This window comes from Eptesicus fuscus, chromosome 3, assembly GCF_027574615.1.
Source record: "Eptesicus fuscus isolate TK198812 chromosome 3, DD_ASM_mEF_20220401, whole genome shotgun sequence".
Classification (NCBI taxonomy): Eukaryota; Metazoa; Chordata; class Mammalia; order Chiroptera; family Vespertilionidae; genus Eptesicus; species Eptesicus fuscus.
In genome coordinates this window covers 111566171-111710349 of record NC_072475.1, presented here as the reverse complement: position 1 = coordinate 111710349, position 144179 = coordinate 111566171, and the positions used below count along the sequence as shown (strand labels likewise).

Here is a 144179-nt window from a genome sequence, read left to right as displayed (position 1 = left end):
TTGGATCTACTGATCATAAACTCTGAGAATGGGCCCAGCATTCCCTATATTATCAAGCTCTCTTGGAAATTCTTATGCATGTTGATGTTTGACAACAATCACTGTGCCAAAAGACCCTTAGCTAATGGGTTAGGTGTAGTGAATAAGCTGTTTCAAAGTGAACTAGAAATTACATAAGGCTTTCTTAAAAAGTGAAGCAATTGAATAATTAAAAAAAAACCCACAAAACATGTAGGTATGATAGACAATATCAGATACCAAGTTAAAAACAGAATTTGACTTGAAAAGGGAAAAGTCAGTAACACCATTGTAGTGTGAACTACAACATGCAGGGCATGGTTTTAGAAACTGCATGCAGTTACTCATTTCATCCTCACAACATCCCACTGAGGTGCTTGGAGATTATTTAGAGGGGTAGCCACAAGTGAATGAATTGGTTCTTCCTACTGATACTTCCATTTTATAGATGGGGATACTGAGACTAAAAACACAGTTATATGACTTGCCCAAATCAAGAGCTGGTAAAAGGAAACAGAGGCACAGAGTTAATAAGTGGCAGAGGTGGGTTACTAACTCTAATAGGAAATTTCCATAGTCTGCACATTTAATAACAAGGAAATGCTGATGCTAATAATAAATTGTTTTAACTGCATAAATTTTATTCATGGACACTTTGCTTCTGAAAAGTAGTGCATAGCCGTGAAAACACTATTAGTAGGTGGGTGCAAATAGAAACTTTTTGACCTAATTAGGTGAGGGTTTGGCTAGCAAAGTAGTTTCTTTGTTTTTAATTTGAGAAATATTAGGCATGAAATTCATGGCTGGGCTGCACTGCCAATCCCTCTTCCGTCCCTCACTCCTTGAGGTCTTATACCTGCAGCCCCGCAAATATATCTTACTTGCCTAGTCCCAGGAGGCAGTTGAGCAATGAGTGCTGGTAAACTGGTTCAGTTCACGAGTCAGTATGCACCCTAAACAAAGCTCTCAAAGTCACAGCACAGATGATGGAATATTTGTCCTTTATTCATCTCCTGGCATTAAAGTTACTTTAGGTGTAGCTACTACTCACTCACATGAGGAGTTTCCCTGTGGGACCTTCATGTTATTGTCCCTAGAAGTCTGAGTGGGATTTCATATGAGTAACAGTGAACAAGAAAACAAAGAGGAATCAGCAGGAGCTGATCGACAATTCAAGTCCATAAGGTATATATTTTATATTTTGAGTCAAGGATTGAAAAATGAGCCCTAGCTAGTTTGGCCCAGTGGATAGAGCATTGGACTGTGCACCGAAGGGTCCCAGTTCGATTCTGGTCAAGGGCATATACCTCGGTTGCAGGCTCCTCCCTGGCCCAGGCCCTGGTTGGGGCTTATGCAGAGGCAACCAGTCGAGGTGTTTCTCTCACATTGATATTTCTCTCTTCCACGCTCCCTAAAAAAAAAATGGAAAAATATCCTTGGGTGAGGATTAACAAAACAAAACAAAAAAAACAAAAAAAGAAAGAAAGAAAGAAAGAAAGAAAGAAAGAAAGAAAGAAAGAAAGAAAGAAAGAAAGAAAGAAAAATGAGCCAATGGTATAGCTGATGCAAATCTCACATGTGTTTTTTTTTTTTCCAGTGATGGATAAATAGATATTTATGAATATTTGTTTTCCTTCTTTTCCTATCCTTTATTAAGATATAAGTGATAAATAACATTGTGTAAGATTAAGGTGTACATTGTAATCATTTGATATATGTATATATTGTGAAATAATTACCACAATATGGTTAATTGACATCCATCCCCTCACAGAGTTACTGTTTTTTTGGTGTGTATTGAGAACATGTATGGTTTAATCTCAGCAAATTTCAAATATACATACAAACTTTTAACTAGGTTACTATGATGTATATTATCATCCTCCCCCTATTTTATTTAAAAGTATTACCTTAACTGAGATTCCCTGTTCTCCATCAGCCAAACCCACAGTCAGCTGAAACTAATGGTAAGTATGAAGGTCAGGTACAGCCATGGAATTCAAGGCTGAGACTGCAAATATCACAGTAACCAGGAAATAAACTTCTACCTTTCCCAGGCCTCAAGGCCATTTGGTAGAAAAGACTGAAGAAAATGTCATTGTTTTGTGGAACAGGCTGGAACAATTAGGCTCTATGATTATTAACTACACAGGTTCTGACCGGAGTCAGCAGGGGAAACAAGAAGCTGGAGATACTTAGAAATTTGTGAGCAGGCAAGTCAAGGTAATTTACATATCTCAAATATCTTCTTTAATGTGTCTCCATAATTTGTGGAACAAATTTCTCCTAAGATTTTCCCCCAATAAAGCACCAATAAGTTCACACATGGTTATACCTCTAAATATTCATGACCTCAGTGCACACAGATTTTCATTGTTATAATGTCAGCAGGTTATAAAATGTGGTGAGTGTCCCATTCATTGCCAGGGTCAAGGGAAGGGGGGCTAATGCAGATTCAGCTGTGGGCAGACTCCCTTCACCTTTTAATCCCTCTGCCACATGCTAGGACAAAGAATATAAATATGCTTGGTTCTGTCTGCTTTCTCTCCTTTTCTCCCCCCTCTCTGGCTACATTCTCATGAATAATGAACTTAATATTAACTTAGTTTGATTAACTTAATATTTTAACTTGTAAGTAAAATAGATAACCTTCCCTACTTTTATACAGTAGCAATTCTCCCATTTGCATAAATACTATCTCTAAAACACTATTTACACAGGTCCCACTTATATAGGGCTGATTATAAAAAACAAAACAAAAAACTATTGTGCAAGTCACATAGAACAGTCATTCATTAGGCACACAAACATATATTTCACCCTCAAAACCTGTAATGCATATAGCATAAAAAGATTGGAGAACCTAAAAATGAACTTCTGTAAATCAATAAAAAAAATAAGCAAACCAATAGAAAAATGTTTCATATATGTAAAAAGGTGTTTAATATTAGATGTGTGGATAAAAAACAGGCCACATACTAAACCTGACAAGCTCAGAGAAGGCGTGTGTGGTAGGCCTTACAAACTTTGAGAGCTAAATTAACCACATATGATGGTCTGAAATTAAAACTTCCTAACTAAAAGTAAGTCATAGTGGGCAGATATCTTCCCTGACAGAAGTCAGTCTTTACCTTAACTGAGTCTGTCAATTGTCTTTTTGCATCTAAGATAACATACCTTTGAAATAGTATAGTGACCCCCTTTTCCAGGCCCCCTCAGGGCAAAATCTTGTACCAGAACAGGAGACCACAGAAACCCCTCATTGTTATATTGTTATCTTGTTCCCCTGCACACCATTTATTTGTGCTATAATGTTAATTGTTAACTGTAGGAAGCGGTTATAGGGTTAAGCCTCGGACTGACCTGCTGGCAAAGTCGCAAACAAGTCTAAGCTTGGAGGGCACAGTCCTCTAAGCATAATTAAGCTTGATCTTGTGACTGCTCCCTAGATCTTTCCTGGGTAGCTAGTGGGCTGTGGGAGGGGCAGCAAGTGCTGCCCAAACAAGTGAAACTTACAAGAACATTGTCAATTGCCTTGTTTGTCCCTGATTATAAATAAAGCCTCAGCTTTGCAGTCTGGATCTGTTCTATGGCCTCATCAAGGCACAGAAGATCCACCTAGACCCAGCTTTTTCTCTTTGTCTATCATTTCTCCATCCTTCGTCGCCTCCACTCAGGCTCACCGAACCCTTGGCTGTGCTGGCGCGGCCCAAGTGACGCCCAACGTGGTGCTGAGTTCGGCCCAAGTGGCACTCAATGTGGGCCTGAGTGTGAGGGAACTGCAGATTGTCAGGTGAAAGGACACTCCAGTGAAGCACGTCAAAAAGGAAGGTAAGGAGCGCAATTTAGTACCAGCTAGGTGTAAAACATGGGAAATTCAGGATCGCAGGGAGAGGATGTATGCGTATCCTTGCTTAAGGCTATGCTCCAAGCAAGGGGCTGTTCTGTGAGGTATGAACAGCTTTTTGATTTTTTGGAAAACCTGCCCATGGTTTTAAATATAGAGGCATGGGAAAAGGTAGGAAAACAACTTTGTGATCGTTATATAGCTGAAGGTCCAGAGGAAATGCCTGCCTCTGCTTTCAGTCTGTTGTCCCTGATTCGGGATTGCCTAGAGCCCACTCCAGAAGGGGAGTGGAGGAATGTGGCAGGGAAGTGCAAATCTTGGCCAAATTGGGTGATTAGTTATTACTTTGGAAAGCAAAAAAGAAAAAAGAAATTTAAGATCTGTTGCTGAAACTTCCCCCGAAGTAAGCAGGATGTGGGGGAAGGGAAACACGTGGAGATCCAATATGGAAGCCCACTCCCTCAGTAGGCTAATTTAAAGTTTCCTTTCTCTCCATAAAAAAGTCTTAAAAATTTAGAAATGTGTCTGGAATTTCTGTGCTCATGGGGAGAGAACCTAGCTGTAAGACAAAATGTGTGCATAGTCCGATTTTGGACATTTAGATTGTCTTCAGCTGGAATCTCTGCAAAAGCTATAGAAAATGAAAAACCCAGAACTGTTTTTTTTTTCTTTCCTAAGAAAAACAGCCAAAAAGTCTTCTCCAAAGAAATTCAAGCTAATTCCAGCAATAGTATTTGCATTTCCATAATAAAGAGTAATTTTCAAAACGCTAATGAGCCTTGTTAAAAAGTTAACTTTTAAGGCAGGCGTCCTCAAACTACGTCCCGTGGGCCACATGCAGGTGTTTTTGCCGTTTTGTTTTTTACTTCAAAATAAGATATGTGCAGTGTGCATAGGAATTTGTTCATAGTTTTTTTTAAACTATAGTCCGGCCCTCCAACGTTCTGAGGGACAGTGAACTGGCCCCCTGTTTAAAAAGTTTGAGGACCGCTGTTTTAAGGCCTTCAAGAAAACCAGTAAAATCTCTGTTATAGAATTTATCCAAAGTAAATGCCTTAAAATAATTGGAATTGGATTTGAGTCTCCAAACCTGGTTTTCCAGAGCCACTGGCCAATAAAAAGTAAAGTTTAAATTTACCTCATAAAATACCTAGAGGACAGAATTGAATCTATGTCTTGTATTTTTCTTAAAAATATAAAGTGTTATTTATCTAGGAAATGCTAAATATATTTGTCCTACCAGCTTTAAAAGTTCAAAGTGCAAATTAAATTGGGAGAAATTATATAGTTGTGGTAAATGTCTAAAGTATAAGAATTTATTTTTGAGAAAGTAAAATGTTGTGTTTTCTCTAATAATTAGGAATTCAAAATAAGTTGCTTATTATTGGTCTAATTAAAAAAGAGGATTAATTCTGTGATCTCAACCAAAATTTTTCTATGCAAAAACTAGTTTAAAATCTAATTGATATCTTAAGATAATTATAAAAAATATTATAATCTTTAAATCATATATGGAGATATATATATATATATATATATATATATATATATATATATATATTTGATGGTTTTTTTCCATGTTAAAATTTCAAGGTCTTAACAGATGATTCTTGGAAAGCTCCAAGGGTGCCTGGAGTAATACAAGAAATTTATTCTCTTTTCTTAAAGGAAATCCTTTTAAATTTAACAGATCTAATATACTTGAAAATGCATGGAAAGCCTTATCAAATAAAAATTAATAAATATATTTTAAATGTTATGAAGGTTTTTTTCCTCTAAGAAGGGAAAAATGAAGTAACTAAATATCTCTTATAATGCAGTATTCTCTGCATTGTGCTGGATTATGCATAGCACCTGGAAAAGTTCAAAGGACATTTTCTTTTTCTTATCTTAGCAGCATTATTGAGGGGAAAAGAATAAAACCTCAGAAAATTCAAATTCAGACTGACACTTTACTTACATTAAATGACTTCCAAAAATTATTAGGAGATATTAATTGGGTTCAACCTGCTTTAAAATTAACCACTGCTGACTTAAGCCCTTTATTTCATATACTAAGGGGAGATTCATCTCTGTCATCCCCACGCTGCTTGACAGAGGAAGCCAAGACAGCCTTCAATAAAGTTCAGGATGCCTTAAGTTCAGCACAACTTACTAGAATTGATTACTCCCTTCCCTTACAGGTTTTAATTTTCCCTATGACAATCATTGGGAGTTAATCCTAGGGGTCCTAAACCTAATCAAATTTGGAAAATGGATATCACCCACATACCAGAATTTGGCAAGCTCCTGGAGTTGTTGAATGGCTATATTTGGCTCATTCTCCAACTAAGGTATTACTAAAACAGAAAGGGGGAGATGGATGTTATGTATCACCTCAAAACAAACTCAGTCATGTTTTTTATACTTTAAATTTTTTTGAATTGCAATGCAGAGGGTTGTACAGCAGCCGAAAGGCATTGGGCCTCCTGTACAATAGCATCCGCGGGGTTAGCCCTATGGAAGGATGCACAAACTGGACAATGGTTTGGGCCAGATCCAGTAATGATGTGGGGAAGAGGTTGTGTTTGTATCTTTCCAGAAGGAGCAGTGCAGCCAATTTGGGTGCTAGAGCATTACGTGCATCACCACAATGGACCCAGGAAAGATCTAGGGAGCAGTTACAAGATCAAGCTTAATTATGCTTAGAGGACTGTGCCCTCCAAGCTGGGACTTGTTTGCGACTTCGCCAGCAGGTCAGTCTGAGGCTTAACCCTATAACTGCCTCCTACATCTCACCCTTTCTTTTAAATTTAATATTTTAAATTTAGAAATTTTAAATTTTCTAATAAATTCCTTATCCCATTGTTCAAAAGACTGAAAGTTGCCCCAATGACAGCAAAGCAGAAAAGGAAGATGACGAAGGCTACACTAGAGACTGAGGTGCCAACATGGGGTCAGCTGAAGAAGTTAACAACCTAGGCCCAGCAGATGGCAGAAAAGCAGGAAATAGAAGCTACTCCCTCAACCATGTTTTTGGCCATGCTAGCATTGGTTAGCTGCCAGTCTTCTGCAAACTCTTGCACAGCCAAGTCTGAGGACTCTTGAGTAAATCAGCAAAAGGAACTTTCATTTAGTAGGAAAATGTTCCTGCAGTTTGATTTCTTTATTGTTGTGTTGCATCGGCATTATTGTTGTGTAGCATTGGCATTATTATTGTGTTGCATTGGCATTATTGTTGTGTTGCATTGGCATTGTTTTATAGCCGTGTCTAGACTTTGCATTGGCATTGTTTTGTTATTGGGTTTTGCATTGGCATTGTTTTGTTAATGTTTTAATAGTCAGAACTTTGTTCTTGATGTTTAAGTTTTACCTCCATTATTAGTAGCTTAAATTTAAAAGAAAGGGCGAGATGTAGGAGGCGGTTATAGGGTTAAGCCTCGGACTGACCTGCTGGCAAAGTCGCAAACAAGTCCCAGCTTGGAGGGCACAGTCCTCTAAGCATAATTAAGCTTGATCTTGTAACTGCTCCCTAGATCTTTCCTGGGTAGCTAGTAGGTTGTGGGAGGGGCAGCAAGTGCTGCCAAAAACAAGTGAAACTTACAACAACATTGTAGGTTACCTTGTTTGTCCCTGATTATAAATAAAGCCTCAGCTTTGCAGTCTGGATCTGTTCTGTGGCCTCAGCCAGGCACAGAAGTTCCACCTAGACCCAGCTTTTTCTCTTTGTCTATCATTTCTCCATCCTTCACCACCTCCCTCAGGCTTGCTGAACCCTTGGCTGTGCTGGCGTGGCACAGTTAACTACCCTTTACCCACCAATGTAAAAGAAGTATTTGTTTATCCATTTTACTTTTTTATCCAGTTACAGAGGTTTTCCACTTTGCTTTCTTCAGCCTCCCTAACCTACCAACAATGGATTTTATGTAACCCTCTTATGCCTTCTCCTTTGTTTCTAATATATAAAATAAGGTTCAAAAAAACTGCTATTCTCTGGAGCATTTTCTCTAATCACTGAGATTTTGCTTCCCTGCAATTGTCATCAGATTGGCTCAAATAAACTCATAAAAATTGCTACAGGGTTGAATATTTTTTACATTGACATAGGAAATATGAATATACAACAAATAAATGAAAATATGCTCAATCTCACTAGAAATCTAAGAAATGCAAATTAAAACAACAATGAGATTCCTTATTAAAAATGTCAGTGGACAAAACCTGACAATATCAAGATATGGTAGTATGTAAAACAATAGTGTTAGGGGAAGAAATAGAATAGTGGAACTAATTATAATTATAAGAAATATTAATCATTCTATGTTAACCCTGATGGTTCTGTTCTGATTAGAAAGCACATTTTCACTTGGCTGGGAGTTGTATACCCTGGAACATGGGAGCTAACATCGGAATGCAGTCCATCCTCCTGTCCCAAGAACTTCCTATCATTATGGAAAGATTTACAACCTCGTGGCTGAGACAATCTAGTCCTGAGGGCACCTGCTCTTTACAACCCCCAGCCCCTATTACCTGTAATCTGGTCCCAGGGTGCCTGGGGTGCCTGGAGGCACCCACCCACTGTGACTCCCCAACCCCAGGTCACATGATGTGTAACCTGCAATGATTATCACATGCCCATTTTCCTATGCCTGTAATTCCTACTTTCCCATGTAATCTTTGTCCTTCTACCCAATATAAGCAGCTGGCTTATGGTGGGGTCCAGAGCAGATTTTTGTGGATGACCTGCTGCCCTGCCATACTGCCGGCACTATTGGAATAAACACTCATATATGATTAAACCCTGTCTCTGCTTAATTGGCTGAAATAGTGACAGGCAGCCCAGACCCCTTGGTTGTCCCATTATAAGAGCAATGCACATACACTACTATTAAAACAGTACATTGGAATAACTAATTTGGAGAGCAATGTTACATTCTCTCATGATAATACTGATAGTCATACCCTTAGAACTTGCAATTCTAATAATAGAAATAACTCCAGAGAACGTCTTTCTATGTGTACAAGGAAACATGTACAGAAATATTCACTGCAAGACTGATTATACAGAAAAATTAGTTAGAAAATTAAGGGTTACCCAGGGAAACAGAATAAGAAAGAGGAACATGGGTAGCGGAAGAGTGAGAGGAAGAAATTTTAAGGAATTGGCTCACATGACTGTGGAACCTGGAAAATCCAAAATCTGCAGAGTATGCTGAAAGATTGGAACCAAGGAAGAGATGATGCTGCAGTTGGAGTACAAAGGCAGGATGTTGGAAGAACTCTCTCTTCTTTGAGGGAGGTCCATAATTTTTATTAAAGCTTTCAATTAATAGGATGAGGCCCAACAACATTATGGAAAGCAATCTGCTTTACTCAAAGTATACTGATTTAAATGTTAATGTCATCTAAAAAATAATTTCAAAGAATCATGCAGAATAATGTTTGACCAAATATGTTAGTACTTTGGCTTAGCCAAGTTCTCATAAAATTAACCATTATAGTTGGGAAAAACAAAATGTCCATCAAAAATTAAATGGGTAAAGACATTTTATTATACTGATAAAACAGTACTATCTAACCATAAAAATGTATAAACCAGAGCTCAAAATGTACAAGATATTTTTACTCAAAATTTGAATAAATTGACTGAAGTAGTAGTCACAGGCAGCCCAGACCCCTTTGTTGTCCTGATACAATAGCAGTGCACATACACTACTGTTAAAACAGTACATTGGTATAACCAATTTGAGAGCAATGTTACAATCTCTCATGATAATACAGATATTCATACCCTTAGGACTTGCAATTCTAATAATAGAAATAGCTCCAGAGAACCTCTTTCTATGTGTACAAGAATAAAAGGAATACAAAATTCTAATTACAGAAGATGTATCCTATCTAATAAAAGAGTAATATGCAAATAGACTGCACCTCTGCCACACCCACAAGCAACGCCCACCAGCCAATCAGGAGCAAGTATGCAAATTAACCCAGCCAAGATGACTGCAGCCATAGAGCAAGCAGGAGGCTTGGGTTTCCCAGGCAATGGAGGAAGCCAAACTTCCCGCACACCCTGGCCGGCCCTGGACTCCACTCAAGGCTATAAAGTTTCAATTATAGAAGATAAATAAATCCCAACAAAAATGGCTGCGGCCATGAAACGAGCAGGAGGCTTGGCTCCATTCAAGGCTACAAAGTTTCAATTATAGAAGACAAATAAACCCCAGATACAAGGGCCTCAGCTTGGGTCACCAGGGGGCGTGGCTGGCCTGTAAACCACCATAGGCCCCTCACCCAGGCTGTCCATGCCCCAAGGGAACCCCCACCTTAATCTGGGACACCCTTCAGGGAAAACCAGCCGGCCCCCACTCATGCACCAGGCCTCTATCCTATCTAATAAAAGAGTAATATGCAAATTGACCATCACTCCAACACACAAGATGGCTTCCCCCATGTGGACACAGATGGCCACCACAAGATGGCCAGCAAGGGAGGGCAGTTGGGAGGGACCAGGACTGCAAGGGAGGGCAGTTGAGGGCGATCAAGCCTGTAGGGGAGGGCAGTTAAGGGTGAACAGGCCAGCAGAGGAGGGAAGTTGGGGGCAACGGGGCCTGCAGGGAAGGGCAGTTGGGGGGGACCAGGCCTGCAGGGGAGGGCAATTAGGGGCAAACAGGCTGGCAGGGGAGCAGTTAGGCATCAATCAGGCTGGCAAGTGAGTGGTTAGGAGGTGATCAGGCTGGCAGGCAGAAGCGGTTAGGGGCAATCAGGAAGGCAGGGAGGCGAGCAGTTGGGAGCCAGCAGTACTGGATTGTGAGAGGGATGTCCGACTGCCCGTTTAGGCCCGATCCCGATCCCGATAGGATCGGGCCTAAACGGGCAGTCGGACATCCCTCAAGGTGTCCCAGATTGGAGAAGGTGCAGGCTGGGCTCAGGGATACACCCCACCCTCCCATGCATGAATTTCATGCACCAGGCCTCTAGTCTATATATAAAGAGGTAATATGCAAATTAGCCAGGACACCTTAAGGCATCAGACCGGCTCAGCAGGAAGCTGCATCACGACCACCTCAGGAGGAGGCTGCGTGCACAGGTGGGCGGGAGGGGACTGCGTGCTGCCCCCTAACCCCAGCAGCTGAGGGGAGCCTGGGCTGAGGGCGGGCCAGAATGGAGACACAACACACAGGGGCGCCTGCTCCGAGCCGGCATGGTGTGGCTGGGAGCAGGCCTCCAGCGGACACACACAGGGGTGGGGCCTGCTCCCAGGGGCCAAGGCGCAGCTTGGAGCACACCCCACCCCAGTGAACACACACAAGGGGGCCTCTGCGCATGAGCTGCAGAGGAAATACCTTTTCTGACCGCTCATTGGCTAAGCTCCCTGTATGCCGCCACTCACAGTATTCTTGGTAACTTGGGTAATAAGAATCCAAGAAGGTGATCTAGGGCTTTTCCACCTCACTCCTGGAGGAAAAAATGAAGTTCCGCTGCTGGAGGGGGTAAGAAATGCCATATCCTGCCCTAGCCGGTTTGGCTCAGTGGATAGAGCCTTGGCCTGCCAACCACAGGGTCCAGGTTTGATTCTGATCAAGGGCATGTACCTAGGTTGCAGGCTCCTTCCTGGCCAGGGCCCAGGTCATGGCTCATGCAGGAGGCAACCAATCAAAGTGTCCCTCTCACATTGATGTTTCTCTCTGTCTCTTCCTCTCTCTTCCATGCTTTCTAAAAATCAATGGAAACATATCCTCAGGTGAGGATAAAAAAGAAAGAAAGAATGAAAGGTTATATCCTATGAAAGACACAATTTGAAAATGCCTAAAGAAAGTTGTCATTTTTTCGTGGTGAAGGGACTGGAGTCCATGTTGATGAAAACACCTTGGTGGCTGCGGTGGCGGGCAGTTGCAGCAGCAGCGGAGTGATGGGGGTGGTGCCTTTCACTGACCAGCCAGGTTATCTCCCGCAGAAGGAGGCCAGACTGCAGCTTAGGGGAGCAGGCCTAAGCTGTCAGTATGAATCCCCTGAGGGCTCCCTGACTGTGAGAGGGGGCAGGCTGGGCTGAGGGACCCTCCCTCCGCCCTCCCAGTGCATGAATTTCATGCACTAGGCCTCTAGTACAGTATAATATCATTTGTATACTATTAAAATACATGAAAAGTAATGCTATATATTATATTTATGGATATATAGAGAAAGAGATATAGAGTGAGAGAGAAAGACAGAGACAGAGATAATCTAAGATATTTCATTCATAAGAGAGCTGTGAACAGTATTACTCACTGAATAGAAAAATAATTTATAAAAAATAACATATACCAGTTATGTATTTTTTTTTCCTTAAAGAAAGCTTTTGATTTTATTCACATTCCCATATATGATCACCCAGTTCATGGGTGTTTGGGATATAACACCTGAATGTCTGGGGTATAACACGGAAGGTGGTTATTTTAAGTTTATAAAATAACTAACATTTTCAATTCATTTTCAAATGAGCTGAACTCAACTCAGTTATTCCTGAAAGCATTCCTAGGTAAGTGGGTGATTGAGTTCCTGTTATAGGAAGAATAATGGCCCTGAAAAGATGTACACATTTCCCATGTAATGTTACATAGCAAGAGTGAATTAAGTTGTGAATGGAAATAAAGTTGCTAATCAAGTAACCATAAAATGGAAACATTATCCCTGGTTATTCAGGTGTGCACAATGTAAGCCTAAGTGTCCTTTAAGTGTGGGGGAGGGAAGCAGAGGAATTGGTGCCAGAGGTGCAAATGTTACAATGGAAGCATTTGCTGATTTTGAAGATGAAAAGAGGCCCTTAGTCAAGGAATAATGAAGGACTTTAATAATGGAAATGGCAAGGAAAAGGATTCTATCCTAGTGCTTCCAGAAATAATAAAAACCTTCCAATACCTTGATCTTAATCTGGTGTATCAGTCTGCTTGGCGTGTCTTAACAAAGTACCACAGATTGGTAGACTGAAACAAAAAACTTTATTTCTCACAGTTCTTGAGATCTGGAAGTCTTAGTTCAAGGGGCAGCCGGTTGGCTCTGGTGAGAGTTCTCTTTCTGACCTGTAGATGGCTACTTTCCCACTATTTCCTCACAAGGCATTTCCTTTGTACATGTGCACAGAGAAAGTGAGTACAAGCAAGGTTTCTTTTTATGAGGACACTAGTTTATCATATTAGGGCCCCATCCTTTTGTCTTCATCTAATCTTAATTATTTCCTTAGATATCTTACCTGCAAATATAATCACATTGGTATTAAGAATTCAACACATGAATTTTGTGGGGACACAAATATTCAATCCACAACACCCATTAAGACCCATTTCAAACTTTTGACCCCCAGAACTATAGGAAAATAAATTTGTGTTGTTTAAAGTCACTAAGTTTGTGGTGGTTTGTTAGAGCAGCAATAAGAAACTAATATACATTTTGGTATCTGGAAGCAAAAACAAATACCTAGAAATGTAGAAGTGGACAGAGGCTAGAAAAATTTTGAGGAGCTTGATAAAAAATAGCTAAGATTGCCTTAAATAGACTGTTCATAGAGATATGGATTTTAATGACTCTGTTGGCCAGTACTCAAAAGGAAGTGAGAAACATGGTAGAGAAAATATGTACTATCTTAGAGAATATTTGAATCATCATTAGCAGATTGATGGTAGAAAATGGATTAAAGCACTGAAGGGGAGACTTCAGATGAAAATGAAGAACATGTTATTGGAAAATAGAGGAAAGGGGATCTTTTATGTTGTATAATGTCAGAAAGCTGAACTGAATTTTGCATTGCATAACTGTGTAGTGATTATTTTATTATTTATAAATTAATAAGTATTTTATAGGGAGAAATAAATTGCTTTTCCTAGGCAAGATGGCTTGAACTATCTGTTTTGCAAATCTAGTTGGTTTCCAGCTTAGGTAAATTTAATAGCCCTCTTTTGGCACAAATAGGATATTTTGGCACCATTTAACGTTAAAAGTAATTGAAGTTTAACTTGAATGTTTAGTATAGAGAGAGGCTCAGAAGTCTGTGGCCAATTGACTCTGTTGGGTATCATCTTATAGCCATCATTGCTTGTAAATCCAGAGCTTCTAGGTCAAACCCTGTATTGCCAAGTAATAATATTTCAACTGGTCTCATGCTCCAGATTTTTGCCCCCTTCTTTCATGGATTTCCATATTTGGAGTCCATGAAACTAAGAAGGGAAGTCAAGGCCTCTGTGCCCAGATGGTATTTATCTTCCTCTGAGATGAGCATGGTCCCCAGTTTGGCATCTTGTGTGAATACATCCTCTCTCATCCAAGGGGAAAATCAGTCTTCTTATGTGGGTTCAGAATGCATTTTAAATGCCATTTAAAACCACAATGCAGAAATTCAATTTAGCCAAAAATTTTTGCATTGGCTGGAGCGAGCCACTGCTCTCATTTAAAACTTATGATCATTACCAACATAAAGCATTTTTCATTTGCTGCGGGAAACTGCTCAAGTGGCTTGACTTATATGAGAATATTTAAGCCTCACATTGACCTTATGAGGTAGATACTGTTATGCCCAGTTCATAATTGAGGGAATTGAGATAAGAGAAAAGTCTGTTGTAGGAATGTTGGCCTAAGAAAATTAGTCAGCCAGGGAATGACAGTTGGGGACAGGGACATGGACAAAAGCTGGTCAGGTCTGTGAGGGAAAATGAGCCACCATCTGGAATACTCTGCAGAGCTATGAGTAACTTTTCTAGAAAGGAGTTTTTAAAAATTATTTTTTCCCTTAAACGATAGCAGGGATTCTTATTGAATTAGTGTAAATTACCCTAGAAGTATCAGCCCACTTTTAGCCCAAACTCCATTTCATACTTAATACCTAGACTGCAAAGAGTGGCTACTAACTCAAGAAAGCTAGGGGAGCTATTAGACTTTAAGACAAAGATTGTAATAAGAGACAAAGATGGTCATTATATAATTATAAAGGGATCAATTGAATAAGAGGATATATAACATTTATAAATATAGTCGTGTGGTGCTTAGTGATGTGGATATGTTCTGAGAAATGTATTGTTAGATTTCATCACCATGGAAACATAACAGGGTACACTTACACAAACCTAGATGGTATAGTCTAATATACACTTAGGCTACATGGTATAGCCTATTGCTCTTAGGCTGCCAACCTGTACAGCTGTACAAAAGAATACAAGATTAAATCAAGCACAAGATAAAATAATGCAATCAAGCAAGAGTAAACACAGGCCTGTGAGGATGCTGTCAGAGTAACATGGTATACTGTTTTATAGCAAACATTTTTTATAAGTAGAAAAAGTACATTCTAAAATAATAATAAATTGTATATTATAGTAAATACATAAACCAGTAAAATAATTATTTATTACTAGAGGCCTGGTGCACAAAATTTGTGCATGGAGGGCGTGTCCCTCAGCCCAGCCTGCACCCTCCCCAATCTGGGACCCCTCGAGGGATGTCCAACTACCCGTTTAGGTCCAAACTCATTTAGATCAGGACTAAATGGGCAGTCAGACATCCCTCTCACAATCCAGGACTGCTGGCTCCCAACTGCTTACCTGCCTGCCTTCCTGATTTCCCCTAACTGCTTCTGCCTGCCAGCCTAATCACCCCCTAACCACTCCCCTGCCAGCCTGATTGATGCCTAACTGCTCCCTGGCCAGCCTGTTTGCCCCTAACTGCCCTCCCCTGCAAGCCTGGTCCCCCCAAACTGCTCTCTCCTGCTGGCCTGGTTGCCCACAACTTCCCTCCCCTGCTGGCTTGGCCACCCCTAACTGCCCTCCCCTGCAGGCTTGATAGCCCCCAACTGCCCTCCCCTGCTGGCCTGATCACCCACAACTGCCCTCCCTTGCAGGCCTGGTCCCTCCCAACTGCCCTTCCCTGCTGGCCATCTTGTGGTGGCTATCTTGTGTCCACATGAGGGCAGCCATCTTGTGTGTTGGAGTGATGGTCAATCTGCATATTACTCTTTTATTAGATAGGATAGAGGCCTGGTGCACGGGTGGGGCCAGCTGGTTTACCCTGAAGGATGTCCCGGATCAGGGTGGGGGTTCCCTTGGGGCATAGGGCGGCCTGAGCGAGGGGCCTGTGGTGGTTTGCAGGCTGGCCACGCCCCCTGGTGACCCAAGCTGAGGCCCTTGTATCTGGGGTTTATTTATCTTCTACAATTTAAACTTTGTAGCCTGGAGTGGAGCCAAGCCTTCTGCTTGCTTTGTGGTGGCAGCCATTTCTGTTGGGATTTATGTATCTTCTATAATTGAAACATGTAGCCTTAAGTGGAGGCTTGGGCCGGCCAGGGTGTGTTAAAAGCTTGGCTTCCTCCATTGCCAGGGGCAACCCTAGCCTCCCGCTCTTTCCAGCTCTGTGGCTGCCGCCATTTCTGTTTGGATTTATGTATCTTCTATCATTGAAACTTTGTACCCTTGAGTGGAGGCCTAGGCTGGCAAGGGCAGGCGGAAAGCTTGGCTTCCTCCATTGCTTGGGAAACCCAAGCCTCCCTCCTGCTCTCTGTGGCTGCAGCCATCTTGGTTGGGTTTATTTGCATATTTGCTCCTAATTGGCTGGTGGGCATGGCTTGTGGGCATGGCTTGTGGGTGTAGCAGGGTGATGGTTAATTTGCATTATACTCTTTTATTAGATAGGATCATTCTCAAGTATTATGTATTGTATATAATTGTATGTGGTATACTTTTGTATGACTAGCAGCACAGTAGGTTTCTTTATACCAGCATCAACACAAACAGGTTAATAATGTGTTGCGTTATGACCTGACCAAGGCTATGATGTCACTAGACAGTAGGAATTTTTCAGCTCCATTATAATCTGACTAGAGGCCCGGTACACAAAATTTGTGCCTGGGCGGGGAGGGGGGAGAGAGGGTCCCTCAGCTCAGCCTGCACCCTCTCCAATCTGGGACCCCTTGGACATCCCTCTCGCAATCTGGGACTGCTGGCTCCTAAACGCTCACCTGCCTGCCTGCCTGATCTCCCCTAACCACTCTGCCTGCCTGCCTGATCACCCCTAACTGCTCCTTTGCCTGCCTGCCTGATCACCCCTAACTGCTCCTTTGCCTGCCTGCCTGATTGCCCCTAACCACATCTGCCTTCCAACCTGATTTCCCCTAACTGCCCTCCCCTGCTGGCCTGGTCACCCCTAATCACCTCTGCCTCGGCCCCCACCACTGTGGCTTTGTCTGGAAGGATTACCAGAAGGATGTCTGGTATAATTAGCAATTTACCCTTTTATTAGTATAGATAGGAGCACTGCCGTATATCTGGTGCTCTGTTGACTGAGATGTTGTTATGTGATGCATGTCTGTATTTGTTCACATAATACAATAACATCTAAATATATAAAGCAAACATCAATAGGCCTAAAGAAAGAAATAGAAAGTAGTACAATAATAGTGGAAGACTTCAGTATCCTACCTTATCAATGGACAGATCATCCAGGCAGAAAATCAATGAGGAAATATTGGATTTAAATGATACATTAGACCAGACTTAACAGATATTTACAAAACATTCTATCTAAAAGCAGCAGACTACATATTCTCCTCAAATGTACACAAAACGTTCTCCAGGGGCGACCATGCGGCAAACAGCCAAGCCTTATGCAGCAACCCCGGGCTCCATGATTGTGCTTGTGAACAGCCAAGCCTTACTCAGCAACCCTGGGTGTCACAACCAAGCGTGAGCAGCCAAGCCCTGCACAGCAACACCAGATGCCTCACACAGCAACTCTGGGTGCTGCAATTGCACAAATTGCCACCAAGCCCAATGTATTGACCCTGGGCCTGGTGATTGTACGACCTGCTGCCAAGCCCACCACTGTAGTCACAGGCCCAGTGCTACTCAATGCCTAGATCCTTCGGTGAGAGCAAAAGTGAGGGGACAAAGAAACAATGCCCAGAGGAAAGGAAAGGAGGCATTACCAGAAATGTAACTAAATGAAAGATAGAAATGCAATTTGTTAGAAAAAAATTCAGAATAAGGGCCATACAGTTCATAAACCAGATAGATGAGAAAATCAACAACTTATGTAAGAATAAAGAGGAAATAAAGAGCGACATAGGTACAATAAAAAACACCATGGAAGATTTCAACAGTAGACTAGAAGAAGCAGAGGACCGAATTAGTGAATTAGAAGACAGAGCAGCAAAACATATCCAAGCTGAACTGCAATAGGAGAAAAAAATTGAAACGAAGCAACATACATATAATAGGGGTGCCAGGACAAAGGAAGAAGAGCCAGGGTTAGAAAACCTACTTGAAGAGATATGTCAGAAAACTTCTCTGATTTGAGGAAGAAGAAAGTTCACACAAGCACAAAAAGTCCCAAACTAAATGAACCCAAAAAGAACCACACCAAAATATTGTAATTACAATAGCAAATGTTAATGACAAAGAGAGAATCTTAAAGGCTGCAAGAGAGAGACAGAAAGTTACCTTCGAGGGATCTCCCATTATATTATCAAATGATTTTTCAACAGAAACACATCAGGTTAGAAAGGAATGGAAGGAAGTATACAAAGTGATGCAAAAGCAAGGGACTGAATCCAAGAATACTCTACCCAGCATGGCTATCATTCAAAATTGATGGGGAAATGAGGAGCATCACTGACAAAAAAAGCCTAAGGGAGTTTATAACTACCAAGCCAGCAATGCAAAAAATGTTAAAGGGACTGTTGGAAAAAAGAAGAAATAAAAAGGGAAGAAAGGAACACTGGCACAAAAAAAATAAAAATGGCTACAAATGAGTACCTATCAATAATAACCATGAACATAATGAACTGAATGCTCCAATCAAAAGGCATCGAGTGGCTGAATGGATAAGAAAACATGACCTATATACTAGTATACTGTCTGCAGGAGATCCACCTCAGAACAAGGGATGCACACATATTGAGAGTGAAGGGATGGAAAAATATCTTTTAGGCAAATGAAAAAAAAAAAAAGCTGTGGTAGCAACACTGATATAGGATAAAATAGACCTCAGAGTGAAGGCCATTAGAAGAGATAAGGAAGGTCACTTCATAATATCAAAGGGGTTGATATAACAAGAGTATATAAATCTAGTAATCATATATGTATCCAATACAGGGGCACCCAAATATATAAACATTTTTTTTGGAAGAAATCAAGAGAGAGATCGACAACAATACAGTTAAAGCAGGGGAATTTAATACCCCACTGACATCACTGGATAAATACTCTAGACAAAATATCAGCAAAGTAATAGCAATCCTAAACAACTCACTAGATCAGATGGACCTATTTGACATCTCCAGAACATTTTACCCCAAAGCTAAGGAATATACATACTTCTCAAGTACACATGGGTCATTTTCAAATATCGACCACATAATGAGTCACAAGGAAAGTCTCTCCAAATTCAAGAAGATTGAAATCATATCAAGCATCTTCTCAGACAATTGCATATTAGAAATCAACTACAATAAAAACAATTAAAAAAATTCAAACACTTGGAGGCTGAATATCATGCTATTAAACAATGAATGGGTTAGCAAAGAGATCAATGAAGAAATTAAAAACATCCTGGAACCGAATGACAATGAAAAACAACAATCCAAAATCTATGGGACACAGTGAAAGAAGTCCTGAGAGGGAAGTTCATAGCTCTACAGGCCTATATCAAAAAACAAGAAAAAATAAAGGTCATATATTATCTAACCCTGCAACTTAAAGAATTAGAAAGAGAGCAACAAGAAAAGCCCAAAGTAAGCAGAAAGAAGGAAATAATAAAGATCAGAGTGGAAATAAACGACATAGAGACAAAAAAAAAATCAATAAAACTATGAACTGATTCTTTGAGAGGATAAAGAAGATTGATGAACCTCTAGCCAAGCTCACCAAGAAACAAAGGGAGAGGACCCAAATAAAATCAGAAATGAAAGAGGTTAAGTAACAACTGACCCCACAGACATACAAAGGATTGTAAAAAAAAAAGACTATGATCAACTCTACTCCAACACACTGGATAAACTGATGAAATGGATATATTACTAGAAAGATATAAGCTTCCAAAATGCAATCAGGAAGATTCAAAAAACCCGAATATGCCAATAACTACTGCTGAAATTAAAACAGTAATCAAAAAACTTCCAGCAAAGAAGAGTCCTGGTCCAGATGGCTTCACAGGAGAGTTTTACCAAATATCCAAAGAACCAAAACCTATCCTTCTTAGATAGGATAAGTTTTAGTTTCCAAAAAATTCAAGAGGAAGGCACACTTCCAAGCTCTTTATATGAAGCCAGCAATACCCTAATCCCAAAACTAGATAAAGATACTACAAAGAAAGAGAATAACAGGGCAATATCCCTGATGAACATAAATGCTAAAATCCTCAACAAAATTCTAGCAAATCAGATTCAGCATTACATTAGAATGATCATACACCATGACCAAGTGGGATTTATTCCAGGGATGCAAGGCTGATACAAAATCAATAAACATGATACACCACATAAACAAATTGAGAGAAAAAAATCACATAATCATATCAACTGACACAGAAAGGCATTTGACAAAATCCAATACACTTTCCTGATAAAAACTCTCAGCAAAGTGGGAATAGAGGGATCATACCTCAACATAATAAAAACCTTATATGACAAACCTACAGCCAACGTCATACTCAATGGACAAATACTAAAACCATTTCCCCTAAGAACAGGAACAAAACAGGGATTCTCACTTTCACCAATGCTGTTTGACATAGTACTGGAAGTACTGGCCATTGCGATCAGACAAGAAGAATAAACCAAAGGCATCCAAATTGGAAAAGAAGTAGTAAAACTGTCATTATTTTCAGATGACAAGATACTGTACATAGATAACCCCAAAGACTCCTTCAAAATACTACTAGATTTAATAAATGAATTTGGCAATGTAGCAGGATACAAAATTAACACCCAGAAATCTATGTCTTTTTTATACACCAATAATGAACTCACAGAAAGAGAAACTAAAATAACAATCCCATTTACCATTGCAACAAAACAGTTAATATACCTAGGAATAAATGTAACTAAGGTGGTAAGAGACCTGTACTCAGGAAAAAATGAAGGACTGTGAAAAAAGAGATAGAGGACGATATAAACAAATTGAAGAATATACCGTGTTCATGGATTGGTAGAACTGACATTGTTAAAATGTCCATACTAGCCAAAGCAATCTATAGATTCAATGCAGTCCCCATTAAAATACCAATGGCATATTTCAAAGACCTAGAACAAACTCCCCAAAAATTCATCTGGAATAAAAATAGACCCTGAATTGCTGCAGCAATTCTAAGGAAGAAGAACAAAGTTGGAGGGATCAATAGACGAGATATCAAGCTGTATTACAAAGCCACTGTTCTGAAAACTGCCTGGTACTGGCACAAGAACAGACATATAGACCAATGGAATAGAATAAAAAACCCTGAAATCAGCCCAAACCACTATGCTCAGTTAATACTTGACAAAGGAGGCAAGAGCATACAATGGAGTCAAGACAGTCTCTTCAATAAGTGGTGTTGGAAAAATTGGACAGATACATGCAAAAAAAAAAATGAAACTAGACCACCAACTTACACCATACACAAAAATAAACTAAAAAATGGATCAAGGACTTAAACATAAGATGGGAATCCAAAAATTTTAGAGGAATCCACAGGCAGCAAAATCTCAGATGAATGCTGAAGCACTTTCTTCACGGATACAGCTCGTAGTGCAATGGAAACTAAAGAGAAAATAAACAAATGAGACTACCTCGAAATAAAAAGCTTCTGCACAGCAAAAGAAACCATCAATAAAACAACAAGAAAGCCCACTTCATGGGAGAACACATATTTGCCAATGTTATCACCGATAAGGGTTTAATCTCCACCATTTAGAGGGAACTCATACAACTTAAGAAAAGGAAGATAAACAACCCAATCAAAAAATGGGCAACGGACCTAAATAGATACTTTTCAAAAGAGGACATAAGGAAGGTCAAGAAACATATGAAAACATGCTCAAAGTCACTAATCATCAGAAAGATGCAAATCAAAATGACAATGAGGTAGCATCTCACACCTGTCAGAATGGCTGTCATCAACAAATCAACAAACAACAAGTGCTGGTCAGGATGGATGTGGTGAAAAAGGAACCCTCTTGCACTGCCTGTGGGAATGCAGACTGGTACAGCCACCGTGGAAAATAGTATGGAGTTTCCTCCAAAAATTAAAAATGAAACTTCCATTTGCCTCAGCAATCCACATCTGTAAAAAAGAAGGAATTCTTACTGTTTGCAACAGCATGGATGGACCTGGAGAGCATTATGCTAAGCGAAATAAGCCAGTCATACAAAGATAAATATCACATGATCTCACTCATTTGTATAATATAATGAACAACATATACTGATGAACAAAAATAGATCCAGAGCTATAGAAGCATTGAACAGACTGTCCAAGCATAAACAGTGGACGCAAAACTCTGGGGGGGTGAGGGCATGTATGTGTGTGGGGTGGGGAGGGCAATGGTAAGATATGTACACATATAATACCTCAATTAAAAAAATGTAAAAAAAAAAATGGGCAGAGAAGGAGAGGAACCAAGATGGCCGCATAGTCAAATGCCTGTACTTGCTGCCTCCCAAAACTACATCAAAATTACAACTAAAATACAGAACAACTATAATCTAGAACCACGGGAAATCTGGCTGAGTGGAAGTACTACAACTACAGAGGTAAAGAAGAAAGCATATTGAAACTGTTAGGAGGTGCAGAGGTGCGGAACGGGCTGGTCTGGCACCCATGTACCGTTTTTTTAATTGGGAGGGAGATCGCCTCTTTGGAGGCCGCCTGGAGGAGTAAGGAGTTCCAGCCCCACACAGGACCCCCTGCCCAGGGTTCCAGAGTGGGGTAGAGAAGTCCCTATGGGCAGTAAGAACTACGGACTGGTAAAAACAAGTGCGGATTGGGGCTGAGTGACACACAGGCTGCTGGAGACCCAGCTGCTCCTCTTAAAAGGCCAGCACCATGAACTGAATTTCCAAGCTCCCACTGGCTCTGAGCTCCAGTGCTGGACAAGGCTCTGGGGAACCCAGACACATATGGGGAGAAACTGGACTGTCTGGCATCAGGGCAGGAACACGGAGACAGCTTTCTTCCTGACGAAGGTTCTCTCAGTGGTCATTGTTTCTGTGCTGGGACCTCCCCAGTGCAGGGCTGACTGGCAGCCATTTCTGTTTGCTCCACCACAAAGATTCCCTGAGACCATGCCCCACCCAATTCACAACCCCACCCAAGCTGTATGTAGTGGCTTTTGCATATGAATGACCTGTTCTTTCTTAGCCTAAAACTTGTCAAACAAGCTGCAGCTGGGTCAGGGAGCCCCAAAGCTATCAATAAAAGGCCCAAGGACAGCATCAACACCAGCCTGCCTTGCTTCACAGCTGGGCCTCATCTGGGCACTTCCAAACCTGATACAAAGAGGAGGAATCTGCAGATCTCTCTGAAACTCCTGCTGGTTGGCCTCACGCAGTGGCTGACTTTGCACCTCCTTGGAGATCCAAGAGCCAATGTACCCAGTGGTCAGTGTGAGACCATACCAGATTACAACTCTTCACATCTGTAAGTGACACACTCAAGGGGCAGACTCAGTGAGCATCAAAGCCCTACTGAAGCAAGTCCTGCCCCATAAGGCTGTCTCCTGCACAGCAGCTCTCCCACTGTAGTCACAGCTGCTCCCCACAATCAATAGGCCTGGAGGTCAATTCTTCCCAGTGATGCCACCAGCAATCAAGGCTCAACTACAACAAGACTGTGCACACAGCCCACAAAGGGGTGCACCAAGAGTGTCCACCTTAGGTGATTAGGGTGGCTGAGCCACTGGGCCCTATAGGACACCTACTACACAAGGTCACTCTATCAACTACCCAATACATAGAAATAAACACAGGGAAGCAGCCAAAATGTGGAGACAAAGAAACATGTCACAAATGAAAGAAATGGAAGAAAGCAAAGTACTGGATATAGAGTTCAAAACCACAGTTATAAGGTTACTCAAGAATCTTCTATAAACCTCCGAGGAACTAAGTGAGACCTTCAAGGATCTTAGTGAGAATGCAAAAAAAAAAAAAAAAAAAAAAAAAAAAAGAAAGAAAGGAAAAGGATCAGTCAGCAATTAAGCATACACTGACTGAAATAAAGAATATATATAATAAACAAGGATTCAACAGTAGACTATAGGATCCCAAGAATCAAGTCAATGATTTGAAATATGAAGAAGCAAAAATCACCCAACAAGAAGAGCAAAAAGAAAAAGAATCCAAAAATATGAAGATAGTATAAGGAGCCTCTGGGACAACTTCAAGCATACCAACATCTGAATGATGGGGGTGCTAGAAGAAGAGAGAGAGCAAGATATTGAAAACCTATTTGAAGAAATAATGACAGAAAACTTCCCATACCTGGTGAAAGAAATAGACTTACAAGTCCAGGAAGCGCAGAAAACCCCAAACAAGAGGAATCCAAAGAGGACCATACCAAGACACATCATAATTAAAACGCCAAGCGCAAAAGACAAAGAGATAATCTTAAAAAGCATCAAGAAAACAAAAACAAAAACTGTTACCTACAAGGGAGTACCCATACAACTCTCAGCTGATTTCTCAACGAAAACTATGCAGGCCAGAAGGGAGTGGCAAGAAATATTCAAAGTGATGAATAGCAAGAACCTACAACCAAGAATACTCTAACCAGCAAAACTATCATTTAGAATTGAAGGTCAGATAGAGCTTCACAGATAAGAAAAAGCTAAAGGAGTTCATCACCGCCAAACCAGTATTATATGAAATGCTGAAAGATATTCTTTAAGAAGAGGAGGAAGAAAAAGGTAAAGATAAAAAATTATGAACAACAAAGTGACAACAAATACATATCTATCAAGTGAATCTAAAAATCAAATGAATAAAAAATCTGATGAACAGAATAAACTGGTGAATGGAAATGGGGCATGGAAATGGAACAGACTGATGATTCTCAGAGTGAAGGGGGCGTGGGGGAGTGCAGGAAGAGATTAGATACATGTACGCAGTAGCTATGGACACAGACAATAGGGTGGTGAGGGCCTGGGGTGGGGTGGGAACCGGGTGGAGGGGAACTATGGGGGGAAAAAAGAGGGACATCTGTAATAATCTCAACAATAAAGATTTAAAAAACAATGGGCAGATGATCTGTATAAACATTTTTCCAAATAACACACACAAATAGTGAACAGTTATATGAAAATCTACTCAGCATCACTAATCAAGTAAATGCACGTAAAAACCACAATGAAATATTACCTCACACCTATTAGAATGGGTGTTTCAAAAAGACAAGAAATAACATGTTAGCAAGAATATGGAAAAAAGGAAACCCTTGTGCACTGTTATTCAGAATGTAAATTGCTGTGGCCACAATGAAAAACAGTATGGAGATTACAAAAAAAAAAAAAAAATAGAATTACCATATCACCTAGCAATTCCAGTTCTGGGTTGTTGTTTTTTCTTTTTAAATTAAAATTTATTATAACCATATATTTTGAAATTTAGCTTATTTTAAATTTACCTAATGATACAAGAATACATTGTTAAAAAATTCCAAGTACACTAGTAAACCTAAAGTTCCCTTTAGAAAACCCCAGTTTCAATCTCCTTTCAAGGTAAGTACACATACTAGCAAGATTTTTATTATTTTCATTTTTTTTTAATTCTTACCCAAGGGTATTTTTTCCATTGATTTTTAGAGAGAGTAGAAGGAAGGAAGGGAAGGAAGGAGGGAATGAGGGAGGGATTGAGGGAGGGAGTAACATCAATGTGAAAAAGACACGTCGATTAGTTACCTCCTGCATGTTCCCCAAACAAGTTGGGGATCAAACCTGCAACCCAGGTACATGCCCTTGACCAGGAATCAAACCCCAAAACCACGATCTAACCACTGAGCAACACCAGCCAGGGCACTAGCCATATTTTTAGATATGTGTATTTTTATACAACTACGAAACAGTTCTGGATATTTATCCAAAGGAACAAATCATTATCTTGAAAAGATATAGGCATGCCCATGTTTATTGCAGTGTTACTTACAATAGCCAAGACATGAAAGCAACCTAAGTATCCATGGACAGATGAATGGGTATGAATGTTATATGTATACAGGGTGGGGTAAAGTAGGTTTATAGCTGTGAGTATATTAAACACAGAGTTTATTCTTTTATTATTATTTATTACTGCATTGTTTTTCATATGAACAACTGTAAGTCTACTTTTGCCTCACCGTGTGTGTGTGTGTGTGTGTGTGTGTGTGTGTGCACGCGCGCGCGTGTAATTATTCAGCCATAAAAAAGAAGGCAATCCTACCATTTGCAACAACATGGATGAACCCTGAGGACATTATGCTAAGTGAAATGAGATAGAGAAAGGCAAATACTATATGCTCTCACTTTCATGTGGAGTCTAAACAAAACAGAATTTACGCATTTATAAAGAAAACAGATTTTTGATTTCCAGAGGTCATGGTTAGGGGATTGGACAAATAGGTGAAGGTGGACTGATGATACAAACTTCAAGTTATAAAACAAGTCCTGGAGATGTAATGTACAACATGGTGAGTATAGTTAACAATACCGTCTTGTGTATATGAAAGTTTCTACAGAGTAAATCTGAAAAGTTCCCATGACAAAGAAAGGAATTGTAATTTTATGTGGTGATAGATGTTGATTGAATATTGTGATAATCTTTTTGCAATATATACATATTAGAGGCCTGATGCATGAAATTCGTGCAAGGGGCTCAGGCCCCACCCCGGCTGCGGCGGCTGCCTCTGCCTCGGCCCCCATGGCTGTGGCTTCGTCCAGAAGGTTGTTCAGTCTAATTAGCATATTATGCTTTGATTATTATAGATATAAAAGCATATTGTATACTAAAGCTAATAAAATATTATTTATTAATTGTGTTTCAACAAAACTTGGAACACATTATTTCACTATGTGCTGCCCTAAAGGATGTATCAAGATTCTGGTGATGCTGTGACTTACTGCATCCTAGCAGGTGGTACTCAATTACACTTTTCCCATTACTGAAGATGAACACTTCAATCACTTAATTACTAGGCTCTGCTGTAAACGTTATTCTTTCTCCTGGCCAGTGTGGATCAGTGGTTGAGCATCCACCCATAAACCAGGAGGTCATGGTTGGATTCCCAGTCAGTGCACATGCCTGGGTTGCATCCCACCCCTGAATCCCCAGTAGGGGACAAGCAGAAGGCAGCCGATCAATGATTATTTCTCATCATTGATGTTTCTATCCCTTTCTCCCTCTCCCTTCCTCTCTCTGAAACTAATAAAAACATATATTTTTTAAAAATTTCTCTTTCCCTCTTTAAAATTAAAAAGGATAATGTCAGGATGTAATTTGAAACTATATGTATGTTTTATTCATCAAACTTTTAATTTATGCATTTCTATCAGTAGGGATGTGTGGTGTCCTAATTTATTCAATAGGTAATGATCTCTTCCTATAAATATTTTGCTGCTCAAATTCCCTTATTTTGCTGATGGGAGCCCTTTCAATATGGTATCTTCATCTCTTTGATACCCCACCATTATTCCTTGAGCATCTCCTTGGCTTTTCCATAAGTTTTTTGAGATTTATATTATACTTGTGCCTGACTCATTTCTGAGTATGACCAAAGAGTCCAATTCTAATGGAAAATGGTATTTAGAGCCAAGATCTAGGACTTGGTGTGCAAACAATGACCTGAGATATGCTTTTCCTTTATTCTCTTCAGGGTAGAAAAGACAGGGAAATGGAGCCCCTGTTCTGAGTGAGTCCATGACACCACATCTCTATATGTCCCTTCGTTCTGAGGTAAGACTCCCCTCAAAGGCAGGCATAGAAAATGGGAGCAAGGCATTAAGAACTGTTGTAGGATTTACCTTTCTGTTTCACATCTTTTGGTCCTTTTATTTTTTTAATTTATTTATTTTATTTTTTATTATTTTATTATTTTTTTAATATTTTTTTATTGAGGTATTATATGTGTACATATCTTACCATTACCCCCCACCCCACACCCACACATGCCCTCCCCCCCAGAGTTTTGCGTCCATTGTTTATGCTTATATGCATGCATACAAGTCCTTCGTTTGATTTCATAACTCCCCCACCTCTCCCTAACTTTCCCCCTGTAATTTGAAAGTCTGTTTGATGCTTTACTGTCTCTGTATCTATCTTTTTGTTCATCACTTTATAATGTTCTTTACTATCCCTAAATGAGTGAGATCATGTGGTATTTTTCTTTCATTGACTGGCTTATTTCACTTAGCATAATGTTCTCCAATTCCATCCAGGTTGCTGCAAATGATGAGAATTCCTTCTTTTTTATGGCAGCATAGTATTCCATTGTGTAGATGTACCACAGTTTTCCGATCCAGTCATCTGCTGATGGGCACCTAGACTGTTTCCAAATCTTAGCTATTGTAAATTGTGCTGCTATGAACATAGTGGTGCATATATCCTTTCTGATTGGTGTTTCTAGTTTCTTCGGATATATTCCCAGGAGTGGGATTACTGGGTCAAATGGGAGTTCCATTTTCAGTTTTTTGAGGAAACTCCATACTGTTCTCCACAGTGGCTGCACCAGTCTGCATTCCCACCAGCAGTGCACGAGGGTTCCTTTTTCTCCGCATCCTCGCCAACACTTGTCGTTTGTTGATTTGTTGATGATAGCCATTCTGACAGGTGTGAGATGGTACCTCATTGTTGTTTTGATTTGCATCTCTCGGATAATAAGTGACTTTGAACATGTTTTCATGTGTCTCTTGGCCTTCCTTCTGTCTTCTTTTGAAAATATTCTGTTAGGTCTGTTGCCCATTTTTTTGTTGGATCATTTATCTTCCTCTTATTAAGTTGCATAAGCTGCCTGTAGATGTTGGAGATCAAACCTTTATCAGTGATAGCATTTGAAAATACGTTTTCCCATGCAGTGGGCTTTCTTGTTGTTTTGTTGATGGTTTCTTTTGCTGTAAAAAAGCTTTTTATTTTGATGTAGTCCCATTTGTTAATTTTCTCTTTAGCTTCCATTGCCCTAGGGGCAGTGTCAGTGAAGAAGTTCTTTTGGCATATGTCTGAGATTTTGTTGCCTGTGGATTCCTCTAGTATTTTTATGGTTTCCCATCTTATGTTTAAGTCCTGTATCCATTTTGAGTTTATTTTTGTGTATGGTGTAAGTTGGTGATCTAGTTTCATTTTTTTGCATGTATCTGTCCAGTTTTCCCAACACCATTTATTGAAGAGACTGTCTTGACTCCATTGTATGTTCATGCCTCCTTTGTCAAATATTAATTGAGCATAGTGTTTTGGGTCGATATCTGGGTTCTCTATTCTGTTCCATTGATCAATATGTCTGTTCTTGTGCCAGTACCAGGCTGTTTTGAGAACAGTGGCTTTGTAATACAGCTTGAAATCTGGTATTGAGATCCCACCTACTTTATTCTTCTTTCTCAGGATTGCTGTGGCTATTCGGGGTCTTTTTTTATTCCAGATGAATTTTTGGAGAGTTCTTTCAAGGTCTGTGAAATATGCTGTTGGTATTTTGATGGGAAGTGCATTGAATCTGTAGATTGCTTTGGGTAGTATGGACATTTTAATGATGTTGATTCTACCAATCCATGAACATGGTATGTTCTTCCATCTGTTTACGTCTTCCTCTATCTCTATTTTCAGTGTCCTGTAGTTTTCTGCATGTAGGTCTTTTACCTCCTTAGTTAAGTTTATTCCTAGGTATCTTAATTTTTTTGGTGCGATGGTAAATGGGACTTTTGGTCCTTTTAAATGCCTGTGATTATAGTACTAAATTGATTAAGCATTTTTGGTGAGGTAAGAGAAAATGAGGTAGTCTGGGGAATATCATGGACGTTAGGCCATAGAAACTATTCTACTAAGGCCTAACAGTGTTTGCATAGTGCAGGCAGGTAGTGACTGTTTTGTAAAAAATAATCATAAATAGGCATTTTAATGAATTTTTCTGATATATGCTAAATTTATTCACCTAGAGAGTATAGTCTGTACTTTTTGCAAATAAGTTTTCTTACTTTGTATTTTATTATTATTTTCTTGGCTCCATTGATTTCTGCTTCTAGAATCCCTGCTGTGCATAAATTGAAGTTGATGTATTTGTTCCTCCAGAATTGCCTTTCTCTCTGTACATTGTGTTTATCTGACTTCTGAAAGAATTTGAAAATCTTTTACTTTATTGTGTTATCTTTATATATTATGCAATAAAATTTCTCCATTACAATTTGAAATGTGGTAATCATATTTTTCAAATTCATTAAAATGGTATTACAGTAGAGCATTCCTTTTTCTCTATAGCCTGTTCCAGAAACAAATATGCAACATTCCCTCAAAACTCATTGAGATTATTAATTCAGACATTTGTGGCAATTCATGATAATTTTTCATTTAAATTCTAATATCTCATGTTTGAGGATTTTTCTCTTTGTAAATATTTAATGAGATTTGTTGAATATTCGAACTTAAATGGGGTCTGAAGAAACTATGTAGCTCAGATCTTCCTTGTATAGTTGAAGAAGGATGAACCTTTTTATATTAGTTGCAGTTTTATTTTGCTAAACCAGAGATGCTGGATCCAATACAAAGAAAGTGAAGGGGGGAGGGGAGTGAATGAAAGCAAGATGTAGCTGTCACAGAGATTATCTCAATACCTTTCGTCTCATTTTGAGTACCTTGTGGTACCAGATAGATATCCTGGAAAGCCCTCCTCTTCTTCAACTGGCATAAATAATGCCACCAGGATCCTGCTTTGCAAGGACCTCACTTTACCTGGCATGCTTGTCTGTACCAACTACAAACACAATGTGAGTGCATGGTTACTTCTTATTGACATTTGGCATCTGGTGAATTATTTGACTAATTAAAAAAGGTCTAGACTTAGCTTTTCCTGTAGCTCCCCTGACATACCAATGTTCTCAACATTAGAAGCTAGTGGTGCTGGTTGTATGTTGTTGTTGCTGACGTTTACCATTAGGAGTGGTGCCTATTAGTGGAGTTCTGCTAAAGATGTAAGGGAGTCTCTCCCCTAGGCTCTTATTTCCTAAGCACACTGTTCCTTTGCATGAAGGTAATTGTGAGTTGGACTTATCTTTTAATCCAATCTTCCACACAAAATAGATTACAAAATTTCCTTTAATTTTTGATAGGTAGAAACCTTAGTTTCTAGTACTGGTATTGGTTTTACTAAGTGGTATCATATGTTTTCCTCTTTTAAAGAAAGTTTGAAAGGGAAAAGGAGGTAAATATGCAGGGTATATAACACCACCTGAATTGATTGTTCATTATTTTTTTTCAATAAAAAAATACAAGATAGAGAACAAGACAGGGATGTCTGATTTCACCACTCTTTTTTTTAACTTCATAAAGTATTTTACTCTATTTTATTGTTGATAGCATTACATATGTCCCTCAATACCCCCCTTAGGATTCCTCCTCCCAGGCCCTGGCCCACTCCAGGCCTTCACCACACTATTTGTTTTCATCACTCTTATTCAACATACTACTGGAAGTTCTAGCCTCAGCAATCAGACAAGAAGAAGAAATAAAAAGCATCCAAATTGGAAAGGAAGAAATATCATTATTTGCAGATGACATGATACTGTACATACAGTACCCTAAAGATTCTACCAAAAACTACTAGAACTGATGAATGAATTCAGTAAAGTAGCAAGATACAAAATAAAGATCCAAAATAAGTTTCATTTTTATAAAGCAATAATGAACTATCAGAAAGGAAAACTAAGATAATGACCTCATTCACAATTGCTTCAAAAATAATAAAATACCTAGGAATAAATTTAACGAAGGATATAGAAGATCTGTACTCAGAAAATTATAAGACACTGAAGAAAGAAACTGAAAATGATACAAATAACTGGAAGCACATACTGTTTTCACGAATAGGAATAATTTGCATCATTAAAATGTCCTTAATAACCAAAGCAATCTAGCCAAAGCTACCAATGGCATATCTCACAGAACTAGAACAAATTTTCTAAAACTTTATATGGAACCACAGAAGACCCTGAATAGCAACAGTGATCTTGAGAAAGAAGAACAAAGTTAGAGGAATCATGCTACCTGATATCAAGCTATAATACAAGGCCTAAGTAATCAAAACAGGATAGTACTGCCATAAAAAAAGACATATAAATCAATGGAACAGAATAGAGAGCTCCAAAATAAACCAATGCCTCTCTGGTCAATTAGTATTTGACAAAGGAGGCTAGAATGCACACTGGAGTAAAGATAGTCTATTCAATAAATAGTTTTGGAAAAATTGGACAGATATATGCAAAAAATGAAACTAGACCACTGTCTTACACCATACACAAGAATAAAGTCAAAATGGAGTAAGGATTTAAATGTTAGTCTCAAAACCATAACAATCCTAGAAGAAACATAGGCATTAAAATCTTGGACATTTTTTTTTTGTAGCATTATTTTTTCTCATATATCTCCTCAAGCAAGGGAAAAAAAATAAAAAATAAAAAAAATCGGAGTATGCCTGGGTGGTGCTCAGGTGGTTGAGTGTTGACCCATGCAGCAAGACATCACTGGTTTGATTCCCGGTCAGGATACATGCCCGAATTGTGGGCTCATCCCCAGTAAGGGGCATGCAGGAGGCAGCCAATCGATCATTCATGTTTCCATCTCTGCCTTCCTCTCTCTCTGAAATCAATAATAATAATAATAATAATAATAATAATAATAATAAACAATATATGAAAAAATGAGCAAAGAACCTTAATAAGACACTTCTCTAAAGAGGACATACAGATGTCCAATAGACATAAGAGAGGATGCTCAGCAAACCCAGGGAAGCAATCAAAATTCAGAGATAAAGAAACATGTTACAAATGAAAGAAGAGAAGAAATCTCCCGACAAAGAACTAAATGAAATGGAAGCAAGCAAACTACTACATATAGAGTTCAAAACAATGGTTATAAGGTTCCTCAAGGATCTTAATGAGAGCTTCAAGAGACTTAGTGAGAATTTCAAGGAAATTAGCTAGAACATTAAAGACATGAAAAAGGGCCAGTCAGAAATGAAGGATATACTAACTGAAATGAAAAATAATTTACAGGGAATCAACAGTAGAATAGTGGATACCAAGAATCAAATCAGCGATTAGGAATATGAGGAAGTAAAAAAACACCCAACCAGAAGAGCAAAAAGAAAAAGGAATAAAAAAATGTGAGGATAGTGTAAGGAACTTCTGGGACAACTTCAAGCATACCAACATTTGCAACATGGGGGTGCCAGAAGGAGAAGAGAGAGAGAAAAATATTGAAAACCTATCTGAAGAAATAATGACAGAAAACTTCCCCTACCTAGTAAAAGAAATAGATTTACAAGTCCAAGAAGCAGAGAGTCCCAAATATGAGGAACCCAAAGAGGCCCACACCAAGACACATCATAATTAAAATGCCCAGGGCTGCCCTAGTCGATTTGGCCTGCAGACTGAAGGGTCCCAAGTTCGATTCTGGCCAAGGGCACATGCCTGGGTTGCGGGCTCGATCCCCAGTAGGGGGTTTACAGGAGGCAGCCGATCGATGATTCTCTCTCATCATTGATGTTTCTATCTCTCTCTCCCTCTCCCTTCCTCTCTAAAATCAATAAAAATATTTTAAAAATAATGAAATTCTAAGGGCTAAAGACAAAGAGAGAACCTTAAATGCAGCAAGAGAAAAGCAGTTAGTTACCTACAGGGAGCACCCTTAAAACCAGCAGCTGATTTATCAACAAAAACTTTGCAGGTCAGAAGGGAGTGGCAATAAATATTCAAAGTGATGAATAGCAAGGAACCAAGATTACTGTACCCAGCAAAGCTCTCATTTAGAATTGAAGGACAGATAAAGAGCTTCACAGACAAGAAAAAGCTAAAGGAGTTCATCACCACCAAACCAGTATTACATTAAATGTTGAAGGTATTCTTTAAGAAGAAGAGGGGAAAAAAGATAACAAATATGAGCAATGCAATAGCAATAAATACTTATCTATCAACGATTGAATCTAAAAACCAAAATAGCCCTGGCTAAGTGTCGGCCCACAAACTGAATGGTCCTGGGTTCGATTCCAGTCAAGGGCATGTGCCTTGGTTGCAGGCTTGATTCCTTGGGGGCTCTGGTCTGGGCATGTGTAGGAGGCAACCAATCAATGTGCCTCTTTCACATAGATGTTTCTCTTTCTTTGTCTCTCCCTCTCCCTTCCGCTTTTTCCAAAGATCAATGGAAAATTATCCTCAGGTGAGGATTAACAACAACAACAACAAAAATCAAAATAAACGAACAAGCAATGTAATAATCAAAATAAACTAATGAATAAAATAGAACCAGAGGCATGGAAACATGCAACAGACTAATTAATCGCAGAAGGAGGGCGGGGCAGTGGGAAGAGATTAACTAAAGAATTTATATGCATATATGCATTAACCGTGGACACAAACAATAGGGTGGTGAAGACCTGGGGTGTGGCAGGAACCTGGTGGAAGAGGGCAATGGTGGGTGGGAGAGGGGCCTCTGTAATACTCTCAATCATAAAGATTTTTGGGAAAAAAACAAGAAACAAAAAAAGAGAAATGCAAAATAAAACCACAATGAGATATCACCTCACACCTATCTGAATGGCTATCAATATATATAAAAGGCTAATATGCAAATTGTCCCTGTGGGAGTTCAACTGGGAGACCGATCGCTCGCTATGACATGTGCTGACCACCAGGGGGCAGTGAAGAATGAAGGAAGGCCCCAGCAAGCAGCCAGAAGGCCCCCGATCGGCCCTGATCACTGGCCAGGCCTAGGGACCCTACCCATGTACGATGTGCCTCGGGCCTCTAGTCATCAATAAATCAACAAACAACAAATGTTGGTGAGGATGTGGAGAAAAAGTAACCCTGTTGATGGGAATACAGACTGGTATAACCACTGTGGAAAGCATTATGGAGTTACCTCAAAAATTAAAAATGGAACTGCCTTATCACCCAGTGATTCCACTTCTGGGAATATATCCAAAGAAACCTGAAACACTAATTCAAAAAAATATACCCACCCCTATGTTCACTGCAGTGTTATGTATAAGAGCCAAGATTTGGAAGCAGCTTAAGTGTCCATCAGTAGATAAATAGTTAAAAAAGCTGTGGCCCTGGCTGGTGTGTCTCAGTTGGTTGAGCATTGTCCTATGCACCAGAGAGTCACCAGTTTGATTCCTGCTCAGGGCACATTCCCAGGTTTCAGGTTCAATCCCCAGATGGTGTGCCTGTGGGAGGCAACCGATCAATGTTTCTGTCTCACATTGATATTTCTCTCTTTCTGTCTCCCTCTCCCTTCCAGTCACTTTAAAATCAACACACACACACACACACACACGCACACTTTTTTTTTAAAAAAAGCATTGGTACATTAACATAATGGAAAGGAAATATGACCCTTTGTGATAGCATGGATGGACCTGGAGAGCATTATGCTAAGTGAAATAAGCCAGTCAGAGAAAGACAAGTACCATATGATTTCATTCATATGGTGGAATCTAATGAAAAAAATAAACTAGCAAGCACAATAGAAACAGACTCATAGATATAAAGCAGGCTGACAGCTATTGAGAAGGGGTTGAGGGGTAGGTATGGAGGGTGGGATTGAGCAAAAAAGAAAAAAAAAACTCATGGACATGAACAAGTCTGGTGATTGCCTGGGGGGAGGAGGGAGGTGGAAGAAGGTTATAGGAGGAATGAATAGTGATGAAATGAGACTTGACTTGGGGTGCTGAACACAATATAGTGTACACAGATCATGTGTTGTGAAATTTTGCACCTGAAACCTGTATAATTTTGTTAACCAGTATCACCCAAATAAATTAAATAAAAAGAAATAAAATATATTATGAAATATGTCATCAACTTTTTATTTCAGTTATTTGATTATTATTATAAACTAGAGGTCTAGTGCATGAAATTCATATGCAGGTATGGTCCCTAGGCCTAGCCTGTGATCAGGGCCATCTTCTCCGGCTGCTAGCAGCCAGCCCCACCCCCAGCTGCGACCCACCCAGGTTCCCAGTTTGCCATCAGGTTATTGGATCCTGACGGCCAGGGGGAGAGACCAAGAGGTTGGCTGGTCCCTCCTGCTCATGCCCTGCCCCTGCCACAGGTCGCCCTCTATGTGTGGGGCAACTGGCAGGGCGGGGGCCTTGGCCTGGTGCCGCCCACATCCCCCATCACCCATCTCCAGGTCCCCATTTGCCATCGGGCGATCGGAGCCTGCTGGCCAGGGAAAGGGACCAAGAGGTGGTCAGTGCACCTCATAGTGACTGGTCAAGCAGTCATTCTGGTCATTCTGCCGTTATTGTCACTGGGCTTTTATTATATAGGTAATATAGACTACTATTGAAGTTTTTACTCTGTGAAGGAATATGCATATCTATTAACACCTAGAGTTTTTTATGTTCAATGGATGATAGAATGTAGGAGCTAATCATTCCATATTAAAAATTACTTCAAAAATTATAACAATACCCCAGTTTTAGAGTGAGTCTTTAAAATGTGTCCTTCTTTGGAACAGAATCATGTCTTTGTCCACTCAAAACCATAAAAAATTGGTAACTTACTGTCTTGTCAGTATGAAAATTTTATTTATAGTACCAGCTTAGATTACAGAAGAAGTTAAATATAGTGAAAATTCTGAATTTTATTTTCTTGATAATATGTATATTAAGTATTATTTGAACATAATTATAAAGGAGACTGAAATTTTGTTAGTATTTAACTCTTGAATATGCATTATTTGCAAAATAATATTACTTGTTATAAATTAAGTATATTATAACTAGATTTAATAAAGTATAATTTTATAATTATAGTAATAATCTATTTTTATTATAAAAGTGGAAAATAAATTAGACTATAATTCAAAGTAGTTTTGCATAAGAAGTTTCATGTCTAAAGGTAAAATGTCCTATGTCATTTCTCCCAAATACATAATGGGCATTCAAAGAAAATGTGTAAAACTTTTTATAAGCAATAATACAGAAAATAAACTATATAATTTAAAAGTGAAATCACATACCTGAACTACAGGAATCACAGAGTAATTCACATATTGTATAATTATTTTTTAAAAATCACTGATTTTTCTTTTAGACAGTCCCAATCAGTATAGAACTTCAACTTTTGAGACATTCATTAAAACACTAACACAATCTTGCTTTCAGGAATGAACCCAATATTTGAGGGCATGAATTATTTTCAAAAAACATAAAATCCTAGATAAAAACAAAAATACAGAAATGAGTTTTCAGCAGCAAAACAGGTAATTACCTGATGTAGAAATACTAAATGTTCTGAGGAAAACAGTAATATGTCTGTTAAATAAGAAAATTTAACTGTAATAATTAAATCTGTGAAAAGTCAATAGCTATATAAGCTCTACCTTCAGCACTCTATTTTATTTGCAATTAAATCCTGTAATTCTACTCATTTGTTGATATCTGCATGAATTTAATGATCTGGTAATTTCAATATATTTCATTTTTTCTAGTTCACTAGAAATCTTCCTCTTTCAATCTTTCTTACTCAACTTTCTTAGTCCCTCTCTAGTAATAGAACTTTTTCTATGACTAGAGTTCCATGTAAAATTTAAAAAAAATTGTCATAAGAATGACAGCTTTCTTAAGAGATAGAATGTTTTATGTTAGCTTCGTCTTCCAATTTTGTCCACTGTGTTCCCAACTTATTTTATTTCATCAGTGTCAATAAAAACCCCTACCCCTATGACTTCAGCCAAACCCTGTGGAATTCATAATTCCCAAATCTATCATTTTCCTTTATACCTTCAACAGAAATAATTTAATCCTTATTGCCAATTACTAGCGATTGCACTATTGCAATTTTACCTCTCAAATTCATTTCTCGCACAGACACCAAGATTTACCTTTGATTTATATTATTACATTATACCTAATTTAAAATCAACATTTAATGAAACAATTTTAATGAATTACAACTCTGATCTTTGAAGGCCTTTTAGAGGAAGCCCTTAGTAATTTACCAATAAGCCCACCACCACCCCAGTCCCATTTCCTATCAATCGAAACACCTAAGACTCTCTTCCTCAAACACATCATATATTTCACATTACCCAGCTGTTAGTTGAAATGTTTACACAAGGTTAGATTTGACTTTTTATGTGAAATGAATGCTTAATGGAAAAATTTTTACAAATAACCTTGGTTATATTAAGACTTATAGAAAATACTAAGCATATCCCAAATTAGATGGAATACCATAATAAAGTCCCAACAACCCTTCACCCAGCTTGAATGATTAACATGACCAATCTTGGTTCAACAATTACTGCATCCCCTATTTCCCCCTGCCCTCCCCCTATTATTTAAAACAAAACCCTGATATACCATTTTATACTGGTTTACTTCAATATGTGCCCCTAAAAGATATGCATGGTGTTTTGCTTTTACACAACCATAATATCATCACCACAGCTTGAAAAACAGTTTAATTTTTTAGTGGAGGTTGAAAGAATGGGCGATAAACATAAAAGGGATTAAGTATGAATTGCTAATTATATAAATAGTCATGGACAGGTAGAGTACAGTATAGGTAATATAGTCAATAATATTCTATAAATATGTATGGTGCCAGATGGGTACTAGACTTATTGTGCAAGTCACATCACTAGGTTTATAAATGTCTAATAAGTATGTTGTATACCTGAAACTAATATAATATTGTACGTCAACTATGTTTGAAAAATAAATTTTTAAAAATTTAAATTTAAAAATCAAAAACAAACAAAAAAATCCAACCTTAATTCATTATCATTAAATAGCCAGGTTCAAATTCCCCTAAATGCATTGTAAATGTTTTTTAAATTGATTTATTCAAATCAATATGCAAACATAGTCAACAAATTTTACTAGGTTGAATTTTATTTTTATCTTTTTATTTTCCTGACATTTGTTGGTTGAAGGAACTGGATCCTTTTGCTGTATATTCTCTCATGTTTTATTTTTTTTCTGAGTGCATCCCCAAATAAATATTTCAGATATTCATTTAGTGGTTCCAAACTATGCTTGAGTGATCTAAACCAGCAGTACCAACCAGTGGTCCGCAGACAACTGATGGCCCGTGAGTTCTGAAAGGTTAACAGCTTAAAGCTTGGTCCCATTTCCAGAGATTTTGATTCACTATCTGGGTGCAGTCTTGTTACAGGGAGTTTAAAAAGCTACACAGGTGTTCCTACTGTGCAGCTAGGATTGAGAACAGTTGCTGTCTTCCAGGTGTCCTTGATTTTGGCTGCATATTGAATCACCTGGGGAGCAAAACAACAAATGTGTGAGCTTCTGACTTAATAGAATGGGGGTCTGATTTGGTACTTGAGGTTTTTAAAATTTCCCTAAGTCATGTAATGGAAGACAAGTGTAGAATCACTGCTCTATCCCATGTGTGTCAACTGGCAGTTCCATCTGGTGGCTGGATTGGATGCACTTTTATTGCAGTTCACACTTAAGTAGTAGAGCATTTAATTTAATAATGAATCAGGATGAAATCTTCCCATTTCAATGGGTTCTACTCCACCTTAGTCCATATCTGAGTGTACCTATTTTGATTTTTAGAAAAAAGCCCCAAAGACCAGAGCCTCTTCTATTGCCACGTGAAACTGTAGAATTTCCAGATAACTAGTCACCTGTGAATCCAGACCATCAGGAGAAAATGGAATTTCAGAGCTAGGATTAAATGGGGCACCCTTTGAATAAAACCTATAAGTTTAAGCAGGTCATTTAAAAAAGATACACTTTATTGAATCTTTCAGAGTGATATTAAAGAAATAATCAAGATTAGCAAGAATAGACTTACAATGAGGAAACATGCACCAAGCATCACAGCTTTCATTTTCACGTCAAGGTCTAAAGGGAACTGGATGTCAAAGTCACTGTAATCTGTACATGCTTCTCTCACAAAACCAGTCCACCGCTTGGAAATCTTGCCAACCACATTTTCTTCATTAAGAGATTTGATCTAAATTGAAAAAAAATGACAGTCTTAAAAAATTCTAGAAAATAATAAATCAACTTTCAAATTTGGAATAAAATGAAAAAAAATTATTAAACTTACATGTAATATTTTATATCACTCATTAGATGCATATAAATTCCTGTACCTATAGATACATGAAAAAACTTGTATCTTTGCTACAGAAAACTTATGTGAAAGTAGTTTCACTGAAATATGTAACATTTTATATTGTACATTAAGACACAGTACTGAATCCTTTGAAGTGATCTAAAACAAAATTTAAGCAGGAAAAGATACAAACATTAAATGTTTTTTAGATTACGTTTCTAGAAGCCACAAGAAAGGTAGCAAACTAAACCCCATGTACATCTGCTTTAAGACAAGCACAGAGTTTACATAGGCTAAGTGATTACACGTGATGGGGGGGACATTACCACTCATTGTCAGCAGACAAACAGGAAGTGCTAAGGGCCTGGGAAAGAGGACTGGCAGTTTTGAGTGAAGGAAAGTATCTAATAAGTAACTTATAGGGATGCCACAGGTCCAGGGTTGGGGTAAGACTGGACAACAGGAGAGTGAGGGAACAATAAAATAGGAAAGGTGTATGAAAAAAAAGCTCTGAAGTAAATTCTTTTTGATTTTACAATTCTGCCTGAGGAAACCCCAGGACCACTATGAAGAGTTGGACAGTTGCGCCTCACCAAGTGGGCATATGGCAGCTGATGGTAGCCACACTCACCATGGTGCGTACACGTAGGGTTGTGTCAACCCAGGAAGAGATATGTCCTTTTCAAATGTACACAAGGTAGCACATGTGACAGCAACATCCTTTGAAGCCACAGCTCAAGTTGGAGCTGCTAAAAAATGTGGGGAAACTAAAAACAGTTGACTCATTTTATTCCGGTGTGGGTGGTTAAGTTCTTAACAAACTTGAAATATACTTTTAATATGAAAACTGTGATAGCATGGGTTGCTGTTCATCAATATTCATCCACCCCTCCCACTGTAGGCCCAGTATTCTTCTCTGAACATTGATACTTAGGCTTGGCCATGTGACTTGTTTGACCAATGGAATGTTAGTGTATATGACAGCGAGCAGAGACCTTAAACATGGCTAAGCGGTTTGGCCTGGCTCTTGCTCTCCAGTGATCAGCCACCAGAAAATCATGTAGTTCTTGCTAAAGTTCTAGAATGAGCATACTTGGAACAGGCCTGAGGCCAACTTCAAGCCTAAATCAGTGCCATCTAGCCGAGCCTATGTGTATCCACTGAGACACAATTGACCTGCAGACGCATAGCATGAGAGCAAATGCCTGTTGTTTCAAGCCACTGATCTTTAGGGGTTTTATGTTATACATCACTGTTCTGGGAAAACAGACTAAATAAATCTTGTGCACTCTTTAGTGTTTTATCTGCTAATAGCTGTAATGTAAGTATTTGTAGCTTGTAAAGTAATCTTATTTTGTTTTTTAAATTTATTTTTAATTTTGAAAAATTTTGAAAATGAAAAATACAGAGGATAACTTATGAGCCACAATAACGTAGCACTAGATTTAACAGATATTAATATTTCCTTTTTTTATTCCTATAGCAAGAAATTTCAAACTTTACCAATAATCATGCAAAAAAGTAAAAAAAAACACAGGTTTTTTTATGGAAAGAATAAGAAATATGAATAGTGACAACTGAAAAGATATCAGGACTAGATAATCTTAAACTAAGTTCTAGTTAACCTTTTACAAACAGAAAATCCATATAATAAAGTTATTTCTATCTTGAAATAATAAATTCATATTTGTGTCACTAATTTCATTTGTGTCACTTTAGTTTTTGTTTTTGGTTCCTGAGATAAAGCTCTAAAGCTCTTATAACTTTTTGAAATAAGAATTATAGGAGAGTCTTTTGTTATAATATTTGGTCTTTGTCTCAGTTTCCTGGCACACAGATCCTAAAACTTGTGGATTCTCCTGAGCGATAAGTGTGGATACTGTTATGGTATATTACATTTGAATTAAATGTATAAATACATAAATTTAATACCAATAATTTAACAATAATTGTTAAAAATATTCTTTTTATTTATTGTCTAAAGTTTTACTAGTGCATATGTCTCCTTTTCCCCCAACTGACCCCTCCAAAGTTAAAGATATTTTTAAAAGAATACTGTAGATTCACCTATAATGTCAATACAATGCAACCCCTCAAAATAATCCCAAATATACACTAGCACATAAACCCAGATTAGCATCAAAACAATATGCTGTAATCCTATATAATAAAATGCTAATATGCAAATAGACTGAACGGTGGAACAACTGGAATAACGGAACCGGTTGTTATGATGTGCGCTGACCACCAGGGGGCGTGTGTGGAACATGGCAAGCATTGGCCATGGTGAGATGGTAGAGCAGGTGAGCAGGGGTGCCAGACCAAGGCGGGGCACCGGTCGCTGTCATCAGGGCGAGCCTCTGCTGTACTGAAAATTCTTTGCGTGCCCCTGTCCTGCCTGGCACTTACACCTGTTGCTGGCGCTGGAGCCACCGCTCACACCTGCTGCGGGTGCCCAGCATCATATCCGATCACTCAGCGCCATCAGCAGGTGCAAGCAGCAGCTGCCGGCCCTCATCATCCCTGAGGGCTTCTCCACTTCCCCCTGCTCCTGAGGGGTGATCAGAGCAGTAGCCACTGCTTGCACCTGCTGACAGCGTCGGCCCCTCGCACCACTACCGGTGCTGGCCCCAATCACTCCGCACAGTCAGCAGGTGCGAGCTGGGCTGGTGCTGTCAGCGAGTGGGAGCGGCAGCAGCAGTGGCGGGAGCGGGGCTGCCAGCAGACAGGGGATGGGGGGGCCATGGCAGGAGGGGCCAGGCAGGGTCACAGAGGATGGGCCAAGACCCACCCCTGTGCCCACCACAGCCTTGTGGCCCACAGTTCCTTTCAAGGTGCACAAATTCATGCACTGGGCCCCTAGTAAAGTATAAAATACTAGAAAATTGATGCAATTCAAAACAAATGCTCATATCACTGGTTGCTGAAAAGATATCTTATTATTTACTAATTAAGGATTTATGTAACATTTAGCATATGTATGACATACAAAGACTTTATGATTGACAGGTAATTTAATGCTCATAATAATCTTGCAAAGTATTTACTATTATTTTTTGAAAATTTCACAAAACAATTGATAAAAGAAAGGTTAAGTACTTTATCCAACATTACACAGATAAGAAATTGTGGAGATGTGTTTCAAACTCAGGCATTCTATCTTCAAAGTCTGAACTCTTGACCACTATAATATTCTTCCTTTTAAAAAGTTAAGTTTCAAATCCTAATAAAAATTTCAATTGGGATTCAGCAAATAATGATCAGTGGGACAAATCTTCCTGCCTTGTGTATTTTTAAATAAAGTTTTATTAGCACACAAATATGTCCATTCATTCATATATTGTTTATGACTACTTTTCTGTTACAATGGTAGAATTGAGTAGCTGTCACAATAACCATATGTCTTACAAAGCCTTAAATATTGTCTATATGGCCCTTTACAGAAAAAAGGTATGCTGATTCTTGCTCTAGGCAAAGTAGGAACAGGAAAATGACATGAAAAACAATAGAAATGTCTTTTTAAATTATGAAATATTTTTAAAGTAATATTGTTTTAAATTATGGAATATTTGCTACTGTTTCAATTGAAATCATCAACTTGGTAGATATTCTCACTCTTATCATCATTATAATTTTGCAGTATAAGTAGGCTGGAAAAAAACCCCAAGTCTATTCTATATAATAAAAACCTAATATGCAAATTGACCACTCAGGTGGTCTTTTGGTGGGGAGACCAGGAGTTTGACTGTTTGCTATGATGTGTGCTGACCACCAGGGGACTGTGGGGAACATGGTGGGCATTGGCGATGAAGTGCTGGCAGCGGGCAGTAGTGGAGGCGCTGCTGGCCCCAATGGGCCCTGATGACAGCAGGACCATGGTGGGATGGTGGAGCAGGTGAGCGAGTGGTGCCAGGCCAAGGTGGGTGTGAGCGGGGGCCTGATCACCCTACAATCAGTGACCAGCAGTCACTTCCTGGGTCCCAGGTGTTGAGGGAGCTGGGTGAGAGGCCCAGCCCCGATTGACTACACCACAAACGGGATGGTGGAGCAGGTGAGGGGACGGTTCCAAGCCTCCGCGGGGTGCCAGGTGGGGCTGTGGGGCTGCAAGGCTGGGGAGGTGAGCTGGGGATGTGAGCTTCGGGGTGCAAACTGGGGCCTGATCCCTGCAGGCTACCTGGAGGGACCCCACCTATGCATGAATTCATGCACCAGGCCTCTAGTTGGTATATAATAAATATATGAGCTACCATAATCTCATTTGCACTATGATTTTACACTAAGAAAACCCACATACATTAAGCACAAACACCTAAATTTAATACTAGAATACTGTTAAATGACTAGATAAAAGGTAAATAGAAATAAATAGTTTTCCTTAAGTAATCAGCCCCTAAAAATATAAGTATTCCTCCCTATTGGTAAAAATGGCTATAAATTACTCAAGATTAAACTTAACAAAAAAGGAAGAAATTCTATATGATAAATCTATATGGTTTTATGAAGAATGCAATCAGATAAAAATAAATTAATAGACATAACACTCTGTGGGACAGGATTCAAAATGGCAGCCAAATAGGCAGCCATGTCCTGAACCTTGTCACAGAGCAAATAGAAGGAAAAAGTAAATCGAATAACATCCACCCAGAATTGGTGAATTGGACATAACTGGTCAGACAATCCACAGCTAGAAAGGGCAGATGACTCCTGGAGAATGGTAGGATCAGGGATGTGGGCTGGAGAGAGAGACTTGAGGCCACCTGAAATGAGAAGGTCAGAAGGAACCTGCACTGCAACAAGTCCGCATCTCTTGGGGCAGGCGTAACACCTGATTGTGGAAGGGAGGTCCACAGGGCTGCTGGTGGCTGGGGAATCTAGATCTAAGTCCACAGCCATGAGAGGTTGCACCCAGAAAGGCAGCCTGAAGAGCTGCCTGAGCTGCGTGGTGCTGGAGGGGGGCTGGGGAGAGAAACTTGCAGTTGCATGGTTGTTTGGCTTCTGTTTTGTCCTTGCTTTTATTTGCTAAACCCAGTTCATAGGACCTTTTAATTACAAACACTCATTGAGGCTGCAGTGAAGGTGGAGGTGCAGTTTTGTGGAGGCTAGGGAGTGGCTGTGGAGGAGAGCAGACAGGGAGAGGTGACCAGGAATCCGGCACTGAGACATTTGGGACCCTCTAAACCTAAGCAGCCATTTTTCTTCTGAAGAGCCAGCCCCTCCCAGCAGCCTCAGGCAGGTAGTGCTGTCACACAGCCTCCAGCTTTGCAGAGGAAATAAAGACTCTGAATAACCCCAGGAAGCTCTTTCGGACTGGGTTGAGGAGGGGCCTTTCAGTCCCCAAAAGCAATACAGAAATATCCCCTACTAAAGCTCTTGTCAGAAACAGACGCTTGAGTGATTAAGACTGACAGCAGGCAGACAGGCAAAGTGGGCAGATTAGTTCTACCTACTTGTAGCTAAGGCTGTGGAGACAGACAAAGAGGAGCAGTGGATCACTTGGAACTTCAACACAGTGCTGACTACCTAACAGGAAACTGAGAAGTGCCAGACAGAACAGAAGAGTGAGGTCTTAAACCAGCCCTCATGTGGCATTTAAACTCGGCTGAAGAGAATGACACCTCACTTTTTTATTTTTTATCTTTTATTTAAATATTTTTCCCTTTAATTTTTTGTTTTGTTTTGTTTTATCTTTTATTTTTTTCTTCATTCTATTTTTTATCATTATTTTATTTTATCTTGTTTTTTTTTTTCTCTTTTTTTCCCCACCCTTTTTTTCACTTCTCCCTTTTTCATCCTGTTTTCTCCTCTCCTGTACCGCTTTAGTTTTATCTCTCCTTTCTTTTTACCCCTTGTTAAAAACTGATCTTCTTTATCTGCTTTTTTGACATGTTATTATTATTTTGGTCTCTGTTGGCTTACTCATATATCTAATTTCCTTTCTCATGCTCCAAGTCCATGCAACCTTCTCTTTTCTCTTTCTTTACTAGCCAATTTCTTTATGCTTTTGTTTTTCTTCTCCTCTCTTCCTCTCTTCTTCTCCTAATTGTTTAATTAGTTTCACTCACTAAACTCAAGCCTATCTGCTCTCTTCTTTATTCTCCTTTTCCAAAAATAAATGAATAAATAGATAAATTAATTTTTTATTTTATCTTTGAATTTTTAAAATTTTTAAATTTATTGATTATTTTATGTGTGTTTTATTCTTTTCTTCTTATCCACTCACTCTTTTCCTACCTCCTCTAAACTGAAACATTGTCCTTCCCATATTTATTCAATACTTTAACCTTACTTTCTGTATATAAGCTCTGCCTCTTCAGATTATATCTTCCCCTTTATCAGTGTATTTGTTGTTTGCATTTTATGGTTCACTAGAGGCCCAATGCATGAAATACATGCAAGAGTAGGCCTTCCTTCCCCGAGCTGCTGACACCAGCTTAACTCTGGCACCCGGGACCCGGGCTTCCCTCCAGCCACCAGCAGGCACCTAGGACTCAGGCTTCCCTTGCAGCCCCAGCTTCATCTGGAAGGTTGTCCAGAAGGATGTCCAGTCTAATTAGCATATTATGCTTTTATTATTACAAAGTATTGTAAAAATATTCTATGAACAATTCTACTCCAACAAACTGGAAAACTTAGATAAAATTGACAAAATCTTAGAAGAATACAAACTTCCAAAATCAATCAGGAAGAATAAAAAAACAACACCTGAATAGGCATATAACTACTGATGAAATTGAAGCAGTAATAAAAGAAACTTCCAGCAAACAAAAAACCTAGGCTGGACAGCTTCATAGGGGAGTTTTACCAAACCTTCAAAGAAGAAACAAAACCATACCCCCTCAGACTAGTCCAAAAAATTCAAGAGGAAGGCACACTTCCAAGCTCTTTCTATGAAGCCAGCATTACCCTAATCCCCAAGTCATAACAAAAACACTACAAAGAAAGAAAATTACAGGCCAATATCCCTGATGAACATACCTACTTGTAGCTAAGTAACACCTGATTGTGGAAGGGAGGTCCACAGGGCTGCTGGTGGCTGGGGAATCTAGATCTAAGTCCACAGCCATGAGAGGTTGCACCCAGAAAGGCAGCCTGAAGAGCTGATGCTAAACTCCTCAACAAAATCCTAGCAAATCAGATTCAGCATTACATTAGAAAGGTCATATACACCATGGCCCAGTGTGATTTTTTTCTGGGGATGCAATATCCACAAATCAATAAACTTTACACATCACATAAACAAATTGAGAGACAAAATTACATAATCATATCAATTGATGCAGAAAAAGCATTTGACATAATCCAACCCAGTTGATAAAAAACTCTCAGCCAAATGGGAATAGTGTGATTATACCTCAATATAATAAAAGCCTTATACAACAAACCTACAGCCAACATCATACTCAATGGAGAAAAACTAAAACCATTTCCCCTAAGAATAGGAACAAAAAAAGGATTCCCATTTTCACCAATCCCATTCAATATAGTACTAGAAGTGATAACCATTGTGATCAGACAAGAAGAAGAACTTAAAGGCATCCAAATTGGAAAAGAAGAAGTAAAACTGTCATTATTTGCAGATGACATGATATTGTACATAAATAACCCTAAAGACTCCATAAAAAATGATTAGACTTAAATAATTTTTCATTGGTTCCAAGATGGTAGCCGGGAGGACAGCAGTGAGGGAGAGAGTGTGAGTGAGTGAGGGAGCAAAAAGGGAGTGTGTGGACATGTAGTGTGTGTGTGTGTGGCTGAGTGAGAGACAGCTAGATCTTACAAGACCTTCGGGGGCTGGCAGACCAGGCTCAAATAGCCAGGAAACCTCTGCTACTGCTGTAATCTCTCCTAGAGCACTGGCTCTGCTGCAGAGGCCACACCATCTTGAAAGGGAGAGCTGCTGTGACTGGGAACCCAGCCTCACCTCCACCCAGACAGCAACCAGGATCCTATAGTCACTCTATTCAGGGACCTGCTGCCTTGGCTGCTGACCCAAGGACACTGGGAATACAGCCCCCCTCCACCCACCCCAAGCTGAGGGCTACTGTGAGTTCCAGAGCACACTCCCTTCCTGCCAGACAGATGCTTTAGCCCTGGCATAGTGATTGCTTGCATGCGTGCGTGAGAACAGCTGAGCCTTACGCAGCAAACCCATTGTCCAAGACTGAGTGCACACACAGTTGAGCCTTACACAGCAGCCCCAGGCTCTGCTACCATGTGTGATCAGCCGAGCCTTACACTGCAACCCCGGGCACAGTGACTGCATGTGTAAACAACTGAGCCTTACACAGCAGCCGCAGGCACCATGACCACTCCAGCAGCCAAGCAAGCAGCTGCCACCCATGACCACATAAGGAGCAGTGCTCCGCGCCCCCCACCCAAGGAGCAGCCACCCCGCGACCACCAGAGAAGCAGCCTCCCCACAACCACGTGAGGAGCAGCAGCCCCACAATCTCACAAGGAGCAGCTGCCACCCACAACCACCCAAGGAGCAGCTGCCCCACGAGCAGCCTCTGCCCATGACTACCCGAGGACACCCGAGGAGCAGAGGCCACCCATGACCAGGCATGGAGCTGCCACCGCATGTGATACGCGATGAGTGGGTGCTGCTGGTGATGATGTGATGGGTGACTATCCCATGACCACGCAATAAGTGGCCACCCCTTGACCACACAATGAGTGGCCGCCGCCACCAATCCCCTGAGGAGTGGCCATGACCCGCACACATGAAAGGAGCAACTGCCCTGAAACTGTGAAAGGAATAGCCATCCTGCGACTACCCAAGGAGGGTCTACTGCATGAGACTGCCCAAGGAGCAGACACTGCTCGTGACCACCTGAGGAGCAGCCGCCACACGTGACTGTGCGACCTGCCACCCAGCCTACCACTGAAGCCACATGCCCTGTGCAACTCAACACCTAGATCCTTTGGTGAGAGCAAATATGGGGAGATGGTACAAGCCCCAAAGGAAAGAAAAGGAGGAAATCACGAGAAAAAAAACTATATGAAATGGAGACATGTGATATGTCAGAAAAAAAATTCAGAATAAGGATCATACGGTTCATAAACTGGATGGATGAGAAAATCAACAATCTATGTAAGAATCAGGAGGAAATAAAGAGTGAAATAGTAGCAATAAAAAACAATATGGAAGCTTTCAACAGTAGACTAGGAGAAGCGGAGGACAGAATTAGCGAATTAGGAGACAGGGAAGCAAAACACACACAATCTGAAATGAAATTGGAGAAAAAATCAAAAGACAGCAGGAGAGCCTAAGGGAACTTTGGGACAAAATGAAATGAAGCAACATACGGATGATAGGGGTGCCAGAATGACAGATAGAGGAACAAGGGTTAGAAAATGTATTTGAAGAAATAATGTCAGAAAACGACCCCAGAAGAAGAAAGTCACACAAGCACAGAGAGTCCCAAACAAGATGAACCAAAAGAGACCCACACCAAGAAACATCGTAATTACAATGGCAAACATTATCAACAAAGAGATAATCTTTAAGGCTGCAATAGAGAAACAGAAAGTTACCTACAAGGGATCTCCCATTAGATTATCAAAGGATTTCTCAACAGAAAAACATCAGGCCAGAAAGGAATGGAAAGAAGTAAACATAGTGATACAAAGCAAGAGACTGAATCCAGAATACTCTACCCAGAAAGCAATCATTCAAAATTGAAGGGAAAATCAGGAGCTTCCCAGAAAAAAAAAAAAAAAAAGGCTAAGGGAGTTTATCACTACCAAACCAGCAATGCAAGAAATTATAAAGGGACTGTAGAAAAAAGGAGGGGAAAAAAAGGGGTGGGGGGAGAAAAAACATAGGCACAAAAAATAAAAATGGCTACAAAAACGTACATAGCAATAACTTTAAATGTAAATGGCCTATATATTCCAATCAAAAGACATTGAGTGGCTGAATGAATAAGAAAACATGATCCATATATATGTTGTCTACAAGAGACCTACCTCAGAACAAGAGACTCACACAGACTGAAAGTGAAGGGATGGAAAAATATCTTTCAGTCAAATGGAAATGAGAAAAAAGCTGGGGTAGCAATAATTGTATATGACAAAATAGACCTCAGAGTGAAGGCCATAACAATAGATAAGGAAGGCCACTTCATAATACTAAAGTGATCGATGCAACAAGAGGATATAACTCTGGTAAACATATATGCACCCAATGCAGGAGGACCCAAATACATTTAAAAAGTTCTGGAAGATATCAAGGGAGAGATCAACAGCAATACAATCATAGCAAGGGACTTCATTACCCCACTGACATCACTGGATAAATCCTCTAGACAAAAAAAAAAAAAATCAGCAAAGAAACAGCAGTCCTATACGACTCACTAGATCAGATGGACTTAATTGACATCTTCAGAACATTTCACCCCAAAGCCATGGAATATACATTCTTCTCAAGTGCACATAGGTCATTTTCAAAGATAGACCACATATTGGGTCACAGGCAATGTCTCTCCAAATTCAAGAGGATGAAATCATATCAAGCATTTTCTCAGACCACAATGGCATAATATTATAAATCAACTACAATAAAAACAATAAAAATATTCAAACACTTGGAGGCTGAATAGCATGCTATTAAACAATAATTGGGCTACCAAAGAGATCAAAGAAGAAATTAAAAACAACCTGGAAGAGAGTGACAATGAAAACACAACAATCCAAAACCAATGGGACACAGTGAAAGCAGTCTGAGAGGGAATTTCATAACATTACAGGCCTACTGCAAAAAAAACAAATAAAACTGGTAATAAATTATCTAACTCTACAACTTAAAGAATTAGAAAGAGAGCCACAAGAAAAGCCCAGAGAGAGCAGAAGGAAGAAGATAATTAAGATCATAGCAGAAATAAATGGTATAAAGACAAAAAAAAAATCAATGAAACCAAGAGCTGTTTTTCTTTTTTTTTGTTTTGTTTTTTTTCGGTTTTGTTTGTTTGTTTGTTTGTTTGTTTTTAAAGGATACACAAGAATGATGAATCTCTAGCAAGGCTCACCAAGAACCAGAGAGACAGGACCCAAATAACCAAAATCATAAATGCAAGAGGCAAAATAACAACAGATCCCACAGAAATACAAAAGATAGTAAAAAACAACAAAAAAAAAAACACAAAACTATGAACAACTCTATTCCAACAAACTGCAAAACCTAGAGGAAATGGACATATTCCTATAAAAATATGACCTTCCAAAACTCAATCAAGAAAAATAAAAAAATCTCAACAGGCTGATAACTAAGGAGAAAATTGGAGCAGTCATCAAAAAGCTTCCAGCAAACAAAAGGCTAAGGCCCAACAGCTTCACAGGTGAGTTTTACCAAACATTAAAATAAGAACTAAAACCTATCCTTCTCACACTATTCCAAAAAAATCAAGAGGAAGGCAAACTTCCAAGATCTTTCTATGAAGCCAGCATTACCCTAATACCAAAACCAGATAAAGACACCACAAAGAAAGAGAACTACAGGCCAATATCCCTGATGAACATAGATGCTAAAAACCTCAACAAAAATTCTAGCAAATCAGATCCAGCATTACATTAGAAAGATCATACACCATGACCAAGTGGGATTTATTCCAGGGATGCAAGGCTGGTACAACATCCACAAAGCTGCAGCAATCATGAGAAAGAAGAACAAAGTTGAAGGGATCACAATACCAGATATCAATCTATACTACAAAGCCACTGTTCTCAAAACAGCCTGGTATTGACACAAGAACAGACATATAGACTGATGGAACAGAACAGAGAACCCATTATTCTCATAACAGAGAAGCCATTATGCTCAATTAATATTTGACAAAGGAGGCAAGAGCATACAATGGAGTCATGATAATCTCTTCAATAAATGGTGTTTGGAGAATTGGTCAGATACATGCAAAAATTGAAATTAGACCTGCAACTCACACCATACACAAAAATAAACTCAAAATGGATAAAGGACCTAAATGTAAGATGGGAAACCATAAAAATCCTAGAAGAATCCATAGGCAGCAAAGTAGCAGACATTTGACATAGCAATATCTTTACAGATACAGATCCTAGGGCAATGAAAACTAAGGAGAAGATAAACAAATGGGATTATATCAAAATATAAAGCTTCAGCACAGCAAAGGAAATCACCAACAAAACAACAAGAAAGCCTACTGCATGGGAGAATATATTTGCCAAGGTTATTTCCGATAAGGGTTTAATCTACAAAATTTATAGGGAACTCATACAACTTAATAAAAGAACATAAACAATTCAATCAAAAAATGGGCAAAGGACCTAACAGACCCTTTTGGAAACAAGGCATACAGAAGGCCAAGAGACACATGAAAACATGCTCAAAGTCACTAATCATCCAAGAGATGCAAATCAAAACAACAATGAGGTACCATCTCACACCTGTCAGAATGGCTATCATCAACAAATCAACAAAGGACAAGTGCTGGCGAGGACGTGGAGAAAAAGGAACCCTCGTGCACTGCTGGTGGGAATGCAGACTGGTGCAGCCACTGTGGAGAACAGTATGACGTTTCCTCAAAAATTAAAAATGGAACTTTCATTTGACCCACTTCTCGGAATATGTCCCAAGAAACCAGAAACACCAATCATAAAGGATACATGAACCCCTATGTTCATAGTAGCACAATTTTTAATAGCTAAGATTTGGAAACAACCTAAGTGCCCATCAGCAGATGAGTGGATTAGAAAACTGGTACATCTACACAATGGAATACTATACTGCTGTAATAAAGAAGGAATTTTTACCATTCGCAACAGCATTTTTACCATTTGGAACTAGAGAGCATATGCTAAGTGAAATAAGCCAGTCAGAGAAAGCTAAATATCACATGATCTCACTCATTTGTGGAATATAATGAACAACATAAACTGATGAACAAAAATAGAACCAGAGTCACAGAAGCATGGAGCAGCATGTGCTGAGGTGTGGGAGTGGCAGGGAAGAGATCAATGAGGGAAAAAGGAGATATATGTAATACTTTAAACAATAAAGAATTAAAAAAAAAAGACATAACACTCTGGGATAGGACAGGTTTAGTATCATAAATATATTAGTTAAAAAATAATAAATTTAACATAATTCTGATTACATTCTAACTTCTGAAAAATTGAATGAAAAGAACTTAATGCTCATATGAAAGGAACGTAAGATAATAGCAAGAAAATACGATGAAGGAGAATGAGTGATCATTTTTCTATAACAGAGGACATAATCATATCATAAGGTACTGCTTGTAAAACCATATAGTTTGGTCAATGCAACAGAGGAGAGAATTTAGAAATACATTCCATTACTTGTGGAATTTAATGTATGGCAAGCATAGTATTTCAATTTAGCAAGGAATAAATAGTTCACTTAATAAATTCTGATGATAAACTGTCTTGTCATTGAAAGAAAATAGTTTGTTCTTATCCTTTGCTAATAAATTTCCTGGTGGGTTATAAATTTAATTATAAAAATAAAAAAGAACCAATAAAGTAGAAGGTGTAGAAGGTTTGGGGAGGACCTTCATAATTAAGATAACCAAAAGCAATAAAAAATAGATATACGTGACCATATAAGATTTAAAATTTTTGTATGGCTATATACATGTCTATGTCTATATCTATATCTATATCTATATCTATATCTATATCTATATCTATCTATATATCTATCTATATCCATATCTATACAGTAGGTCCTCGGGTTACATTGGAAATCCCTTCCTATGGTACGACTTAACGCGATTTTCACAAGTCAGAACCCACCTACATAAGCACCTACATCATTCACATGGAGCACATACACAGCAGTAATGAAGTGAAACAGTAAAATAAATTTAAAAGAAAGATAACAATTCCTGACCTTTACTTGTGGTAAATAAATAATAAAAAACATAAAGCACATATGTACATACATTGAAATGACGGAACTTTTTTTTACATAAATAAAAGGGAAATGGCGACGTAACCACGAAACAAGGTACATCAAGTCTGAAGTAACCTGAGGACTGTATATTTATATATATATATATATATATATACATATATATATATATATGTATATATATATGTGTGTGTGTGTGTGTGTGTGTGTATGTGTATGTGTATATATATATATATACACATATATATATATCCTATCTAATAATAGAGTAACATGTAAATTACCATCACTCCGATACGCCCACGATTGGGCGGCGGGAGGCTGGGGGGCGGGACTCGGGGTGGCCTATCCGGCCATTGAGAGGCACGGATCCGCTGCCACTGAGGGGGGCTACCCTGCTGTTGAGAGGCGCAGGGGGCGGGACTCCTGCCCCCTGTGCCTCTCAACGGCCAGATCCACGGCCGCTGAGGGGGCCTGCTGCGGACACCCAGCTGCGCCTCTCAATGGCAGGGTAGCCAGGTGTCCGTGGCAGCCCCCCTCAGCAGCCGTTGCACCTCTCAACAGCAGGGTAGCCCCCCTCAGTGGCAGTGGACCATCAAAAGCGGGGGAGCTGGGTGCCTGTCTGCTCCGGCACCAGGCCTTTTCGGAAGCCTCGCCAAGCCGGAGGCTTCTGGAAGGCCTGGTGCACCAGTGGACAGGCACCCAGCTCCACCGCAAAAAGCGAAAGCGTGTAGGGGACCCTACACGTGCATGATTCAATCATGCACTGGGCCTCTAGTATACTAATAAAAGCCTAAGTGGTCGTAATGCCGTGATGCCCTCATGCCGTCACAAGATGGCTGTGTGCACAGCAGGTGCACGCAGGTGTGTGGGGCTAGGCTTGACACTGCATGCACGGCACAGAGCCTGCCTGGGAGTCCCACCTCCTCCTGGCTCTGTGCGATGAGGCCTGGGTGGGGGTCTTGGGGGTCCTGCCTCCTGGCTCCATGCATTGCAGAGGCAGGACCCCCTGTTCCGGCCTACCTCTTTGGGGCAATCCATCAAGGATCCCTGAATGGGAGGGCGGGGCCTACCTCTTTGGGGCAATCGATAGCAAGGCTCCCGCATTGTGACAGTGCACAGGCCATGCTGGGGGACCCCCCTCTAAGTGCAAGAATTTAGTGCACCAGGCCACTAATATATATATATATATATATATATGAAATTAAGTTTAAAAACAAGGGTTAGATTTGTTAAAAATGTAAATCAGAGGATGGATGCAGGATTGTCTACAATAAACAAAATTTTTTTTTATAAATTGACAAGAAAAATGTAAACAACACAATAGATAAATAGATATTAATAGACAATACAAAAAGAGGATAAACAATTAGTCAGTAAACCTATAGTAAAATGCCCCAAATCACAAGAGATAAGATTCTCCCTTCACACTTGCATATTTTATTTTATTTATACACTAGAGGCCTGGTGCACAAATTCAGCACAGGTAAGATCCCTAGTCTTGGCTAGATATCAGGGCTGATCTGTGAGGCGACCAGCTGGGCAATCAGGGCCCCTGTTTGCACCCACCTTAGCCTGGTGCCACCCACTTGCCAGCCCCGACCCCCACCACCACCACCATCTGCGGGGAGACTGGCCCCTGCTTGCACCCACCTTGTCCTGGCACTGCCCGCTCACCTGCTCCACCATCCCACTGTGGTCCTTCTCTCGTCTGGGCCCATGGATCTGGAAGCACTTCCACTTCCACCCGTCAGTGCCGCGTCGCTGATGCCTGCCATGTTCCGCACCACCTCTGGTGGTCAGCGCACATCTAACTCCCGGTCAGTTGAACTCTTGCCCATAGGTACAATTTGCATATTAGCCTTTTATTAAATAGGATTACAGTTTGTTTATTCATTTGTTGATGGACATTTGGATTGTTTCTACTTTTGGCTATTGTGACTAGAGCTGCTGTCTGTATTGGCTAGTCTTATTCACTTTTTAAAAATATATATTTTTTATTGATTTCAGAGAGGAAGAGAGAGGGAGAGATAGATAGAAATATCAATGATGAGAGAGAATCATTGATTGGCTGCTTCCTGCATGCCCCCCACTGGGGATTGAGCCCACAACCAGGGTATGTGCACTTGACCGGAATCAAACCTAGGACCTTTAGTCCACAGGCTGATGCTCTATCCACTGAGTCAAGGTAGCTAAGGCTTATTCCTTTATATTAATTTATTTTAAAATAATTTATTTTAATTATAGTTGACATACAATATTTAATTAGTTTCAGGTGTATGAGCTAGTGATTAGACATTATATAACTTACTAAGTGATCACCCCAGTAGATCTAGTACCATCTGACACTGTTTGTAGTTATTAGAATACTAGAGGTCCGGTGCATGAAATTCGTACACTTGGGGGGTGTCCCTCAGCCCAGCCTGCACCCTCTCCAATTAGGGATCAGGCCTAAACTGGAAGTCAGACATCCTCCTCACAATCAGGAACTGCTGGCTCTTAACCACTCGCCTGCCTGCCTGCCTGATTGCCCCTAACTGCTTCTGCCTGCCAGCCTGATTACCCCTTAACCACTCCCCTTCCAGCCTGATTGATGCCTAACTGCTCCCCTGCCAGCCCAATGGCCCCCAACTGCCCTCCCCTGGCGACCTGATAGCCCCCAACTACCCTCCCCTAGCAGCGTGGTCACCCCCAACTGTCCTCCCCTGCCGGCCTGATCTCGTCCCCAACTGCCCTCCCCTACAGACCTGATAGCCCCAACTGCCCTCCCCTGGTGGCCATCTTGTGGTGGCCATCTTGTGGTGGCCATCTTGTGATGATGCAAGGGTGCGAGGCCTACCTAAGCTTTTATTAGTATAGATTACTGACTATCCTCTCCCTATGTTGTACTTTATATCCCCATGACATTTTGTAACAACTTATACTTCTTAATCCTTTCACCTTTTTCTCCCATACTCCCAACACCTCTCCCATCTGGGAACTATCAAAATATTCTCTGTATCTATGAGTCTGTTTCTGTTCTGTTTGGCCATTTATTTTATTTTTATTTTTTAGGTCTATTTTGTGTGGTGTAACTATTGCTACCCCAGCTTTTGTTTATTTCCATTTTTATGAAATATCTTTTTCCATCCTTTTACTTTCATTGTGTGTGTCTTTTGATCTGCAGCAAGTGTCTTGTAGACAGCATTTGTAAGGGTCTTGTTTTGTTTTCCATTCAGCCACTGTATGTCTTCTGATTGGAGCATTTCATCCATTTGTGCTTAAAGTAATTATTGATAGGTATGTATTTATTGTCATTTTATTATCATATTTTTAACCTTTTTTCTTCTTCTTAAAGAAGATCCTTTAACATTTCTTGTAGTACTGTTTTCATGGTAATGAACTATGTGAGAATAAACAAATCATCTTTCTGTCAAAGAACAGTTTAGACAGCTCCAATCAAGAGTAAGGGACTGGTCACATGCGTCAGGGATTATAAAGCCAAGCAGATAGCCTGCTCAGTGTGCACATGCTTACAGACCATGTGTGCACACCCTCCTGTGTAGAAGTAATGATGTTTGCCTTGCTGCCTGGCTCCCGAGTATGTTTTGTGTTCTACAAGGACCCCTGAATTGGGGGGCTCCCCTTATTTTTTACAATCTGGGGGCTCATCTAGGATACCATTTGTCATTATAGGAAAATTGGAACCCTTTCCTGAGGAGGTGCACACCACTGCCAAAATGCAGTGGCCTTGGTGAGGAGGGACAGCCATCTCCCCTGGGCTGACTATGAGTTCAGGATCAAGAGTCAGCCAGCAAAGCAGGAAGGGCCCAAGCAAGACCTGTGGCAATCAGGTGACCTCATGCATGAGCCAATGTGGGAACTGGACTGAGTGCTGTTTTGGTGATTGGGTGTCCTCGGAGGTCGGGCATAAGTGACTGGGATGTGTGTTGGACATAAATTGAGTGTGGAGTTCTGATCTGTGGTTCCATTCTCCTGCGAGGGAAGTGGCCAGAGAGGGATGAATCAGATCTTGGGAAGTATGAGAAATCTCTAATATGGGGGGTTGAGTACATAGTCACAAGGGACCTGCCAAGGATGGGAAACAGAAATTCTAGGCCTAGGGAATACATTCCCATGAAATAGTTTATTGGGAGAATGCTGAGGTTCTGGGGAGAGGCAATGCCCCGAACCAGGGACAGAAGACATTGCTCTGTGGTGTAAACTTTCAGTGTGGCGCGTGCCTGTATGAGAGTGTTTATTGATGTTTTATGTCTCTTTGTTGTTTGTTTAATTTGTTTAAAGATGGGGCAAGTCCTATTTTGGGGAAGCCCAGTTATGTGAGGTGAGACTGAACACATGATAGAGATTGCAGGATGTCCCAGCAGCTGCCATGAATCCTTATTCTTGGGGATTCATCCTGCTCTCCCTGGCACTGTGTTGGCCCACCAGAAACTCTTAGCTTATGAGATTTCTGTCTTTATGTCTGTAATGTAATGTTGACTTTCTATCTTTTAGGGACTTTAGTTTGCTCTCCTCTGGTTTATTAATATAGGGAACCCTCTCTGTAGGCTTTGTGCCACTCAGAACCAAAGGTCATTTTGCTGTGCTGGGTTAAGATTTTAAGATTCTAAGGCAGCTTTGAAAATGGCTTTTAGATTTATAAGCTGCAGAATAAAAGGCACACTCGTGAAACTTACGCGGGTGCTCTGAAAGGGACAGGGTGGAGGAATTTGCAAAGCCGTGCCCAGCATCATGTCCATTAACCATTCAGTAGTCAGTGTCAGTATTACAGGGGACCAGGTGGTCTGGCGCCAGCCTGTGACGTCACAAACATGTGCAGGCTGGCGGAAGTGGAACTGAGGCTATGGGTGGGCACAGCTTGCCGCTCCTGAACCCGCAGCAAGAAAATGGGCGATGGTAGGCGTGTCCTCCCAGCTTTTTCTCTGAGACATTAAAATATATCGTATCTGTGACATTACTAAAATAGAAAATTTAATAGCCAAATTGAAAATAATTCATTCTGTGGTCAAGACCAAATCTTTAATGTTACAACTGGTTTAACTTTTAATATTTAAATTGGGTATATTTGACAGCTTTTCCAAATGTAATATTTTGAGAATTTAACTGAGACAGCTTTGTGACATCTCAAGGGTCCTGATGTGACACAAAGATATACTCTCTCCCTAAAAAGAAATATTTTTGAACTAAATTAGACCAATACATAAGGAAGTAAGCTATGCAGGCTGGGTTGGGTAACAAGATTAATGCTTCCATGAAAATGGCAGTTCTTGCTCAGGGGCACACGACTCCCAGCCAGATTAGTATGTCCTTTCCTTGAACAGAAAGGGCAATCATGGTTATTGGTCAAGAAAATGCTTTAGGTAATAATTGGCTTTAAAATCTCAAAATTGTTAAGATATAATAAATAAATATAACTAAAATAATTTGTGATAAAGCTTTTCAGTAATAATTATAAATATATTAATAATAAAAGTCTAGTCACTCAAGAGGAGACTGACTGTGCTCTCTGTTGAAGGAAAGGACCAGCCTGTAAAAGAAAAAAAAAAAACCTGAAAGAGATCAAGAGCATACAGAAATGAAATGCTATGGCTATCTGGGAAAGGGAGTACCTGGCTGGCCCTGGTGTGCTTCCAGCAGTGTAAGATTTCCAAACCTTGGAGTCCCTGTGGGACTCAAAACCTAAGTAAAGCCTTCAATATTCAGCAAGGCAAAGAAGGGCCTTCCGAATTTTACCAAGACTAAAAGATCAAATGAGAAAGTACGGTTAGAAGGCCTCCTGAACCAAAGCCCTCTTGAGTTTCTGGTTCATCACCATTGACTGGAAGACTATGTTTGTTCTAATCAAGATTTGGAAGGGAAGCAAGTTGGAACCTTCCTGGGAAGAACCCTACCTGTGTTGCTTATCACAGAGACTGCTGTTTGGACTGCAGAGCGAGGTTGGACCCATCACACATGGGTTAAGGGGGGACACGCCTCAACTTGAACAGCCATATCAGGACATATCCCCTTGAAACTGATGCTAGTCTTCTAGTTTAGTTATAATTTTGATATGATTGAGGGAGGATTCAAGTACCATGTTTACTTATACCACCATCTTGATTGGAACCCCACAGTTGCATATTTTATATTTTCTTTTTTAATTTGAAGTTTCCTGTTTACCTTAGCTATATATGAGTGTTAGTTTAGTTTTGTTTTGTTTTTTCACACACAGAACTCCTTGTACTTTCTGAATCTGAGGGTGCATGGTATCAAGTTAGCAACTTCCTGTCATTCATCTCTTTGAATAGCATCTCAGTGCATTCTCTTTCACTGTAGCTCCTCTTTGACATATGCAAGAATAGTTTTTTCTTCTATCTCCCTTCAGTTTTATTTTGTCCCTTCAAATTATAATTCCTTCCCCACCTGTTTATTTTCCATGTATGGATAACCCAGTTCTCTTCACCTGTATCTAATTTGCAGCTCAACCTTTCCAATGAGGTTATATTAATGACTATTTTTCATTTTCAGAGGTTCTATTTGGTTTATCTTCAAATCGTCCTGTCCTTTATTATTGGTCTCATTCTTTCCTTTTTTGTTTAGTCCCTTTACTGTTTATTTAGGTGTTTCTTGTATGCTTGCAGACTATTTTATTACATGCAGTTTGTTCTTGGATTGGTTCCTAGAGAATTATGTAATTTTAAAATATGTTCATGTAAAGACAGGTCTCCCCGCCCCTGTAAGAATAGAAGGTGTCCTTGGTGATTAATCTCCTTCTAGTATGCTTTCTCATTTGATCCTGCCACTCAGGATATATTTCTATGTGTTGAGATTCCTGAACTACCATGATAATGGTGTGAATTCAGATTTCAAATTCATAGAGGGGTCTGGATTGGGATATCAGTTTAATGTGTACATGTTTTTCCCTTACCAAGAGTCCTGGAAGGAGACAGATACCCTTATCATCTCTACAGGATGTATATGAGAATCTATTGTCTTCTCCTCACCCTTGGGATAATCGCCTCATGGCTTCAACTACTATGTGTATGCTGAAAACTCCCCAATATTTTTCTCTACATACCTAAAACTCAACATGACTCAAATAAAAATCACTAGCTTGAAGGAGAAACTCAACTGTTTCTCCTTCAAGATTTTTATCATTGCCAAACACATTATTTCAGCTTCTTAATTCTCTGACATCAGATTCATCTCCAGATGTTTTTTCATTCTCAATTGACATAAAATTCATGAGACAGTTCCATTCAATCTATATCATAAAAGGCCTGTGGTGGGTGGGGCAGGGTGCAAGCTACACATGGCAGAGAGCTACTAGCAGCAGAGAGATATCAGCAGTGGACAGCTACTAGTGGTGGAGGGCAGAGTGCGAGCTACCAGTGGAGATGGGTGGGGTGGCCTGCTGAGGCAAGTGGAAGCTAGCTACTCACACATGATTTTCATGCGTTCTGGACCTCTAGTATATTTATAAAATATCTCTGAGTTATTTCTTCCCATAGAACGACCCCTGCTGTGTTCAGGCTTTTATCTATTTTCTACTCCAAGTTTTCATAACCACTGACACCATGATGTAGTACATATCCCATTGTGGTCCCTCATACTCAAAATTCCTAATTTAAGTGTCAAGGAGAGGGTAGAGAGGGGACTGATTGAAAGAAGGTGAATGACTTAGCCAAAGAACATGTATGTATAACCCATACATACAGACAGCAGTTTGGTGGTGGCCAGAGGGTAAGGGACTGGGTGGAGGTGGGCAAAGGAGGGGAAAATGGATCTGTAATAGTGTCAACAATAAAAAAAAATAGAGTTAAAAAAGAAAACAAAAAATAGAGTCTATTTTGTTTGATATAAAAAATAAATTGACTCAAATGATCATTTCTCAAATCTCTGAAAGATGGTACCTAGTTAGCATCATTCTAGATGCATAGAAGTTAATTTATTACATATAATAAATGCTATAAGGATTCTATTGCAAAGGTATGCTCGATGAAATCTAAATTCCTTAGCATTAATTATAATAATTTCACAATTTTTTTAGTGTTTCACCAATTTATTCAAGATAAATACATGACAGCTAAACTTCTGTTAATATTGTTCCCCGAATGAGTAATTATATTTCCACTCCTCTGGATCTTTGATAAGTATGCCATTTCCTACATAAGGAATGATTATTATACATAAATTTATATAAAGTTCTTACACATACATATTACAGACACACAAACATAAACATTATAAATATTCCACATGGGGGATGAAAAGAGATTCATCAGATAATTTATATGCATATATGCCTAACCCATGGACACAGACAATAGTGCAGTGAAGACTTGGTGGGTGGGTGCAGGGTGAAGGGGGTCAGTGGGGAAAAAAAAGGAGACATCTGTAATACTTCCAACAATAAAGATACATTTTTTAAAAATAGCCTTTACATTATTTGTGTCTTCTTAGAATTGTCCATTTCTGTCATGAGCCTATTAAATCCATGAAGGAAATAATTAATCTTTACATAACCAGGGTCTAACAGAAGAATTGAAAAATCACATAACTGGGGAAGTCAGCCAAGTAATATAAAAAATGAAGGGAATATTGGGAAGCCTACTGAAGTTGAGAAAGTGGCAGAGTTCTCACATCTATATATATAAAAAGCCAGTGACTGAAATGCTGTAACGACCAGAATGACCAGTCACTATGATGCCTACTGCAGCCAGCGAACCAGCCTGATCTGGGGGTGGGGCTGGCCAGACCTCCCGCAGCCCTTCCCACTGGCAGGGCCCACCCCCAATGTGGTCCCTCATACTCAAAATTCCTAATTTAATTGTAAAGGAGAGGGTAGAGAGGGGCCCCCACCTCCCTGATCGGCCTGAAGCCCCTCCCCCTGGCCAGCCCTGCACCTGATTGCCCCCCCTACCCCAAAAAGGGGCGGGGCCAGCTGGCCAACCTCCTGAAGCCCCTCCTCCCACATGGCCCCACCCCATATCGGCCACCCCACCCCAATTAGGGGCAGGGCTGGCTGGCTAACCACCTGTGGCCCCTCCCCACAGCTGACCTAGCCCTGATAAGCCCCAATTGGGGCTGGCCAGCTGACCTACCTCCCGCTGTCTCCTTCTCTCGACAGGCCCGGCCCCCACCTGTGCAAAAATTCACGCACTGGGCCTCTAGTCTTATTATAAGGGGACATCCATGCTCAGTTAGTTGTAGGATATTTTTTCCCCTTCTGTGAAAATGGGAGCCCAGTTTAACAGATTTTTATAATTGTCCAAGAGAATCATGTCAAGATTAGCTTATAAAATTTCCTGATTTTTAAATATTTGCTACTAAATAATTTGGGCTTAAGGCTACACCAAACAATGGAAAACTGTTGTGATGAAATTGCTCCATGTAGTAAGTATACAGATATATTGTGGTTTCTAACAATCAAATTTAATACAAAGGTAAAGGAGAGACCACAAAGAAGCATAACTGGGTAGCACATCTTACACTATATTTCTGAAAACTCTCTTTGCATAATTGGACTTTTCATAGGAACTCAAAGATGTCAGACCTTCTGAAGAGGGCCAAGTGCACTGGCAGCCTATGTTTCAGACTAAGGAAGGATCACAGGCTTTGTCAGTCAGACAAAGGTTAGATGACAAGGCTAACGTTCTATTCAAAATAGGACCTCTATAAAGAAACTACCATGTTGAAATATTAGTTGTTTTGTTTATATTTATTTGAGTTCAGGGTTCCATTTTTCTTTTTTCCACTTAGCATAATCAATATTGAAGCTCTATGAGATGAATAACTTCCTTTCTGACCAAAGTTAAATATATATGAGCACATTGTCTCCCGCTTGAGAATTAGGATACACATTTTTTAATATATATTTATAACCTCTCACAAAATTATATTTTCCCTACATTTGAAAAATGTAAGGAAATCCTATAAAAATTATCACATCTCTTACCTCAAATCCTATAAAAATTATGATATCTCTTACCTCAAAATCAACATCTCCACAACATTTGCATGCAAAAAATGGACCGATAATTCTTAATATATCCTTTTTATTATCATTTTGAATTGTAAACTTAGGCAGATATGGGTGCTTGGTCTGAATAATATAACCTATTGGTGTACCAGGAGGAGCATAGATTTTTATCTGCAAAAGAATATATATATAATGTGTAATCATTGCCATCATCATCATCATCACTCATGTCTAATAAGAGCTTTCATTTACTAAGTGCTTTTTTTGGAATGGGCAATAATCTTCTTTTCCAGCTTTATTGAGGTATAATTGACAAGTACAATTGTAATATATTTAAAGTGTACAATGTGATGATTTGATATACATATACATTATGAAATGACTATCACAATCAGGTTAGTTAACACATCAGTAACCTCATATAGTGATGCTTGAGATCTACTCTCTTAGCAAATTTTAAGTATACAGCATAGTATTATTAACTATTCTCACTATGCTGTACATTTGAGCCTCAGGGCTTATTCTTCTTATAACTAAATGTTGGTGTAGTTTGTCCAACATTTCCCTATCCTCTCCCGAGTCCCAGGCAACCACTATTTAAATCTCTGTTTTGATGAGTTAGTTTTTTTGTTTTTAGATTCCATATGTAAGTGATACCATATTGCATTTGTCTGTTTCTGTCTTACCTGTTTCCCTCAGCACAATGGCCTCTAGGTGCATCCATGTTGTCTCAATGGCAAGGTTTTTTTTTTTTTTTTCTTTTATTTGGCTGAATAATATCCCATTGTATATATCTATAGATCTATATCTATATCATGTTTCTAACACATGACTCTATCAACCAGAATTTAGGTTATTTCCATATCTTATTTATTGCAATTGATGCTGCAATTAACATGGAAATGTAAATATCTCTTTGAAAACCTGATCTCATTTCCTTTGCATATATATCCAGAAGAGGGATTGGTGATCACATGCTTTTTTTCATAATGCCTGTAACAATTAATATTCCTACCAACAGTGTATGAGTGTTCCCTTATCTTCACACCCTTGCCAAATTATGTCTTGTTTTTGGATAACAGCCATTCTAACAGGGGTAATGTGACATCTCATAGTGGTTTTGGTTTTAATTTTCTTAATTATTAGTTATGTTGAACACTTTTTTACTTTTTAAAATATATTTTATTGATTTTTTAAAGAGAGGAAGGGAGAGGGAGAGAGAGTTAGAAACATCGATGAGAGAGAAACATCAATCTGTTGCCTCCTGCACATCCCCTACTGGGGATGTGCCCGCAACCAAGGTACATGCCCTTGACTGGAATCGAACCTGGGACCCTTGAGTCTGCAGGCTGACGCTCTATCCACTGAGCAAAACCAGTTAGGGCTGTTGAACACTTTTTCAAACATCTTTGAGCCACTTGTATTACTTCTTTGGAAAAATGTCTATTCAGCTCCTTTGCTGACTTCTAAGTAAAAGATACTATACTATGCAATACTTAATTGACGACAAACACCAGATTGGTATTATTATTTCTATTTATGGATAAAGTAACTGAAGAACAGAGAGTTAACTAACTTGTATCAGATTCCCTAGCTGCAAAGTAGACAAGATGAGTCACACACTTGGGACAGGCTGCATGCATAGACTCCACTCTTAAGCACTGCTCCCCTGACCTGTACATTAAAAAATTTTCATGTTTATGAAACATGTTGAAATTATTAAGAAACTCTTTTTTCAAATTCCTATAAAAACAGTGGTTTAGATGTCTGAATTAGAATCCTGATTGCTGGTGCAATTTTCAAATCTGAGTGGCAATGGCTCTATAATGGAAAGGAACTGGAGCCTGGAATCTTGGCTCTGCTATTAGCGGGGTGACCTAGGGAGTTCTTCAGCATGCTCATGTGTAATTGACATCGTCCTAAACTATTTTCTAAGGTCAATAGTATAATGTCTGTCAATGTGCTCTTTACATTCAGAGCATATGCCACCAAACTCTCAGTTTTTTCTCAGATATTCCTATGGATACTGTTATACCTAACCTAAATGACAAATCACAACATAATTCAGTAGGAATAACATCAGTTATCTTTGAAAATAAAAGCAGTCTTAGACTTCAAATATCTATGTGCCTGTGCCTTGGTCTGTGACCTGGTCTCACAGCTACTTGTCTGGAATTACTGACCAGGCAGGGCTGGTCTCAGGCCAGTGAGGATACAGACAAAAGCCAACTTTCCTGTATGCTCTCTGTTCCCTGGTGCCTCCCCTGAGATCCATGTTCTGTACTAGTGAGCTGACAAGTAATATGAAATAGACACCTGGTCTTTATAGAGCAGAAGATACACACACCTAGCATATACCTACTACAGGTGCTCAAATATATTAATTATTTTAAATGGGGAACTTAAGAACATAGGAGTTGAGATTTCTCAAAGGTGGTATCTCCTAGGTTTCTTCCATAATAGGTTTAGCCAAAATTGTGAGGTGAACATGTCTGTTCTTTTCCTCATTCTTCTGTACACTTGCTCCTGGAATTGTATTCTAGGATATTCTCTGTGGTGCCTTCCTCTGGCTTTAGCCAGACCTCTAATGGTTATTTAAAGTAAGGGCCTTGCCTGCCCCTATCCGAGGAGCAGCACCTGTGGGAGCAGCTCACACCCTGCTGAGGAGCAACAGACACACAAGCCACCTGCCCACATCTGAGGAGCAGCAGCTGTGTGAGCAGCCCGCCCCCTTCTGAGGAGCAGCAGCCACACGAGCAGCCTCCCCCAATCTGGAAGCAGCAGCCACATAAGCAGACCACCCACGTCCAAGGAGCAGCAGCCTTGTGCAGTCTGCACTGGTCCGAGGAGCAGTACCCATATGCAGCCTGCACCTGTCCAACGAGAAGGAACTGGGTGAGCGGCCTTTCCCTGTCCAAGGAGCATCAACAGCACATGCAGCTCACTCCCAAGTGAGGAGCAGCAGGCGCACAAGCAGACGGCTCGCCCTTCTGAAGAGAAGCAGCTGCACAAGCAACCTGCACCCATATGAGGAGCAGCAGCCCTGCAAGCAACCTGCACCTGTCCAAGGAGCGGCGGCATCATGAGCAGCCCGTTCCATCTGAGGAATAGCAGCAGCATGCATACAGACCCCATCTAAAGAACAGCAGCCATGCGAGCAGTCCGCCCCTGTCCCAAGTGCAGCAGCCACGTGAGCAGCCAGCCCCCGTCAAAGGAGCAGCGGACACAAGCAGCCTGTCCCCATCTGAGGAGCAGCAACCTCATAAACACCCACCCCCATCCAAGGAACAGCAGTGATACGAGCAGCCTCCCCCACCAGCCAGAGGAGGCACCACTGCTGCGAACAGCACCCACTAGAGGAGCCGCTGACAACTGAGAAGCAGCTGCTACGGTGACCGCCAGAGGAGCAATCGCAGCCTGAGAAGCCACTGCCACCAAAGGAGCAGCCCCTGCATGGCTCGACATCTAGATCAATCGGTGAGACCAAAAATGGGCAGACAAAGATATCCCCAAAGGAAAGAAAAGGAGGAATCACCAGAAAAGCAGCTAAATGAAACAGAGGCATGCATATGTCAGAAAAAGAATTTAGAATAAGGGTTATAGAGTTCATAAACTGGATGGAAGGAAAAATCAACACCTTATGTAAGAATCAAGAAGAAATGAAGAGTGATATAGCTGCAATAAAAAACACCATGGAAAGTTTCAACAGTAAACTAGGAGAAGCAGAGGACCGAATTACAAGACCGGGAAGCAAAACACAGCCAAACTGAATTGCAATTGAAGAAAAAAATTAAAAGACAGGAGGAGAGCCTAAGGGAGCTATAGGACAACATGAAACAAAGCAACGTATGAATAATAGGGGTGCCAGAATGACAGGAAGAGGAACAAGGGTTAGAAGATCTATTTGAAGAAATAATGTCAGAAAACTTCCCAGATTTGGGGAAGAAAAAAGTCACACAATCACAGAGAGTCCCAAACAGGATGAACCCCAAAAGACCCACACCAAGACACATAATTACGATGGCAAATATTCAGGACAAAGAGAGAATCTTAAAGGCTGCAAGAGAGAGACAGAAAGTTACATACAAGGGAGCTCCCATTAGATTATCAAATTATTTCTCAACAGAAACACATCAGGCCAGAAAATAATGGAAGGAAATTTACAAAGTGATGCAAACCAAGGGACTGAATCCAATAATACTCTATCCAGCAAGACTATCATTCAGAATTGAAGGGGAAATAAGGAGCTTCACAGACAAAAAAGAAAAAACAAAACAAAAACAAAATGCTAAGGGAGTTTATCACTACCAAGCCAGCAATGCAAGAAATGCTAAAGGGACTGGTGTAAAAAGAAGAAATAAAAAGGTAAAAAGGAACACAGACACAAAAAATAAAAATGGCTACAAACAAGTACCTTTCAATAATAACTTTAAATGTAAATGGACTAAATGCTCCAATCAAAAGACATTGAGTGGCTGAATGGATAAAAAAAACACGACCCATATATATGCTGTCTACAAGACACCCACCTCAGAAAAAGGGACTCATACACACTAAAAGTGAAGGGATGGAAAAACATCATTCAGGCAAATGGAAATGAAAAAAAAAAAAATCTGGGGTAGCAGTACATAGCTGAAAAAAATAGAGCTCAAAGTAAAGGCCATAACAAGAGATAAGTAAGGCCACTTCATAATAATAAAGGGATTGATACAACAAGTGGATATAACCCTGATAAACATATATGCACCCTATGCAGGAGCACTCAAATACATAAAAAAAACTCCTGGAATATATCATGGGAGAAATCGACAACAATACAATCATAGTAGGGGACTTTAATACACCACTGACATCACTGGATAAATCCTCTAGACAAAAAAATCAGCAAAGAAACTGCTATATGATTCACTAGATTAGATGGACCTAATTGACATCTTCAGAACATTTCACCCCAAAACCAAGAAATATACGTTTTTCTCAAGTGCACAAGGAACATTTTCAAAAATAGACCATATATTGGGCCACAAGCAAAGTCTCCCCAAATTCAAAAAGATTGAAATCATATCAACCAATTTCTCAGACCACAATGGCATAATATTAGAAATAAACTACAATAAAAACATTCCAAAAAATTCAAACACATGGAAGCTGAATAGAATGCTATTAAACAATGATTGGGCTATCAATGAGATCAAAGAAGAAATTAAAAACATCCTAGAAACTAATGACAATAAAAACACAACCATGCAATTGCTATGGGACAAAATGAAAGCAGTCCTGAGAGGGAAGTTTATAGCTCTACAGGCCTACCTCAAAAAAACAAGAAAAAAGGTAATAAATCATCTAACTCAACAACTCTAAGAATTAGAAGGAGAGCAACAAGAAAAGCCTACAGTGAGCAGAAGGAAGGAAATAATAATAAAGATCAGAAGAGAAATGAATGACATAGAGACCAAAAAAAAAAAAAAATACAAAAGATCAATGAAACCAAGAGCTGGTTCTTCGAAAGAATAAAGAAGATTGATGAACCTCTAGCCAGGCTCACCAAGAAGCAAAGAGAGAGGACCCAAATAAACAAAATCAGAAATGAAAGAGGCGAAATAACAACAGACCCCACAGAAATACAAAGAATTGTTAAAAAATACTATGAACAACTCTATTCTAACAAACTAGACAACCTGGAGGAAATGGATACATTCCTAGAAAAATAAAACCTTCCAAAACTCACTCAGGAAGATTCCAAAAATCTCAATTGGCTGATAACTATGGAAGAAATTGAAGCAGTCATCAAAAACCTTCCAGCAAACAAAAGCCCAGGGCCAGATGGATTCACAGGGGAGATTTACCAAACATTCAAGGAAGAATTAAAACCTATCCTCCTCAGACTATTCCAGAAAATTCAAGAGGAAGGAACACTTATGAGCTCCTTATATGAAGCCAACATCACCCTAATACCAAAACCAGATAAAAATAAGACAATGAAAGAGAATTACAGACCAATATCCCTCATGAACATAGATACCAAAATCCTCAACAAAATTCTAGCAAATTGGATCCAGCAGTACATCAGAATGATCATGACCAAGTAGGATTTATCCCAAGAATGCAAGGATGGCACAATATCTGCAAATCAATAAATGTGATCCATCACATAAACAAATTGAGAAATAAAAATCACATAGTCATATCAATTGATGCAGAAAAAGCATTTGACAAAATCCAACACCCTTTCTTGACAAAAACTCTCAGCAATGTGGGAATAGAAGGATCATACCTCAACATAATAAAAGCCATATATGACAAACCCACAGCCAACATCATACTCAATGGGCAAAAACTAAAACCATTTCCCCTAAGAACAGGAATAGGACAGGGATGCCCACTCTCACCACTCCTGTTCAACATAGTGCTGGAAGTACTAGCCATAGCGATCATACAAGAAGAAGAAATAAAAGGCATCCAAATTGGAAAATAAGAAATAAAGCTGTCCTTATTTGCAGATGACATGATACTGTACATAGAAACCCCTAAAGACTCCATCAAAAATTATTAGACTTAATAAACAAATTTGGCAATGCAGCAGGATACAAAATCAATGCCAAGAAATCTATAGCATTTCTATACAGCAATAATGAACTTACAAAAAGTGAGACTAAAAAAGCAATCCCATTTACCATCGCACCAAAAACATTAAGATAACTAGGAATAAACTTAACTAAGGAGGTAAAATACTTATACCTGGAAAATTAAAGGACACTGAAAAAGAAGATAGAGGAAGACATAAACTGATGGAAGAACATACCATGTTCATGGATTGGTAGAATCAACATCATCAAAATGTCCATACTACCCAAAGCAATCTACAAATTCAATGCACTTCCCATTAAAATACCAACGGGATATTTCACAGACCTAGAAAGAACTTTCCAAAAATTCATCTGGAATAAAAAAGATCCCAAATAGCTACAGCAATCCTGAGAAAGAAAAACAAAGCAGGTGGGATCTCAATACCAGATATCAAGCTGTATTACAAAGTCACTGTTGTCAAACCTGCCTGGTACTGGTACAAGAACAGACATATAGATCAATGGAATAGAATAGAGAACCCAGAAATCGACCCAAGCCACTATTCTCAATTAGTATTTGTCAAAGGAGGCATGAACGTACAATGGAGTCAAGAGAGTCTCTTCAATAAATGGTGTTGGGAAACTTGGACAGATACATGCAAAAAATATCAAACTAGACCACCAACTTACACCATACAGAAAAATAAACTCAAAATGGATCAAGAACTTAAACATATGACGGGAAACCATAAAAATACTAGAGGAATCCACAGGCAGAGAAATCTCAGACATATGCTGAAGCAATTTCTTCATTGATACTGCTCCTAGGGCAATGGAAACTAAAGAGAAAATAAACAAATGGGACTACATCAAAAAGCTTTTGCATAGCAAAGAAAACCATCAATAAAACAACAAGAAAGCCCACCGTATGGGAGAACATATTTGCCAATGATATCAACTATAAGGGTTTAATCTCCAACATTTACAGGGAACTCATACAACTTAACAAAAGGAAGATAAACAACCCAATGAAAAAATGGGCAACTGACCTAAATAGATACTTTTCGAAAGAAGTCAGAAGGAAGGCCAAGAGACATATGAAAACCTGTTCAAAGTCACTAATCATCAGAGAGATGCAAATCAAAACGACAATGCAGTACCATCTCACACCTGTCAGAATGGCTATCATCAACAAATCAACAAACGACAAGTGTTGGCGAGGATGCGGAGAAAAAGGAACCCTCGTGCACGGCTGGTGGGAAGGCAGACTGGTGCAGCCACTGTGGAGAACGGTATGGAGTTTCCTCAAAAAACTAAAAATGGAACTCCCATTTGACCCAGTGATCCCACTTCTAGGAATATATCCCAAGAAACCAGAAACACCAATCAGAAAGGATATATGCACCCCTATGTTCAGAGCAGCACTATTCACCATAACTAAGATTTAAAAACAGCCTCAGTGCCCATCAGCAGATGATTGGATTAAAATACTGTGGTACATCTACACAATGGAATACTACGCTGCAGTAAAAAAGAAGGAGTTCTTACCTTTTGCAACAACATGGATGGAGATGGAGAGCATTATGCTAAGTGAAATAAGCCAGGCAAGAAAGATAAATATCACATGATCTCACTCATTTGTGGAATATAATGAACCACATAAACTGATGAACAAAAAAAGATCCAGAGACAGAGAAACATCAATCAGAACATCAAACCTCAGGGAAGGTAGGGAACGGTGGGGATAAGGGGGTGAGATCAACTAAAGGACTTATATGCATGCATATAATCCTAATCAATGGACACAGACAACAGGGGGGTGGGGGCATGAAGGAGGGGTGGGATAATGGGGGAATAAGGACACATATGTAATACCTTAATCAATAATGAAATTAAAAAAAAATAAAATAAGGGCCTTATCTTCTCAACTCTCCCTGAAGTCTGACTCTGAGCAGAGTCACTATTTTTCACCTGCCATCTTTCCTCTCCCAATTACTCTCAAGCATAAAACAATAGTTCATGGACTAATTTTTAGAAAATCTCATTTGATTATACAGGTTCAATGAAAGGGTGATAATTCTTTTTTTTTAAATATATTTTTATTGATTTCAGAGAGGAAGGGAGAAGGAGAGAAAGATAGAATCATCAATGATGAGAGATAATCACTGATTGGCTGCCTCCTGCATGCATCTTACTGTGGATCGAGCCCACAACCTGGGCATGTGGCCTTGACTGGAATCAAACTCGGGACCTTTCAGTCCCCAGGCCAACACTCTATCCACTGAGCCAAACCAGCTAGGGCAAAAGGGTGATAATTCTTGTTGAACTACTTTACATATTACCTGGGTAAATGCTCACTGACCTCCTGAAGGCAGCAGGGGCAACAACAACAGCTGGTACATCTTAATGGTCTCTCCAGAGTTATGACCTCTCGGCCCATAAGATCAAGAATCCTCATGGTAAAAGGCCGGTGAGCCCCACAAGTATTTCGGGTACAGAAATTACTATCCTCGGTGACAAAGTAAATCTTCTGTCCAAGGCTGTTCTTAATTTCATATTTGTTATTTGTTTCAATATGTATGATGACTGAAAATAAAAAAGAGGACATCTTAGTCACCTTTATGTTTAAAAATATAATTAATCTAAATACTTAAAATCAAATATTTTCAGATATTACTTTAGATGCTACTTCATGTCACATTGGGAGATTGAAAAGGAAAGGTGTTTAGAGATGATCTAGGCAGAGAAAAATAGCAAAGGAAGAGAACTAGGAGAGGGTATCTATACTAATAAAAGCCTAGGTGGCCCTTGCGCCCTCGCTTCATCACAAGATGGCTGCCCCACATCGTCACAATATGGCCACCACAAGATGGCCAGCAGGGAAGGGCAGATGGGGGTGATCGGGCTGGCAGGGGAGCAGTTAGGCATCAATAAGGCTGGCAGGGGAGCGATTAGGGAGTGATCAGGCTGGCAGGCAGAAGCAGTTAGGGAAAATCAGGCAGGCAGGCAGGTGAAAGGTTAGGAGCCAGTAGTCCTGGATTGTGAGAGGGATGTCCGACTGCTGAGCCTAAACCGGCAGTCGGATATCTCCTGAGGGGTCCCATATTGGAGAGGGTGCAGGCTGGTCTGAGGGACACCCCCCCACCCCAGTGCACGAATTTCATGCACCAGGCCTCTAGTCCTAATAATAAATAGCTAATATGCAAATGGTCATCATGCAGTGACACTGTAATGGCCGATCAGCAGGGACCTGAGGCTGTGTGGCGCCTGGCTGGGCAGGGACCTCAGGCCACACCCCCTGCCAGGTGGGGCTTGACAGGGGACCTCAGACCATGCCCCCCGCCCAGCAGGGCTTGATGGGGGACCTCAAGCTGTACCCCCCACCTGGTGGGGCTTGATGAGGGTGGGAAGGGCTGGGTCTCGCCCAGTGGGGATGGGGCTGGCCGGGTCTGGGTCTCCTGCGATTTTGAGGTGCACGTGTGTGGGCAGGGACTTGACTCTGGCTCCCACTGCATGCCCCAGACTCTGACAGGAGGGAGATTTTCATATACATTTTACTAATTTTCTCTCATTTCTAACACTTCTATTATAAAGAAAGAGAAAATAGCAATATTAAAATGTTTCCTCTAAATAATTCCCTTTTAGTCGAAACCGGTTTGGCTCAGTGGATAGAGCGTCAGTCTGCGGACTGAAGGGTCCCAGGTTCGATTCCAGTCAAGGGCATGTACATTGGTTGCGGGCACATCCCCGGTGGGGGATGTGCAAGAGGCAGCTGGTCGATGTTTCTCTCTCATTGATGTTTCTAGCTCTCTGTCCCTCTCCTTTCCTCTCTGTAAAAAATCAATAAAATATATTAAAAAAATAAATAAATAAGTAAATAATTCCCTTTTAATGTGCATGAATTTCGTGCACTGGGCCACTAGTGAAAGTATAACATATTACGAGATCTATGTGAGACATAGAAAAGAAAACCCATATCCTCCTAATTCCATAGAGTCATGTCAGAAAGGGGGATGTAGCTGCTGAGGGATGGGCTGTGCTGCAGATGGTCACAATCATGCTAGGTGTATGCAGAACATGTCCACTTACTTGATACAGTTTTCAGATATTCAATTAGGGAGGGAATAGAGGATGATTGCTCTGTTTATGCTTTGTGAAACACGATATAAAGTTAATTGGCTTGTGGTTTTACTTTATACCATATTCATGGCTTAGTATTTTCACTCTGTGAGGGAAGGTAATGAAGGAGTTTACTCTGAATGCACACGTGAAAGTAGAAGGTAGATCAGAACATCACACTGGGCCCAGGGCACCCTTGTTTAATGCAGCAGTTGTTCAGAGGTGGGAGGTGGTATTAGACAAGGGAAAAGGTGCTTGGCAACCAGGCTGCAACTCACAGGATATCTAGACCACTGTTATCCTAAGTGAACTCTATAGCTTACAGGGGCTAATATTTTCACAGGAGAAAAATAGATATGCTAAATACTGACACCTGCCTGGCATCTTAGTGAAGTCTTTAACAGCTGAACCATACACTGGAAACCTCTCCTTGCTAATAGCCTCGAAGGAGCAATTCTTGGTCCCACTTGTCCAGAGCCCTCATTAACTTGGGTCATAGGATGTCGCAAGCCATCCAAATAACAAGTGATTAAAATAAATATATGGAGACAAAATTACTCTCTAATATGTGTATGGATGGACTTTCATTCAGATGGAGACATCCTGTGCAAAGTCTAGCACCGTGACTTCCCTCAGGTATTTTTTCTCTGACTCACATAGGCCCTGGATTATGCCTTTATAAGAACCACCCTTGATTTCAACATCCGCCAGTCAAATGTTTCATGAAACAACAACAAAAAAACAAAAACTGTTTTATGACATGGGATCTATTACCTAAGTGTTTCATTAAGTAGCTAAATCTCAAAAATATGCATGTTTATCTGTAAAATGAGATCAATGATGTTACACAATCTCTAAATATTTTTCTAGTTACTTAAAAATAAATAAAAATAACATAGAATTCTATGGTTGGTTATACATTAAGGTATATTACATTTTTATTTTTTGTTTTTATTTTTTTATTTGTATTAAGTGTATTTGAGTTACCTTGGTTAATAAGATTATATAGGTTTCAAATGTATATTTCTATGATACATGACTTTCATATTGCATTGTGTGCCCACAACTCAAAGTCAAATCATCTTCCATCACCTATCTGTGTCCATGGGTTATATATTAGACCAACTTTGCTCTTTACTACCCACCTTTCTTCTGGTAACCACTGTACATGTTGTCTGTGTCTATGAACTTTGGTTTGTTTGCTTTTCTTGTTTGTTCATTTCTTGCTTTCAGTTTTATATCCCACATATAAATGAAATAATATGATTCTTCAACATTTCTGTCTGACTTATTTCATTTAGCATGACATTCTCAAGGTCCATCCATGTTGTCTCCAATGGAAATATTTAATCTTTTCTTATGGATGAATAGTATTCTACTGCATATATGTACCACACCTTTATCTACTGAAGTAAACTTTGGCTATTTCCATGTCTTGGCCACCATGAACAATGCTGCAATGGCATAGGGGTACATGTGACTTTGAGAATAAATGTTCAAAAATTTCAGGTTGATAATTTGAAGAGGGGTTGTTGGGTCATACGATAACTTTATTCTTAATTTTTAAAAGAACCTCTGTTTTCCATAGTGGCTGTACCAGTTTACATTTCCATGAGCAGTGAATGAGGGTTTCTTTATCTTCACAACCTCCCCAAGTCCTGTTACTACTTGTCCTGTTGATAATAGCCATTCTAACCGGGATGAGGTGGTATCTCATTGTAGTTTTTTTTTATTTGCATTTACCTAATATCTAATGAAGTTGAGCATCTTTTCATATATCTGTGGCCATTTGTGTGTGTTTTTGGGAGAAGTGTCTGTACATTTCCTCTGCCCGGGAAATTAGATTATTTTTTTGGTGTTGAGATATATGAGGTTTTTTAAATTAATTTATCCTTATTGTTGAAAATATTACAAATGTTCCCTTTTTTTCCCCATTGACCTTCTCCACCCTACCCACAGTCCTCTTCCACACTATTACCTGTGTCCATGGGTTATGCATACATGCATATAAGCTCTTTGGCTAATTTCTCCCCACACCTCTCTCCATCCTCATCTTCCCTCTGAGATTCATCTGTCTGTTCCATGCTTCTGTGTCTCTGGATCTATTTTGTTCATCAGTTTGTTTTGTTCATTAGATTTCACATATGAGTGAGATCATGTGATACTTGTCTTTCTCTGATTGGCTTATTTCACTTAGCTTAATGCTTGCCAGGTCTCTCAATGCTGTCTCAAGGGTAAGATATTCTTCTTCTTCTTTTTTTTTTTTACAGCTGCATAGTATTGTATTGTGTAATATTCATTTTTTAACTTTAAATACTTGTTTATATTTCATATACAGTTTTTGTGTTTTTTTAATTTTATTTTTAAATCTTTATTGTTGCAAGTATTATGTATGTCCTCTTTATTTCCCCATTGACCTCTTCTAGCCTGCCCCGCCCCCTACCCCAGGCCTTCATCATCCTACTGTCAGTGTCCATGGGTTATGCAAATATGTATACATGCATAATACTCTCCAGGAACACCCATGCTGTTGCAAATGAAAAGAGTTCTTTCTTTATTACAGCTATGTAGTATTCCATTGTGTAAATGTTTTTTTTTAACCACTCATCTGCTAATGGGCACTTGGGCTGTTTCCAAATCTTAGCTGTTGTAAATTGTGCTGCTATGAACATAGGTGTGCATATATTCTTTTTGATTGGTGTTTCATATTTCTTAGGATAGTAAACTCCATACTGTTTTCTACAGAGGTTGCACCAGTCTGCATTCCCACCAGCAGTGTACTTGGGTTCCCTTTTCTCCACCTCCTCATCAACACTTGGAGTTTGTTGATTTGTTGATGATAGCCATTCTGACAGGTGTGAGATGATACTTCATTGTTGTTTTGATGTGCATCTCTTGGATTATTAGTGACTTTAAGCAACTTTTCAAATGCCACTTGGCCTTCTGTATGTCTACTTTGGATTAATGTCTATTTAGGTCCTTTGCCCATTTTTAAATTGGATTTTTTGTCTTCCTTTTGTTAAGTTGTATGAGTTCCCTATATATTTTGGAGATGAACCCCTTATTACATGTATGATTGGCAAATGTATTCTCCCATGCAGTGGGCTCTCTTCTCTTTTTGTTGATGGTTGGGTTTAGTGTGCAGAAGCTTTCTGTCTTGATGTATACCAATTTGTTTATTTTCTTCTGGTTTCCATTTTCCTAGGAATATATTGGTAAACATATTGCTATGAGAGATGTCTGATATTTTTCTGCCTATGGATTCTTCTAAGATATTAGTAGCTTCACAACTTACATTTAAGGTTTTGTGTTTTTTTTAATCCAATTTGAGTTTATTCTTGTATATGGTGTGAGTTGGTGGTCTAGTTTCATTTTTTTGCAGTACCTGTCCAGTTTTCCCAATACAATTTATTGAAGAGACTTTCTTTACTCCATTGTATGCTCTTGCCTCCTTTGTCAAATATTAATTGAGCATAATGTCTTGGGTCGATTTCTGGGTTCTCTGTTCTGTTTCATTGACCCATATGCCTGTTCTTGTGCCAATACCAGGATGTTTTGAGAACAGTGGCTTTGTAGTATAACTTTATATCTGGTATTGTGATTCCTCCAACTTTGTTCTTCTTTCTGAAGATTGCCGCACATGTTCTGGGTCTCTTTTTGGTTCCATGTAAATTTTTGGAGTGTTTGTTCTAGATCTGTGAAATATGTCATTGGTATTTTAATGGGGTTTGCTTTGAATTTATAGATAGTTTTGAGTAGTATGGACATTTTAATGATGTTTATTGTACCATTCCATGAACATGGTATATTCTTCCAGTTGTTTATATCTTCATCTGTCTCTTTTTTCAACATTCTGTAGTTTTCCCAGTACAGGTTTTTTACATCCTTGGTTAAGTTTATTCCTAAATATCTTAATTTTTTTGTTGCAATGGTAAATGGGATTGTTATTTTAGTTTCTCTTTCTGAGATATCTTTATTGGTGTATAAAAATGCCATCAATTTCTCTGTTAATTTTGTAGCTTGCTCCATTGCCTAATTCATTTATTGAACTTAGTAGTTTTTTATGGAGTCTTTATGGTTTTCTTTGTACAATATGTCATCTGCGAATAATGAGAGTTTTACTTCTTCCTTTCCAATTTGGATGCCTTTGATTTCTTTTAGTGCCTGATTGCTGAGGCTAGGACTTCCAGTACTAGGTTGAACAAGAATGATGAAAGTGGGCAACCCTGTCTTGTTCCTGTTCTTAAGGAAAATGGTTTTAGTTTTTGCCCATTGAGTATGATGTTGGTTGTCAGTTTGTCATAAATGGCTTTCATTATGTTAAAATAATAATAGTTCCACTTTCCTGAGAGTTTTTATCAAAATTGGTGTTGGAATTTGTTGAATGCTCTTCCTGAATTGATTGATATGATCATGTGACTGTTTGTCTTTCAATTTGTTTATGTGATGTATCACACTTATTGATTTGTAAATATTGTTTCAGCCTTGCATCCCTAAAGTAAATCCCACTTGGTTATGGTGTATGATCTTTTTAATATGTTGCTGGATTGGATTTGCTTATATTTTGTTGAAGATTTTAACATCTATGTTCATCAGGGATATTGGCCTGTAATTGTCTTTTTTTTTTTTTTTTTGTAGTGTCTTTACTAGTATTTGATTTTGGAATTAGGGTAATGCTGACCTCATAAAAAGAGCTTGGAAGTATTCCTGCTTCTTGAATTTTTTGGAATAATTTGAGGAGAATAGGTGTTAATTTTTATAACGTTTGGGAAAACTCCCCTGTGAAACCTTCTGGACCAGAGCTTTTGTTGCTGGCAGTTTTTGTTTTTTTAATTACTGCTTCAATTTCATCAGTAGTTATCAGCCTATTCAGGTTTTCTGATTCTTCCAGATTGAGTTTTGGAAGATTGTATTTTTCTAGGAATATGTCCATTTTGTCCAGGTTGTCCAATTTCTTAGAATAAAGTCGTTCATAGCATCTTATTATAGTCCATTGTATTTCTGTGGGGTCAGTTGTTACTTCAGCTATTTTGTTTTTTTTTTATTTTGTATATTTTATTCCTCTCTTTGGTTTCTGCTGAGTCTGGCTAGAAGTTTACCCATCTGTTTTATCTTTGAAAGTACCAGCTGTTGGTTTTACTTACTTTTGTATTGTCTTTTTGGTCTCTATGTGATTTATTGCAATTATGATCTTTATTATATACTTCCTTTTACTTATTTTGGTCTTTTCTTATTCTTCGCTTTCTAATTATATATGTTGTAAGGTTAGATGACTTATGAAATGTTTTTCTTGTTTTTTGAGATAGGCCTATATACCTAGTGCTATGAGCTTCTCTCTCAGGGCTGCTTTTGATGTTCCATAGATTTTGGATTCTTGTGTGTTCATTTTAATTTGTTATCAGATGTTTTTTATTTCTTCCTTGATCTCTTTGGTAATGAATTCATTGTTTAACAGAATGCTACTGAGCTTCAATGTGTTTTAATATTTTTGAGTGTTTTTATTGTATCTGGTTTCTAATTTCATGCCATCGTGGTATGAGAAGATGCTTTGAAATGGAAGACCATATCATGTTCATGGATTGGTAGAATCAACATCATTAAAATGTCCATACTACCCAAAGCAATTTATAGATTCAATGCAATCCCCATCAAAATACCAATGGCATATTTCACAGACCTTGAATAAACTCTCCAAAAATTAATCTGGAATAAAAAAAGACCCCTAATAGCGACAGCAATCTTGAGAAAGAAGAACAAAGTTGGAGGGATCACAATACCAGATATCAAGCTATATTTCAAAGCCATTGTTCTCAAAACTGTCTAGTACTGACAAAATAACAGATATATAGACCAATGGAACAAAACAGAGAACCCAGAAATCAACCTAAGCCATTATACTCAATATTTGACAAAAGAGGAAAGATCATACAATGGAGTGAAGACAGTCTCTTCACTAAAAGGTACTGGGAAAATTGGTCAGATACATGCAAAAAAAAAAAATTGAAACTAGATCACCAACTCACACCATACAAAAAATAAACTCAAAATGGTTAAAGGACTTAAATGTAAGATGGGAAACCATAAAAATCTTAGAAGACTCCATAGGCAGTAAAATATCAGACATATCTCTTTACCAATACAGCTCCTATGGCAATGGAAACTAAGTAGAAAATAAACAAATGGGAATACATCAAAATAAAAAGCTTCTGCACAGCAAAAGAAACCATCAACAAACAACAAGAAAGCCCACTGCATGGGAGAACATATTTGCCAAAGCTATCTCAGATAAGGGTTTAATCTCCCAAATTTACAGGGAACTCATACAACCTACGAAAATAAAGATCAACAATCCAATAAAAAATGGGCAAAGGAACTAAATAGACCCTTTTCAAAAGAGGACATACAGAAGGCTGAGAGACATATGAAAACATGCTCAAAGTTGCCGAAACCGGTTTGGCTCAGTGGATAGAGCGTCGGCCTGCGGACTGAAAGGTCCCAGGTTCGATTCCGGTCTAGGGCATATACCTTGGTTGCAGGCACATCCCCAGTAGGGGATGTGCAAGAGGCAGCTGATCGATGTTTCTCTATCATCGATGTTTCTAACTCTCTATCCCTCTCTCTTCCTCTCTGTAATAAAATCAATAAAATATATTAAAAAAATATATATATATCAACCATAAAAAAAAAGAAAAAGAAAACATGTTCAAAGTCACTAATTATCCAAGAGATGCAAATCAAGACAACAATGCGATATCATCTCACACCTGTCATAATGGCTATCATCAACAAATCAACAAACAACAAGTGCTGGTGAGGATGTGGAGAAAAAGGAACACTTGTGCACTTCTGATAGGAATGCAGACTGGTGCAGCCACTGTGGAAAACAGTATGCAGATTCCTCAAAAAATTAAAAATGGAACTGTCATTTGACCCAGTAATCCCACTTCTGTGAATATATCCCAAAAAACCAGAAATGCCAATCAGAAAGGACATATGCACCCCTATGTTCATAGCAGCACAATTTATTATAGCAAAGGTTTGGAAGCAGCCTAAGTGCCCATCAGCGGATGAGTGGATTAAAAAACTGTGGTACATCTACACAATGGAATACTTCGCTGATATAAAAAAGAAGGAACTTGTATGAGTTCCTTATAAATTTTGGAGATTAAACACTTATTGGAGATAACTTTGGCAAATATGTTCTCGCATGCAGTTGGCTTTCTTGTTGTTTTGTTGATAGTTTCTTTCGTTATGCAAAAGTATAACAAAAGGAAGATAAATAATCCAGTCACAAAATGGGCAAAGAACCTAAATAGACACTTTTCAAAAGAAGACATATGAGGACAAAGGGGACATATGTAATACTTTAAACAATAATAATCTTATGTAATAAATGCTTAATATGCTAAGTGTCCCGTCATCCGGTTGTCCGTTTAACCAATCAAAACACAATATGCTAATGATATGCTAAGGCTGCTCAACCGCTTGCATACACCAACCACCAGGGGGCAGACAGTCAACTGGTCGACCAGTTGTTATGATGTGCACAGACCACAGGGGACAGACACTCTGACTGATAGGTTAGCTTGCTGCTTGGTCAAGTCGATCAGAACTGAGCAAGACAGGCTGTTCATGCTCTGGAGCCCTCCTGCAGACCCTCCCTGGCTGGCCAACCACCCATGATTCTCCCCAGCCCTGATTGTGCACCGGTGAAGTCCCTCGGCCTGGCCTGCACCCTCTCACAACCCAGGACCCCTCGAGGGATGTCAGAGAGCTAGTTTCGGCCTGATCCTGCAGGCCAGGCTGAGGGACCCCATTGGTGCATGAATTAGTGCACCAGGCCTCTAGTAATAATAGTAATAAACCATGCTGGTACTTGCACAGGAACAGGCATATAGATCAATGAAACAGAATCATGACTCCAGAAATCAACCCAAGCAATTATGCTCAATTAATATTTGACAAAGGAGGCAAGAACATACAATGGAATTAAGACAGTTTCTTCAATAAATGGTGCTGGAAAAATAGGTCAAATACCTGCAAAATAATGAAACTAGACCACCAACTTACACCATACACAAAAATAAACTCAAAATGGATAGCAGACTTAAATGTAAGTCATGAAACCATAAAAATCCCAGAATTAACCATAGGGAGCAAAATATCAGACATCTCTCATAGCAATATGTTTATGTATACACTTCCTAGGGCAAAGGAAATTAAGGAGAAAATAAACAAATAGAATTACATCAAAATAAAAATTTTCTGCACAGCAAAAGAAACCATCAACAAAACAAAAAGGGAGCCCACTGTATGGAAGAACACATTTGGCAATGATACATTAGATAAAGTACTAATATCCAAAATATATAAGTAACTCCTGCAACTTAACAAAAGGAAGACAAACAATCCAATTAAAAAATAATCAAAGGACCTAGATAGACACTTTTCCAAAGAGGTAAAATAGATTGCAAAGAGACATATGAAAAAATGTTCAAAGTCACTGATCATCAGAGAGATGCAAATTAAAATGACAATGAGGTATCACCTCACACCTGTCAGAATGGCTACCATCAACAAATTAGCAAAGAACAAATGCTAGAGAGGATGAGGAGAAGAGGGAACCCTAGTACACTGGTGGTGGGAATGCAAAATGATGCAATTTTGTAAAAAAAAAAATTAAATATGGAACTGCCATTTGACCCACTGATCCTTCTTCTAGGAATATATACTAAGTAACCCAATACACAAATCAGAAAGAATGTATGCACCCCTATGTTCATATCAGTACAATTTACAATAGCTAAGATCTGGACATAGCCAAATTGCCCATCAGTAGGTAAGTAGATAAAAAAGCTGTGGTACATTTATACCATGGAATACTATGCTGCAGTAAAAAAAGAAGGATCTCATACCATTTGAGACAGCATGGATGGACCTGGAGAGTATCATGCTAAGTGAAATAAGTCAGTCAGAGAAAGACAAGTATCACATGAATGCACACATATGTGGAATCTATGTAACAAAATAAACTGATGAATGGAATGGATTTAGAGACATGGAAGCATTGAACAGAGTGCGGAATGTCAGAGGGAAGGTGGGGGAGGTTGGGTGGGTGGGAGATAATCAACCAGAGATGTATATATGCATAACACATGGACAGACAATATGGTGCTGAAGGCATGGGGCAGGAATGTGGGGGCAGGCTGGAGGAGGTCAATGGGGAAAATAGGTGACATATGTAATACTTTCAACATTACAGGATTATTTATTTTTTTAAATAAGGAAAATATGACCCATATATATGCTGTCTGTAAGAAACCCACTTCAGAACAAAGGACTCACACAGACTGAAAGTGAAGGGATGGAAAAAAATACAACTTTCAGTCAAATGGAAATGAAAAAAAGCTGATTAGCAATACTCATATCTGACAAAATAGACCTCTAAATGAAGGGCATAACAAAAGATAAAGAAGGCCACTTCCTAATACTATAGTGACAGATACAATACACTATAATTCTGGTAAACATATATGCACCCAAGACAGGAGCATCTAAATATATTTTTTAAAAAACTTTTGGAGGATATTAAGGGAGAGATCAACAACAATACAATCATAGTAGGGGACTTTAATACCCCACTGATATCACTGATAAATCTTCTAGACAAAGCATCAACAAGGAAACAGCAATCCTAAATGACACTCTAGTATAGATGGAACTAATTGACATCACCAGAACATTACACCCCAAATGTATGGAATATACATTCTTCTCAAGTACACATGAGGAATTTTCAAAGATAAACTACATGTTAGGACACAAGCTAAGTCTCTAAAAATTCAAGAAGATTGAAATCATATCAAGCATCTTCTCAGGCCACAATGGCATAATATTATAAATCAGCTACAATAAAAACACTCAAAAACAATCAAATACATGGGGGCTAAATACCATGTTATTAAAAAATGAATGGGTTACTAAAGAGATCAAAGAAGAAATAAAACAAATCCTGAAAATAAATAAAAATAAACACAAACAATTTAAAATTTATGGGACATAGTGAAACCAGGTCTAAGAAACCAGTTCATAGCACTTCAGGCCTACCTCAAAAAAATAAAACTACACACACACACACACACACACACACACACACACACCAAGAAAAACTGGTAATAAGTTTTCTAACATTACAACTTAAAGAATTAGAAAGAGAGCAACAAGAAAAACCGAGGAAAAGTAAAATGAAGGAAATAATAAAGGTCAGAGTGGAAATAAATGACTTAGAGATTAAAAAGCACACAACAATCAATAAAATCAAAAGCTGTTTCTTTGAAAGGATAAATAAGATTGATGAACATCTATCCAGGCTGACCAGGAAACAAAAAGAGAAATCCAAATAAACAAAATCAGAAACAAAAGGGCTGAAATAACAACTGACCCATAGAAATACAATAGATTATAATAAATGCTATGAATGACATTATGTCAACAAACATAACAACCTAGACGAAATGGACATATTCCTAGAAAAATACAACCTTGCAAAACTCAATCAAGAAGAATCAGAAATGGGCTGATAACTACTGATGATATTGAATCAGTAATAAAAAAACTTAAAATAAACGAAGCCCTGGTCCAGATGGATTCACGGGGAACTTTTACCAAATATTCAAAGAAGAACTAACACCTCTACTCCTCAAATTATTCCAATAAATTCAAGAGAAAGGAACACTTCCAAACTCTTTTTATGAGGCTACAACTATACTAATTCCAAAACCAGATAAAGACATAAGAAAGAAAGACAACTACAGGCCAATATCCTTGATGAACATAGACACTAAAATCCTCAACAAAATTTAGCAAACCAGATCCAGCAACACATCAAAAAGATCATTCATCATGACCAAGTGTAATTTATTATGGGATGCAAAGCTGGTACAATATTTGTAAATCAATAAATATGTTACAGCACATAAACAGATTGCATAACAAAAATCACATGATCATATCAATTTAAGCAGAAAGAAAATTCAACAAAATCCAACACTCTTTTTTTATAAAAACTCAGCAAAGTGGTAATAGAGGGAATATACCTCAACATAAGGCCATCCTCTCTAATAATAGGAAAATATGCAAATTGACCATACCTTCGACACACCCACAAGCCACGCCCACCATCCAATCAGAGTGAGTATGCAAATTAACCCAAACCAAGATGGCTACAGCCACAGAGAGCAAGGTTTCCTAGGTAACAGAGGAAGCCAAGCTTTCCACCTGCCCTAGCCAGGCCTAGGCCTCCACTCAAGCTACAAAGTTTCAATTATAGAAGGTAAACAAATTCAAACAAATGGCGACAGAATGGAGCTTGAGAGTGCAGGCTAGGATTGCTGGGGGCAACAGGGGAAGCAAAGCTTTCCGCACACCCTCGCTGGGCCCACCCACTTAAGGCAACAAAGTTTCGATTATAACCCCAACACAAATGGCTGCCGGCTGGCCTCAGAGGGAGCCCCGGGCTTGGCTCTGCTCCAGGCTACAAAGTTTCAATTGTAGAAGGAAAATAAATTCCAGATACCAGGGTCTCTGCTTGGGTTGCCAGGGGGCGTGGCCGGCCTGCAAATCACCACAGGCCCCTCGCTCAGGCCGCCCCACACCCCAAGGGAACCCGCACCTGATCTGGGACGCCCTTCAGGGCAAACCAACTGGCCCCCACCCCAGTACCAGGCCTCTATCCTATATAATAAAAGAGTAATATGCAGATTGATCATCACTGCAACACACAATATAGCTGCCCCCATGTAGTCAAAGATCCTGCCCCTATGTGGACACAAGATGGCCACTACAAGATGGCCAGCAGGAGAGGGCAGTTGGGAGGCACCCGGCCTGCAAGGGAGGGCAAGTTGAGAAGGACCAGGCCTGCAAGGGAGGGCAATTGAGAGGGACCAAGCCTGCAAGGGAGGGCAGTTGGAGGTGATCAACCCTGCAAGAGAGGGCAGTTAGGGGTGACCAGGCCAGCAGAGGAGGGAAGTTGGGGGCAAACAGGCTGGCAGGGGGAGTGGTTAGGGGGTGATCAGGCTGGCAGGCAGAAGCGGTTAAGGGCAATCAGGAAGGCAGTCAGGCAAGCAGTTGGGAGCCAGCAGTCCTGGATTGTGAGAGGGCAGTCGGACATCTCTCAAGGGGTCCCATATTGGAGAGGGTACAGGCTGGGCTGAGGGACAAACCCCCTCAGTGCACGAATTTCGTGCACTGGGTCTCTAGTATATGATAAACCTACAGCCAGCATCAATGGGCAAAAACAAACCATTTCCCCTAAGAACAGGAACAAGACAGGGATGCCCTCTTTCACCACTCTTGTTCAGCTTAGTTCTTCAAGTCCTGGTCATAGTGATCAGATAAGAAGAAATAAAGGCATCCAAATTGACAAGGAGCTTGTAAAACTGTCATTATTTGTAGATGACATGATACTGTACATAGAAAACCCTAAAGGTTCCATAAAAAAAACTACTAGATTTAATTAGTGAATTCGGAAACATAGCTGGATACAAAATTAACACCCAAAAATCTATAGCATTTTTATACACCAATAGTGAACTCTCAGAAAGAGAAATTTTTTAAAAAATTACCATTGTTACAAAGAAATGAAGATACTTTGGAATAAACTTACTCAAGGAGGTAAAAACCCTGTACTCTGAAAACTACAGCATCTTGACAAAAGAGATAGAGGAAGATATAGACAAGTGGAAGAATATAAATACCATGTTCATGGATTGGTAGAATCGACATCATTAAAATGTCTATATTACCCAGAGCAATCTAAAGATTCAATGCAATCCCTATTAAAATACCAACAGAGGGATTTAAGAAGGTGGCCAGCAGGACAGCAGGAGGGAGAGAGTGTGAGTGAGTGAGGGAGAGAAAAAGGAGTGTGTGGACGTGGTGTGTGTGTGTGTGTGTGTGTGTGAGAGAGAGAGAGAGAGAGAGAGAGAGAGAGAGAGAGAGAGAGAGTTATATCCAGCAGGAGCCTCAGGAGCTGGCAGACCATGCTCTCCTAGATGGGGAGCCCCTGCTACAACTGAAAGCACTCCTGGGGTGGCCAGCTCTGTCACAGAAACCATGCCATCTTGAAGGGGAGAGCTGCTGTAACTAGGAGCCCAGACTCACCGCTACCCAGACTGGCATCAGACACTGTCCTGGACCCTGAAGACACTCTGTCAAAGACCTGCTACTTCATCTGCAGACCCACAGACTCTGCGACTTCAGCCTCCCTGGCTGCAGGCTCCTGTGAGCCCCAGAGTGTGCTCCCCTTCTGCCAAGCCAGCTGCTTCAGCTTCAGACCCCACATGACTCAGCTCCTGGACCCCTTGATGAGTCTCAGAGTGCACCCCTCTCCTGCCAAGCCCACTGCTTCAGACACAGACCACATGCAACCTGTGCCTCAATGACTGGACCCCTTGGTGAGACTTGGAGTGCACGCCCTCCCTGCCAAGCCTACTGCTTGTGACATAGACTCCACTCAATTCATGTCTGTGTGCCTGGACCCTTTGGAAAGTTTTGGTGTGTGCATTTCTCCTGCCAAACCCACTGATTCAGCTACTTACCCCACGCCCCTCAAAGCCTGGCCACCTAGGTGAGTCTCAGGGTGCACACTCCTCCTGCAAGCCCACTACTTCAGCTGCAGACCCCATGCAACTCATGCCTCAGCACCTGGCCCCCTTCAGCATTGCAGTGGATGGGAACCCACACCGTATTCTAGAGGACAGCAATGGAGGCCAGAAGTGCAGCCCCACCAACACTTAGACCAACCTTGGACACCACACCTGGACCTGTGCAGGGAGCCACTTGAAGACATAACCTGCATGGAAGCACCACTATGCTCTGGCAATGAGCAGCACAGTACTACTCTGTGGGTCCATAGTGAGTGTCACCAGGGAGACCTTCTGAGCTGTACCTCCTCATCAGAGCCCAAACCCAGCATCCCAGGATTCCATGCTACAAGTCCCCATGCTGTGAGTGCAAGCCAGGGGTACCCACTCCTGCTCTATACCCCATCCCAGTACAGAGCTGCAGACAAGTGTACACTCTGCCCCCAGGCACAGACATAGCCTTTAGGCTGGTACAGGATCCACTCCATAACAAGTACAGAGCCCTCAGGCCAAGACAGGCTCCATCCCCCAGCACAGACAGAGCTGTCACCTTGCGCATGCCCTACCCACAACCCAGGTCATATCTGCTGGTGTGATCTGGTGTGTCCAGCCACAGGTCACAGAACCACACTACATGTACACTGCCAGAGGGTCTTAGGGTGCTACCCTGCCTTGGGTGCCATCCTGCCCTGACAGGGAGTCACACAGAAGAACTGTGCACAGGTCCCCACCAACCCTGAGAATCTGAAGTGGACAACCAAGGGACCAGAACTGGGGAGAATGGGGTACAGAGCAGAGACAATAAAGGTTTAACACTCAAGGTAGGCCCAGCCTCCAGTCTAGTGAATCCCAGATCATTGAACTGCTAGGGGCTTTAGCCCCTCAGACACCAAGCAGGGAGCCCAGGGCCAGAAAGAGACAGCAAAATTGGGGAGACAAAGAAACAACCCCCAAGGAAAGAAAAGGAGGAAATGTCATAAAAGGAACTAAATGAAATGAAGGCAAGAAATATATCAGAGAAAGAAGTAAGAGTCATACAGTTACTAAACTGGCTGGATGAGAAAATTACCAGCATATGTATCAGGAGAAAATGAAGAATGATATAGCTGCAGTAAAAAACACAATTGAAGGTTTTGACAGTAGACTAGAAGAAGAGGAGGATCGAATCAGCGAGTTAGAAGACAGGGTAGAAAAAACACCTTATCAATTGGAGAAAAAAACACCTTAGCAATTGGAGAAGAAAACTAGAAAGCAGGAGGACAGCTTAAGGGAGCATTGGGACAACATGAAACGAAGTAACATCCATATAATAGGGGTGCCAGAGGGACAAGAGGAGAAAATATTAGGAAAACTATTTGAAGAAATAATGACAGAAAACTTCACTGATCTGGGGAAGAAAAAAGTCACATAAGCACAGAGAGTCCCAAACAAGATGAACCCAAAAGACCCACAACAAAACACATTGTAATTATGATGGCAAACGTTAACAGCAAGGCTATCATTCAAAATTGAAAGAGAAATCAGGAGCTTCACAGACAAAAAAAGGCTAAGTGAGTTTATTACCACAAAGCCAGCAATGCAAGAAATGCTAAAGGGACTGTTGTAAAAAGAATAAATAGAAAGGGGAAAAGGAACACAGGCATAAAGAATAAAAATGGCTACAAATAAGTACTTATCAATAATAACCTTAAATATAAATGGATTAAATGCTCCAATCAAAAGACATCAGGTGGCTGAATGGATAAGAAAACATGACCCATATATATGCTGTCTACAAAAGACCCACCTCAGAACAAGGAACTCACAACAGACTGAAATAGAAGGGATTGAAAAATATTTTTCAGGCAAATGAAAATGAAAAACAAGCTGGGGTAGCTATACTTATATCTGACAAAATAGACTTCAAATGGAAGGCCATAACAAGAAATAAGGAATTATGGCTATTTCATAATACTAAATGGATTGATACAACTCTGGTGAATGCAGACTGGTGAAGCCACTACGAAAAACAGTTTGGAGTTTCCTCAAGAAATTAAAAATGGAACTCCCATTCCTAAGAAACCTTAAATCATCATCAGAAAGAATGTATGCACCCCTATGTTCATAGCAGCACAATTTATAATAGCTAAGACTTGGAAACATCCTAAGTGCCCATCACAGATCAGTGGATAAAAACAATGATACATTTACACAATGGAATACTATTTGGAAACAAAAAAGATAGAACATTATCATTTGCAATGGCACGACGGACCTGGAGAGTATTATGTGGAATGAAATAAGCCAATCAGAGAAAGATAAGTATCACATGATTTCACTCATATGTGGAAGCTAATGAACAAAATAAACTAATGATAAAAAATAGACCTAGAGTCATAGAACCATGAACAGACTGTTGAACCTCATTGGGAAGGCAGCAAAGGGTGGGTGGGAGGAGAACAACCAATGAACTTGTATGCATACATGCATAACCCATGGGCACAGACAATGGGGTGGTGAGGGCCTGGGATGGGGACAGGAGCAGGCTGGATGAGATTAATGGGGGGAAAAGAAGGACCTATGTCAGTGATGGCAAACCTATGACACGCGTGTCAGCACTGACACGCGTAGCCATTTCTGATGACACATGGCCGCTGAGGTGGCCGCATGCCGAGGATGAAACATTTGCTGCTCCTGAGGATGAAACATTTGCGAAATAATGTTTTTTCCTCAAAGTGACACACTACCCAAGTTATGCTCAGTTTTTTGGTGAAGTTTGACACACCAAGCTCAAAAGGTTGCCCATAACTGAGCTATGTCATACTTTCAATAACAAATATTAAATAAAAAATCCATTAGAATGGGCAAAGTACCTAAATAGACACTTTTCCAAAGTGTACATACAGATGGCCAAGAGACATATGAAAAAATGCTCAAAGTCACTGATCATCAGAGAGATGCAAATTAAAACGACAATGAGGTATCACCTCACACCTGTCAAAATGGCTACTATGAACAACTCAACAAATGAAAAGTGCTGGTGAGGATGTAGAGAAAAGGGAACCCTAGTACACTGTTGTTGAGAATGCAGACTGGGTGCAACCATTATGGAAAACAGTATGGAGTTTCCTCAAAATATTAAAAATGGACCTGCCATTTGACACTGTGATCCCACTACTAGGAATATATCCTGAGAATCCAGAAACACCAATCAGAAAGTATATATGCACCCTTATGTTCATAGCATCACAGTTTACAATAGCTAAGATCTGGAAATAGCCCAAGTGCCCATCAGTAGGTGGGTGGATATAAAATCTGTAGTGCATTTATACCATTGAATGCTACACAACAGTGAAAAAGAAGACTCTTACCCTTTGAGACAGCATGGATGGACCTGGAGAGTATCATGCTAAGTGAAATATGTTAGTCAGCGAAAGGCAAGTATCACATGCTTTCACTCAGATGTGGAATCTAATTAACAAAATAAACATGAACAGAGTGGATCCAGAGACATGGAATTATGGAACAAAGTGTGGAATCTCGGAGGGAAGGCAGGGGAGGGGGGAGACAATCAACCAAAGACCTTGTATGTATATAAGCATAACCCATGGACACAATAGGGTGCTGAAGGCATGGAATGGGAAGGTTGGGGCAGGCTGAAGAGAGTTAATGCGGGGAAATAGGAGACATATGTATTACTTTCAATAATAAGTATTAAAATAAATAAATTGTTTTCCAACTGAATTGTATGAGTTCATTATATATTTTGTGTATTAATTATATAATTATGAGATATATGATTTGCAAATATTTTGTCCCATTTCAAAGGTTGCTTTTTAATTTTTTTGATGATTTCCTGTGTTGTAAGGAAGGTATTTAGTTTAATGTAGTTCCACTTGCTTTAGTTTTTATTACCTGTGCTTTTCTAATGTGTCCAAATAACCATTGCTCAGGCCAATGTCAAGGAGCTTACCCACTATGTTTTTTTCTAAGAGTTTTATGGTTTCTGGTCTTATGTTCAAATACTTAATGTATTTTGAGTTTATTTTTGTATATGATGTAAGATATTGTTCCAGTTTCATTATTTTGCATGTGATAATCGAGTTCTCCCAATAACTTTAACTGAGGAGCGTATCCTTTCCAATTGTATATTCTTGTTCTTTGTCATAAAACAAATGGCCATATATGTATGGGTTTATTTCTGGGCTCTCTATTCTGTCCCATTAATCTCTGTGTCTGCTATTATACCAATACCATGCTGTTTGGGTTATTATAGTTTGGTAATTTAGTTCAAAATCAGGAAGTGTGATGCCACCAGGTTTGTTCTTCTTTCTCAAAACTGTTTTGGCTATTGATACCTTTTGTGATTCCATACAATTTTAGGATTGTTCTTTTCTTTCAATGAAAACTGCCATTAGAATTGTAGTCTGTAGATTGCTTTGTGTAGTATGGACATTTGAATAATATGTATTCTTCCAATCCATGAGACATTTTTTTTGTATATATGTGTCAATTTCTTTCATCAGTGTCTTATAGTTTTCAGTGTATAGGTCTTTCCCCCAATCACCCCCAACTGCCCTCCCCTGCAGCCTGGTCCCCCCAACTGCCCTCCCCTGCTGGCCATCTTGTGACAATGTGGGGGCAGCCATCTTGTGGTGGCCATCTTGTGATGATGTGGGGGCAGCCATCTTGAGATGATGTGGGGACGGCCATCTTGTGATGTGAGGGCATGAGGGTCAATTTGCAGATTACCTCTTTATTATATAGGATCATGCCATCTCCAAATAAATTTTTACTTTTATCTTTCTTATTTAAATGCCTTTTATTTAATTTTCCTGCCTAATTGCTCTGTCTTGGACTTCAATAACATGTTGAATAAAAGTGGCATAATTGTCTTATTCCTGATCATAAAGAAAAAACTTTAGGTTTTACATCATTGAGTATGATGTTAACTATGGACTTGTCAATATGTGACAAGTTTTCATTATGTTGAGGTACATTCTCTCTATATCCAGTTTGTTGATAGTTTTTTTTTATTATGAATGGATGTTGAATTTTGTCAAATATTTGTTTGCATCTATTGAGATCATATGACTGTTATCCTTCATTTTCTTTTTTAAAAAAGTATATATTTTTATTGATTTCTGAGAGGCAGGGAGAGGGAGAGAGAAAAACATCAATGATGAGAGAGAATCATTGATTGGCTGCCTTGTGAATGCCCCACACTAAGCATTGAGCCTGCAACCCAGGCTTGTGCCCCAACAGGGAATTGAACTGTGACCTCGTGATTCATAGGTCAATGCTCAACCACTGAGTCATGCCAGCTGGGCTCCTCGTGTTCTTGATCATGAATTGATTTACAGATGTTGAAACATCCTGGCATCCTGGGAATAAACCCCACTAAATCATAGTGTACGATTCTTTTAATGTATTGCTGAAATCCATTGCTTATATTTGTTTAGGATTTTTGCACCTATGCTTTTCAGGGACATTGTATTATAATCTTATTTTCTTGGAGTGTCTTTGTCTGGTTCTGGTATCATAGTAATTCTAGCCTCATAAAATGAGTTTGGAAGTGTTCTCTTTTATTTTTAGAATATGTTGAGAAAATATTCATCTTCAAATGTATGGCTGAATTTATGAGTGAAGCCACCTGATCCTGGACTTTTGTTTGTTGAGAGGGATTTTTTAAAAATTACTAATTCTATGTCCTTATTAGTAACTTATGACAATCTATTTTTGTTTCATAACATATAATGTTTCCTGGAGAATGTTCCATGTGTTTGAGAAGGATGTGTATTGTGTTTCTTTTGGATGGAATGTTCTGTAACTATATTTTAAGTTAATCTGATCTAAAGTGTCATTTAAGTCCAGTTTCTTTTTTAATTTTCTGTTGGAAGGATCTATCCACTGATAAAAATAGGTTATTGAATTGTCCTACTATTATTGAATGTGTATCTATATTTCTTTCTTTTGGTCTGTCAAAATTCATTTTATATATTTAGGAGCTCCTATGTTGGGTGCACAAATATTTGCAAATATTATATCCTCTTGTTTGATTGATCCCTTCATCGTTATATAATAACCTTCTTTGTCTCATACTATAGTATTTGTCATAAATTCCATTTTGTGTGATATAAGTATAGCTACCCCAAATTTCTTTGGTTTTCATTTGCTTAGAATATTGTTTTCATATGTCTACTTTCAGTTGGAGGTATTGTTCAAGATGAAGTGAGTCTCTTTTGGGCAGCATATAATTTGATCTTTTTTTTTTTTTATCCACTTAGCCATTCAAGGTTTATTTTGAGGGCAAAATTTTGTATTTAAATTTAAAATAATTATTGATAGGTAGGGACTTACTATTATCATTTTCTTTCATGGTTGTTTTGTAATTTTTTGTTCCTTTCTTCTCCTTGTCTCTTCATTTCTCCTTTGGTAATTGTCTATAGTGGCACACTTATATTCCTTTCTTTTTACTTTTTGTGCATCTACTATATGTTTTTGCTTGTTAGTTACCATGAGGCTTACATAAAACATCTTATATTCATAACAGTCTATTTTAAGTTAAAAACAACAAGTTTGAATGCATTCTAGAGATCTAAATTTTTCTTTCCCCTCAAACATGTTTTATGCTTTTGATGTTACAATTTACATATTTTAACCTTGTGTATCCATTAACAAGTCATTGTGGTTGTAGTTATTTTTTATTACATTTTTTCTTTAACATTCATTTAGAGGTGATTAACTTACCACAATTGCAACTTTAGATTATTCTGAATTTAACTATATATTTACCTTTGCCAGTTATTGATGCTGTCATGTGTTTTCCTGTTACTAATTAGAGTCCTTTCATTTCTCGTAAGACTGATCTAGTGGTGATGAACTACTTCAGCTTTTGCTTGTCCAGAAAAACCCTTTACCTCTCATTTATGAAAGACAACTTTGCCCTGTGAAATAGTCATGGTTGGCTTTTCTTTCTTCTTCTTCTTTCAGAACTTTGAATAATATCATCCCACTTGTGTCTGGGCTGCAAAATTTCTGCTAAAAATATGCTCATGGTTATATGGAGGTTCCCTTGTAGGTAACAAATTGTTTTCTCTTGCTTCTTACTATTTTTATTAATTTTTTTTAAATCCTCAACTGAGGATATTTTTTTCATTGCTTTTTTTAGAGAGAGTGGAAGGGAGGGATGGTGTGAGGGGAGAGAGAAAAACATTGATGTATCTCTCGATTGGTTGCCTCCTGCACGAACTGCGATTGGGGCTGGGGTTCAAGCCTGCAACCAAGGTATGCACCCTTGATTGGTAATTGAACCTGAGATCCTTCAATCCATGGGCTGATGCTCTAAACACTGAGCAATCGGCCAGGGTTCTTGCTGCATTTTAGATTCTCTCCTTGTATTTAATTATTGGCAATTTACTAGTAATTATAATGTGTCTTGGTGTGGGTCTCTTTGTTTGTTTTTTTCTTTTTATTGATATATTTTTATTGATTTCAGAGAGGAAGGGAGAGGGAGAGAGAGATAGAAATATTAATGATTAGAGAGAATCATTGATCAGCTGCCTCCTGCATGCCCCTTACTGGGGATTGAGCCCGCAACCAGGGCATGTGCCCTTGACTGGTATCGAAACTTGAACCCTTCTGTCCATAGGCCAGCACTCTAGCCACTGAGCCAAAACAAAATTTCTTTTTTTTCTTTCATATACATATTTTTATTTTTATTTATTTATTGTCTAAAGTTTTACATATGTCTCCTTTTTCCCCCTTGACCCACTCCCCCAAGCATTCCCACCCCGGGCAAGCACCCACTGACTCAGTGTCTGTGTCCATTGGTTATGCTAATATGCATGCATACAAGACCTTTGGTTGCTCTATAACCCTCTCTCCCCTGCCATTTGTCTCTGGATCTGTTCTTCTTCATCAAATAATGTTGATCATTATATTCCACATATGAGTGAGATCATGTGATATTTATCTTTCTTTGACTAGCTTATTTCACTTAGCATAATGCTCTCCAGTTCCATCCATGCTGTTGCAAATGGTAAAAGTTCATTCTTTTTTATAGCAGCATAGTATTCCATTGTGTAGATGTACCACAGTTTTTTAATCCACTCATGGGCTGATGGGCACTTAGGTTGTTTCTAAATCTTAGCTATTGTAAATTGTGCTGCTATGAAGATAGGGGTGCATATATCCTTTCTGATTGGTGTTTCTGGTTTCTTGGGATATATTCCTAGAAGTGGGATTACTGGGTCAAATGGGAGTTTCATTTTTAACTTTTTGAGGAATCTCCAAACTGTCTTCCACAGTGGCTGCATTCCCACCAGCAGTGCACGAGGGTTCCTTTTTCTCCACATCCTCGCCAGCACTCTCTGTTTGTTGTTTTGTTGATGATAGCCATTCTGACAGATGTGAGATGGTATCTCATTGTTGTTTTGATTTGCATCTCTCTGATGATCAGTGATTTTGAGCCTGTTTTCATATGTCTCTCAGCCTTCGGTATGTCCTCTTTTGAAAAGGGTCTATTTAGGTCATTTGCCCATTTTTTTTATTGGATCATTTATCTTCCTTTTGTTAAGTTGTATGAGTTCTCTGTAAATGTTGGAGATATAACCGTTATCTGAAATATCATTGGCAAATATGTTATCCCATGCAGTGGGCTTTCTTGTTGTTTTGTTGATGGTTTCTTTTGCTGTGCAGAAGCATTTTATTTTGATGTAGTCCCATTTGTTTATTTTCTCCTTAGTCTCCATTGCCCTAGCAGCTGTGTCAGTAAAGATATTGCTACGACATATGTCTTATATTTTGCTGCCTATGGAGTCTTCTAGGATTTTTATGGTTTCCCATCTTACATGTAAGTCCTTTAGCCATTTTGCGTTTGTTTTTGTGTATGATGTAAGTTGGTGATCTAGTTTCATTTTTTTGCATATATCTGACCAAATTTCCCAGCACCATTTATTTAAGAGACTGTCTTGACTTCATTGTATGCTCTTGCTTACTTTGTCAAATATTAATTGAGCGTAATGGCTTGGGTCTATTTCTGGGTTCTCTGTACTGTTCATTGGCCTATATGTCTGTTGTTGTGCCAGTACCAGGCAGTTTTGAGAACCAAGGCTTGGTCATATAATTTGATATCTGGTATTGTAATCCCTCCAACTTTGTTCTTCTTTCTCAGGATTGCTGTGGCTATTCGGGGTCTTTTATAATTCCAGATGAATTTTTGGAGAGTTTGTTCTAGGTCTTTGAAGTATGCCATTGATATTTTAATGGGGATTGCATTGAATCTGTAGATTGCATGGACATTTTAATGATGTTGACTCTACCAGTCTATGAACATGGTATGTTCTTCCATTTGTTTATGTCTTCCTCTATCTCTTTTTTCAATGTCCTATAGTTTTCTGAGTACAGTTCTTTAACATCCTTAGTTAAGTTTATTTCTAGGTATCTTAATTTTTTTGGTGAAATAGTAAATGGGATTGTTTTTTCATTTCTCTTTCTATGAGTTCATTATTGGTATATAAAAAGGCCATAGATTTCTGGGTGTTAATTTTGTATCCTGCTATATTGCTGAATTCATTTATTAGGTCTAGTAGTGTTTTGATGCATTCTTTTGGGTTTTCTATGTATAGTATCATGTCATCTGTGAATAAGGACTGTTTTACTTCTTCTTTTCCAATTTGGATGCCTTTTATTTCTTCTTCTTGTCTGATCACTTTGGCTAACAACTCCAGTACTATATCCAACAGGAGTAGTGAAAGTGGGCATCCCTGTCTTGTCCCCATTCGCAGGGAAATGAGTTTAGCGTTTGCCCATTGAGTGTGATGTTGGCTATAGGTTTGTCATATAAGGCTTTTATTATGTTGAGGTATGATCCCTCTATTTCCTCTTTACTGAGAGTTTTTATCAAGAAAGGGTGTTGTATTTTGTCAAATGCTTTTTTTTGCATTGATTGACATGATTATGTGATTTTTGTCTCTCAATTTGTTTATGTGATGTAACACATTTATTGATTTGCAGATATTGTACCATCCTTGCATCCCCAGAATAAATCCCACTTGGTCATGGTGTATGATCTTTCTAATGTAATGCTAAATCTGAGTTGCTAGAATTTTGTTGAAGATTTTAGCATCTATGTTCATCAAGGATATTGGCCTGTAGTTCTCTTTTTTTGTGGTGTCTTCATCTGGTTTTGGAATTAGGATAATGCTGGCTTCATAGAAAGAGCTTGGGAATATTGCTTCCTCTTAAATTTTTTGGAATAGTCTGAGGAGGATAGGTTTTAGTTCTTCTTCGAATGCTTGGTAGAACTCCCCTGTAAAGCCGTCCAGATCAGGGCTTTTGTATGCTGGAAGATTTTTGACCACTGCTTCAATTTCTTTGGTAGTTATCATCCTATTCAGGTTTTTTTATTCTTCCTGATTGAGTTTGGGAACTTGTGTTTTTCTAAGAATATGGCCATTTCATTTAGGTTTTCCATTTTGTTGGAATAGAGTTGTTCATAGTATTTTTTCATAATCCTTTGTATTTCTGTGGGATTGGTTGTTACTTCACCTCTTCCAGTTCTCATTTTGTTTATTTGGGTCTTCTCTCTTTGCTTTTTGGTGAGCATGGTAGAGGTTCATCCATCTTGTATACCCTTTCAAAGAACTAGCTCTTGGTTTTGATCTTTTGTATTGTTTTTTGATCTCTATGTCATTTATTTCCACTCTGATCTTTATTATTTCCTTCCTTCTGTTTATGCTGGGCTTTTCTTGCTCTCCCTAACTCCTTGAGTTGTAGGGATAGATAATTTATTACTATTTTTTCTTGTTTTCTGATGTAAGCCTGTAGAGCTATGAACTTCCCTCTCAAGGCTGCTTTCACTGTGTCCCATAGATTTTGGATTGTTGTGTTTTCATTGTCGTTTGTTGCCATGATGCTTTTTATTTCTTCTTTGAACTCCTTGGTAACCCAGTCGTTTTTTTAATAGCATGCTATTTAGTCTCCAAGTGTTTGATATTTTTCATTGTTTTTATTGTAGTTGATTTCTAATTTTATGCCATTGTGATCTGAGAAGATGCTTGATATGATTTCTATCTTCTTGAATTTGAAGAGACTTTGCCTATGTCCCAATATGTGGTCTATCTTTGAAAATGACCCATGTGCACTTGAAAAGAATGTATATTCTGTGGCTTTGGTGTGAAATGTTCTGAAGATTTCAATTAATTCTATCTGATCTAGTGAGTCATTAAGTATTGCTGTTTCTTTGCTGATTTTCTGTTTAGAGGATTTATCTAGTGATGTTACTGGGGTATTAAAGTCCCCTACTATGTCTGTATTGCTGTGACTCTTTCCCTTGGTATCCTCCAGAAGTTATATATATATATATATATATATATATATATATATATATATATATATACTCCTTTATTGGGTGCATATATGTTTACCAGAGTTATATATTCTTGTTGAATTGCTCCTGTTAGTATTATGAAGTGGCTTTCCTTAGCTCTTGTTATGGCCTTCACTTTGAGGTCTAATTTGTCAGAGATAAGTATTGCTACCTCACCTTATATTTTTCATTTTAATTCGCCTGAAAATCCTTTTTCCATACCTTCACCATCAGTCTGTGTGGGTCCTTTGTTCTTAGGTGGGTTTCCTGTAGACAGCAGATATATGGGTAATGTTTTCTTATCCACTCAGCTACCCTATGTCTTTTGATTGGGGCATTTAATCCATTTACTTTTAAAGTTATTATTGATAGGTACTTGTTTGTCACCATTTTTATTCTTTATGCCTGTGTTCCTTCTTCCTTTTTTATTTCTACTTTTTACAGCAGTCCCTTTAGCATTTCTTACATTGCTGATTTGGTGATAATAAACTCCCTTTGTTCTTTTTTTTCTGTGAAGCCCCTGATTTCACCCTTAACTTTGATTGATAGCCTTGTTGAGTACAGTATTCTTGGATTCAGACCCTTGTTTTGCATGACTTTGTATATTTCATTCCATTTCTTTCTGGCCTGATGTGTTTCTATTGAGAAATAATTCGATATTCTGATGGGAGATCCCTTATAGGTAACTTTCTGTCTCTCTTTGGCAGCCTTTAAGATTCTTACTTTGTCGTTGTTATTTGCCAATTTAATTATAATGTGTCTTGGTGTCAGTCTTTTGGGTTGATCTTGTTTGGGACTCTGTGAGCTTCTTGGACTTTTGTGAGTTTTTTTCTTCTTCCCAGTATCAGGGAAGTTTTCTGTCATTATTTCTTCAAACAGGTTTTCTATTCCTTGCTCAGTTTCCTCTCCTTCTGGGATCCCTATTATGAGGATGTTGTTTCATTTCATGTGGTCCCAAAGTTCCCTTAGGCTCTCCTCCTGTGTTTTAAGTTTTTTTTCCAGTTGTTGCTCTGCTTGGGTGTTTTTTTCTACCTTGTCTTCTAGCTCACTGATGTGGTCCTCCACTTCTTTTAGTCTGCTGTTGATGCTTTCTATAGTGTTCTTTATTGCAGCAATGTAATTTTTCATTTCTTCTTGGTTCTTCATTTCCTCTTGGTTCTTACATATATTGTTAAATTTGTCTTCCATCTTTTTCACCCTCCTTATGAACATTGTTATGCATTCTTTCTCTGACATATTGCTTGCCTCTATTCATTTACTTACTTTTTCTGGTGATTACTCCTTTTCTTTCATATGGGGGCTGTTTCTTTTTCTCCCCATGTTCGCTTCTCTCAGGGTGTCTAGTTATGTAGCTCTCTCTCTCTCCTGCATTGTCTTAAAGGCACAAAATACAACATGACAAGACACAACACATAGGGCACCAAACACAAATGTATTCACAATACCAATAACCCCAAACAAAGGTGACCACCTGATAAAAGAGAATTAGCTGAGAGAAAAGAGTGCAAAAGTGATATTAAGAAAAGAAGAAATATAAGAAAGAAAAGAAATAGAAGAAAAAAGAAGGGGAAAAATATATTTATATGGGGAGAAAACTCAAAAAACCCAACAACTAATAAAAAAATGCAAACAACAAACACTTAGTTGAATCTGAGGAGGCAGAGCTCTCTCTAGGTTATCTCTGACCTTTCCATCCATTGATTGCCTCACCAGCTGTGTTTATTTAACCAATTTCAGGTGGTTGTTTTTTTATTCTGCTGTTCCTTCTATCTGCTCTGTGAGAAGGTGCAGGACCTATCGCATATTCGGCGCCAATTTGTCTCCCCCTGGACAAACTTTTTAGGTGCCTGTGGCTGGGAGGCTAGAGTCTTGGTGTTTGTGGGTTCACAGCAGAGGCATCTGGTTCCTGGGCATTGTGGTTGTAGGGTCCCGGGAAGTACCCATGGTCTCCCCGGTTGAAGGTTAGGCTGGGCTTCTGATCACAGCTGCTCTCCCCTTCAAGATCCAAACCAGAATTTCTTATTGAAATTCTCTGAGTCTTAGATCTAGATGTCTGTGTCTTCCTCTATATTACAGAAGCTTTCAGCTATTACTCTTTAGGTAAGTTTTCAGCCTCTTTATTTCTCTCTTCTCTTTCTCAGATCCCTATAATGCAAATATTGGTCTGTTGGTGGAGGTAATAAAAAAATCGGACTGCAAGATGGACCCAGGCAATCAGAGTTCCTCTCCTGTCATTGGAATGTAAGATATGCCTATCTTTCCCACAGTGGGAGCTGTTTCAATGACATAACATTGAGAGAATAAGTTAACACCATTTGAGTGGTATATATAACTGAACGGAATTAAGGTCTCTATATAAATTTTTCAGACTCTAACAGCAAATGAGATCTACTCATCTTGTGTGAAGCAAGGTAATTATCATAAGTAAGTTCCCTTACTTATTAAACCTGCCACCTGCCAATCTGTTGTCATCTGCCTCTTAGGCTGCTCCTTGCCCTTTGAGTAAGGAGCCAGTTTGCTAACCAACATGATCCACCTGATGATATCCCATAAGACCTTACGCTATATTCACTCTTTTCATTCTTTTTTCTTTATGCTCCTATGATTGGATAAATTATGTCCTATCTTAAAATTTTTTCTGATTTGTTTTTCTGTGTCATATTTTCTTATGTTAAATCCCTCTATTGAAATTTTCAGTTCAGTTCCTGTATTCTTCAGCTATCTATTTGTGTTTGGTACTTTCTGTCCCTTCTTTAAATTTTCACTTTGTTCATTCATTGTTCTCAGGACTTCAGTGAGCATCTTTATAACCCTTCTTTTGAACTCTTTATCAGGTAAATCACTTAGCTCTGTTTCATTAAGGTCTTTTCTGAGATTTTATCTTTTTTGTTGTTGTTTATTTGGAATATAATTCTTTGTTTTTCATTTTCCTTGACTCTCTATGTTGGTTTCTGTGAATTAAATAAAACAGCCACCTCTCTCAGTTTTAAAGAAGTAGCTTTTGTAGCAAATAAAACCTCCCATTCGACTCTGATGTAGCTCTTAGTTGTTTCTCAGACCTTTGTAATTGTCAAAGCAGTCTTCTTATTCTTAATGGCTACCAGTAGGTTAGAATATGCCAAGACCTTTTAATCTCCCAAAGGACAGTATCTCAGTCAATGCCTAGATACAGGCTGATTGGAAGGCAGACTTTCAGGTAACAACTTTTAAAGTATGCAAACATACTTTTTTTAGGTGAATATAGGAAGATGGGAGTTTCTCTCTTCTATTTGAACTGATCCCTGGGGGAATGGGCAGATAAGAACTCTTTCTTTGTATGTCATCTTCTCCTTGAATCCATAAACACAAGCCCTGCTGACTATCAGAGCCAGGCTACCAATGGATGTGTATCCTGAATAACAGCTAGGGATACCAGACATGTACACAAGGTCCTTTTGGGGGATATCAGTGACCTGGGGTGGGACAGAGGGAAAGAATGAAGTTGGATTCCATTGGCCTCTGTGATCTCTGAAGAGTATTGCTGTTGGCTCCTAGGTGTGTGTTAAATTAGAAACCTGTGCCCCAAATTTAAAAATACATTTTTTTCCCAAAACAAATATGCTACTTTCACATAAAAACTGACTTATGTCAATCTGCTGCCTCTGTGTGTGTACTGGATCCTGGGGATTGAGCCATGGTAAGTCACATGAGACCTTTATTAACTGTCTCTGTGTTTGCTATAGCATTGTGGGACATGGACACAAGCCCCCTTGGCTTTCAAATGTAGGTGTTTTGGCAGCTCACCCTGTACAGAGAAATCTTAAAAGTTGGAGCATCACATGTGATGTTCATACCCATTGCTACTCAGGGAGAAGCTGGGAGTTCTGAGTTCCCTCCTGGTTGTGTGTCACTCTGCCAGGTGTGGAGTTTATGATAATATAGTGTTACAGCCTTTATTATCTGTTTCAATATGAGTATGAGTTTTCTCTCATTTTCCCAGTGTATAGGAGTCACATAGCTAGATTCTGGATTTCTTTCAGAGGAAATTGTTCTGTATGTAGCTATAGATTCAGTGTGTCCATCTCCATCTTGAACTGGACCATTATAAGTAATTTAGATGTAATAGGTGGTAATTTTATATTTTAATCAAATCCATTACTCTGCTAGTACAATTCATGTTCTAAATCTACAAATATAAAGGAACTTTGTATACAGAGAAAGATGGATTCACTGATGAGCAAAATAGATCCAAAGACATAGAAGCATGGAACAGACTGATACATCTCAGAGGGAAGGCGGGGGTTGGTGGGAAAAGATTAACCAAAGAATTTATATGCATATAGGCATAACCCATGGACACAAACAGTAGTGTGGTGAAGGCCTGGTGGGGGGTGGGGAGGGTATGGGATGGAGGAGATCAATGGGGAAAAAATAGGGGCCTTCTGTAATACTTTCAACAATAGATAAATTTTTTAAAAAGATGGATTCAACAAGTATATTCTAAAATTTAGCAGTTTTCTCAAAACTTCTTATATCTAGAAGGAAGACACTATAGTTACTGAAACTATCCAGGTCTTGGTCCTCTGTTGGTGGTCCTGAAACATCTAGTGGCTTCCCAAGTTTATTTTTGCATTTGGAGAGCACAGAAAGCATCTTGTAGAGTCAAAGTTCTCATGTAAAATGATCAGGAATACTTTTCTAGGAAGCTAGGCCACTGGACATGCTGATCAGCACAATCCAACATTACAGTGTTGCTTCATCTAAGCTGGTAATTCACAGTCCATGGAACAAAGGTTTTTCAGGGTTCATCTCACTTTTAAAGAGAAATTGTGGGCAGGAATATGATTTTCCAAAATATACTCATCCAAATTTTAAAAGTTCACTTGATTTGGAAATATACTAATACAACTATTAAAACATGGTATTAAGGTAACATGAACTATTGCATGGGCTCTGTGTCAATTTCAAGGTTTTCACAAATTGGGGAGAAAATAGCTGAAGTGATACAAAGTCAGATAAAGTAATAGAATCACTGAAGTGATTTCTAGAGTGAAGGGGGAACAAAAAGAAGGTTTGATTGTTGTCCTTCTAAATTTGGCTCAGTGTCATGAGGACAGATGCCCAAAGAAATAGTATTTTACCATGTGACTCCTAATTTCAAGAAATGAGCTGATGATAATCTTTATCATTTTACTATCAGAAAGAGAGACATTTGTAAATAATGAGGCTTAACGAACACATTAACAAAAGTTGTTATGTTTGGGATTATTGATGTGTCTTTATCTGAATAAATGTCTTCTTTTTATGAGAATACTAGTGTCTCGGTGCATGGATGTGTGCACACTGAAAGGAAATTAATTAGAAGAAATATTTTAATATCGCTATTCACCCTTTCTCTATAATAGAAGCGTCAACCAAATTCATGATCCACAATGACAAATTAAAACACATACGTGCAATTGGCGCCAGTGAGAGCTTTATATGTATCTCGCATGTGCCTGTCAACTTAGACTTTTATATATATAGATAAACTTGCTTAATTAGACCTGCTTTCTGATTTAGCTAAACTTTTTTCAGCCCAGTGAAGCACCCCAAATTTTTTTTTCAGGTAATTGTCAGCAACACAGCAATAAATATCAACAAGAAGCAGATTATTATTGTAGATCATGCAGGGAGAAAAAAGGGTAAAATATTTAACTGTAGCAGTGTTAGACTATTCTACACAGTGAGAAAACCTGAAGTCATTTTCAAGTTCCACCATTTCTTACTTCTTTTCAGTTGGGTCAAGTTTCTAAACTTTCTAAACCTCCATTGTCTTGCTAATGAAAAGAAAATAGGATTCTACTGAGTCTCTATCTATCTACTCCAGTACTTCTGTGAGGATCAAATGAGATGAGGCATAGGAAAATGCTTCACAAACATTTGGTTGAACTGTAAAAATTTTGCACCTGGTTATAAAGCAAGACGGGTTCCTGGGCTGAAGAAAGTACAAGGAAGCTAGTTGCTAGGGAGAAGAAGCTGAGAGCTGCAACATGACGTTATTACCTGGTCCCGACAGTGACAATTTCCAACCTGGGATAGGCTGTGGGACGCATTTTGCACCTTGGGGTCTTGGCAGCTTTGGCTGCAATTTGGTGGGGTGTCGCTCTGAGGTGGTGGCAGGGCCTGTGTCCTACTTGGGGGAATTCGAGTGTTGGCTTGTCAGTGCCAAGTCCATGGTGCCATTTATTTTTAAACTAGAGGCCCATTGCATGAAATTTGTGCACTCAGGGGTATCCCTCAGTCTGGTCTGCACCCTCTCACAGTCCAGGAGCCCTCAGGGAATGTCCTACTGACAGCTTAGGCCCACACCTCATGGGGAGTGGGCCTAAGCCAGCAGTCACACATCCTTAGCACTGCAGTGGAGTTGGGAGAGGCTCCCACCAGTGCTACTGTGCTCACGAGCCGTGAGCCCAGCTTCTGGCTGAGCAGTGCTCCCCCTGTGGGAATGCACTGACCACTAGGGGGAAGCTCCTGTGTTGAGCATCTGCCCCCTGATGGTCAGTGGGCATCATAGCACCCGGTCGTTCCACCATCAGGCCAAAACCAGCTCTCGGACATCCTCCGAGGGGTCCCAGATTGTGAGAGGGTGCAGGCCTGGTTGAGGGATCCCACCGGTGCACAATCGGGGCCAGGGAGAGATGTAGGAGGCTGGCCAGCCAAGGAGGGACTGTGGGAAGGCTCAAGGGCATGTCTAGCCCATCTCACTTAGTCCCTATCAGCTGGACCCAAGCAGCAAGCTAACCTACCAGTCAGAGCATCTGCCTCCTGGTGGTCAGTGAAAGTCATAGCAAGCAGTTGAGTGGCCTTAGCATATCATTAACATATTACGCTTTGATTGGTAGAATGCCCAACTGGATGACCGAACACTTAGCATATTAGGCTTTTATTATATAGGATGGCCAGTGCGCATCATGGCAGCTCCTGCATCGAGCATCTGCCCCTTGGTGATCAGTGTGTGTCATAACTACTGATTGGAGGGAAGGACAGACACTTAGCCTTTTATGTATATACTAGAGGCCCAGTGCATGAAATACGTGCACGATGGGGGGGGGGTGTCCCTCAGCCAGCCTGCACCCTCTCCAATATGGGACTCCTCGAGGGATGTCTGACTGCCCATTTAGGGCAGTTAGACATACCTTCCACAATCTAGGACTGCTTGCTCCCAACCGCTTGCCTGCCTGCCTGCCTGCCTGATTGCCCCTAACTGCTTCTGCCTGCCAGCCTGATCGCCCACTAACCACTCCCCTGCCAGCATGATCGATGCCTAACTGCTCCCCTGCTGGCCCGATTGCCCCTAACTGCCCTCCCCTGCCAGCCTGGTCGCCCCTAACTGACTTCCCCTGCCAGTATGGTCGCTACTAACTGCTCACCCCTGCTGGCCTAGATCCTCCCAACTGCCCTCCACTGCAGGCCTGGTCCCCCCAAGAGCCCTCCCTTGTAGGGCTGGTCCCCCTCAACTTCCAGCCTCTGCATGCCTCGGTCCCCCCCACTGTCCTTCCCTGCAGGCCTGGTCGCCCCCAAGTACCCTCCTCTGCCAGCTCAGTCACCCCTAACTGCCCTCCCCTGTAGGCCTGATCACCCCCAACTGCCCTCCCTTTCAGGCTGGTCCCTCCCAACTGCCCTCCCTTGCTGGCCTGATCGCCCACAACTGCCCTCCCTGCCAGCCATCTTGTAGTGGCCATCTTGTGTCCACATGGGGGTGGCCATCTTTGACCACATGGGGGCAGCAATCTTGTGTGTTGGAGTGATGGTCAATTTGAGTATTACCTCTTTATTAGATAGGATACTAGTGGCCTGGTGCACAAAATTCATGCATGGGGTATTGTCCCTCAGCCCAGCCTGCACCCTCTCCAATCTGGGAGTCCTCGGGGGATATTCTAAGGGATCAGGCCTAAACCAGCAGTTGGACATCCCTATCGCAATCTGGGACTGCTGGCTCCTAACCACTCACTTGACTGCCTGTCTGATTGCTCCTTACCACTTCTGCCTGCCAGTCTGATCACCCCTAACCATTCCCTTGCCAGCCTTATCAATGCCTAACTGCTCCCCTATCTGCCCTCCCCTGCTGGCCTGGTCACCCCTAACTTCCCTCCCCTGCCAGCCTGGTTGCCCCTAACTGACCTCCCCTGCTGGCCTGGTAGCCCCTAACTGCTCTTCCCTGCTGGCCTGGTTTCCCCCAACTGCCCTCCCCTGCCAGCCTGATCGCCCCCAACTGCCCTCCCCTGCCAGCCTGATCACCCCCAACTGCCCTCCCCTGCAGGCCTAGTCCCCCCAACTGCCCTTCCCTGAAGGCCTGATCACCCCCAACTGCGCTCCCTTTTAGGCCTGGTCCCTCCCAACTGCCCTTCCCTGCTGGCTCAATTGCCCACAACTGCCCTCTCCTGCCAGCCATCTTGTGTCCACATGGGGGTGGCCATCTTTGACCATATGGGGGCAGCCATCTTGTGTGTTGGAGTGATGGTCAGTTTGCATACTACCTCTTTATTAGATAGGATACTAGTGGCCTGGTGCACGAAATTCATGCATGGGGGGTTATCCCTCAGCCTGGCCTGCACTCTCTCCAACCTGGGACTCCTCGGAGGATGTCCTATGTGATTGGGCCTAAACCGGCATTTGGACATCCCTCTCACAATCTGGGACTGCTGGCTCCTAACCACTCACCTGCCTGCCTGCCTGCTTGATCACCCCTAACCACTCTGCCTGCCGGCCTGATCAACCCCAACTACCCCCACCCTTTGGGCCTGCTCACCCCCAACTGCCCCCCCACTGGCCTGCTCGCCCCCAACAGCACTCCCTGCCAGCCTGCTCGCCCCCAATTGCCACGCCCTGTGGGTCACCTTGCCACAACTGCCCCTCACTGGTCTGCTTACCCCCACCTGCCCCCCCCCTGCCAGCTTGATTGCCCCTAACCACCTCTGCTTCGGTCCCACCACCATGGCTTTGTCTGGAAGAATGTCTGGAAGGTCTCCCGGTCTAATTAGCATATTACCCTTTTATTAGTACAGACTAGAGGCCTGGTGCACGAAATTTGTGCATGGGGGGTCCCCTCAGCCCAGCCAGAACTGCACCCTCTCCAATCCGGGACCCCTTGGGGATATCTTCGGGATCAGGCCTAAACCAGCAGTCGAACATCCCTCTCACAGTCTTGGGCCACTGGCTCCTAATCACTCACCTGCCTGCCTGCCTGGTCACCCCTAATTGCCCACCCCTACCAGTCTGATTGCCCCTCAATGCCTCTGCATGCCAGCCTGATTGCCCCTAACTGCTGCCCCTGCTGGCCTGGTAACCCCTAACTGCCCCCCCCCCCGATCAGCCTGGTCACCTCTTACTGCTCCCCCTTCCAGCCTGGTCATCCCCAACTGCCCCTCTGCTGGCCTGGTTGCCCCCAACTGCACCCCCTGCCGGCCTGATTGCCCCTCATGCCCCCTCTCCCCTGCGCTGGCCTGGTCGTTCCACGCAGTTTGCTCGTTCAGTAGTTTGGTCATCCCTCACTAACACCCCTGCTGGCCTGGTCATAGGCAGCCATCTTGTGAGGGCATGAGGGTTAATTTGCATATTACCTCTTTATTATATAGGACTAGAGTCCCAGTGCATGAAATTCATGCACTGGTGGGGGAGTGTCCCTCAGTACAGCCTGCATCCTCTCCATTCTGGGACCCCTTGGGGGATGTCCTATGGGATTGGGCCTAAACCAGCAGTTGGACATCCCTCTTGCAATTCAGGACTGCTGGTTTTTAAGCGCTCACCTGCCTGCCTGCCTGATTGTCCTTAACTGCTTCTGCCTGCCAGCCTGATCATCCCTAACTGCTCCCCTGCCTGCCTGATTGATGCCTAATTGCTCCCCTGCTGGCCCAATTCCCCCCATCTGCCCTCCCCTGCTGGCCAGATTGACCTCAACTGCCCTCCCCTGCAGGCCTGGTCACCCACAACTGACCTCCCCTGCAGGCCTGATTGACCCCAACTGCCCTCCCCTGATGACCTGGTTGCCCCTAACTGCCCTCCTCTGCCAGCCTGGTCGCCCCTAACTGCCTTCCTTTCCAGCCTGGTCCCCCACAACTGCCCTCCCCTGCAGGACCAGTTGCCCCCAACTGCCCTCCTGTGCCAGCCTGGTCGACCCTATCTGCCCTCCCCTGCTCGCCTGATCACTCCCAACTACCCTTTCCTGCTGGCCTGATCGCCCACAACTGCCCTCCCCTGACGGCCATCTTGTGGAAGCCATTTTGTGATGACATGGAGGCCGCCATCTTGTGATGACACAAGGGAGTGATGCCACCTAGGTTTTTATTAGTATAGATAGACTAGAGGCCCCATGCATGAAATTTATGCATGAGTAAGGTCCCTAGGCCTGGCTGGCGATCAGGGCCATTTGGGGCCTTCCGGCTGCCAGCTGGGGCCTTCCTTCTTTCTGTGCCACCCCTTGGTGGTCAGCGCATGTCATAGAGAGCAATTGAACTCCCGGTCTCTCGGTCGAATTCCCAAGGGGACAATTTGCATATTAGGCTTTTATATATTTAGATGATAATTGAATAAATGCATACCTTCCAGAAGATCAATCTGCTGATGAATCAGTATCTCATCTACCTAATATAGTAAAAAAATTGAGCTGTTAGTATACATCATGATTTTTAAGTTAACCAAATTAAGAATCATTTTTATATTTTTAAAATGTATTCAAATATCAATATTTGTCAATATTATCAATATTTAATAATTGTATTAATTTAAAGTGTAAAACTAAGGTTAAATAGTTTATAATTTATAAAGGAGCTTGAGTGTGTTCACTATTAAGCTGAGCAAATTACTTTGACAGGAATGCCTATAAAAATAAGAAAACACTATTCCTTCTAGAAGATGTTTAGGAATTAGTGAGACCTTTTCATCCATTTAAGGAACTTTTTTCTATAAATCGCAAAATTATTTTCTAATTATACTTGATATCATTATTTGTAGTAAGCAATAACTTCCCTCTGAGATGTATCAGTCTGTCCCATGCTTCAATGTCTCTGGATCTATTTTCTTCACCAGTGAATCCATCTTTCTCTGTATACAAAGTTCCTTTATATTTGTAGATTTAGAACATGAATTGTACTAACAGAGTAATGGATTTGATTAAAATATACAATTACCACCTATTACATTTAAATTACTTATAATGGTCCAGTTCAAGATGGGGATGGACACACTGAATTTAGCTACATACAGAACAATTTCTTCTGAGTCCCTGATTTTAAAAAAATCTACTTAGGTATTTCTTGAATATATGAACTACTAAAATTCTTATACACTGCTCAAGTGCATTATGAGAAATTAAATTAGTAAAGAGAGTAGTGATTGGCTATAATAGGAATATTTATTTATTTATAAATTGATACATTAGAAGTTCAATTTCTACTTTATCTATGAGATTCCTAATACCAAACAAATATAGTTTCACATTGCTGTGATAAACTATTTTGTAGTACATTAAAGTCCAGGATTTTATTTTTTTATATTTGTAGTGTTGACCCTCAGAAAGAAGATACCTATCAATAAGGGATCCTGATGACTAACTGGGCTCAAATTTTTAAAAAATGGCTAGTAGCCATTTCTAAACAGAGGCCTCTTAAGCAAGCCACACTTCAGGGAGAAGCCTGCACTAAGCTTCCTGCCTCCTGCACTGAACTGCCTGCCTACACTGTGTTCCTGTCATCTGAGCCAGCCTGTTTAAAGGAGTTCCTGGAATTGTATTTCATCCAATAGGACTGAGACTTTACCTGTCCGGAAAGCTATATTCTTATCAATGTCTTTAACTGATCAATCAGAGCAGTTTCATTCTGATGAATTAGGATAGGACAACTTTTAGGATCAATCAAACTGTGAGGATTTAAAGTCCTCATTTGCATGAGGACAGACCAATCAGCAATGAGGGACAAGGAATTTCTTTCTATGTAAGTCAGCTCCCCTCTGGCTCATGGAGTGTAATTTCCCTTTCCACCATACATTGAAGATTGAGTTTCCCTGGCTGGAGCTGCAGTACCAAAGGTGTTTCATCAGACCAGAATGGAGCAGTCAGGAGTAGTGTGGAACAGAGAAGAACAGGTGGAGCACTTTGGACCAGAGTGGATTGGGGAAGAACACAGCTGTCTAGCTGGAGAGAGGCCTCACCCTTGCGGTGCCTCACCTAAGGGCTGCCTCACACTGGGATGTTCCACAGCCATGCTATTTCATAATTAATTATAACACCATTGAGCTGTTCCACAGCCACGCTGAATCTCAATTGAGTTGTTGGCACTGATCAAAGTTTCCTTCTTCACTGTGCCTTAAAGAGGGAATCCCTGTAGACATTGAACTGGCACTAACAACTGTCAGTTGACAGTAGTATCTATAAAACTGGGTTTTCTAAAGAACAAAAGCATCATAAAAATGTAATTTTATTAATTACAATAAAAAATGAGTCATATTATATAAAAATTCAAACTCCATTCTTGGTACCACTTATTGAAACTCAGCACTAAACTTTGTTGTTTATTTCCTACTCCTAGGAAATTATTAAGTATTGTGATTAGGGAGCACAGGATACAGAACCAAAGTTCAAGAAGTAAAAAGCCATTCTTACTTCCTTGGCATTTTGATGCTGAACATTTCCTGTAACTTCTCTGGACCTCAGTTTCTTCTTCAATAAAATGTTAATAAGTATAGCACTTAAATATCATAGCATTTCTAAAAGGATTAAAGTAGTTAATACTTGTATTAGACTTAGAAACAAAGCCTGGAAATGGTGCTTAGTAAATGTTTGCTGTTGGCTAGTATCACAGATTATATTCAAGATCATAGAAAACAATTTTCTAAGCCATTTGCTTTAAAAGTAAACCTGACCTAGAAGAATTAGAGTAGTAATTTGTTAGTAAAAAATGTTGTTTTACCATTTCAGACTTTTGTGAATTAGTCATTTGTTAATAAGTAAACTGGAAGCACAGTTTTATTTGAATGACTGTTTTAGGTACTTGAAATTACCTGAGTTAAATATTCCAACCCTGGTGGACAGTCTGATGGAGGTGGTGGTGCTGGCATCCACGGTACCCCTGCTTGTCCACCTGGCTGATTATACACTGGCTGGTGTTGGACAGGAGAGTCCACTGGACCAGCACCTGAATAGCCAGGTAGTGGCACTGAGTAGTCAGCCTCGGGGAGAGGATAAGCATTCTGGAGGCTGATTTGGGCACTATCTCCTGGAGGTCCTGAAATATGAACAAGTAAAATAGTTTGTATCTGGACAGAAAAACAGAAACATCAATACATTTAGAATTGCCCCAGTTATCTATAAGCTGAAATTTCAACTTAAGAAGAATATATGCAACCCTATGTTCATAGCAGCACAATTTACAATAGCTAAGATTTGGAAACAACTCAAGTACTCATCAGTAGATAAGTGAATAAAAAGGCTGCGGTACATTTTACACAGTGGAATACTATGTAGCTGTAAAAAAGAATGGACTCTTACCATTTGCAACAGCATAGAGGGACCTAGAAAGTATTATGCTAAGCGAAATAAGCCAGTCAGAGAAAGATAAGTATCACATGATCTCAATGATATGTGGAGTCTGATGAACAACATAAACTGATGAACAAAATAGATCCAGAGACATAAAAGCATGGAACAGACTGAAGATTTTCAGAGGGAAGGTGAATGTGGGTGTGGGTGGGGAGAGATTAACCAGGGAATTTATATGCATACATGCATAGCCGTGGACATAGAAAATAGCATGGTGAAGGCCTGGGAGGGGCAGGTGCAGGGTGGAGTTAGTTAATGGGGGAAAAACACCAAAGGGGACATATGTAATACTTTCAACAATAAAGATAAAAGAAAAATAAATAATTGAAATACCAAAAGATCACTGGGAAAAAGAATACTGTTTCAACAAAGCTTAAGGTTTGTGTTTTTGTCTTTCAGCAAGTTTTCTATTAAATATCTGTGGCTTCATATACACTTCTATTCTGAGGATGGTGGAATGTGAGTCAAGTCAACTTGCAGCCTTACCATTATTGTTAAAAATTTAGATATGTTAGAAACCTAAGGAAAATAAATAAAGTCAACAAAGGAAAATAAATAAAGTCAACAATGATCTAGAGTCACCTACATCAAGATTCTGGAATTTCTTCATGGAAAAGAGAGATAGCAGTGGGGAGAAGGCCCATCATAGAAATTGTGAGCCAATGTTTCCAGAACCAAAACAGACTGCAAAAAATGATATTTTGGAATTCTAACAAACAGTATCTCTTGGATGTATAGAATTGGGGCCAGTTGTGTCCCCTCAAGGGATATTTGGCAAAATTTGAACATGTTTTTGGTTGTCATAATGGGAGAGGATGGTGATATTGACCAGGAATGCTGATAAATATCCTAAAATGTCCAAAACATAATCCTGAGGAAAGGAATTACTCATACAAAAATATAATGCCACTATTTTAAAACCCTGGTTCAGAGGTAAAGGCATGTCATTCCATCTAGTACTGTCCAGATACTTGTCTGATTTAACATTTGCAACAAGTTTTTGAGACCCTCTAAATGAAAAAGAAAAATCCACTATGATATTAAGATAACAAGTTTAAATTTCACAATTTAGTACCCTCAGCTCTCTGGAAATACAATTTGAGAACAAAGGTAGGCAAAACATTTATAATGAGCAAAACTGTCTTAATTATGTAATAGGCACAGTGTATACTCTATATTCCACGTGAATTTTGACTACAATGAAGCTTCATAAGCTTATATGTATAGTGCATAGAATAATAATTTTATAGCAAGAGAATATAATTTTAAATTACTGTGCTCCAAAATATTTTAAAAGTAAGGGCGGCTATGCAAAATTTAACTTAGAATATGCAATTTGTAAAAACTGAATGGAACACTGATGAGAAATTCATAACCTTATATTGATGTCCTTTTTTTAAAAAAAAAAAAAAGAAAGGTTGTATCTTTTTATCCTTACTCAAAGATATGTTTATTGGAGAGAGAGAGAGAGAGAGAGAGAGAGAGAGAGAGAGAGAGAGATTGATGTGAGAGAAATATTGATCAGTTGCCTCCCTTACATGCCCTGAGCTGAGATCAGCCTGCAACCTAGGTATGTGCTATGACCAGAATCAAACCATAGCTTTTTGGTGTATGGTAGGACTCTCCTACCAACTCAGCCATCCAACCAGGGCACTGATACTGATATCTTTTAAATACTACAGCTTTTATTTTATTTTGTTGTTGCTGTTGTACATTTTTAAAAAATCTTTATTGTTGAGAATATTACTGATGTCCCCCTTTTTTCACCTCATTGCCCTCTTCCACCTGGCTCCCACCTCACCCCATGCGTTCACCACCCCATGCATTCACTACTGTCTGTGTACATAGGTAAGATTTTTGGTTAATCTCTTTCCGCCCACCTCCTCCTTTCCCTATGAGATTCATTAGTCTGTTCCATGCTTCCATGTCACTAATTCTGTTTTATTCAGCAGTTTATTTTGTTCATTAGATTTGTTTATTTTGATTTTATATTGGATTGCTGATAGATATGTATTTGTTGCCATTTTATTGTTCATATTTTTTAATTCCTCCTCCTCCTTTTCCTCCTCCTCCTCCTCCTTCTTCCCTCTTCTTCTCTTTTCTTCAATAATACCCTTCAACATTTCATATAACACTGGGTTAGTGTTGGTGAACTCCTTTAGCTTTTTGTTTGTGAAGCTCTTTATCTGAGCCTCAATTCTAAATGCAAACATTGCTGTGTAGGTCCTTACTATTCATTACTTTGAATATTTCTTGCCACTCCTTTCTGGCCTGCATAGTTTATGTTGAGAAATCAGCTGACATTCATATGGGCACTCCTTTGTAGTTAACTAACTGCTTTTCTCTTGCTACTTTTATGATTCTCTCTTTGTCTTTGACCCTTGGCATTTTAATTATGATGTGTCTTGGTGTGGTCCTCTTTGGATTCCTTTTGTTTGGTGTTCTCTGTGCTTCCTGGACTTGTAAGTCTATTTCTTTCACCAGGTAGGAGAAGTTTTCGGTCATTATTTCTTCAAATAGGTTTTTAATTTCTTGCTCTTGCTCTTCTCATTCTGGACCCCATAATGCGAATGTTAGTACACTTAAATTGTCCCAGAGGCTTCTTACACTATCTTCATATTTTTTAATATTATTTTTTTCTTTTTGCTCTTCTGATTGGGTGTTTTTTTTATTCCTCATATTTCAAATCATTGACCTGATTCTTGGAATCCTCTACTCTACTGTTGACTCCCTGTAAATTGTTCTTTATTTAAGTTAGTGTGTGTTTCTTACTGGTTCTTTTTCATGTCATTGAAATTCTCACTAAGATCCTTTAAAGTCTCACTAAGTCCCTTGAAGCTCTCATGAAGATCCTTGAGTAACCTTATAATCATGGTTTTGAACTCTGTATCCAGTAGTTTGCTTGCTTCCATTTCTTTCACTTGTAACATTTTTCTTTGTTTATGCATTTTGTCTGTTTCCCTGTGTTTGTTCCTATGTATTAGGTAGAGCTGCTTTGTAGAGTGGCCTTGTGTAGTACGTGTCCTATAGGGCCCAGTGGATCAGCCTCCCAGTCACCTGAGCTGGGCACTCTAGGTGCATACCTGTGTGGGCTGTGTGCAAGTCTTGTAGATGAGCCTTTATTCCTGTTGGTGACTTTGGGAGAAATTGACCTTCAGGCCAATTGGCTATGAGGACCAGCTGTGACTATAGTGGGAGAACTGTTGTGCAGGAGGCGAGGCCCAGCTGTGAAACAAGGCAGGCTGGTGCTAGTGTCAGGACTTGGCCCTTTTATTGGTAGGCTTGGGGCAGGCTGTCACAAGCTGCAGCTTGTTTGAGAGATTTTAGCAAAGTCTGAAGCCTGAGCCAGGACAGGCCATTCACATGGAAAAGCTGCTGCAAACAGCTTGAGTGGGGCTGCAAATGAGATGGGGTGGGGTTTCAAGGAATCGCCAGGGTGGAGCTAACAGTGTGCTCCAGGCTGAATGAGACTCAGCTATGGCAGACAGTTAGCTCTGTGACAAGGGAGGTCCCAACACAGGAACAATGACCCTAGTGAGTACCCCTGTCTGAGAGAAAGCTATTGCTGGGTTCCTGCCCTGATGCCAGACATTCAAGTTCCTCCCTATATGTTTGGGTTCCCCAGAATTGCCCGGTACTGGAGCTCAGTGGTATTGAGTCCAAGTGTATTCATGCCCTGACCCTTTAAAAGGACTAGTTGGGTCTCCAGCACCTCCCTGTCTCTTAGCCACAATCCTCTTGGGTTTTACAGCCCATAGTTATGGGGACTTCTCTTCTCAGCTCTGGAATCCTGGGATGGGGGTCTGGTGTGGGGCTGATCCCTTGTTCCTCATGGATGGCCTCTGCAGAGACAATCTCCCTCCATATAAAAAGAGAGGCACACATAGGAGCCAGACCAGTTTGTTCCACGCCTCCACCCCTCCTACCAGTCTCAGTGTGCTTTCTTCTTTACCTTTATATTTGTAGGACTTCCATTCAGCCAGCTTTCAGGTGGTTCTGAATGATGGTTGTTCTGTATTTTAGTTGTAATTTTGATGTGTTTGTGGAAAGCAGTGAGTACAGGCGTTTACGCCGCCATCCAGCTTTTATAATTCATTACTTATAGTGAACAGATATTTACAGGTGATCTATAATCTGACTGTTCTACAATCAGAGGGTACAGCTATCAACAAGGCAACCTGTTCTCACATGGCTTTCAGGCAACTTCTGGGAGATAGAATATAAATTCTTTAAAAAAATATTTCAGATTGAACTGATGGAGAAAATGCATGGGGAGGGAAAGGTATAAATTAGTCACTTTTAAGTAGGTGAAATTTCATTTGAGACTAAAAGATGAGAAGGGAAAAGCTTTGTGTGATGATCAGGTGAGAAGTGTTCTAGGTAGCAGGAAAACTAAATGCAAAAATCCCTGATTGAAGGATGAACTTGGCATGTTTGAGGAAAAGAGGACCATTCTAAGGCAGAGGAAGACTAGAAATGGCTGCCAGTAAAGAAAAGAGAGGTTCACCTAGTGATGAACAACCTTGTCAGTGATGGGCAACCATGAGATGCTCCGACCTGTAGTTTAGTTGTCAGTGATGAACACCTTGTCAGTGATGGGCAACCTTTTGAGCTTGGTGTGTCAAACTTCGCCAAAAAACTGAGCATAACTCAGGTAGTGTGTCACTTTGAGGAAAAACATTATTTCGCAAATGTTTCATCCTCAGGAGCAGCAAATGTTTCATTCTCAGCATGCGGCCGCCTCAGCAGCCGCGTGTCATCAGAAATGGCTACGCGTGTCAGTGCTGACGCGCGTGTCATAGGTTCGCCATCACTGACCTAGGGTGTCCTTTAATAAGGATTTTGGATTCTACTTCAAGTGTGACTCACAGGCATTAGAAGATTTTGAGCAGAAGAGTGAGTTAGTTCCATAATCTGAATTATATCTGAAGAAGTTTTAGGAGTGTGGAGCACTGAAATTTAAAATGAGAAGCACAGATATAAATCCCTGCCCTCACTGCCTAATGGGAGAGAGAATTTGATATTCATCCTTACAGTAAGGAGATACAATACCACTGTGATTAACTGATTGGTTAGACTTGTAGATAAGTCATTTGAAGGAAGGAACCAGTGATGTGACTATTTGTCATAGGAAGGTGTTTGGAGGAAGAGAGAGAAAATAAAGGAGTTGGGACAGCTTCCTTGAGGACCAAGGGATAAAAAGAGGTGAGTAATCTGGTGGCAATAGGAACATTCAGAGAGAAGCTCTTGCAAAGTAACAAACTTAGGGCCTTTCAAATCAGTGGAAAAGGCCCATTTACCAGACAGTAGAGCCAGGTTTGAGATGCACTTAAAGGGAAGGCAGGGGTTCCCCGAGGACTTGGTGGCCAAATTAAACATTTTGGCCTTTAGCTTAAAAGTAATGGGAAGCCAACAGAGACTGGATACTGTCTGTAATATGAAGAGATTTGTATTTTTAAAGAGCCACTGAGGAGGTGCAGATGTGTTAATTAATAACATTATTGGCATTAATTCAATCATCTCAAGACTCTTAGATAGGATAATTCATTATTTCCAAAATCAATGGATTATCATATAGAATTAGCTGAAATTTGGATACCTTCATATATATAAAGCCCAATTGACTTAACATATTATTAATGCAGTCAAAAAATATTTCTCATTTATTAGTTATAAAGCATTGTATGAGGTATTTCACATATACTTTCATTTAATCTCAAAATCGGCTGAAACCGGTTTGGCTCAGTGGATAGAGCGTCGGCCTTCGGACTGAAGGGTCCCGGGTTCGATTCCGGTCAAGGGCATATACCTTGGTTGTGGGCACATCCCCAGTAGGGGTTGTGCAGGAGGCAGCTGATCGATGTTTCTCTCTCATCGATGTTTCTGACTCTCTATCCCTCTCTCTTCCTCTCTGTAAAAAATCAATAAAATATATTTTAAAAAAAAAATTGAACTGAATTGGAAAAGGTTATCCCCATTTTATAGATAAGAACTGAGGCTTAGAGGTAACAGCAACTTTTTGAAACCACCAACAACTATTAAGTACAGAACCCAGAACTGGAAGCCTGATCAAGCCCCTCTATACCTGTTTTCCACTTGCATAATAAGGATAATTAATAGTATTTACCTCATAAGATATCTGAGACTAAAATGAGATAATCCACATTATGCAGAGTAAGCTATCAATATTGTTAGTACCATTGTTATATTAAGACCTGTGCTATCCTCACTATATATAAAAGCCTAAGCGACTGTCGCAACCAAAACAACCAAACAGATGACCGAACAGGCTGTGTGGGGTGACCAAGCTGGCAGGGGGGTTAGTGAGGGACGACCAAACGACTGAACAGCAGGCTGCATGGGGTGACCAGGCTGGCAGGGGGATAGTGAGGGCCGACCAAACGACTGAACAGCAGGCTGTGTGGGGTGACCAGGCCAGCAGGGGGGGCAGTGTGGTGCGACCAGGCCAGCAGGGGGTGCAATTAGGGGCGACCAGGCAGGCTGGCAGGTGAGCAGTTAGGAACCAGTGGTCCTGGATTGTAAGAGGGATGTCCAACAGTCAGACATCCCCCGAGGGGTCCCAGATTGGAGAGGGTGCAGGCTGGGCTGAGGACACCCGACCCACTCGCCCGCACGAATTTCGTGGACTGTGCCTCTAGTCCTATCTAATAAAGAGGGCATATGCTAATTGACTGCCACACCCTCAAAGATGGCGGCGCCCTGTCCCCTCAGCCCCACCAGGGCGGCAGGTGCACGGCATGGCCGGGCCTGCCCCCAGGCGGGTCAGGTTGCTAAATGCACCTGCCTCTGGAGTCCCCCAGACCCCTCAGCCTCCCAGCCCCCAAGCCAGACAGGGTCCGCCTGAGGCACAGGCAAGCCTCGAATGTTGGCTGTTCAGCCACCCAGGGCCGCCTGAGGCTCAGGTAACCATGGCCTGCCAAGGCTTGCGCTGCCAGCAGTGGCAGCAATAGAGGTGTGATGGGGTGTTGCCTTCCCCTGATTGCTGGGTCGCCTCCCGGACTGTGAGAGGAGGCAGGCAGGGCTGAGGGACCCCCACTCCAGTGCATGAATTTTCATGCACCGGGCCTCTAGTATATAATAAAAGCCTAATATGCTAAGTGTTTAGTCCACCAGTCAGTCTTTCAACCAATCAAAGCATAATATGCTAATGGTATGCTAAGGCTGCTCAATTGCTCACTATGACATGCACTGACCACTAGGGGCAGACAGTCAACCAGTCGACCAGTTGCTATGATGTGCACTGACCACCAGGCGGCAGACACTCCAACCTGTAGTTTAGCTTGCTGCTGAGGTCCAGGTGATCGGGACTGAGCGAGACAGGCCGGACACGTGCTGGAGCCCTCCTGTGGTCCTTCCTCAGCCCCGATCATGCACCGGTGGGGTCCCTCGGCCTGGTCTGCACCCTCTCGCAATCTGGGATCCCTCAGGGGATGTCCGACTGCCGGTTTAGACCCGATCCCACAGGGGTCGAACATCCCTCTCATAATCCAGGACCACTGGCTCCTAAGTGCTCACCTGCCTGCCTGCCTGATCACCCCTAACCACTCTGCCTGCCGGCCTGCTTGCCCCCAACTGTCCCCCACTGCTGACCTGCTCCTCCCCAACTGACCCCCCCCCTGCTGGCCTGCTCACCCCCAACTGCCCTCTCCTCCTAGCATGATTGCCCCTAACCACCACTGCCTTTGGCCCCTGCCACCATGGCTTTGACCGAAAGGATGTCTGGAAAGTCTCCGGAAGGTCTCCAAGTCTAATTAGCATATTACCCTTTTATTAGTATAGATAGAGGCCTGCTGCACAGGTGGGGGATCCCCACTGGATCAGGGTGGGGGATCCCCACTGGGGGGCGTGGCCAGCCTGGGTGAGGGGCTGAGGGCCATTTTCAGGCCGTCCATGCCCCTTTCGGGATAGAGGACCCCACTAGGGGCGTGGCCAGTCTGGGCGAAGGACTGAAGGCCTTTTGCAGGCTTGCCACGCCCCCATTGAGGTGAGGATCCCCACTAGGGGTGGGGTGGGCCTGGGTGAGGGGCTGAGGACCATTTGCAGGCTGGCCACGCCCCCATCGGGGTGAGGGTCCCCACTGGGGGGCATGGCCGGCCTGGGCGAGGGGCTGAGGGCCATTTGGGGGCAGTTTGCAGGCCAGCCAAGCCCCTGGCTTTGTCCAGAAGGACATCTGGAAGGTCTCCAGAAGGTCTCCTGGCCTAATTAGCATATTACTCTTTTATTAGTATAGATTATATATACCATATATAGCCTTGAACTTGAGAAATAAAATTGAGCTAATTTTTTTCTTATAATTTTCAAGTCTGATGATAACCAAACTTAATGATATGTCGCCTACTTTTAATTAGCTGTGGGTGCATTAAATCATTCTCCAAGTGCCTTGGATGAATATTATGGACTTGCTAATAATTTTGCAAACACCAACCATATAAGAATTTAGTGTAGTGGTTTTCAGCCCTAGCTACACATTAGACTAACCTGGGGAATTAAAAATTACCAATCCCTGTGTCCCATTCCCAGAGCTTCTGCTTCAGTTTTTCTGGGTAGTGCTCTGGCACTAGTGTTTTTAATAGCTTTCATGTAATGTTTAAGCGCAGGCACCCTTGGGACTATCACCTTGGAGACTTTCAGCTCCCAAGTAGACTGTTGAGAGTAAAATACAAAATGTATACACCCTTCCATTAAAATCTGATTCCTTTTGGTCCCAAGTCCTCAGGATGGTTTCTCAAGATGTGGGGAGCCTGCCTACTGAAATGCAACGTATTATCCAGCATGTACATGAAAGGAAAGCTTTTACTTGTTACCAGATAAAGATGAGAATATGCTCAGGTAACTGCATTTCTATTGCTTGCACTTCCTTTTAAGCAGTCATGTCTTTTCTGTGACTCTCTCTGAACACAATTAACCTCAGCTCCACATGATTCAAAAACACTCACAATCAAATCTTCTAACTGATTGATTTCATGATCACAATTTTCTGAAGAGATGGAGAATCAATACAATCAATAAAAATTAGTTTAATGCTATTGATGATAACATATAGTCAACCAAAACAAATCAAGAACTACTCTGCCAATTTCATTATTGCACCTACAACAAAGTGCAATCCTATATAATAAAGAGGTAATATGCAAATTGACCATCACTCCAACACACAAGATGGCTGCCCCCATGTGTTCAAAATTGGCCATCCCCATATGGACACAAGGTGGCCGCCACAAGATGGCTGGCAGGGGAGGGCAGTTGTGGGTGATCAGGCTGGCAGAGAAGGGCAGTTGGGGGTGACCAGGCCTGCAGGGGAGGACAGTTCAGGGGGACCCACGCCTGCAGAGGAGAGTAGTTGGGGAGACCGGGCCTGCAGGGGAGGGCAGTTGGGGGCAACCAGGCCTGCAGGGGAGGGCAGTTGGGGGGAACCAGGCCTGCAGGGGAGGGCAGTTAGGGGCAATCAGGCCAGCAGGGGGATAGTTAGGCATCGATCAGGCTGGCAGGGGAGTGGTTAGGGGTGATCAGGCTGGCAGGCAGAAGTGGTTAGGGGCAATCAGGCAGGAAGGCAGGTGAGTGGTTGGGAGCCAGCAGTCCTGGATTGTGAAAGGGGTCCCAGATTGGAGAGGGTGCAGGCTGGGCTGAGGGACACACACACCCCCAACCCCTCTTAAAGGGCCAGCATACAAAATCTACTTGGCAGCCACTCACCCTAGGCTCCAGTGGAGGGAGGTGGGTGGCTCAGAGCAGACTAGAATCCTGTGAGGAGAGACTGAGTTGTGTGGGTCCAGGGTGAGACCTGAAGGGACAGCCACAAGGGCCCATGTGTTGAGTCTCTTTCCCACAGGACTGATGCCATCTCCATTAGCCTGGGAGAATGCAATAACTCTACTCTCTTTACTCCTGTAGCCCAACCCTGTGAAGCTTGTGCCCTACTGAGGAGTCAGCTGCCTAGGCCCAGATGTAGAGGTCTGGGTTGAGTCAGGAGGTGTCAGAGACTGAGTTGTATGGCTCTGAATGAGAAACATTCACCCCACCTTTCTATGAGCCTGATTAGTGCAATCCCCTCATGAGAAGTCCACTAGCTCCACTGCCTAAATGGGCAGTCGGACATCCCTCGAGGGGTCCCAGATTGGAGAGGGTACAGGCTGGGCTGAGGGACACCCCCCCTCCATGCATGAATTTTGTGCACTGGGCCTCTAGTACTATAATAAATACACAGACAGATGGACAGATAGACACAACCTTTGGGGAACATCAATGATTGATTTATTTTCATTTTATTCTTTAAACAAATGTTTTACCTTGAAACACTGCCAGAGGCTATTGAGGATGATACCCAGCTGGGAATTTTGTTCTTGGGGGTAAGGAGCATTCATTTGGGCATTTGTAATTCAAGGAGAGGCAAACATTTTTCTCCTTTAATAAGATATATAATAAAAGGAAAAATGCAATGTCTGTCTATACATACTTTATTGCTGTAATTTAAAGTATTTCATTATATTTTTTCAGTTACAGTTTACATTCAATATTATTTTGTATTACAGCATAGTAGTTAGACAATCAAATACTTTATCAAGTGATTTCCCTGATACTTCTAGTACCCACCTGGCACCAGACATAGTTATTAAAATACTAGAGGCCCGGTGCACGAAATTCGTGCACGGAGGGGGGCTGTCCCTCAGCCCAGCCTGTATCCTCTCCAATATAGGATCCCTCTCACAATCCAGGACTGCTGGCTCCCAACTGCTTGCCTGCTTGCCTTCCTGATTGCCCCTAACCGCTTCTGCCTGCCAGCCTGATCACCCCCTAACCACTCCCCTGCCAGCCTGTTTGCCCCCAACTTCCCTCCTCTGCCGGCCTGGTTACCCCTAACTGCCCTCTCCTGCAGGGTTGATCACCTCCAACTGCCCTCCCTTGCAGGCCGGGTGCCTCCCAACTGCCCTCTCCTGCTGGCCATCTTGTAGTGGCCATCTTGTGTCCACATAGGGGCAGGATCTTTGACCACATGGGGGCAGCTATATTGTGTGTTGCAGTGATGATCAATCTGCATATTACTCTTTTATTAGATAGAATAGAGGCCTCGTACAGGGGTGGGGGCCAGCTGGTTTGCCCTGAAGGGCGTCCCGGATCAGGTGCGGGTTCCCTTGGGGTGTGGGGCGACCTGAGCGAGGGGCCTGTGGTGGTTTGCAGGCCGGCCACGCCCCCTGGCAACCCAAGCAGAGGCCCTGGTATCTGGAATTTATTTTCCTTCTACAATTGAAACTTTGTAGCCTGGAGCAGAGCCAAGCCTGGGGCTCCCTCCGAGGCCGGCAGCCATTTGTGTTGGGGTTATGATAGAAACTTTGTTGCCTTAAGCGGGTGGGCCTGGCCAGGGTGTGTGGAAAGCTTTGCTTCCCCTGTTGCCAGCGGCAACCCTGGCCTGCTCTCTCAAGCTCCATTCTGCCGCCATTTGTTTGAATTTGTTTATCTCTATAATTGAAACTTTGTAGCTTGAGTGGAGGGTTAGGCCTGGCAAGGGCAGGCGGAAAGCTTGGCTTCCTCTGTTACCTAGGAAACCTTGCTCTCTGTGGCTGTAGCCATCTTGGTTTGGGTTAATTTGCATACTCACTCTGATTGGATGGTGGGCGTGGCTTGTGGGCGTGTCAGAGGTATGGTAAATTTGCATATTTGTCTATTATTAGATAGGATTTTTGACTATATTCCTTATGCTGTACTTTACATCCCTATGAGAGTTTTGTAACTACCAATCTGTACTTCTCAAGCCCTTTACCTTTTCCATCCAGTCCCCTAAACCCCTTTCTGGCAACCATCAATCTGTTTTCTGTATCTGTGAGTCTATTTCTGTTTAGGTTTTTCATTTATATTGTTCTCTGAATTCCACATATACATAAAATCATATTGTATTAGTCTTACAATATTCACCTGTGAAGCCATCTGGTCCAGGACTTTTGTTTGTTGCGAGTTTTTTTTTAAATGACTACTTCAATTTCATTAATTGTAATTGATCTATTCGGATTTTTGTTTTTTTATTTTTTAAACTAGAGGCCCAGTGCATGAAATTCATGCACGGGGGCGGGGTGTCCCTTAGCCCAGCCTGCACCCTCTCCAATCTGGGACTGCTGGCTCCTAACCGCTTCTGCCTGCCAGCCCGATCACCCCCTAACTGCTCCCCTGCTGGCCTGATTGATGCCTAACTGCTCCCCTGCCAGCCTGATTGCCCCCAACTGCCCTCCCCTGCTGGCCCAATCGCTCCCAACTGCCCTCCCCTGCCGGCCATCTTGTGGCGGCCATCTAGTGATTACGTGAGGGCATCACATGAAGGTATGAGGACCACCTAGGCTTTTATTAGTATAGATTTCTTTTCCATCTCCCTTTACCCCCTGTATACCCTCTTTCACCTCCATCTACCTCACTCACCCTGCAATCACCACACTGTTGCCCATGTCCATGAATTCTTTCTCTTTTTTTAAATATTTTTTTGCTCAATCCCTTCACCTTCCCAGCTACCCCCACACCTGCCCAGGAACTTTCACCCTGCTTTCTATCTATGAGTATCTTTCTATTTTGCTTGCTAGTTCAGTATGTTCATCAGATTACATATATGAGTGAAATCACATGGTACATGTCTTTCTCTGACTGGCTTATTTCACTTAGCATAATGCTCTCCAGGTCCATCAATGCTGTGGCAAAGGATAAAATTTCTATTTATTTTTATTTATTTATTTTTTTAGAGCTGAGTAGTATTCTGTTGTATAAATGTATCATGGCTATTTTATCCACTGATCTACTGATGGACACTTGGGTTGCTTCCAAATCTTGGCTATTGTAAATAATGCTGCAATGAACATAGGGTGCACATAGTCTTTTGAATTAGTGTTTCAGGTTTCTTCAGATAATAAAGAAGTTCCATATTTAATTTTTTGAGATAACACCTTACTGTTTTCCACAGTGGCTGTACCAGTCTGCATTTCCACCAACAGTGCATGATGGTTCCCTTTTCCCACATCCTTGTCAACACTTGTTGTTGATTTATGGATGATAGACATTGTGACAGGTGTGAGGCAATATCTCATTGTTTTAATATGTATTTCCCTGATGATTAATTAAGTTGAGCATCTTTGCACATGTCTATTGGCCATCTGTATGTCTTCTCAAAGTGTCTATTCCAATTCTTTGCCCATCTCTTAATTGGATTGTTTTATTTTTTGGTGTTGAGTTTTGTAAATTCTTTATAAATTTTGTATATTAAGCCATTATCGGATATATGGGAGAATATGTTTTACCATTCAGTGGGTTGTCTTTTCATTTTGTTGATGGTTTATTTTCCTTTGCAAAAACTTGTTCGATATAATCCCATTTATTTTTTTTCTTATTTCCCTTACTTGAAGAGATATATCAGATAAAATGTTGCTTTAAGAAATGTCTAACATCTTATTACATATGTTTTGATCTGAGATGTTTATGGTTTCAAAACCTATATTAAAGCCTTTAATCCATTTTGAGTTCATTTTTGTGTGTGGTGCAAGAAGGTTGTCTTAATTTCTTTTTTTTTCATCTATCTTTATTCAATTCCATTGACATATATGTCTGTTTTTATGCCAGTACCATGCTGTTTTGATTACATTGGCCTTGTTAGTTTGATATCAGGTAGCATGATTCCTCCAACATTGTTATTTCTTTCTCAAGATCGCTGCTGCTATGTGGGATCTTTTGTAATTCCATATGCTTGGAATGTTTGTTCTAGTTTTGTGAAATACACATTGGTATCTTGATAGGAATTGTGTTGAATCTGTAAATTGCTTTGGTAAAATCAACTTGTGAAGGCATCCTGTCCAAGGCTTTTTTTTTTTTTTTTTTTGGGGGGGGGGGGGGGAAGAGTTGTATTTTATTATTATTATTACTGCTTCAATTTCATTAATTAAAATCAGTCTATTCTGATTTTGTATTTCTTCTTATTTCACTTTAGGGATACTGTATGTTTCTAGGAATTTGTCCATTTTTTAAATTGTCCAATTTGTTGGCATATAATTGTTCCTAATATTTTCTTACAATCCTTTGTATTTCTGTGGTATAAGTTGTTATTTCTCTTTCATTTCTGATTTTATTCATTTGGGTCCTCTTATTTTTTGTTTTTGTTTTTGTTTTTATGAGTCTGGATAAAGGTTTTGCAATCTTGTTAATCTTTTCAAAGAACCAATTCTTGGTTTTTACTGATCTTTTGTATTGTTATTTTTTTACTGTATTTCATTTATTCTCATCTTTATTATTTCCTTTCTTCTACTTACACTGGGCTTTGTTCTTTTTCTAGTTTCTTTAAGAATAAAGTCAGATTGTTTCTTTGAGATTTTTCTTGTTTCTTGACATAGGCCTGTAATGCTACGAATTTTCCTCTTAGGATTGCTTTCACTGTGTCCCATAGACTTTGAGTTATTGTGTTTTTATTTTCATTTGTCTCAAGGTATCTTTTGATTTCTTCCTAATCTCATTGTTAACCCATTCATATAGTTTAGTAACATGTTGTTTACTTTCATGTTTGTGTGTTTTAAATTTTTTCTTGTAATTTATTTCTAGTTTTATACCATTGTGGTCAAAGAACATGCTTCATATGATTTTAATCCTCTTAAATTTATTGAGACATGCTTTGTGTCTTAATCTGTGGTCTATCCTGGAAAATGTTCCATGTGCACTTGAAAAGAATTAACATTCTGCCATGTTGGGATGAAATGTTCTGAAAATATCAATTAAATCCGTCTGATCTAGTGTGTCATTTAAGGCCACCATTTCCTTGTTGATTTTCTGTCTGGAAAATATATCCAGTAATATCAGTTCATGTACTTACTATGACTGTATTACTCTCAATCTCTATTTCTGTCAAGATTTTCTGTATATATTTATGTGCTCTTATGTTGGCTTCATAAATGTTTACAAGGGTTATATCCTCTTATTTGATTGATCCCATTTTCATTATGTAATATCCTTCTTTGTCTCTGATTGTAGTATTCGTTTTAATGTATATATTTTTGATATAAGTATTGCTACCTCAGTTTTTTTCATTTCCATTTGCATAAATTATCTTTTATCATCTTTGTACTTCTATTCAGTGTGTGTATTTCATTCTGAGGTGGATCTCTTATAGACAGCATATGTATGGGTCTAATGGCTACACCATGTCTTTTTTTTTTTAATTTATCTTTATTGTTGAAAGTATTACAAATGTTCCTTTTTTTCCTCCATTGATCCTCTACCCAACACCTCTCCAGGCCTACCACACTATTGTCTGTGTCCATAGTTATGCATATATGCATATAAGTTCTTTGGTTAATGTCTTCCTAACCTTTCTCCTCCTTTCCCTCTGAGATTCATCAGTCTGTTTCATGCTTCGATGTCTTTGGATCTATTTGGTTTGTCAGTTTATTTTGTTCATTAGATTCCACATATAAGTGAGATCATGTGATACTTGTCTTTGTCTAACTGGCTTATTTTGCTTAACATAATACTCTCCAGGTCCATACATGCTTTGTCAAAAGGTAAGAAATCTTTCTTTATAACAGCTACATAGTATTCCACTGTATACATGTACCACATCTTTTTTATCCACTCGTCTACTGATGGGCACTTGGGCTATTACCAAATCTTAGCTGTTGTAAATAGTGCTGCTATGAACATATGAGTGCATATATTCTTTCTGATTGGTGTTTCTGGATTCTCAGGATATATTCCTAGAAGTGTGTCCAATGGCAGTTCCATTTACTTTTTTGAGGAAACTCCAAGCTGTTTTCCATAGTGGCTGCACCCAGTTTGCCTTCCCTCCAGCAGTGTATTAAGGTTCCTTTTTCTCTACATCCTAGCCAACACTTGTCACTTGCTGATTTGTTGATGGTAGCCATTCTGACAATTGTGAGATGATATCTCATTGTTGTTTTATTTGTATCTCTGTGATGATTAGTGACTTTGAGCATTTTTTATGTATCTCTTGGTCATCTCTATATCCTCTTTAGGGAAGTGTCCATTTTATCCCTTTGTCCATTTTTAAGAACAGGCATATAGAACAATGAAACAGAATAGAGACCCCAGAATTCGACCCAAGCCATTACTTCAATTAATATTTGACAAAGGAGGCAAAATCATACAATGGAGTAAAGAGAGTGTATTCAATAAATGGTGGTGGGTAAATTGGACAGATACTTGCAAAAAAAAAAAAAAGAAACTAGACCACCAAATTATACCATATGCAATAATAAACTCAAAATGGATAAAATAATTAAATGTAAGTCATGAAACCATGAAAATCCTAGAAAAAAATTATAAGCAGCAAAATCTCAAACATCTCTCATAGCAATATGTTTTCCAATGCATCTCCTAGGGCAAGAGAAACAAAGAAGGAAGTAAACAAATGGGACTACATCAAAATAAAAAGCTTCTGCATAGCAAAGGAAACCATCAACAAGATGAAAAGGGAGCTCACTGTAGGGGAGAACATATCTGCCAATGATACAGCTGATAAGGGATTCATTTCCAAAATATATAAAGAACTCATACAACTTAACAAAGGGAAGACAAATAATCCAATTAAAAATGGGCAAAGTAACTAAATACCCTATATCTTTTGATTGGAGCATTGAAGCCACTCATGTTTAAAGTGATTATTGATAAGAATGTATTTTATCAAAAAAGGAGGGGATAGTAGAGGAATATCATGTAAGGAAAAATATCCTGTAAGTAAATTACATCTAGAAAATTAATACTTTAGAAAATTAATTGTAAGGCTAAAAGCAAGACACCCATGAAAAACACACAAGGTGACAAAACAAGCCAGAGGAAAATCATTTGGGCAAAAATTGAAAAAGGATCCCCAAATTTATAGAAAATATTCCTTTATTAACTTTTGGTCGAGAATATGTTTGTATATTTTCAGAAAACAACTCCGAGACCATGTGGATTCTAGCAAGAGAGGAATCGACAGGACTACTCCAGCCATGAAGACAGAAGAGAAGCAGTCCAGAGACGGAAGACGCTGATGTGGCCTTCCCATACTAGCAGTTAGCAGCTGTGCATCACTGCAGATTGCCCAGGACCAAACCAGACAGAGTCGGACCTGCATTACCACCATTTGTCCACCATCCAGAACTGAAATGTCAGTGCTGACATGTACACATAAGGAACTGTTGGACATTGAAATTGGGTCTCAAAAGAACTGTTGGCCCAGAAAGAAACTCACTACAGACCGATTCATTTGCCTGACACCATAACCATTATTGCTTGTCTCATTTTCGGTTTTTATAAGTGTATTTCTAATAGCACATGATCTCACTCATCTAGGGGAAATAATGAACAACATAGACTCATGAACAAGAACAGACCCAGAAACAAGGCATGGATCAGACTGTCGGGCCTCGGGGGGAGGGTAGGGAAGGGTGGGGATAAAGGGGGAGATCAACCAAAGGACTTGTGTGCAGACATATGAGCCGAACCGGCGGTTAAGGACAACAGGGGGGTGGGGGCATGTGTGAGGAGGGGGGTGGGATGGGAATGGGGGGAAGAGGACAAATATATGATACCTTAATCAATAAAAAAAAAAAAACTAAAAAAAAAAGAATGTATTTTATTCTTTATAATTATATAATTTTTTATTTGTCTTTTATCATCTTTAAAACGACCTTTTAACATTTCTTGTAATACTGGTTTGGTGGTAAAGACCTTTAGCTTTTTCTTGTCTTGGCAGCTCTTTGTTTCTTCTTCAATTTGAAATATTAGCCTTGCTTTGTAAAGTCTTGGTTTAGGTCCTTGCTTTTCATCACTGAATATTTCATATGTATCCCTTCTGGCCTGAAATGTTCTGTTGATAAAGCAGCTGACAGCCTTATAGGATCTCCTTTGTATTTAACTGTCTTTCTCTTGCTTGTTTAAGATTCTCTCATCTTTAACCTTTGTCATTTTCATTATGAGGTGTCTTGTTGTGGGCCTCTTTGGATTCATTTTTTTTTTGGGACTTTCCACACTTCCTGGACTTGTGTGTCTTTTTCCTTCACCAGGTTAGGGAAGTATTCCGTTATTATTTTTTCAAATAGGTTTTCAATTCTTGCTCTCTTCTCCTTCTGGTACCTCTATGATGTGAGTGTTTTTATGCTTATTGTTGTCCCAAAGTCCCTTTAACTATCCTCATTTTTTAAAATTCATTTTTTGCTGCTCTGATTGAGTGTTTTCTGCTACCTTGTCTTCCAAGTCACCAATTCGATCCTCTGCTTCATCTAACTGAGGGTTTATTTCTTCTAGACTTATTTCATTTCAGATATTATACCCTTCATTTCTGACTGGTATATATTAAATGAGTTTTTTAATATTATTTTTTATGCTTGCTATCTATTTGTTAAAGTTCTCACTAAGTTTCTTTAGCATCCTTATAACTATTGTTTTGAACTCTGTATCTGGTAGCTTGCTTGACTCTATTTCCTTTAGTTCTTTTTCTGGAAATATTTTTCCTGTTATTTCATTTGGGGCATGCTTGTCTCCCTACTTTGGCTGCCTGTATTTTTTTCTGTGTATTAGATTGATCTGTTATGTTGGCCATTCTTGGTAGGGTGTCTTTATGTAGTTTGTGTCTTGTGGGACCACGTGGTGCAGTCTCCTTAACTCCTTAATCACCTGAGTTGTGTGCTCCAGGAATGTCCCTTGTGTGGGTTATGTGAGACCTCCAGTTAAAGTTAAGTCTTTTTTGTTTTTGGAAAGAGAGAGAGAGGAATGGAGAGGGGGAGGGGGAATAGAAACATCTATGATGAGAGAGCATCTTTGATCAGCTGCCTCCTGCACACCTCCTACTGGGGATCAAGCCCACAACCAGGGCATGTGCCCTGACCAGGAGTCAAGCTGTGACCTCCCGGTTCATGGGTCGATGCTCAACCACTAGGCCACAATGGCTAGGCTAAAGCTGAATCTTGATTGCTGTTGGCTCATTCATGCATGAGGTTGACCCTCAGTCTGGCTGGCTATGTGGATCAAACCTGACTAGAGAGCATAAGCTGCTGTGCAGAGGTTGATCACATGAAGCCGAATTTGCCTCTGCATGGTCTGGTGCCTGCTGAGGCCTACCTTTAGGTGTGCCACTTATGGAGCTAAATGGATCTTGCTCTGATGTTTTCTGAAGCTAGTCACTTGGTGTGTTGGTTCTGGGACCTCTGAGGACTCTGTTGCAGGTCAATGTTCGACGCTACCTGTGAATGGCTCTGAATAACCTGTTTGGAGTAAATAGAGATCCACAGTTTGTGACTGTCTCTGCTGGACCCAGCAAAAGTTCCAGAGTATACCAAAGTTAGCTTCCACCCACTGGGTTCCCACAGACCTTTGTAGTGGGGCAGGGTTTCAGGGAGTCATCAGGGAGAGGCCAGCAGATATTATTAGGCCCAAACATATTTGGCCAAGTAAAATGAATGCTTTGCACCTGCACTAGTTTGGATTATGAGGGAAAAAATTGCCCCGATCCTAAAGCCACAGAACTCAGTCTGTTCTGGATTCTCCCTGGATGTCCTGGAAGGCTTGAGCTCAATAGGTAGGACTACTGGGGGTTGAAACAGTGGAGCTAGTGGACTTCTCATGAGAGGGTTGCACTAATCAGGCTCATGGAAAGGTGGGATGAATGGTTCTCATTCAGAGCCATACAACTCAGTCTCTGACACCTCCTGACTCAACCCAGACCTCTACATCTGGGCCTAGGCAGCTGACTCCTCAGTAGGGCACAAGCTTCACAGGGTTGGGCTACAGGAGTAAAGAGAGTAGAGTTATTGCATTCTCCCAGTCTAATGGAGATGGCATCAGTCCTGTGGGAAAGAGACTCAACACATGGGCCCTTGTGGCTGTCCCTTCAGGTCTCACCCTGGACCCACACAACCCAGTGTCTCCTCACAGGACTCTAGTCTGCTCTGAGCCACCCACCTCCCTCCACTGGAGCCTAGGGTGAGTGGCTGCCAAGTAGATTTTGTGTTCTGGCCCTTTAAGAGGGTGCCTAGCAGACTCCCATCTCTCCCTGGAGGAGAGAGTCCCTGCTGATTTTCACAGCCAGATGTTATGTGGGCTCCTCTTTATAGCTCTGATGATCTGGGCTGGTGATCTTGGCATGGGGCTGAGACTCTCATGCTCCTCAGGAGGAACATTTTCAGCCAAGACATCCCTCTGGATTCTCAGCTGCCACCCCATGGGGGTGGGGCCAGCCCTTTTCAGGTCTCCAACCTTCCTACCAGTCTCAATGTGGCTTCTCTAAATCCTTTATAAGACTTCTGTTCAGCCAGTCTTCAATCAAGGTAATTGTTTTATATTTTAGTTATAATTTTAGTTTGGTCCTGGGAGGAAATGAGTGTAACTTCTACTTACTTCACTGCCATCTTGGATATTTGTAGATAGTTATTTTGCAGTATAATCCTGTTTCAAGTAAATTCCTTTTTGATAAACTGAGACAGCTGAGTTATTGGGGTTGAATTTCTAGTTTTCAACTATGCCTGATGAGTGTTCACTTCCATACTTTAATTTTTTTGGTATTAGAAAAAAAATATTTAAAACCACAAGTAGACTGTGAAGAAAGAGATAAATGTAATTAGTTGGATGTGTGGATGGTAATGGAAGAATTATAGATGATTTTAAAGATATCTATAATCATTTTTATAAATTATATTTAAAATATTTGCATTAATGCATATATATCTGTATTTAAATATCCTTTTCATGCTTACTCTGGAACTATCCTAATAAAGTTGACCAAAGTAAATATTTGACTGATTTTGACCTACAAAAATAATAACTATGCCTTAAATAATTCTAATATATGTACAAATGGTTCAACATCCTAGTTCTTCATATTTGTGTTTCTCTAATTATTCTAATTACCAGAGGCCTGATGCATGAAATTCATGCAAGGGGCTCGACCCTTGCAGCCCTGGCTGCCTCAGCCGGCCCTCCCAGCCCCAGCTTCATCCGGAAGGTCGTCCAGATGGTCATTCTGCTGTTCAGTCTAATTAGCATATTAGCTCTTTATTATATAGGATTCATCCCAGTTGGACAATAAGTATTTATTGAGCATCTCCTCTCTCACCCCTGAGTTAGGTTCTAGGGCTACACTAGCTCTGTCTTTACGGAACATAAAGTCTAGTAGACTCTCCTCTTTTATTATGTCCTCCTCTCTTTCCTATGACTTACTAACTGTAAATTCAAAAGTTTCTTTTTGAATCATGGGGACATGGCATCAATGCAGAAGAAAATTTTGACTTAACTTTCAATCTGACACCTCCCCTGTATGCTTCTCTTTCATGAGCCTTTTAAGATCACTCAATACGTGGTTTCAGCAGGAAGGCTGGGCTGTGGGCCCACTCTCTCCTCCATTCAATTGCTTCATAATAAATTCAGCAGAATGGAGTCTGTGGAGACTGCAAATTCAGGTAACAGAGCTACTTCCATCAGGGCTTTGCCCTGGACAGACACACTAAATTGTCACAGATTTCTGAAATACTGCAAGCTATTTCCTCCCAACCATTTCTTTCTGTTTTTCAGTGTCACATGAGTGGCCTAGCTCCTAGTTTTCTGGCTCTCAAGGCTCAGCCCAGAGCCACCACTATCAGCCTGAGTTGGAGAGAACAGGATCAGAGTCAACAGATCTCAAGACAACACACTGCAAGTCTGACTTAAAGACCTATCTTTAAATGATATGTCACACTTCAGGACTTTTAAAAAGGACTATTGTTTCAACAACTATAAACACACACACATTTAGAACTGACAGATTCAAAATATTAGAAGCTCTTAATCTCTAGTTTTGGTACCAGAGTAATGATTCTGGTTTTAGGAAGTTTGGGGTAAATTCATACGAAGAGAAAATATGTGAATGGACATATGAATTATGAATGTATTTCTGCATATGTGATATGCAAGTTAAAATAAATTATAAAAATCATAGGACTATCACATGGTTTTAAAAATATTTTACTTTTATATATATTTACATACATACATATATTTTATTTCTGTTTTTACACACATATACATACAGGTACAATTGTTTAAATGAACCTGAAGAGTTAAAAAGTGAATATGACCATGGCCTAATATATCATTGTTAAGTGATTTGAAGCATCCTAATGTTTGTAGCAAATAAAACTTATTTGCTTAATATTGCATAAATTTACATTTAAAACTTTGAGTTTTGTAAACATAATTAAGTCAATATGGCAGTCATTAAGAGATAATGATGAAACTTCATAAGAGATAGTTGAGCTTTTTGATCCTGAGAGTATCTAATAAATGTAGTGAGCTGTTGTTGTAGTGAGAAATAAACATCATCTTGGATATATTAATGAAGATAAAAGGGAGAAGAAAGGTCATTTCAGAAAAACATTTTTTTTTTTGTGGTAAGAACTTTTTTTAGAGAAGTTAGGTTTACAACAAAATTAAGAGGGGAGTACAAAGCTTTCTCATATGTCCCATTTCTACACCACTCAAAGGAATGGTATATTTTTCCCAATGATGTACCTACATTGATACAAGATCATAATCAACCAAAGTCCTTTGTGTACCTTAAGGATTACTATTGGGGTTAAAACTTTTATAGGTATGGACAAATGTATAATGACATATAATCATCATCATCATATCAGAAAGAGTATTTTAACTGTCCTAAAAATCCTCTGTGTTCTGCCAAGTCATTCTTCCTGCAAGACCCACCTTTGGTATACACTGATCTTTTTACTGTCTCCATAGTTTTGCCTTTCCCAGAATGGCAGATAATTGGAATCATACAGTATACAGCCTTTTCAGATGGGCTTCTTTCACTTACTAATATGCATTTAAAATTTATCCATGTAATGTCATGGAGAAATTTTCATGGCTTGCTAGCTCATTTCTCTTATAACACTGAAGAATATTCCATTGTCTGGATGTATAGAGTGTATTTATTCATCCACCTACTGAAGACTATCATGTTTGCTTTTAAATAAGATAAAGCAACTATAAACACCGAGGAACAGGTTTCTATGTGGATTAATTTTCAACTCCTTTGGGTAAATATTTTATGGTAAGAGTAAGTTTAGATTTGTAAGAAACTGCTGAACTCTTTTTCCAAAGTGGCTTCACTATTTTGCATTAACTCCAGTAATATATGAGAGTTCCTGTTGCTCCTCTTCCTCACCAGCATTTGGCATTGTCAATGTTTTGGATTTTGGACACCCTAATAAGTAAGTAGTGGTATATCATTTTTTGTTTTTGTTTTTTTATTTCCCTGGTGACATGGGATGTGGAGTATCTTTACATGTTCATTTCCCATGAGGTGTCAAGTTCTTTGTACCATTTTTAATCAACATTTTTGTTTTCTTGTAGAGTTTAAGAGTTTTTTGTATATTCTGGATAACAATTCTTTATCAGATATGTCTTTTTCAAGTATTTCCTCCCAGTCTGTGGCTTGTATTCTAATTCACTTGATAATGTCTTTTGCAGAGCAGAAGTTTTTAATTTTAATGAAGTTCAGCTTATCAATAATTTCCTTCATGGGTTGTGTTTTTTGTGTGTTCTATCTAAAAAGGCATCACCATACCCACAATCATCTAGACCAGCGATTTTCAACCAGTGTGCTCTAGCAGGCACATTGGTGTGCTGCAAGAATTTTGAAAACATGAAATACATGACTATTTAGTCAAGGTACTGACCTCTTTTTCCTTAGATTTTTAAATAAATATGACAACCCACACAACAATAGCTGTCCAGTGTGAATGAATCAATATTATATCTATTTTTGTCAGTTCAGCAAAAAGTAAACTTTTTGGTGTGCAGTAGAATTTTAGTAATTAGTTTATGTGTGCCGTGGTATGAAAAAGGTTGAAAATTGCTGATCTAGACTTTCTTCTATGTCATCTCTAAGGGTTTTAGTTTCACATTTTACATTTAGGTCGGTAATTAATTTTGACTTAATTATTGTGAAGGGTGTAAGGTCTGTATCTAGATTCATTCTTTTTTGTGTGTGGATGCCTAGTTGTTCCAGCACCATTTGTTGAAGGACTATCTTTGCTCCATTGTATTGCCTTTGCCCCTTTGTCAAAGATCAGTTGACAATATTTATGGTGTCTAATTATGGGCTCTCTATTTTGTTCCATTGATTTATTCATCTATTCTTTCACCAATACCACACTGTTTTGATTACTGTAGCTGTATAAGTACATCTTATTGTTAGGTTAGCATCAGTTCTTTAACACTGTTTTTCTCAGGATTATGTTCTTGATATTTTTTCCTAATATGTACTGTTTTTTCTCTTTAGAACATTAATATTTTTAAAAGAAGACTTATATTTCAGGCCTATAAATATTTATTTAATTTAGAATTTTCTTGATAGAAAAAATCCAGAACAAAATGATTGGTATTTATTGAAACCAATACACTTATGTATGTTTTGAAATATGTATCAGGAGATCTGAGAATTTTATTACAATGAACTGACACATCAAATATATTATATGTTAATTAGTATGATTTGAATAATCTTTATGTATATAAAATGCACTAGAAAATGAAAGAAAAAACAATCTGGATGAAATATGGTATATATTATATATTTTCCAATAAGCCTGGCATTTATTAGGTTTCTCTAAGATTTTTATTGTTTATTTTTTAAAGGGAAAAGTAGCTGTAGTGGATATTTGTGTATATCTTCTCAAATACTGAACCAGGCATTGGATTCTGGAGTGCAAGCAACACAAAGCAAATTATATCCTTTCAAAAACTAAATAAAGCATATGACAACCTGTTAACAATAGAATTAACAAATAGGGAGGAAAATAAACAAAGCAAATGACTTACTTTGGTCATCCATGATTTAGAGTTCTGAAAAAGAAGATCTACTATTAATACATGATCTACAAATTTATAGGTCAAATGGGACTGTTGAAACAAGATACTCTGAAACTACATAGTCACACACATGGTATATTTCTCTTTAGTCTTCTTATCTATACATATCTGGCCATTTAAATCCTTTTGGCTTGACCCATTTTCATTGCTAAGTTTTTGAGTAGGATTTTAGAATTGTTGGTCAGCCCAGCATGGTGAAAAATTTCTAAAAACCTGGCAGGAGAGGGCCCAATGAGGCAAAAAGCCATGAAGAAACACTTTGAGTGTTAAGACCCACATGGTAACTAAGTTAAAAATTAGAGTCTTCACAACTTACACAACCTAAGGAGAGCATATGATCTAGCCCCTTCACAACTTACACAACCTAAGGAGAGCATATGGTCCAGGCGTAGTCCACCATGAGAGGGAGAAAGGTTAGCTATCAGATCACTACTGCAAATACCTTTGGAAATTCCAGGTCCTGTGGATGGTAAATTTGTGTAGACCTGATCACCTGTTCTGCACATCCACCCATGCTTTTAGCTAGAAAACCTACTCCTCTCAGTTGTTGTAGGAGTTATAGCACCATGACCAGCCAGTGGAAACTTTGTATTGCCTATTTCTACAGAAAACAAACAAATAACCAAACAGAACAGTGTACTCAGTATTTCTGCCTTCCAGTGCCTTGATCCTACCCTAGCCTTTCCATAGCGGGAAAGACTACTTTTCCTATCTCTCCACTTTAAAACCAACCCCTAGTTGCCTAATTACAAAACAGAGATGACACAGCCTGTTCCTTGTGTGATTTATCTTGGACCCATACACTAATATTAATTAGTCCTACCCTTTTTCTGACCCTGTCCTGCCCTGACTGCCCTTTACTAACTCTTCCTATTGGCTCATCATAAGTGGTAAATAAAAGTCAATGATTCTCTTCATATGCTTAAGTGAATTCTGTTGTTCACAGGAAGAAACCATTTTCCTCATCTCCATTTAAAAATTATTAACATGCAAGGCCCTATACCAAGCATGGAACAAAGCGGTGGAGATAGAAAATGAACAAAATTAAATATATTCTGAACACTCTAAGTGCTATAAATAAGTACAATGGTGCTATAATAGAGTTATGGGGGCACCAGGTTAGATAGTGGGGACGTGTGTGTCAAGGAAGACAGATCCCAGAGCTGAAGGAAGTGTGTGTGAAGAGTGGGTAGGGTGTGGCATTACAGACAGAGGTAACTGCATAGGTAGAAGTCCTGAGGCTGAGGGAGCTTGTGTCATTCAAGAAAAGGAAAGTTCTGTGAGTTAGACTAGGAGGAAGAGGTCATTAGACATGAGGATGGAGTTCTCACACACTCACTGTCTCCAGCTGCACTTTACACTCTGAAAGGCCAGAGCATAGCCAGTCCAAGGCAAGGCACTTAATTGGTGCTTGTTGATTCAATAGGGGGTGTGTATGGTATGAGTTCATTCCTCTCAGTCAGAAAGAACAGCTCCCTTACACCTTTGAAGGCTGCTTAATCTCCTAGGACCTAGCTATTTCAAATGCCACTTTTCTACTTAAGTGCAGAAGTCCACTCATTTTACAAGCAGCCTTGTGTTCGTTCAGCCTTCAAACTCCTCCAGTCGCCAGGGTAGTATTAAGAGGAACTTGTGCTGTTACAAAAATTCAAGGGAGAAAAAGTGATCCCAAACCGCCTGACACTTGACACTAAGCAAGGGACACTTTGCACAGTACTAATCATGTTCCGGATCTTGCTAAACTAGGAGAAACAATAGTTTCTTGCCTGTTCCTGCAACTGGGAAGTCACCATGCCAGAATTCCAGGAATAAATAAACGCATACATAAAACCCCGGGGAACCAGATAGTAAGCATGGAGAAGGTGGACTGTCAAATATTCAAACAAAAAGAACTGATTTTCACTGAGTACTTTCTGCAGTGCCAGATCCTGCCCTAACGAGGTTCACTAACTCAGGCCATCCTCGAACTCCTGTAAGGCTCAACAGTTGTACAGTTCCCAGAATGAGGCAATGGAGGAACTGGCTGAAGTCCCAGCTATTAAGCAGTGCAGGCAGGATTCAGGCAGGCAGGTGGACTCCTGAGTAAGGGTCGGGGCCTCTACCACCGCCTCTCGCTTTCCAAGCTGGTGTTCCAGGGTGCCTGGCACAGCCCACCAACCTCCATTCAGTTAAACGACAGCTGGCGGGCTTTGTGACTCGTCCCTCCCGACTGCCCCTACGGCTGGCAGCTCCCCGGGGCCCAGGTTCGTGCCTTGGTTCCAGCTGCTCTGGGGCCGTGAAGACGCCCACTAGAGGAAGCGGAGCCTGGTTCTGGTTGGCGGCTTCAGCGGGATCCCCGTCAGGGCGAGCTCCTGGCCCGGAGCACCCGGCGGCCAGCCGGCGGGGCCCTTCCTCAGCCCGGGCTCCACTTCCGGGCGGCGTCCCGCGGCAGTTGGGACCCCTCCCCACCCTGGGACGCTGACCTGTGCCCCTCCTCCGCCCCGCCCCGCCCCGCCCCCGCAGCTGGGCCGTCCTGCGCGCTCTAGGGCTGCAGGGATGCCGGTGGAAGTTGGGGCCTGGGGCCTGGGGCTGGCGGTCCTCGGGTTCCCCTGGCGGCTGGAAGGGGAGCTGCAGGGAGCCCAGCTCGCCCTCCTGGTTCCCTGGACTGACTCCATGGACATGCTCTGGGGCGTCCACACCCGCTGGAACTGGGGGTCATTATCCAGAGGTGGCCGCCCGGGGCGGTGGGCCCGGCCCTAGAGGACCTTCCTCGGCTCTGGCTTGACCTCTGCCCCATGGACGCCTGCTGCCTTCAAAGCCGGAAAGCTGGCGGTGCTCTGAATGTGAGTGAGGAAGGTCAAGCTTGTTTTTCCTTAAGGTCTTTTATCTTTGCTCATGCTTTGTTCCTCTTTCTTTCTGTCAAATGACGTTTTAACTTGTTTTAGACACAAAGCGACCAGGTTCTTGGAATATTTACCTTTGTATACATACTTGTTACACTGAACTGTTCATTGATTTTTCTTTAAATTACTACAGGCCCAGAGCATGGAATTCATGCATGGGGTAGGGGTGGTCCCTTAGCCCGGCCTGCACCCTCTCGCAATCTGGGACCCGTCGGGGGATGTCCATCGGCCAGTTTAAGAATGATCTGGCCTGCCGAAACTGGTTTGGCTCAGTGGATAGAGCGTCAGCCTGCGGACTGAAAGGTCCCAGGTTCGATTCCCGTCAAGGGCACGTATCTTGGTTGCGGGCACATCCCCAGTAGGAGGTGTGCAGGAGGCAGCTAATCGATGTTTCTCTCTCATCAATGTTTCTAACTCTCTATCCCTCTCCCTTCCTCTCTGTAAAAAATCAATAAAATAATTTTTAAAAAAATGATCTGGCCTAAACTGGTAGTCGGACATCCCTCTCACAATCCGGGACTGCTGTCTCCTAACAGCTCCCTGCCTGCCTGATCGCCCCTAACCATTCTGCCTGCCTGCCTCATCGCCCCTAACCACTCACCTGCCTGCCTGATCACCCCTAACTGCTTGCCTGCCTGCCTGATTGCCCCTAACCACCTCTGCCTGCCTGATTGCCCTAACCACCTCTGCCTGCCTGCCTTGATTGCCCCTAACTGCTCACCTGCCTGCCTGATTGCCCCTAACCACCTCTGCCTCAGCCCCCACCATGGTGGCTTCATTTGGAAGGACATCTGGAATGACGTCTGGAAGGTTGTTTGACTGTCCAGTCTAATTAGCATATTACACTTTTATTATTATAGATTTCGATTTACAAAAGTAACACAGGATCTTCCAAATAATAAGGCCTAATATGGAGAAAAAAGTGAAATTATCTTCTTCCTTCCCACTATTCTCGCCATTATACTGTAAACCATAATTAACAGAGATTTGAAGATTTAATTAAGAGAGAGGTAGGTGGGACTGGAGAAGAAGAGGGTTAGAAGGAAGAGGAATACAGAGAGAAACAGAAAATCAGATGGAAAAAGGAGGGAAGAAAACCAAGCCACTTTGGTTGTAATGCTCTCATCACTTTTATCCTTCTCAACCACTCATCTCTGTGACCTTGTGAAAGTTACCTGACAGTATCTATGTAGGTAAGGTGAGGGTAGTAATAGCATCCACATCATAGGATTTTTATGAGAATTAAAGAGATAAAATATATAAAGGCTATAGAATGGGTGCCTGCCACAGAATAAGCACTCAATAAATGTTATTATACTGTCAAAAAGTTTAGAAGTAACAGAAGTGAAATCAATGATTCACTGAAGTAGTAATTAGTGAAAATTTATTGTGCAGACACCAAAAAGATGATTTCCAAACTAGGAGTAATAAAGCCAAAACATGGAATGAAGCTCAGGGGTATGTTAATAAGCAGCTTATATAATGAGAAAGCAGTGACCTTATTTTTTGCAGTGATTAGTTATATTAGAATTTCCAAAGGTTATCAATATTGGGAAACAGTTCAAGGTGTGCTGGCATAAGCATGAAATGATCCAGGTTTGTCTTGCAAAATAAATTAAACTTTAATTGTATGACTAAACTGGTTTTGTCTGCTCAGGGAATTTTCAAGGCTAGTCTCCATTTAAAAAAAAATTTAACAATACAAATATGTATATACACATCTATATAGTGTTTTTTGTTACTTTATACAAACTGTTTTCTGATGTAAATCTCTAGGCCTTGAGTACAGAACTATATCACTGATCTAATAATCTAGGAGTACTTTATTTTCAGTTTTTTGCTATTATAAATTTTGCTGTAGTCATCATCCTTGCACATATCATTTTTGTACAAACTATGGAAAAATATTCTATTTTTCTGCAAATCAAGTATGAGAATGCTTGTTTTCCAATTCCATATTATCAGTTCTAAATGTTTGCTACTCTGCTTAGCAAGGATTATCTTATTTTTATTTGTAATTAACAATCCTATCTAATAAAGATGGAATATGCTAATTAACTGCCATGTTCTCACAAGATGGTGGCACCCACAGCCACAAGATGGCAGCGCCTAGTCCCCTCAGCCCTGCATCATCCAACTAGAGTCTCCCAGTACCCTCAGCCCTGCCCGGGGGATGGAGGAGAAGGGGGTTGGCAGGCGCCACGTGCTTAATCCAGCCAGAGTCTTCCAGTCTCCTCATCCCCGTCTCATCCAGCCTCAGTCCCCCACTCCCCTCAGCCCCACAGGGGAAGGCAGTTGGGAACAATCGGGCTGACAGGGGAGGGCTGTTGGGGGCGATCATGCTGGCAGGGGAGCAGTTAGTCGTCAATCAGGCTGGCAGGGGAGTGGTTAGGGGCAATCAGGTAGGCAGGCAGGTGAGCGGTTAGGAGCCAGCAGTCCCAGATTTTGAGAGGGATGTCCGACTGCTGGTTTAGGCTCGATCCCACAGCAGTCGGACATCCCCTGAGGGGTCCCAGATTGGAGAGGGTGCAGGCTGGGCTGAGGGACACCCCCTCCATGCATGAATTCTGTGCACCGGGCCTCTAGTTATTAATAAGGTTGAGTACTTTTTAATATGATTACCATCATTAACCATTTTATTCTGTGATTTATCTGTATTTAATACCCATTTTTCTGTGGGATGTTCATTTCTTTCCCCCTGCTGATTTGTTGGTGCACTTTATCATGTTGTGGAGTTGAAGTCCTCTTCTTTTAAATAAGGTACAATTCTTTTGCCTAGTGGGTCTCTGGATTGTAAATTATTTAAAGTTAGTTTCATGATACATACATCTTCATTTTTAATTACCTTTTACTGCATTTTTCACTTTTTACTTTTGGGCTTCACACATTTTTAAAAGCCTACCATACCTCAGGAAATTCGTTATGATTTACTAACGGCCCATTGCAGGAATATTCCTGCAAGAATGGGGCTTCCTGCAGCCTGAGTGAAGCTCCAACCCATCTCTGCTGCCTCGCTCCCACCCGTCTCCGCTGCCTTGCTCCCTCCTGTCTCCGCTACTTTGCTCCCTCCCTTCTCCCCCGCCCCGCCTGCTTCCCTCTTTTCTCTGCAGCTCTGCTTGCTTACTTCTCTGCAGCTTTGCACTCTTCTGCAGTGCTTGGCTTCCTTCTCCTCTGTCTTCAGTCTTCGTTCTGCACCTGGATATGCAAGCTAACCG

General features: G+C 40.2%; 1 protein-coding gene across 2 annotated transcripts; it reads right to left on the bottom strand.

The window, feature by feature from the left end:
* Window positions 1-38916: 38916 nt before the first annotated feature.
* LOC103303596 (phospholipid scramblase 2-like) lies at window positions 38917-140468 on the bottom strand. 2 transcript variants are annotated; one of them, XM_054714118.1, is made up of 8 exons: window positions 140334-140468; window positions 138032-138055; window positions 112669-112892; window positions 110214-110256; window positions 72905-73128; window positions 63986-64147; window positions 39834-39995; window positions 38917-39288 (listed from the first exon to the last, which is right to left on the bottom strand). In XM_054714118.1, the coding sequence occupies exons 2-8, from the start codon at window positions 138042-138044 to the stop codon at window positions 39202-39204; spliced, it is 915 nt and encodes a 304-aa protein (XP_054570093.1). In that variant the 5' UTR covers window positions 138045-138055; window positions 140334-140468; the 3' UTR covers window positions 38917-39201. The 2 variants fall into 2 exon arrangements, with proteins under 2 accessions (XP_054570093.1, XP_054570094.1); XM_054714119.1 differs by lacking the exon at window positions 63986-64147.
* Between the last annotated feature and the right edge of the window lie 3711 nt (window positions 140469-144179).

What these genes read in the sequence shown, in the direction of transcription:
- LOC103303596 (XM_054714118.1), bottom strand. An exon ending in GCCCCTGCTGCCTTCAGGAG is followed by an intron (nt 64,148 to 72,904) that starts GTCAGTGAGCAT and finishes ATTCTTTTGCAG; the next exon opens with ATAAAAATCTATGCTCCTCC. An exon ending in TTGGTGCATGTTTCCTCATT is followed by an intron (nt 39,289 to 39,833) that starts GTAAGTCTATTC and finishes TTTGCTCCCCAG; the next exon opens with GTGATTCAATATGCAGCCAA.